The sequence below is a fragment of the Ostrea edulis genome, chromosome 6 (assembly GCF_947568905.1).
Source record: "Ostrea edulis chromosome 6, xbOstEdul1.1, whole genome shotgun sequence".
Classification (NCBI taxonomy): domain Eukaryota; kingdom Metazoa; phylum Mollusca; class Bivalvia; order Ostreida; family Ostreidae; genus Ostrea; species Ostrea edulis.
In genome coordinates this window covers 17198048-17322118 of record NC_079169.1, presented here as the reverse complement: position 1 = coordinate 17322118, position 124071 = coordinate 17198048, and the positions used below count along the sequence as shown (strand labels likewise).

At 35.5% G+C, this 124071-nt stretch overlaps 3 protein-coding genes across 6 annotated transcripts; 2 read left to right on the top strand and 1 right to left on the bottom strand.

Annotated features, from left to right (window-relative positions):
- The first annotated feature begins 13567 nt into the window (after positions 1–13567).
- LOC125646880 (proteasome subunit alpha type-7-like) lies at positions 13568–17287 on the top strand. Its single transcript, XM_048873478.2, has 2 exons — positions 13568–14030; positions 16863–17287. Exons 1-2 carry the CDS (start codon positions 13622–13624, stop codon positions 17201–17203), a joined length of 750 nt encoding a protein of 249 aa, XP_048729435.1. The 5' UTR covers positions 13568–13621; the 3' UTR covers positions 17204–17287.
- Positions 17288–34446: 17159 nt separating this feature from the next.
- On the bottom strand, positions 34447–45678 carry LOC125646891 (elongation factor 1-alpha). Of its 3 annotated transcripts, none has more exons than XM_056141719.1 (7): positions 45151–45678; positions 43725–43898; positions 40887–41055; positions 38023–38201; positions 37512–37791; positions 35181–35437; positions 34447–35031 (listed from the first exon to the last, which is right to left on the bottom strand). In XM_056141719.1, the coding sequence occupies exons 2-7, from the start codon at positions 43866–43868 to the stop codon at positions 34675–34677; spliced, it is 1386 nt and encodes a 461-aa protein (XP_055997694.1). In that variant the 5' UTR covers positions 43869–43898; positions 45151–45678; the 3' UTR covers positions 34447–34674. The 3 variants fall into 3 exon arrangements, with proteins under 3 accessions (XP_055997694.1, XP_055997695.1, XP_055997697.1); XM_056141720.1 differs by having other exon boundaries at positions 45105–45212; XM_056141722.1 differs by having other exon boundaries at positions 45085–45184.
- Positions 45679–49577: 3899 nt separating this feature from the next.
- LOC125646862 (xanthine dehydrogenase-like) lies at positions 49578–113522 on the top strand. 2 transcript variants are annotated; one of them, XM_048873437.2, is made up of 35 exons: positions 49578–49663; positions 53553–53692; positions 57254–57423; positions 59529–59683; positions 62931–63010; positions 63288–63358; positions 69578–69764; positions 70661–70740; positions 71174–71320; positions 73172–73274; positions 73563–73705; positions 75455–75565; positions 76015–76081; positions 76281–76384; positions 78241–78399; positions 80652–80774; positions 82514–82600; positions 82685–82742; positions 86690–86839; positions 87465–87544; positions 88648–88757; positions 88985–89089; positions 90216–90294; positions 90811–90925; positions 97340–97420; positions 100593–100702; positions 101605–101718; positions 101882–102043; positions 103738–103866; positions 104612–104742; positions 106461–106592; positions 108151–108274; positions 110617–110713; positions 110925–111032; positions 112021–113522. In XM_048873437.2, exons 1-35 carry the CDS (start codon positions 49614–49616, stop codon positions 112089–112091), a joined length of 3933 nt encoding a protein of 1310 aa, XP_048729394.2. In that variant the 5' UTR covers positions 49578–49613; the 3' UTR covers positions 112092–113522. The 2 variants fall into 2 exon arrangements, with proteins under 2 accessions (XP_048729394.2, XP_048729395.2); XM_048873438.2 differs by lacking the exon at positions 49578–49663 and adding an exon at positions 49706–49724.
- Positions 113523–124071: the final 10549 nt, after the last annotated feature.

Genomic DNA, 124071 nt, shown 5'->3' with positions numbered 1-124071 from the left:
GAGCGTTTGCCCCACATGCGGAAGGCTGGGGTTTAAATCCAAGCTGTGACAGAATCAATTAAGTCATTAAAATGCTTGGCATTGGGGCTGCGTTCAAGATCATGGCGGCTAGCCTAGATATCTAGGTATATTGAACACACTGTATGAATTATGCTTGTCATCCCTACATAGGGCTAGCCTAGCACATCGTTCAAGATTGTAGCGCTACCGAGCCCTACGTAGCCCAGGTATGAATGTCACGTTTCCTTAATAGATGACCTTAAAAATGGATGTCCCATAGCACGCTAAAGAACCCTCACTGCTCAATGGCCGTAAGCGTCAATCAAAGGCCTAAATTTGAAGCCCTTCACCAGTCTTGGTGACATCTCCATATAAGTGAAATATTCTAGAGAGAGATGTCAAACAAGATACAATCAATCTGAAGGGCCATCCCCTTTAATGGCGGGGTCTTGAGGACCTAACTACTGTAACCCGATCCCCATGGGATGTCAAGCAGAATGAATTGCCACTATAACAAAAATAAAATCTCATTATTTGGTCTTAACTGCTAATTAATATACAATGTGAGACTGTTGATCAAGTCGTGGGTTCATAAACTTTCAAAGGCAGGGGCCCACATGGCCCCTAAGGTTTAAACTGTCAACCACAACCCTGCAGGATAGATCTATTGCGACTTGGTATATTTGATCACCATGATGAGAGGAAGATGCCTATTGTTTTTCGAGATTAGGTCAAAGGTCTAGGTCGCAATATCACTTAGTAGGAAAACCTAGTAGGCAGGATACAAACTGAACCGTAAACTTAAGAATATTGCAACTTGGTACATTTGATCACCATAATGAGAGGAAGATACCTAGTACTATTTTTCAAGGTCAAAGGTTGCAGTATCAATAGTAGGAAAACCTTGTAGTCAGTATAAAGACCAGACTGTTGGGGATAGGGCCATCAAACTTTGTACACATACATCTTATGCCAAGTGGAGGATGCCTATTATTTCTCAAGGTCAAAGTCGCAGTAGCAGGATAGACACTGAATCGTTGGGGCTAGGACCATCATACTTGGTACACATACATCTTACGCTAAGTGAAAATATTACATAAAAAGTACATGATTTGTCTTGTTTTTTCGATACAAAGAAAGTATGTCACACCCTGATGATTGCTGATACTACTTGAAGGCAAGTTCTACAAATCATGGTGCAAGAAAAACACCCTATATTAGCATTTGACGGATGTATTATGTACCGTTGGCGGTACTCTAGTTCTGAGAAGAACTACATGTATGTCAACACAACAGTATCATCTGTACAGTAGTGGAATAGACGGACAGGTGTTGCTACTAAGTATGAACAGCCCAATGTCCTACCATTTCATCTACAATGGCGAATGTAAGCTACACATGAGGGTCAATGTCTGAAAATCATACCAATATAAATTTGTGTCAAATTTTATGCTTTAACACTTGCATTTCAAATGTTATGTCTTGTGGGGATCTGGGTTAGAATAGGTCCTCAGTACCCCCCCCCCTCCCCCCCCCCCCCCCGCGGGGATCCGGGTTAGAATAGGTCCTCAGTACCCCTTGCTTGTGTAAGAAACGACTAAAGTGGGCGGTCAATCGGATGAGACCCCAAAAACCGAGATCCCGTGTCGCGATAAAGATCTCTCCCTGCTCAAAGGCCATAAGCGCTGAACACAGGCCTAAATTTTACAGCCCTTCACCAGCAATGGTGATGTCTCCATATGAGTGAAATATTCTCGAGAGGGACATTGTAGAATATTCAATCAATCAAATGTTATATCCAAATTAATGTATAGTGGAAGTTTTGTAGAAGGTCACAGGTCCCTGTCAGCATCAGCTTTGATACCGTTACACTTTGCAAAATAGTACTTTGAAACTCGTTTATATGTCTTGTCACAAGTAAAAGAGGGTTGAAATATGAAACCTGTATTTCTTACCATTTCAGTTACAATGACCAATGACAATTCTTTATAGGCCAGTCACAGGTTATTGAAAATGATTTTTCACAATAAATTATTAAAGTCCTGTTGCAATGTAACAAAGTGGCCCAAAGTCAGATATGTTAGTACTGCGAGATAAGTCTTATTTAATAAAATCACATATAAAAGTCCTTGCTTGAAAGGCTAAAAACTTAAATAATAAACTTTTTAGAAATTTAAATCAAACATTAATGTCAAGGTTCAAGGTCATGAATTTTAGCATATTCATAGGATGAGGTTGTCACCAAGGAAACCATCTCGCCATATTTAATCTCCGAGTCTGTTGAAATTGGACTCCAACACAACAAAATAAAGCTATCAAAGGAACACGGATTGAAAAGGAAAATGTCAGAAGTCTCACTAGTGCACGAGCAGCTTTTTCAATTTCTACTTGAAGCCTGATATTTATCAGCATGATTCTACAAGTATTGCATAGCAATATGTGTCCCCTACAAGCCCCAAGACTTTTAAAAAAAGATTTGAATTCTCATTCCAAATATCAGGCAATGGAAGAGCAATTACCTTTTCATCTACACAGCTGGTCTCGATCATCCAGACGCTTGTCTTATCAGACGAACAAGTTAATGCATCTTGATGATCAAGACTGGTTCCTAAGGTTGTTATGCCTAGGGGTGATACTGGAGATAAGCACCCAGTTTCAAATAAGTGCTCCTATGGGCGTGCGAAAAATATAGCCTCTGACAACCAAAGTCCAGCTCCTGACCTTCTCGTGGTGGAACTGTTTCAACGAACAGGAGAAGGGGCAAAGGCGAGACCCTGGCGCCTTAAAACCAGTGCTTGGGGTGGATGGAGCTCCTCAGCCTTGGAAGGCAATTCATCTAAGAGAAGGAAAACTCTGATTTCAAACCCGGCGTTGAAAGTCGTTAGTTGTTCACAACATTCAAAACATGGGTAGACAGGACTCAATAGCCATGGTCGGCAACCAGTCTAGGAGAAAGAGACTCTGATGTAAAAACTACTCTGCAGGTTTCAAAATCCAATCCTATATCGAAAGATAAGGAATTTGTGGGGTGACAATCTGTCAAACTAAGGGATATGGTGAAGCTGAAGGGCCAACCCCCCATCAGTGGATAAAATCGGTTACAGAAACAACCATAGAAGCAAATCCTCTTACTCGTCAAAGACTAGAGATAGAGGTAAACCAAACCCCCCAAACACGAGTTCAACGAATGACGCGAAAGCCGAGAAAGTTGTTCTCACCAAAACATCCAACAAGAATTGCGTGCTGGAACATCCGCACGCTATATCAAAGTGGTAAGTGTGTCCAAGTAGCTAAAGAAATGGATAGATACAACATTGAAATACTAGGCTTAAGTGAAGTTAGATGGAACACATCTGGTATAACAACAATAAGCACAGGGCACACCATCGTATATTCGGGAAATCCAAACATAAATGATCCACATGAGAAAGGAGTTGGAATTTTACTCAACAGAACATCAAAGAAAGCACTGTTAGAGTGGAATCCTGTTTCACAAAGAATAATTACAGCAAGATTCGACACAAAATTCCAGAAAACCACCATCATACAAGTCTATGCTCCAACTAATGAGGCTGAAGAATCTGAAAAGGATGATTTCTACAATGCATTGCAATCCACAGTAGATAAAACACCAAAGCGTGACATCCTTATCATCATGGGTGACCTAAATGCAAAGGTAGGATCAGATAGAGTAGGGAGGGAGACAGAGATTGGAACACATGGAATAGGAAATATGAACGAAAATGGAGAGTTATTTGCAGACTTCTGTGCAGTCAATAAATTAATGATAGGAGGAACATTCTTCCCACACAAAACATGCCACAAGATCACATGGGTATCACCAGCAGGAAATGCAGAGAACCAAATAGACCACATTGCTATATCACACAGATGGAGATCATCACTGCAAGATGTTAGAAACAAAAGAGGTGCCGATGCTGCATCAGACCATCATTTACTAATGGCTACCATCAAACTAAAGCTGCTATCAAAGAAAAAAACAGAACCAAAGAGGAAAAAGTTAAATGTTGCAAAACTAAAGGAACCCTCTACAAAACAAAACTACCAAATAACCTTACAAAACAGATTCTCTGTTTTATCGATCGAAGAGGAAGACCAAGATATTAATACTATATGGGAGAAAACTAAGAAAGCCATTATACAAACATGTGAAGAAACCATAGGTTATGTCCAAAACAAACGTAAACATTGGATGTCAGATGACACTTGGGCTAGAGTTGAGGAAAGAAGACAAGCTAAAGAGAAAGTGGTAAGAGCTACAACCAGACACCAAACACGTCAAGCACAGGAGAACTACACCCAAAAAGATCAGGAGGTGGAGAAAAATTGTAAAAAAGACAAAAGAAAGTATGCAGAACATCTAGCACAAGAGGCAGAAACAGCATGTAGTAAAGGAGACATCAAAACTCTCTTTAACATCACCAGACAGCTGAGTGGTAAACCACCGACTACCAATACACCAGTAAAAGATAACAAGAGGCCCATGGGCCACATCGCTCACCTGAGTCACCTTGGTCCATATCACAAGACTTTCTATATATATTTGCATGTAAAACCGTAGTCCTTATCATGGCCCCAATCTACCCCTGGAGGCCATAGTTTTCGCAAACTTGAATCTACACTATGTCAGAAATTTTTCTTGTAAATGTGAACTTCTTTGGCCCAATTGTTCACGAGAAGAAGATATTTGAAGATTTTTCCTATATATTTGTATGTAAAACTTTGACCCCCTATTGTGGCCCCATCCGACCCCCGGGGGCCATGATCTTAGCAATTTATAATCTGCACTATATCAGGAAGCTTTCATATAAATCTCAGCTTTTCTGGTTCAGTGGTTCTTGAGAAGAAGATTTTAAAAGATTATTCCTATATATTTGTATGTAAAATTTTGATGCCCCCCTTGAGGCCCCATTCAATCCCCGGGGTCCATGATTTTAATGAACTTGAATCTGCACTATATCAAAAAAAAAAAAAAAAACCGAAAAAAAAAAACCAGAAAAAAACCAAAACAACTTTGACCCCCTATTGTGGCCCCATCCGACCCCTGGGGGCCATGATTTTAACAATTTAGAATCTGCATTATATAAGGAAGCTTTCATATAAATCTCAGCTATTCTGGCTCAGTGGTTCTTGAGAAGAAGATTTTTAAAGATTTTCCCTATATATTTGTATGTAAAACTTTGACCCCCTATTGTGGCCCCATCCGACCCCCGGGGGCCATGATTTTAACAATTTAGAATCTACATTATATAAGGAAGCTTTCATATAAATCTCAGCTTTTCTGGCTCAGTGGTTCTTGAGAAGAAGATTTTTAAAGATTTTCCCTATATATTTGTATGTAAAATTTTGACCCCCTATTGTGGCCCCATCCGACCCCCGGGGGCCATGATTTTAACAATTTAGAATTTGCATTATATAAGGAAGCTTTCATATAAATCTCAGCTTTTCTGGCTCAGTGGTTCTTGAGAAGAAGATTTTTAAAGATTTTCCCTATATATTTGTATGTAAAACTTTGACCCCCTATTGTGGCCCCATCCGACCCCCGGGGGCCATGATTTTAACAATTTAGAATCTGCATTATATAAGGAAGCTTTCATATAAATCTCAGCTTTTCTGGCTCAGTGGTTCTTGAGAAGAAGATTTTTAAAGATTTTCCCTATATATTTGTATGTAAAACTTTGACCCCCTATTGTGGCCCCATCCGACCCCCGGGGGCCATGATTTTAACAATTTAGAATCTGCACTACCTAATAAAGCTTATCTATAAATTTCATCTTTTCTGGCCCAGTGGTTCTTGAGAAGAAGATTTTTTAATGACCCTACCCTATTTTTACCTTTTCTTGATTATCTCCCCTTGGAAGGTGGCCTGGCCCTTTATTTTAACAATTTAGAATTCCCTTTACCTAAGGATGTTTTGTGCCAACGTTGGTTGAAATTGGCCCAGTGGTTGTTGAGAAGAAGTTGAAAATGTGAAAAGTTTACAGACGGACGGACAGACGCCGGAGTACGGGTGATCAGAAAAGCTCACTTGAGCTTTCAGCTCAGGTGAGCTAAAAACGGAAATGTAATAACCAAGGTTGAAAAACAACTTAAGAGATGGAAAGAACATTTTCAGGAAGTACTAAATAGACCACCACCGACAAATCCACCTGATATAGAAGCGGGGCAACCACTAGATATAAATATTGAAGAAGTTACAAGAGATGAAATAGATAGAGCAATAAAACATCTTAAAAATGGGAAATCAGGAGGAGTTGATAACATTCCACCAGAGGCAATTAAAGCCATGGACTATATGTCAGTTGAGGCCCTTCACCGCCTGATAAACAGAATCTGGAAGGAAGAACAAATTCCAGATGATTGGCGAAAAGGACTCCTTATTAAACTTCCAAAGAAAGGTTACCTTTCCTCATGTAACAACTGGAGAGGGATCACCCTGTTATCCATCCCAAGCAAAATCCTATGTTATGTCATACTCTATCGAATTAAAGCAAAATTAGACAAAATGCTTAGAGATGAACAAGCAGGATTTAGACAAGAGCGTTCCTGTGTAGACCAGATAGCCACCTTAAGAATCATAGTAGAACAGACAATTGAATGGCAAACATCTCTTTATATGATCTTTGTAGACTTTGAAAAGGCTTTTGACATTATCGACCACCAGGTACTGTGGGATATTCTCAAACACTATGGCATACCTCATAAAATCATCTCTATCATTCAACAGCTTTATGATGGATATAACTGCCAAATAGTTCATGATGGAAACCTGACCGATCCATTTGATGTCACTACCGGTGTAAGGCAAGGCTGTCTCCTGTCCCCTCTCCTATTCTTAATGGTTATAGACTGGGTAACTAAAACAGCATATAAAAACCCAAAAGGTATACAGTGGACATTACAAAACCGCCTGGAAGATCTTGACTTTGCCGACGATATATGTATGCTATCACATAGATTTCAGGACGCAAAAGAACAGACCATCAGTCTTGAATCAACAGCAAGACAAACAGGCCTTCTAATCAATCCAGTAAAGACAAAGATAATGACAATAAACACTGCTCAGACAGAGAAACTACAAATAAGACACAAAGAAGTAGAAAATATAGAAGAATTCACATACCTGGGCAGTATCATCAGCACTACAGGTGGAACCGACGAAGACATAAAAGCTCGGAAAAGGAAATCTCAACAAGCCTTTGCTATGCTAAAACCAGTTTGGAGAAACACCACCTTGAGAACTAGTACCAAACTAAGGCTTTTCAACTCTAATGTCAAATCTGTCCTTCTCTATGGGTCCGAAACTTGGAGAGAAACATCAGCATCCATCAAGACACTCCAAGTCTTCTTAAACCGCTGCCTAAGAAACATCCTTGGTGTGAGATGGCCAGATACGATTAACAACAAAGAACTGTGGAAAAGAACCAAACAAGAACCAATTGAGATAACAATTAGAACAAGAAGATGGAAGTGGATTGGACACACATTAAGAAAACCTAACACCAGCATAACTAAACAAGCTCTAGAATGGAATCCACATGGCAAACGTAAGAGGGGCAGACCGAAAAACACTTGGCGTAGAGGGATCAATGCAGAGTTACAGGCCATCAATAAAACATGGGGAGAAACCAAAAAAATAGCCCAAGACAGAAAAAAGTGGAAAGCTACTGTGGTTGCCCTATGTCCCCCATGGGACGAAGTGGATTAAGTAAGTAAGATGATCAAGACTACCACCCAGCTACATACACATACAACACCTTTTTATGCCACCAATATGGCAAAACAAAATCTTAATACAAACCAACATGGCAATCCAGACGCTCAATCCAAACAAAGGTTGAGGGGAAGCATCATTCAGAAGATCTATGAACTGACTTAAAGACTTTCAGCTAATATAGAGAAACCTTGTAAACGAATTTCTATCGTTTTTGGCATATTCAGGAAATTCACCTTGCTTGGTTGAACAATCTATAGCCTGTTTCAGTGTTAACTAATTTCATCAACATTTGAAATAAACCAAAAGCAAAAAATCATCAAATCAACATCAAACATAACTTGATCAGTTTATTAAACTTAAACGACTGACATCATAAATGTATAAAATGGAAGGAGAAAACCTCCTAATACAGAAGTATGCTTAATAATTTAATCTTTAAGTTCTTCTTGGTCTAAATCCCAATTGTCTTTAAATATACTACATATACAACTGTTTTACAACGAGATGAATGACAAGAGTCCTAGATCTGCTGGTGGTTGTTTTCTGTGATGAGCTTCTATACCATCATGAACCCCTGTAAATGAAATTAACAACATTTTAATTTAAAATTACAGTATATGATGACATTAAGTTTTCCTTTCATCCCACTCAATCTTTTATGATTTGTTTTCTTAATTAATATTTAATTGCATTTCTTGACAACTAGGAGCAGACATGGGACGTCTTCTGTAGTCTCCCATGTTCCATTTGATATTGGATTATTTAAAGGACTAGATAGGACAAGCTACAAAAACTGGCCCCCGTTTTCCATGAAAATTACACATGTGTAAAAATTACAATTAATGGATCAAATCTTTTAATTTTTATCCTATCTTGCTGTAACAACTACTGTGATAGGAATGAGTAAATTTGAAGAGGGGGCCATAAATGCCTCGTCCTATCTAGTCCTTTGCCAATTACCAATCAGACCTGTTTACTCCTGTCACTGTCTCTCAGTATTTGTGATTAGATTTGTTGGTAAGATCAAGACTTTCTTTTACGGTGTTTTTACATTAATAAATGAAGAACATGTAACCTTATCAAAAAACAAATAAACATATAATTGAGATTGCATCTCTCTGCATTGAAAATTTTAAATAAATATGAATAACAAAATAAATGATTGTCAATGGAACATGCAATTGTGGTACTGCATGTATTTCATGACCACTACTTACACAATGATATTGTTGATGGGAATATGGATTAACCTAACAAAAAATCCAATGAAGCCCATGATTGCAAATCCAATAGCTGTTGCCATGGCAATCTTCTGAAATTCTGTCAATGAAATTGAATGTAGAATATAAAACACCATAATAAACTGCATTACTACAGCAGATATATTTAGCTTTATTGTGTATCAGTACTTTTACTGTAAATAAAATGAATTTAGAATCTTTTAAAAATGAATTCATGATTTACATTACAGGAACAGATATTTATTCCCTGTTATGCTAGCATTTTCAGTTTTACCTTTTCTGTCGGGCTTCGTACATCTTTTCACCAATCTTATTGAATCTTTGGCGAATGTTTTGGCGGGATCTACAAATTGCATTACTTGATCCATGGCTGAAAATAAGAAAGCAAAGTAAGAATCAATCCCTCCCTTCTCTCCCTATATAAACATAATTATTACAAACACAAACATAACACGACAGTAACCACACACATTAAGCAGCAAAGTTGTAAAATAAGTTAACATGAGCTTGGTAACTTGGGGGCATATATTCTTACAAGCAATATTTATTCCACACAGTCTATTTATCAGATTCAGTTCAAAGACTTTATCTATCAGGTTAGTAAATATTTTTACCTGCCTACAAATGTGTCTGTAGGTATTGAAACTTACTCCATATATATAGATCTACATTACATGTACAATTTATGAAGATACTCTGTAGTAAGTTACTAGTTTAGTTATTTGTGGGTGTAGTATCGTGGTCACTCTCAAAGTAGTCATTAGAATGTTGACTACAAAGCAATTTCAAAACTAAATTGACATAAATTAAATACTTTCACACTTCATATGCATATCATGCAAATTCTACCTTCCACCTATTGTCATTCATTGGGCTGTATTTCTTGTTTTATATTAATGTCTGGATAGTTTCTATTATGTCAGTCTCTAATTTCCAAAATTTTGATGCAAAATTGTGTACTCCTAGTAAATTTTAAGACAAATGAATTAAAATTTGATGACCAGATTTAGCCTCTATTTTTACTGATTCTCGCATCGAACCACCATATGTCGAGTATTATAAAGAGTTCTAAGCACACTAGTGATGCGGTTACATTCAAATTAGACAGCTCAGACCATTGTATTTTCAATGATATAAAATAGAAATGAAAGTAGAAAGTAGAAAGGAACTTCAAACATTATTTTATCGTACTGTGTTCTAATATATTAGTAGTCCCCCTTAGAATAATTTGTTTTATATTAAGGTGCTATATAAATTTTATTATTATTATTACTTATAAATGATATTCAGATACTCCAGGACAAAATTGACTAGCCTCCGGCTACCAGACTAGCATTAGTGTCTATATATAGTAATATGAATTATTATATGTAACTGTATACTGAATAATTCCATAAAACATTAGGACCACTGCCATTAAATTTACGAATTATGCCCCAAAAATCCAATAGTTTATAACCTCTGAGTTTTCTATCACCTAAATTTTACACACATGTTGAAATAATTAAAAACCTAGATCTTAGCTGCAATAATGTAGCCCTCTCTGATTTTTTTTTTTTTTTAAATCTTATTCTGACATTTTTGGGAGAGGGCTACAATATACGGAGAAGCAAGTGTTTCTTGACTTTATTTCATAATGGCGTTTTTCTGCCTTAACTTAGGCCTATAAGTTAGTAATTTAGCAAGTTACTAACTAATGTAACAGATCTGTGACTTGTGTCGTGATACTCAAAATCTATTCTTCAGTAATTCAGAGACATCGTCCCAGCAACAGACTGGATTCTTGGTTGAATTTCTAGCACACAATACCGCTTTTACTTTCTTTATTCACCAACGGAAAGCACATCTTATTAAAACGATTGAAATGAAGTTCAAGAGATCCGAAGTTCAAGTCAACAGACGGTCTACAATTCTTTCAATATTCGTCAAAATATTACGAAGAATTAAGTTTCCTCTCTAGTCCTGTACCACAAGTGTTGGTTACAGCGAAAACAGAAACAGAAATATTTCATAAAATATGCCACTGAACACATACCTGTCACGTTTTTGGAGACTTTCCTGAAAAGGCTACGTATACGGAAGTTGTTGGAAAATTTAAAGGAACAACGGAGAGACGAAAATGCTTGAATTTGATTGGTTGTTAATTTTTGCTTCTTCAATCATTCGGAATACCTCGTTCGTTCCGACTGGTGCGTCGATTTACCCAAAATGATCCATGGATCTTTCTATTCATATAGATATGAATTAAAATCTATTCATATGAATTATTGATGGGTTATAAATCAAAATTTTGCTCTGATCGACTTCAATAGAATTTTTCTCTTTATAACCTCACCCCCCCGCTAAAATTATCTGGACTTGTTGGTTTAAAAATAGTTTATTCTATACTTCTCGGAGTACCGTTTTATAAAAAACGTAGATAAAATTTTTTTTTTATTATTTCAGGGTGGGTGGGGGTTCCATGGTTCTCCTTTGATGAAAACTATTTGTATCGAATATCCATACCTGCCAAAATGACATACAAGCTCATGGGGGATTTTGTGCCGCGGTAACATTTTGTCATAGCTATTGCACTATATTTGGTCGTGAAAATATAAATATTTGGCTGTGGCAAACTGTTGTCCATTTTCAACGCGATCTGTAGGTTAGAAGTAGTACATGAACTCCAACTAATCAATTGATTTCAAACCATCTTTCACTTCCCTCTACTTCCTCCCCAAGAAAAAAAGTTCCCCTCCCTCCTCCCCCGAGACTGTATTTTTTTCCCCAGAGAAATAAAAAAAGGATAATCGTTTCTTTTCGCCTCTTTAAATTATTGTCCTGTATAAAGAACAAGGGTCGACGTTATTGGCCAAAATTGACCGCGCTTCAAAAACCAACCATACTTTGCAGGTAGAAAAGTGACAATTTTCTCGTTTCATTCATATATAAAATATACCATATACGTGTTGCTTATTTTGAGAAAATAAGTTACAATGTTGCATTGCTAACTCTGACGCTGTCTTCCGACGGTCGCTTTTTCAGAACGACGCGTCATGTTTAGCTGGGGGGAAAAATGAAGAGGAAAATCTCGGCGGTATATATATAACGTCCCTTGTTCTTTGCATATTATCAAAATAATGAAATAATTTTAAGATTATATGAAGGTTGCTTATGGAAAATCTGACAACAATACCTGCTTCTTGGGCATTACAGTCAACATAACAGGTTAATTAGCCTGATTATAATTCTCTAAACGTGGAAAATTAGTTTAAAACTATGCCAATCTAATTGAAATTAGATGTTGGATCCGCTTGCATACTCGCTACTGTAGCGAGTATGCGAGCGGATCCAACATCTAATTTTAATTAGATTGAAACTATGCAAGCCTATTAGAGACTATGTGAAAGTAGTACGCTCTAAATTTTAACAAAGCTAAGAATATCTGCCCAACTTTAACTGGTAGATATTCAAAACCATGTATTTCAAAATAATGTCGGTTTTTTTTTTTATCTTCAGTTTTTTAAAACTGCTTTTGAAGATGATTACATTTTTTTTAGATGACTGCTTTATGTATAAAGATATAAGAAAGAAATATTGTCTTTTGCACATCTACAATTCAAATGATGATCTGTCAAAAATACAAAAACAATACATGAACATCGGATCATACAGCCACCCCGGATAAGATAGGTTTATCATGTTTAAACACCCCTCCCACCCACCCCTCTCTCTATACTATTTCAAACTAGGCAAAATAGGATTGCATTTTAAAAAAAAATTCTTTCTTTGTTTTAACTTGAACAATTGTGATTGAAGTCATTGCACCCTGGCCTCCGGCAGTAATCAAATTTCAAAGTAGTTGTGCCCCCCCCCCCTCCCATTTTTTTTTCAAGATCAGTGGAGCATATATATACGCCGTTGAAAGTCAGATTGCATATAATGGGGATGGATCCGAAATATTTCAAAGGTATATCATTCAAGATGTAGCATACCTTACTGAATTATCCACCCTGAAAGAGTGGGTGCAATTGACCCCAAAATGGTACTGCGTGACTGACGAAATGGTGTTTTTGTTGAATTTTTTTTAACCCATGTGTGTGGGGGGGGGGTGCAAACTCTGAACACCTCCTATTTATCATCTACTGTGAAACATAATTTTGAAATAGTACTACAAATATCAGACACACACACACACACACACACACACACACACACACACACACACACATATATATATATGTATATATATATATATATATATATATATATACCAGGTATGTATGTCTCTGTAAATATCTAAATAATAACCAGTAAAGAGATTTATTGATTTTGTAGCAGTCAGTCGGGTTCGATAGCCAGTGGCCTTTAGCTCAGTTGATAGAGCACCAGACTAGCGATTCAGGGGCCGGGGATCGAATCCCGGTTTGGTCCGTTGCAATTTCTCTTTATATCCTCTGAAGTTTTGAACCAAACTTGTAAAATTATAACCAAAAAAATGATGAAAAGATCAATTCATAGGATAAAAGTATCATGAAATTTGTTTAATTATGTCAATGGTCTGTAGTGATATTCTTTAGGGTCCTTTTCGGCCGATCAACGCATCTTTTATTTGGTAAAGGACGAGAAGCTCCGAAGAAACATTCAGTGCGAGACAGCAAACATGAGTTCCAGGTATGATCGAGCAATTACTGTATTTTCGCCGGACGGTCATCTTTTTCAAGTTGAATATGCACAGGAAGCCGTAAAAAAAGGATCTACGGCCGTAGGTGTACGGGGAAATAACATTGTAGTCCTGGGGGTGGAGAAGAAAGCCGTTGCTAAACTACAAGAAGACAGAACTGTGAGGAAAATCGCTTTGTTAGATGATCATGTTGCCTTAGCCTTCGCAGGTTTGACAGCAGATGCAAGAATATTGATAAACAGAGCTCGAGTTGAGTGTCAGAGTCACAAACTGACAGTCGAAGACCCTGTTACCCTAGAGTATATCACAAGATACGTAGCACAATTAAAACAGAAATATACCCAGAGCAATGGAAGGAGACCGTTTGGATTGTCAGCTCTTATTATAGGTATTTTCTCACCTTTGATACATCAGGGTTTTATCCAGCTTTTTAGATATTACTACCCATTTCATATCGAAGGGGATTTTTTGAGAATCTGGATGATTACAGTATCTCAGACGTCAGAACATGTATATAAATGACTGATCAATAAATATATTATTACTACAGTAACTTGATCCGAAGAGCCGGATCTCTTCGAGTTGACAGGCGCAAATCATCAGATCACATGAGACGCAAAGCGTCGGGTTTGATCTGATGATCCGCGCCTGTCAACGAGACATGATCCAACTCTTCGGATCAAGTAAGTTACTGTAGTAATGATAAATTTATTATATACTCCTTATGCATTTTTAAATCCACATTTGTAAGATAAAAAATGTAATTTAAATTATCAAAAACACAAACATGCAGTGAAATTATGTTTTGTGTTCGCAGTTTTGTTTGTGAATCAGTCAATAATTTCCCCCTAAACTGTTGCGTCGATGCATTGTGACGTCATTAGTTTCAGAGGATACTGATACGGAATCAAAAAACCATAGTGTGGTGATCCGGAAAACTGGATCTGACACACTCTGAGAAATTAACAGTATCAAAAAACTAAACATTGATTGGTATAATATAATAATTTAAATACTTATATGGACTCAATAGAAATAAACATAAATCATTTGTTTGAAAATGACACTTGCAATCTTTTTTCATTCATCAGAAAGGCTGATAAATAATAAAATATAAGATTCCTCTTAAAAAAGTAAGGGACTTAAATATTCCATATCGGATGTTGAAATATATTACTCCTTCCTATATACTGTAACTCAGTGCAAATTTCCCCCACTGTTTTGAACTTATTAAATTAAGAAATCATAGGAATGATTAATTAATCTATATTAATGTATAGATAATACATTATCTATATATGGTAAATTGTATTCATTTTATGTTTATAAAGATACATTTATCACAGCAGGTGTTGCACATTAAAGATCCCTTCCTGCTGAAAGGCCGTAAGCGTCAAGCATAACTCTAAATTTTGCAGCCCTTCACCAGCAATAGTGACGTCTCAATATGAGTGAAAAATTCTTGAGAGGGACATAAAACAATATACAATCAATCAATTGTACATTTATCATTATACCCTATGCAACGAGTTGCGAAGGGTGTATTATTTTTTACCCGTCAGTTCTGTTCTTGTCAGCACAACCCCTCTGAAACTGCTCATCAGAATTTCGTAAAACTTTGAAGTTAATAAGACCTGCTGTGTAGATGTGCATATTTACAGGAAACTCTGATTTGATTTTGACCTTTTGAACTTAAAAGTTTGGCATCCATCAGTCCTGTTCTTTTCAGCACAACTCCTTTGAAACCACTGAGCAGAATTTCATGAAAATTTGTTGAGCTCTGATAAGAACACATTGAGCAGATGTAAATATAATCACAATTCTTATTTGATTTTTTTCTTTCTGGGAGTTATGCCCCTTTTGAAGTTTGGCAAAAATAAAAAAAATTACTTAGACAGTTTGTCAGTGCAACTCCTGAAACTGTTTGTTGTTGTAGAAAGGAAGTTGGAACTTTAATGCTTGGAAACATTTATCTGGTTTTTGCCTATTTTTATGTACTTCCAGCTGTAAAATACTTTAGTGTTAATCCTAAGTACAGAGTGGGCCCTCTTGAAAAAAAACTGCATGGTGTAGAACCCATTCCCTTGGCCAAAAATTCCGGATCCCTTCATGTATAGATTTGTACCTGCTTTTGTTAGACTTTGGGCTTTGCTCCGCTGAATAGTTATAAACATCAGTGAGAACAACTCAGTTGATTGCAATAGAGATGAAATCATTGTCTGCCACACTGCCTGTGGATACACCAGTGGCTGGAGAACTTTGTGCATCAGAGTAACAATGATATATGTACTGTTTGTATGGGGCTAAATATGTTGTTGAAATTCATGAAGAGACTGATGATGAAAGAAAAAAAATCCATACCAGCTTCTTAGCAGACATAAACAAGGACACCACTGATCTAGTTCAATTTTGGCTGATCTATAAAAGAGACTGTTTTGATTTACTTCCAAACAAAGACGCCATTAAAAGTTCTAAAGCTGCATCAAAATCATACATGAATCACAGTGATGCACATATTAAATAAATTTTATTTTGACTACAGAACATTTGCCATTTACAGGATTGAAGTAGATATTAGATTAGTTCAAGCATGCTCCAGAAAGGTTCTGATTTTAAGGAGAGAAAATGTACTGTAACAAAGTTACATGTAGACTTCCACTCCAGGTGCTAAAATCTCCCTAATTTTACCATTATTAATGTATCCACTTCTACCATGTCTAAAAATTTGATAATGCCTTATTAAAAAAGAAAAAAATTAGCAGAGTTCAGTTGCTACAAAGTTGAACTTTTCTTGCCAGTAAACATATGATATGGTGAATGGTATCAGAATTCTTACATACCTGGCATTATGATAATTACCAGTCCAAGCTATGAAATCTACAGGGATACATTCTTTCTGTCTGAAGGAAAATTCAGCCAACATAACCTTTTGTTCTTTGAACTGACATTTTTAAAAAATTCTCATTTTGTAACCATTTGCTTGACCTGCATCAATATACACTGTATTGTTAAACCTCTTGGTGTTACACACAGGCGTTGTATCGCTTGGGTTCGAATTTACTATTGGAGAGTACTATTGAAGAGTAAATTCGAACCCAAGCGATACAGCTGCCTGTGGTGTGACACATACTCCATATTAAACATATGTTGGACCTTTTGCAGTTTAAAACAATGATTGCCTTCACTGTTTTTAAGATCTGTTAAATGTTTTATTTTATAGGATTTGATTATGATGGCACTCCACATCTCTACCAAACAGACCCATCAGGAACCTATCATGAGTGGAAGGCTAATGCCATCGGTAGAAGCGCTAAACCAGTGCGAGAATTTTTGGAGAAAAGTTACACAGATGAAGTGGCAGGCAATCAAGAGGAGTGCATCAAGTTGGCGCTGAAGGCTTTGTTAGAGGTGGTCCAGTCTGGAGCCAAAAACGTAGAGCTGGCGGTCATGAGAGATAAGGAGCCATTGAAAATGCTAGAATTGGAGGAAGTGGAGAAATACATTGCAGAAATAGAAAAAGAGAAGGAGGAAGAAGCAGAGAAAAAGAAGCAAAAGAAATAATGACGCTTAGGAAATTTGTTTTTACATCTCTTGTCATTTAGTATGTCGTACCATTCACAGTGTTTAATTAAATAAGAAATATACTACAGTCTTGTAGAACTTTTCTGTGAAAGTAAACTTGTAAACATAATTGGAAAAAGGAATTGATTTTAAGAGCTTTACATTTTGAATGAAACTTGGTCCAATGAAACTGGACGATGTAGTTGGAATTTAATGAAATACACATGTATTCTCCTCACTGTTAAAAAAATACAGTGAAAACTGCATAATCCGACACCTGTGTAATCCGTGTCACTGGGCATTCTGACCCTTACTTTCATTCTGGATTTCCTATTATCATTGTTTTTATACGCCCGTCTTTAGACGTATTATGGTATGGCAATCTTGTCCATCTGTCCTGCTTTGTGTCCGGCTCGTAACTTAAATACTGTGAGACCTAGAATCGCCAAACTTTCAGCTGATGCGTCTTGGGTAGAGGGTGAGTCGCACTTTAAAGTTAGGTCTTTGTGACCTTTCATTAAGGTAGTGACGGATAGCAACCATGTGATCAGTAAAAATTGTATATTTTCACATGAATTATTCTCCGGAATTCGATCCTTACACTGTCACAATCGGAATTCCTCAAATGTCTCACACACTGGACATAGATCTCGGATGTAATACGATGGCATCTATTGGTGCATTGTCGACTATGATGTCACAGCCTACTGTGGTGATGTCGCCAAATATTGCAAAATCCTGTGCCACTCGTAACTGGACAATTATTTTGTCTAGAATCCTTGAGAATAAGGTGTGTCATACCTTAAATCAAGGTCACTGTGACCTCTAATTAGGATGATGTGGCTATATATGGCATATAACCCTTTTTTGGGCTCCTGTGTATAGGTAGTAAGGGCTATACGGACCGTGGATATCAGCCTGGGTAGCTCAGTGGTTAGAGCACCTGACTTGTAATGCAGGGGTCTTGGGTTCGATTCCTGGTCCAGCCATAGATTTTCTTCTTTATCCGATATATATATATACTACATTTGATGCCATTGATCATCCCTGGACTTGCAGATGAAGGTCCTGCCAGGGGCGAAAAGAATTTGGGTTGTGTGTGTCTTCGAGGGCGAAGACAAATTAAGGAGGGAGGAATGTAGTAGTGAAGGTTACGTACACAGACCGTGGATATCGGCCTTGGTAACTCTGTGGTTAGAGCACCTGACTAGTAATGCAGGGTTCCCCAGTTCGATTCCAGCAGCCACATATTTTTTCCTCTCTCCTATATACTACATTTATGGTAGAGATGCTGGGGATCGAACCCAGGGCCTCTCACATTACTAGTCGGGTGCTCTAACCACTGAGCTACCCATCCCGATATCCACGATCCGTATAGCCCTAACTACTACATAATGAGTCAATTTGTGCATCTGTATAGAAATGTAAATTGTCATTAAAACAATGTTTTAAGGGAGGTAATCCTGTTCAATAATCATTACATCAAGAAATGCACTTATTTTTTCATAGCATGTAGCTACATAACAATTGATATAAATAATTATTTTGTTTCTAACATTAACGGTGTAAATATCTAGAATTGTAGTACAGAATTTGTAAAGACTTTTAAACAAGCACATCACAGAACAGATAGAGGAATTGTCTCATGGGAATGATTATTTAAGCTGATAGTGTTTCATGTCTGCCCAATTAAGATATTCCATTAGCCCCTTGGGAGTAAGTCAATCTAATCCAAATCAGATTTTCTCCTTCTAAAGTAAATCTCCACTCTTATGGCCCAGTGGTTCTTGAGAATAAGACTTTAAAAGATTTCTCTATATATTCGCATGTAAAAATTGTATACTCTGTTGTTGCCCCATGCATCATACCCCCGGGGTCATGATTTTAACACTTGACTCTCCACTATGTCAAGAAGTTTTTATGTAAATTTCAGCTTTTCTGACTCGGTGGTTCTTGAGAAGATTTTTAAATGATCCCACCCTATTTTTGTTATTATCTTCCCTTTGAAGGAGGCATGGTCCTTCATTTGCACACACTTGTACCCCCTTCACCCAAGGATGATTTGTACCAAGTTTGGTTGAAATTGATCCATTGGTTCTGGAGAAGAAGTCGAAAGTATGAAAAGTTTATAGACGGACAACGGCTCGCTTAAGCTTGCAGCTCAGGTGAGCAAAAAATAAAATAAACAGCTGAACAATGGCAATGCTAACTTGAATCGGGTGAGCGATGTAGCCCACGGGCCTCTTTTGTTGGATACATGTACATATTGTTCATCAGTACAGGCACTTACAAGAGCCGTGGACACTTAGGACCTGCAACAAGGGGATGAACCACTAACTCGAGTGTGATTATTGCACAAAACGTTACTGATCTGTATAAAGGATTCTCACTTTGTGGTATATTTAAGGATGCATGAGCCAAAGGCTGGTCAATTTTTCTGTCGTGGATGAACATTCCGTATTTTCATCTTCTCCAGCATCGCGAAAAACCTGGAGAACTTCAGGGTATGGTATTAAAAAAACCTAAACCCTTCCATGGAAACGAGTGAAAATTCAAGTGCATGATACATTGATTGTATCTTGCTTATGTCTCTCTCGAGAATTTTTCGCTCATATGGGGACGTCATCAAGACCGGTGAAGGGCTTCAAATTTAGGCCTATGCTCGGCGCTTACGGCCATTGAGCAGTGACGTTTCTTTAGCGTGCCACACCCACTGTGACACGGGACATCCATTTTTAAGGTCAGGACACGGGTGGGTGAAAATTCAAGTTCATGATATAACATGACCGTTCGGACACGGGTGGGACCACAAAATAGGTTAAATTAAAAAAAAAAAAGCGTCTCGTGAACAACAAGGGTAAAAGTCAAATTATTCAAGCTTCTTCATAAAGTGTACTTTCAGGTTTGTCCATCTCGGGCCACTGAGGGATTGATATTTAAATATTCAGAAATTCTTATCGCTGATATATGTCTGTATTCGGCCGGTTGTCATAGTGACGGCAGAATAGTTGTTTTCATTCTGCCGCTGCACAGACCACCAAACAAACAAACAGACAACATGTTCTCCCATAAATCTCAGAAAATCAAACGGAAAAAATGTCCTCGTTTAGTTTCACAGTCCATCAAACAAGAAAACGAAATGTTCCCACTTCACATTCCAACGAACAAACCAAAAGACAAAATGAATCCACTCAAATTTACAGACCTCCAAACAAACAGACGAAATCTCACAGACCTTCAAACAAACAGACGAAATCTCACATATCACCAAACAAACATACGAAATCTCACAGACCTCATAACAAACAGACGAAATGTCCCCACTTAAATTCACTGACCACAAAACAAACAGACGAAATCTCACAGACCTCCAAACAAACAGACGAAATCTCACAGACCTTCAAACAAACAGACGAAATCTCACAGGCCACCAAACAAACAGACGAAATCTCACAGACCTCCAAACAAACAGACGAAATGTCCCCACTCAGATTCACAGCATGTCCCACTTCAACTCAAACAAACGTGTCCAACACGATGCTCCTGACGTGGCAAACTGCTCACTGATGAGGAGACGTTTCGCTTCAGTTCTAGTAGCAAAATATGATAACGTCACACGTGATAAACATCAGTCCACAAAACTAGTCCAGAAGAACTGCCGTGCACAGATAGTACTAGATGTAGTGAATATTCACACACTTCCAAATCAAGCCATGTACGTACCGAATGATATTTAATTTCACAGATGAAACATGATGCATAATATATTGTTTAAACTGAATCAGACAAGGAGTGACAATACAAATCCACGGAAAACAAACCCACAAAAACGGGAATCTTTTTTTTTAATCAAATGAATTCAACAGGAAATGGGTTTTAATGTATAAATGAAAGTGTTGATAAAATCTGCGATGAAAGGGTACCACATCGAGCAATGCGATATAATTAAAATCACTCCATATACATGTAACGGTGAACTCAGATCTGCATAAAGTTAAAAAAAAAAAAGTCCATACGAGTTAGAGAGAGGGAAAGGTGTTAGGAAGTTTGTATATATCTTTGTTGTTATAAATTTTATACAGATATACTTCAAATAAAATTGAATTGTCCATTTTTCGGGTAACGCTGTTTAAAAACACTTTAGCCCATAGGCCTTATCGGTCACCTGAGTACTAATGAAAAGGTATCACTACTCCCAAGGGCTATGGAATCTAGAAAAAAAATATCCTGTTCTGAATATCTAAGCTAAATTCTAATGTTCAGTAACAGTATATAAAATAAGATGTGTTCTTAAAACTTCAATGTCCTTTTTTGTACATCCTTTTCTGCTATTCCTAAGTATATGCATTTAAATTTTATACAGTATCAGCAAACTTACACATAAATACTATATACTAAGTTTGGCCCCACCCTAATAAACCACAACCCCTACATTTGGGATCATCAAATTTACAAATTTGGTAGAGGACCTGCTCTTTCTAAATATCTATTTAGTTTCAATTTAGTATCAACAGCACTAAAGAAGATGTCATTTAAGTGTTTAAAACATAAACACTGTATAGTAAGTTTGGCCCCGCCCTGGAGTTAGAACCCCTACCCCGGGGATAATGAAATTTACAAGTTTGATAGAGGCCTTCCTTTTCTACATCACAAAGCATTTATTTATTCTTAAACATGTGCGGTTGTATAAGAGAAGATAATTTTTGAAAATTGGGCAGTTTCTGTTTCGCCCCTAGGGTCCCAGGGGTGCAGGAATCCTGAAATTTACAATTTATGTCCCCCTTTTTCCAAAGATGTTTCATATCAATTTTGAAAAGAATTGGAATTGGAATGATAATTATCAAAAAGTTAAAAATTTCTATTGTTCACACGTATAATAACTGACCATTTTGGCCCCACCCTATTACAAAAACCCCAGGGATCATCAAATTTACAATTTTGGTGAAGGATTACCTGCTTTCTAAATATCCATTTAGTTTCAATTTAGTACCAGTAGCACTAAAGAAGATGTTATCTAAGTGTTTTACACGTAAACACTATATAGTAAGTTTGGCCCCGCGCTGAGGGTCAGAACCCCTACCCCGGGGATCATGAAATTTACAATTTGGTATAGGCGTTCCTGCTCTTCATCACTATGCATTTAGTTTTTCTTACATGTGTGCGGTTCTTGATAGGGGGATTTTTGAAAATTGGTCAAATTTGGGCAGTTTTTGCCCCGCTCCTATGGCCCCAGGGGTGCAGGAACCCTGAAATTTACAACTGATGCCCCCTTGTTCCAAAGATGGTACCAAATTTGAAAAGAACTGAAATGATAGTTATCAAAAAGAAGTTAAAATTTTCTATTGTTCACACATTGATAACTGACCAGTTTGGCCCCACCCTGATACCAAAACCCCTACCCCTGGGATCATCAAATTTACAATTTTGGTAATAGATTACTTGCTCTTTCTAAATATCCATTTAGTTCCAATTTAGTATCAATAACACTAACGAAGATGTTATTTAAGTGTTTTACACATAAACACTAAATACCAAGTTTGGCTTCCCCCCGGGGTCAGAACCCCTATCCCGGGGATCATGAAATTTATAATTTCGGTAGAAGCTTCCTTGCCCATCGTTACTATATACTCTACTCACTTTCTCTGCTAGATGCCCAGAAGTAAAGAAGAAGGTTTTTAAAGAAATACATCAATTTTGCAGTTTTTACCCCAAAATTAAGGCCCCTTACGGTGGTGGGGAGGGTAATAAAATTTACAATTTCCGGTAGCTCTCTCTGATTTTTTTTTTTTTTTTTTTTTTTTTTTTAGGGAGAGGGCTATAATTCCTTAGGATCTCCGTAATGGTGCAAATGCGGGAGTGATTCACTCCCGCAACATTTGCGCTCATTCTAAACATTTCCTGACTTTAAAATGATATTCTATGTTTCTTAGTCAATATATAAATTTACAACCTGCAACTTTAGATTTGTGAGGCTCTATTCTACCGTTTTCAACAATTTCGATAAATTCCAATTTCTCGATTCATATTTGTGCGCCATGTTTGCTGTACTGAAGTTTCAACTTCCGGTTGTCAAGTCATTTGCATATGCCACATAAGGTAGTATTTACATCAACAGACAAGTATGGAGGCGAAAGCTATTTTGTCGGTATTGAAAAAGGTTTGAATTTAATATCAAGTTAAAAACCGAACAGCAGAGTGTAAATTCTTTCTGCAACAATATGATTTTCCTTTCTTTGTCGAAGTGGCTCGAGTAACTACATTTTCGCGCTGATTGTCAATGTTTAGGCTTTTCATTAGATCCACCTACGAGATCTCGCGATAACAAGCATGGCGGAGCAGACGAAGAATTTTGCATGCTGTACATTATATTTAATGAAAAACACCTTTATTAGACATGCCCGAGCACAAAGTTGGTACTCCTTTTGGTGTAAACAACATTTGGGACTAATACACAGAGTTTAATATGTATACGATGCGACCGTTGGACCGAGCGAAGCATGTACGTAACTCCGTTTCCCGAGTGGTAATCATAATTCCGTTAAGTACGGTAGATTATGATTCATTTAAAAATATATATTTTGAATGAATTTCCTTGCGCTAAACACCCAGTAACATCTCATTAAAGGAGTTTATATGGGGACAACAGTTTTACATGATCCGCCTATTCATTGAACGCGGGAAATAAAACGCAAGGCGACGTAAACTGTGCATTGTGACGTCACACTTAGCCTCGACTTTTTAATCTTTTTCAAAGCAAACAATTATAAACAACAATAATACATTCCGTATGCAATGAAAAAGGCCGTTAAAACTAAACAAAATTAACCAATAAATTCAAAATGGTAAAAAAGTAACCGTAATTTTATCGTATATTCTTATTCAAAGAAACTCATGAACTCGTTCATCTATTTAGTCGTATTACGGTTTTATATGTATTTATTTGCTAAAACCTGTTACATTGATAATTGTACTATTCACTTTGAACAAACTGAGTGTTTAAATTACGAATTGCACGTCAGAGTCTTCTATTATTGGCATTCAAAATAAAACACGAATAACTGTTCAAGCAGGTAATGAAAAAATAAATGGCGGCGCCCATATGGATCACGAAAATTTCAGTGAACGTATATAGAGACTATCTCTTTTTCTTTTGCTGATTTTGACTTTTTTCTTTTACATACGTGTTACCTTTGGAGCCTTGCTTCGCGGACGGGCCTTCGGCCCGTCCGAGTTTCGCTCGGTATTATCGGTTATTCATGAAATTATTTTGCATCATTACGGAGATCCTATGGAATTGTAGCCCTATCCCGAAAACGTCAGAATAAAAAAAAATTGGATAGGGCTACATTATTGCAGCTAATTGTTCCCTTGTCCATGTCCATATGACGCAATGGTGGTTTATACAAAACGCTCATCGCAGGTATGCTCTCAAACAATATTCCCTTGTTTATATTACTAATTTTCCCCCCAGATCTTGGGGATAATAGTTATATACCGATAGGATAACTTTGGTGCATTACTGGATACTTGAAGAAATACCACCAGTTACAGCTTGTAATTTGTAAGTATTATGCCCCACCTCTATTTTGTGCTAATGAACATATATATGCATGTAATATGTTTTACGGCGTGACCGGGTTTGAGGGCGAAGCAAACAAATTTTGGCATTAGTATCTATATCCAAAACAGAACGAAAACAACCCGAAGTTAGCACGAGGACGGAGGTGTATCAAAGCATCCTAATTTTGGATATTTGATCCGCCTATATATTGAACGCGGGAAATATAACGCAATTGATGTAAACAGTACATTGTGACGTCATATTCAGCGTCGTTATTTAGCAAATTTACAAACATAGCGTTTGAACCACAACAACAAACATGGCGTTAATGGTGGAGTGATTATATATGATTAAGAAAATAAGATTTACATGCTTTTACGGATTTTATGTAACATCTCAGAACGACGTGAACTAGGGTAGACGAGATTCAAAATGGAGAAATACATGTCCACGCGATAGTATTCGAATCGACGCCATTAGTACCAAACTTTTCAAGTTCCATAGGTATGGTTTAATTTTTCATTGTTTTCCTATATTTTCCTTTTAAACATGTATACATGTGTTACAGGGAGAGCTCCGCTCTCACGGCCCTTCGGGCCGTGAGAGGGCTTCGCCCTCTAATATGTTTTACGGCATGACCGTGTTTGAGGGCGAAGCAAAAAAGTTTTGGCATTAGTATCTATATCCAAAACAGGACAAAAACAACCCGAAGTTAGCACGCGGACGCAGCTGTATCAAAGCATCCTAATTTTTGGACATTTGATCCACCTATATATTGAACGCGGGAAATATACCGCAATTGATGTAAACAGTACATTGTGACGTCATATTCAGCGTCGTTATTTAGCAAATTTACAAACAAAGCGTTTTAACCACAACAAAAAACATGGCGTTAATCGTGGAGTGATTATAGAGGGCGAAGCCCTCTCACGGCCCGAAGGGCCGTGAGAGCGGAGCTCTCCCTATAGGTAACACATATATACATGTTTAAAAGGAAAATATAGGAAAATAATGAAAAATTAAACCATACCTATGGAACTTGAAAAGTTTGGTACCAATGGCGTCGATTCGAATATTAGCGCGTGGACATGTATTCCTCCATTTTGAATCTCGTCTACCCTAGTTCACGTCGTTCTGAGATGTTACACATAAAATCCGTAAAAGCATGTAAATCTTATTTTCTTAATCATATATAATCACTCCACGATTAACGCCATGTTTTTTGTTGTGGTTCAAACGCTTTGTTTGTAAATTTGCTAAATAACGACGCTAAACTCCGGTTCCTACATTGGCGAGAAGAGCAAGACAGTAATCCTACGTATTGACAGTGAACCAGATCAGTTTTCCTTGTTTTCAATATAAATTTTTTGAAAATGTATTCAGATATGCTGCGCTCGCCCCAACGGTCACATCGTAATCATATTACCCTTGGAAATATTGTTTATATAATTACAACCCAAAGTTATGTACCGCATGTACCACTGTGAATGGTTTGAGCGAATAAATGAAATGAATGAATGAATTTAAAAATGTCGCGGCAAGCGTTGGCAGGAAATAGAACTCTTGATGAAGACTACGGTCCTGATCGTCATGCATGGCTGGATACTTCTCGATAAATAAATAAAAACTACTTCAAAGTCACCTAGACACAAACAACAACAACAAATCCTTGGGTGGGTTATGGGTAATTGTATATAAATATACATTGACTTCTGGACACGTGGTAAAGTGAGTACATATAGTTATATCCGTGGTGGATCCAGAAAGTTTTCAAAGGGGTACCGGTATACATGTAGTTGCAACCTTTTCCACCCAATAAAGGGGATGGGGGAGGGTGAATACCACAAGACCACGTTTTAAATATTCATCCAAAGGGGGGTACAATACCCGTAACTTTCCCTTCCAAGACCCGCCACTGGTTATAATGAGCGTGGAGGCCACTACTAAAATTGTGAATGTCACTATCTCAATTTGAGTATGTTTTTTTTTTTATAGGGCAGTTATATTGTTTTCATGTAGTGAAAATGCATTCACTCTTTAATAACTCTCCTTAACTCTTCATTCACTCTTTTATAACTCTCCTTTACTCTTCGTGAACTCTTTTATAACTCTCCTTTACTCTTTGTGAACTCTTTTATAACTCTCCTTTACTCTTCGTGAACTCTTTTGTAACTCTTCTTTACTCTTTGTGAACTCTTTTATAACTCTCCTCTACTCTTCAGCATCTAGCGTGTTATATGGGTACTGTTTAACAAAGTGCCCCCCCCCCCAAAAAAAAATAAATAATAAAATCATGAATTACATGGCCACTAGGTTGGGTGTCAGATCCAAGGGCGTGAATATTTGGTGATCATAAAGTGAAAATTCATTTATAAAACTTTGAAAAATATTTCTGTCTTCTTTCCCCATGAACGTCTATCAAACAATCTAGGTGCACAGTTATGGTCTGGAAACAACGCTTAGATAGTATATGTTCATTCATGAATCACTATGACTGCCCGTCCGTCTTTTCCATCCTACTTTCTGCCTAGATTATAACTAAATCATACTTGGTTCTCGGGTTACTTAAGTCATACTTGACACTAAGTCTGCTTTTTACTATACAGTGTGTCATGACCTTGAATGAAGGTCATAAGGCCAAAACGAATTAAGGTCATCCGTAAATGTTAGAATTAGTTGTCTGTTCCAGATCATAACCTTTTCAAGGACAGGCGTTAGACAGTGTTGCTAAAGAAGGCAGATCTGCAGACAACGTGTCACAATCGTTATACCCAATACTGGTCGCCATAGTCAGTGTTGCTAAAGAAGGCAGATCTGCAGACAACGTGTCATAATCGTTATACCCAATACTGGTCGCCATAGTCGGTTTTACTTGCAGTGACAATATAGTATTGTAACCTTGGATTATGATGAATAAGGAAATCAGTGGCGAATTTAAAAAAAAAAAAAAGGGGGGGTGCAGCCGCCCCCCCCCTCCCCTTAAAATTTTCAAAGTTAAGGTAAATCGTGGTATTTTGTTTAGAAAAATGTACTAAATGATAAAAGAAGCAATAATTTCTTCCACTCCCGCAGAAATAAACGACAAATTTTTTTGATGTCTTGAATTATTTTATTGGAAGAACTTATTTTTCTTCCAAAAACCTTTAAAATTTGCGTCATTTTACCTTATTAAAAATGATAGAAAATAGTACAAATGACTTAAATAGGAGACATATTTCAAGCCCTATAAAATCTGTAAAATCCAGAAGCTTAGCTCCTGGGCCCCCGTCAGGGCTTCGCCCTCAGACCCCCTGCCTTATGAAATTCTATAAACTGTATAATGGAGAGACGTCAATTCAAGCTCATATCTGTGTCTGTGTCTCGTTACGTTCAAACTGTCGTGATGTAGCTAGGATTATAAGTCATTAACTTAAAAGAAATGCATGTCTAGCCCATAATTTGTAATAAGCAAATTTAGAAGAATTAAGAAATAGGGAAAATTGGATGGAATGATTAATTAAAATTACGTCCCATTCGAGAATTTTTCGCTAATATGAAATCGAATGTAAATGTTGAGAAAACAAAGGTGTTATTGTTTTCAGAAGGCCTTAAGCCTAGAAATTTATTTATTACAACAATAACGTTGTTGAAAGTGTGAATGAATTCAAATATTTAGGTGTTGTATTTTCTAGCTAGAAGTGGATCTACGGCGGCGTAGAAAGGCCAAGTAAAAAAAATAAAATTATTCGTTCGGACGAATTAGTAATTCGTCCGTACGAATTGCTAATTTGTCCGAACAAATAGCTAATTTGTCCGAACGAATTACTAATTTGTCCGAACGAATACATTTTTTTTTACTTGGCCTTTCTACGCCGCCGTATGGATCTTTTTGTAAATAAAAACCCCCACCCAAAACCAGCAAACATTTAGTCGATGAAGCACAGAAAGCAATGCACGGTATTATTAGAAAAATAAGACAATTCATTTTACCACTAGAACAACAGTTTGATTTGTTTGATAAAGTAGTCATGCCAGTACTACTCTATGGCTGTGAAGTTTGGGGGTACACAAATTTGGATGTTATTGAAAAAGTACATTTAAAATAGTTGAAATACGGTATAATTAATGTATGAAAAAAGTAGAACGCCAGCATTTATGATCTATGGTGAATCAGGTCGTTTTCTGTCACTATATATTCAAAGATGATCCCGTATTATTGGGCAAAAATGTTTCAAGGCCAAGAAAATAAAACCGTGCTTACTGTATATACTGTACATTTACCCATAGAAGTAGGTAGGTCGGTGGTGTGGAATTCCATTAATTGATAGAGAATACACGCACTGTAATACCGGTAAATTAACCGACGAATACCATTTTTTTCACAGGGGTTAAGCCCGTTTGGACCCGAACTCTGTGATATCATAAATGTAGAAAGGGCCGGATCTAACTCTGAACCAGATTAAAATCTACCCACTCGCTTCATATGCCTAAAGAATCAGAAACTAGGGGCGGATCTAAAGAATCAGAAACTAGGGGGCGGTAAGCGCAATTTGCTGGTCTCACTGCATGCTAAATTTCAAGCCAAGGATTCTTAAAAAAAAACAACCCATAAAACCCAGAGATATACGTCATCGTTCTCTCCATTTCACCCGTTTATTTTCACTAGGACATTTATCGGTCCAGGTCACTGGGTGGTTTCTTGCCTGTGACAGCAGCAAAATTCAGACTAGTGTGGAAGATGTCAGACCTATCAATTCAAATTTAATATCTATACTATAGTCAATGTGCTCCAGTGAGCTACTCAACTATGTCTATATATCATTGAAAAATTTAAGCTTCAAACACTCCAACTTGTGAATGGAAAAGTTTGAACAAAGAAAGATAACTCTAATGCATTGATCCGATTACTCTCGGTCTTCGAGCTGAAAGCTCAAGTAACAAGAAACTAAAGTAGAGCGCACTTGGTATGAAATTTCGCCTACATCAATAATTTTTTTCTTGAATATCATTTTTTACAAATATTCTGCTATACAATGTCAGTCTATACATGTTCTTGTGTTTACCCAAATTACTCCTGATCAATATTGATAGTATCTTTATCTGATAAATCGTTCTCAAAATTTACCTCGAGATTTAGCAGTCTGTCAAACGTGAAACATTCTTAACTTACATGCCTAGGTGGCCTAGTGGCTTAGGTGCTCGGTAATCTTACACTTGAAGCATACTTTCCGAGTTCGTCCAATATTTTCCCAATCCATTTTTTGGGTAATTTTCTTCGGGGGGGGGGGGGGGGGTTGTTATAAATGTGATACATTTATTTTAACAAATATTAGTCATTTTCATCATAACTTCCAATATCTGCAAGTTACGACTTCAAAGAAAAGGAATTTATTCCGAGATCACGGTAGTTTACACTAACCTGCTCCTGTGTGCATAGGATTTTTCAGACCGTAATGTGGCTGACGAAAAACTAAACCAATACAACAAGAAAAGGAGCACAAATGTACATCATGTAATATTAAATAAGTAAAAGATACGTTAAGGGAGGAAAATAACTGTTATACAGTTTGACTTCTCAAAAGTAAATATAACAAGATGGGTTTGTGAAACACAAAGGTTACAAGAACAAATATGTTGTACCAGTAGAAAGATCTTGTCACAAGAAATGTTCATGTACAATATGAATGCTTTAATATTTACCATTTAGAAGTTATGACCAATTTAAAAAAAAAGTCGGTCAAATGTCAAGGTCAAAAGGTTTAGTACCAACGGAAAGGTCTTGTCACAAGGAACACTCACGTGAAATATCAAAACTCTACCACTTACTGTTCAAAAGTTATAAGCAAGGTTAAAGTTTTCAAAAAGTAGGTCGAACTCCAAGATCAAGGGTAAAATATGTTGGTACCCACGGAAAGGTCTTGTCACAAGGAATACACATGTGAAATATCAAAGCTCTATCACTTACTGTTCAAAAGTTATTAGCAAGGTCAATGACAGACAGGGCAAAAACAATATACCCCCCTATCTTCGAGACATAAAAACTCATGTACCAACTGTTACATGATATTTCGGCAAAGCTAAACACTCAAATTATCAACCAAAGGCAAATGAACTGATGCAGCCATGTCAGAAAGAGTGAGCTAAGTAATGTCATAACTTATGTATTAAAAAGGGTTATTGTGCGATATGAATGCATCTATAAAAATATTGTACTGTTCAATTCACATAGGAACATGGTAAATGTCTGCAATGCTACACTGCTGCAGTTATTTACCTTGGTTGACGAAACATTAAAAACGTTGGCCTTATATCTAAAAATAACACGCCGGTCCATTATTGGAAACCGGCGTTTTCCCTTTAGATTTCCTATAAAATCGAAGAAACTGAACCTTGTTTCGTCATAGATGTAGTACAAACTGTTAAAACTCAGCTTATTAAAGAATTTGGTAACGTAAGCTTTACTATACACTGTTCGTTTTAAAATACTACATGTACTTATGTGAAACATAGGACAAGAATGGTAAGCGCGCCTCCAACTTCCGATGTAAGGGGAGTAACTGCAAAAATGTAGGTCATCTTTAACAGACCATTTTTGAAGGGGCACTTGTTTTGTGTTAACCGTTTATTTTAATGTATAAATCTTCATGTGGTAACTCATATATGTATATGCCTAATGAACAGGAAAAAGTATTTTCTTCCAAAATCCAGTTTTTAACGATTTGTTGATTTTTGTTGGAAAATGAAGATTTCAGCCCAAAATTCGGAAAGGGAAAATAAATTTTGGTGTAGAAAAGTTTAGTTGTGCATTTGGACGTTTTATTCTTAAATGTATAAGATCAATGTCATATCTTCTATAAAACAGTCATTTCCAGTTTTTCACTATTTTGTTTTAGAAAAATGTAGGTTTTCCGAACTAAAATGATATTTTTCATATATATATATATATTGCAAATAATATATATATCTTACTTGCTGAACAGTTTTTAAAATAAATCCTAACCTCAATTTTTATTGGTAGCCTCAAATGTATGAAAAAATGTGGGTTTTCTTCTTAAAATTTCAATCTTTAACAATTATATTAAAAAAAGCAAGATTTTACCCAAAAATTACAGTCAGGGAAAAAATATATTCTGCTGTCAAAAGTTTTAATCGAACATTTCCAGGTTGAAATTTGAAACTTATTTTTATTGTATGTTACATGAAATGAACCCTTTCTTCAATTTCCAATTTTTAGCGATTTTCATGAAAAACCACATCATTTTACCCCAAAATTCCAATTGAAATACAAAAGCCGATTTTTAATATGTTTTTTGCATGTGTTTTCTTGCATGAATAATCAGAATTTCATTTCTGTTGCAATTAGTTTGGTTTTGCTAATATATGAGGTAGATTGACTAGACTAGAAGGCGTCAGTCAAAATATGAAAGTGTAAATATCGTCAAAATTAACCCAAACGGAAATCGTATATAATTCACCTCAAAAAGTAACTTTCATTTATTGGAATAAACTTAAAAATACTTAAATATTGATTATCCTAAAATATAATCCATTACTTTCAAAGTAATTCCACCCTCCTGTGATGTCATCAGATTTTGCAAAATCAATGATTTAGATTTATGCACGATAGGAACAAATTTTGTTGGGAGTCTTTTCCTATAGTTATTGTAAACAAGAGGCCCATGGGCCACATCGCTCACCTGAGTCACCTTGGCCCATATCTGACGACTTTCCATATAAACCTTAGTCCATATTATGGCCCCAACTACCCCTGGAGGCCACGATTTTTGCAAACTTGAATCTACACTACGTCAGAAAGCTTTCATGTAAATGTCAACTTCTTTGGCCCAATGATCCTTGAGAAGATTTTCCCTATATTTGTATGTAAAACTTTGCCCCCCCCCTACCCTACCCCCCGGGGGCCATGATTTGAACATACTTGAACCTGCACTAAGTCAGAAAGTTTTTTTTTGTAAATATCAGCTTTTCTGACTCAGTGGTTATGGAGAAAAAGATTTTAACTATATATTTGTATGTAACACTTTGATTCCCGCTTGTGGCCCCATCCTACCCACGGGGGCCATGATTTGGACAAACTCGAGTCTGCACTATGTCAGAAGTTTTCATGTAAAAATCAGCTTTTCTGGCTCAGTGGTTCTTGCCTATATATTTCAATATAAAACTTTGACCCCCTATTGTGGCCCCACCCTTACCACGGGGGTCATGATTTGAACAATTTAGAATCTACACTTCCTCAAGAAGCTTCCACACAAGTTTCAGCTCTTCTGGCCCGGTGGTTCTTGAAAAGATTTTTTAGTGACCCCACCCTAATTTTGCTTTTTCTTGATTATCTCCCCTTGGACGGGGGCCTGGCTCTTCATTTGAACAATTGAGAGTCCCCTTTACCCAAGGATGCTTTGTGCCAACTTTGGTTGAAATTAGCCAAGTGGTCGTTGAAAATGTGAAGTTTACAGAGACGCCGTAATACGGGTGATCAGCTTTCAGCTCAGGTGAGCTAAACATCTTGTTAAAAATAAAATATTTCAAAAGTAAGTTATAGATGAATCAACGTTACGTTTCAAAATATTAAATCCAAGGGCAATAACTGTTTCTATTGATTTCTTTATCAAGCCTATTATGCGATGACTTCCTTTTTTTTTTTTGGGGTGAAGAGTTTCATGAAATAGTTACAAATGCTACTATTCGTCATAACCTGTTTTTATGAGTTTTTGATAACGCCGTTTAATGAAAATTGCAATTTTCTGACGGTGATATATGATTTTGTACGTCTACGTCTTAAAAAGTGTGATGACCTATGTATTTTATTTGATTGTTAGTTTTAACTCTAATGAATGGAAATAAATACACACTTTAAACTTGTATCACAAAAAACAGTTACTGCGAGTATGGAGTTACCTAAAGATTTTTTTTTTCCAGGTAATTTTGCTTTATATTCCCAAAACGTTTTTTAAAATTTCACGTCAAATACAATGCTTCTCTTCATTCTCAGCCATGTTGAACACTTGATGCTCTTGCTAGAATAAGGAGTAAACTTTGCCAACCCGTGTTCTACTAGGACTTGTGAAATACATTTTAACGTGCCCTAGATGACCGTCCGTGGGATTTCTACGAGCAGATTAATATTCGAGATTTTAACCCTGAACCATCAAAATAGACCTATTCCAACTGCAGCTTAGTGGGAGATGGTGTGGTAATATCCGGTGTACAACCTCCCTACTAGCCCTGGCTGGAGATAACCCTTTAGCATTATCAATAGAGCACTGTACCATTGTGCCAGTCATGTTTTTTGAAACCACGATTCTAAATGGTCTATTTCTACCATATAGGGTGGTTGGTTATATATATTGTCTAAAAGAAAATTTTAATCGGACGAAGGGCTTCAAATTTTAACCCTATGCTCAGCGCTTACGAAATTTGAGCAAGGAGGAATCTTTATTGTGCCACACCTGATGCGACACAGGACCTCGGTTATATAGAAGCTTTCAGAGGAACTACCCCATTTAGTCGCCTCTTACAAGCTAAAGCAAGGGGGCCCTAAGGACCTTTTAACCCAAATGTTTCGTATAACATGCAAACAAACCATATAAACAGATTGGCACATTTTCTTATTGCAACAATGCTACATAATTGTCACTCAGGGAAAATGTTCCAAATTCTTGCCAGATCTATGAAAATTAAGAAACTGTTAAAATGTCCAAATTTATTCGACATAATTCAAGTACTTGCTACTTCAAATCCGTTTTTTCCGACGGACTTCTTTGCGATGGATATTTTTCTTCAAAAACCAAATTGTCCAATAAATGACCTGCTGTGGTCTTTCAAAATTAAATAGTGGCATGATGTCATTATTTCTCTTTAAATAAAAATCATAATTAAGCTGATGGGATTGAAGGGTTCCAAAGTTCATTAATTTTCACTTCTTTCCAGCCTTCTGAGCAGCCTTGGTCACTTTGCCTTGACTTGGTTCATTTTTCTCAACCTCTTTGATGACACCAACAGCTACAGTTTGCCTCATGTCACGGACAGCAAAACGTCCCAATGGTGCGTACTTAGAGAATTGTTCAACACACATTGGTTTGCTGGGCACCATGAGGACCATAGCAGCATCTCCGCTCTTGATTACTTTAGGGGCTTCTTCCAAAACTTTCCCACTACGACGATCGCATTTCTCTCTGATTTCGACAAATTTGCAGGCAATATGAGCAGTGTGGCAATCGAGGACAGGCGCATATCCATTCTTGATTTCACCAGGGTGGTTCAAGATGATGACCTAACAAAATCACAATATATTAATATTCAATATCACCTTGTCAGCAATTTCAATTTTTAGCATCCATTAAATGTGTTTTGTACATTCTTGAAATGTTTCGTGGCACCATCAAATTCAATGTATACAAATGAGTGATAATATTGTCTTACCTGGGCAATAAAGTTCTTGGCACCCTTGGGAGGGTCATTCTTGCTGTCTCCACAGACATTTCCTCGACGGATTTCCTTAACAGACACGTTCTTTATATTGAAGCCAACATTGTCTCCTGGTACAGCTTCTGTGAGCGACTCGTGATGCATTTCCACTGATTTGACCTCAGTGGTGATGTTGGGTGGAGCGAAGGTGATAACCATACCAGGCTTCATAATACCAGTTTCAACTCTTCCTACTGGCACAGTTCCAATACCTAAAATCATACAAAGGTTGAAGAAAATTTTAACTATGTATGCTTTGTGCAACATTTGGATGAAATTGGCCAGCTGGTTATTGAGATATTTAAAGGAACTGACTCACGATTTTACCCAAAATTTTGTTTTTCACTTTTAATGATCAAAATCTACTGTCTAATGTGTTTGAAAGATTTCACATGAAAATTAAGGTTATACACCCTCACAGAAGCTCATTTTAGAGAGTTTATCATTTGTTTTGTAAACAAAGATTGCGGTATGCTATCATTTACAAAATTTCAAAAGAAATGGATATTTATCTAAGTATTATTATATCTTTCACATTTCAAGCATTTTTGGGGTGAAATGTGTCATCTAAAAGTTAAAATTTGTTACAATGCAAAATTAAGATGCATTATTATGCAAAATCATCAATTCACTTGTTTGTTTACATAAAAAGACTCGAGTCTTTGTTTACATAACACATATTCAAGGCTAAAATATTACTTTTATTCTTGCATTCAGAAGGTCAAAATTTTGGTTGTCAACATTAAATGAGCTATATTTCTAATGTTTAACATCAAAAATGAAAAATATTTTCATCAAAAATCGTGAACCAGTCCCTTTAATATATACATGTCAATGTATTTTCACTATCATCTTTGAAGGGTGCTGCCCTTCATTTGAACAAATTTAAATTCCCTTTACCCAAGGATGGTTATTGTAAAGTTTGGTTGATAATGGCCCAGTGGTTCTAGACGGAGTGATCAGAAAAGCTCACCTGAGCTTTGTGAGCTATAATTAGGGCAAACTAGAGGGTATCTATATACTAAATATGAATGTTATACAGGGTTCAAAATAATTGATGGCCCAATAAATCACAGGAGACTCAACCTTTGGCTCACGTAAAACTTATTTCATTGTTTTCCATTCTTGATCTTCAACTGTTGAAGTGGTGGTAGCGAATACCCAATGTTACTCAAGTATATAACTTTCTGCATGGACCTTTAATTTTTTTAACTGAATGTTGGATGCAAATGTGGTCGTGGTAATTAGGCGTTTACATAGGCGATACATCGCACGTGCTTCTTAATGAATTGCTTGCTCAGTTTTACCCTATACAGAGGTATTGTGATGATTAAAATTTATATGGCACCTGAATAAAATCATTCTAAATGTATGATTGATGAATATCACATTTTCATTAAAATTGAATTTCCCCCAATTGTTTAGTCGCAAATTTTCCCAATATTGAGGAACCTGGTCCAAAATCGGAGAAAACACTACTCAGAATATATATATGGTGCAAGTGACCAATGTTTTGACTATGGCAAGTGAACAAGCGTCCACCTAGTCAAATGGCAAATTGATGGGATTGATTGCATCTTGCCCAATGTCCCGATCAAGATTTTTTCACTCATTTGGAGACGTCACCAAGACCGGTGATGGGCTTCAAATTTAGGCCTATGCTCGATGCTTTTGGCCATTGAGCAGTGAGGGTTCTTTAGCATGCCACACCTACTGTGACACAGGTCATCCGTTTTTTTTTAAATGGTCATCTCCGAGGACCCGTGACATTCACACCTGATGCCGAGCGTTTGGTGATGGAACTGTCACAACCTGTTTTAACGACTTGGGTCTGTCAATATGGACAAATGGTTAAAGCATTTATTCTGTAAACATTGACGTTTCTTCAATTTATCAATCAAGGCAAATGTCTGGGATATCTGTATATTTTGAATTCATTCTTGTTGAACACTGTACAGTGATCGACATTAACAGATGTTGATTGCTGGAAGCAAGTGAAATGCTACACACAAGTCTGTATTGTAAACTTGTAAATAAAATCCCAGTAATTAATGGTGCAATTACGTGACATTTAAAATAAATATTTCACAAATTCAAATTAAGGTTTGTTTTCTTACAATGCCATACAAGTTGCCCAGTATGATAATTCTTAGTGCATGGGTTTCTTTAAATTTTGCCATCTATAATGGATACGCACTTCCACAATAGTGATGTTAAATATCCCCTTCGCAACTAGTCGCGAGAAGATAGCACGAAAACGATAAAATTGCATCATTTTTTTTTTACCTCCAATTTTGTATACATCCTGCAGAGGAAGACGAAGGGCCAAATCTGTGGGTCTCTTTGGTGGCAGGATGGAATCCAAAGCTTGCAAGAGAGTAAATCCGCTGGCATTTCCTTCTTTCCTCTCCACATTCCAACCCCTGAACCAAGACATATTTTTTGACTGTTCAATCATGTTGTCACCATGCCAACCAGAGATAGGTACAAAGGCAACAGTCTTTGGATTATATCCAATCTTCTTGATGTACTTCTCCACCTCCCCTTTGATATTCTCAAAACGTGTCTGCAAATTGAAGAATTTTGCTGTAATTAAGGTGACCAAGATTAAACATACCAACTTTTACAACCAGGCAATGCCAATCCTTTATCCACAAGATCTAGATCATATATACATCGTGAAGCTTTAGAGTGTAATTAAGATTATGAAGCAACTTTAAATGACGATATGGTGGTTAGATCTAGATCATGTGTACATTGTGAAGCTTTAGAATGCAAGATTATAGAGCAACTTTACCTCACTGTATGGTTTTTCCGTGCTGTCCATTTTGTTGACTCCGACAATGAGCTGTTTGACTCCCAAGGTGAAAGCCAATAGAGCGTGCTCACGAGTTTGTCCATTGGCGGAGATACCTGCTTCAAATTCCCCAACACCTGCTGCTACGATCAACACAGCACAATCAGCCTGAGATGTTCCTAAAAAAAACCAACAGATAACATAACCCCGTTGCAAAATTAACCAAAGTGCATGTCCTTTTCTTGAAAAACGACTTTGGACTGACTTCGTGATGGTTGTTTCATCTCCATGACAATTTCACCTTCCAATTTAATCCAAGTATTTTCAAGCAAATCGACATAATCAGTGTTCAAAAGTGGTTTAAGCTTGGTATAAACCACGAGTCTGCCAAAACAAAATGACAGATCTCATGGAATAAAACATTTTCATTTACTTGTAGTGATGTACCGATTGTCAGTCGATATAACTGAAACGATGTGAATAACTGACTGTCATTTTGAAAATCGCTGACGTCGGTATTCTAAAAATATCAAGATGTACTGTGAGCAATGCTCACTAAGAATACCACCCCCTACCCCAATCTCCCAAAGGGTGTTGTTAATAGGTATAAACAGTGTGCAAAACTAACTTTAAAGTCCTATAGACTTTTGGTCCATAGTCATTTCATTTCCTATAGACCACAACAAATTTCTATAGACCAAAATTTAATATGCAATATTCATCGTTATTGAAAAGTAAATAATAGTCACAAATTTGATTTGGCAATTTGATCATAGTTTAATTATATTCTTTTTTCAATTTCATGCACAAGCTTTTCGATTAGAATTTCGTTTTCTTTTTCATTTTGTTCCTGCTCAGTTTCACGGTTTGATTCTTCATCTAAGTCACTTTAACTACGTTTCGTTTTCTCATGATTTTCTGCGACTTTAACCTTGCTCCACCGAACTTTATAAAATCTAGAAAATCAGCATAGACTAGCTGCAATAATGTAGCCCTCTCTGATTTTTTTTTTTTTTTTTTTTTTTTTTTTTTTTAGGAGAGGGCTACAACTCCTTAGGATCTCCGTAATGGTGCAAATGCGGGAGTGATTCACTCCCGCAACATTTGCGCTCATTCTAAACATTTGCTGACTTTCTTTACGTAAATAAAATGATATTCTATGTTTCTTAGTCAATATATAAATTTACAACCTGCAACTTAAGGTTTGTGAGGCTCTATTCTACCGTTTTCAACAATTTCGATAAATTCCAATTTCTCGATTCATATTTGTGCGCCATGTTTGATGTACTGAAGTATAAACTTCCGATTGTCAAGTCATTTGCATATGCCATATAAGGTAGTATTTACATCAATGGAAAAGTATGGAGGCGAAAGCTATTTCGTCGGTATTGAAAAGGTTTGAATTTAATATCAAGTTAAAAACCGAACAGCCGAGTGTAAATTCTTTCTGCAACAATATGATTTTCCTTTCTTTGTCGAAGTGGCTCGAGTAACTACATTTTCGCGCTGATTGTCAATGCTTAGGTTTTTCATTAGATCCACCTACGAGATCTCGCGATAACAAGCATGGCGGAGCAGACGAAGAATTTTGCATGCTGATTTAATGAAAAACACCTTTATTAGACATGCCCGAGCACAAAGTTGGTACTCCTTTTGGTGTAAACAACATTTGGGACTAATACACAGAGTTTATTATCGGTTATTTATAAAATTATTTTGCACCATTACGGAGATCCTATGGAATTGTAGCCCTATCCCGAAAACGTCAGAATTAAAAAAAATTGGATAGGGCTACATTATTGCAGCTAGCATAGACCAGTGTCATTTTACATAGATGCAGTCTTTGTTAATTTCGAAAACTGGCATTTATACCATACATCTAATATGTTTCATCTTTATCTATCGAGTAGTTTCAGAATACAGAACAAAAGCAATACATGCATGTATGTTGCTTAACCTTGTCTGGGGAACAGAACAAGAAAACAGAATTGGAGTAAAAACAATGTCCCACAAAATTACAAGCTGTTATACAGGGTTCGAAATTAACTCATGTCCGTAAGTCCGAGACTAGTAAAAAGCGTGTCGGACTAGTAAACTCTCTATAGCACTAGTCCGTGCGGACTAGTGAAAATCCGGAAATCAATCTTGAATTGGTTAAGAGTTTAGCAAGATTTGTCTGAGTCTCTTAGATGTTTGAACTTATGGTCGATAAACTGCATGCTTAAGTGTTTGCGTGACAATGACTCCCGATCTTCCAAACACATGGAGTGCGTTCGAAACCGCCGTTCTTCGCATGAGCACAAATTCCTGCCATTTCTGAATGCCGAGTACAACGAGAATGGGTTTGAGGTGCAGAACTGCAAGTAGTGTGGTCGAAGAACATGCACGTTTGTGCGCACATGATCTCGTCATTCCCGACTCTAACACAGGAGTTTGTAACACTACAGCTCGTTTGGTCAATCAAGTGAATTTTATTGACTTATTTGATAAAATTTCGAACTCCTGTGACTCTAAGAACTGAGCACGAAAACAACGGGAATGTCGATCTTGAACGCACTTATGGACGTTTATAAAAGTATTAAGTTCCAAGAGGTTACTGTATGTTTCTGAAGATCTTCAATGCAAAATAAAGTATGGCGGTCTTTTTTCTTCTGTAGGTGTCATAAACTGAATTGCTGGAACTGACTGTGATGTGTTTGGTTTGATTAAATACTATTGAATAAAATGAAGATCATTTAATATGATATACTGGACGGACTAGTGAAATGCTTTGCGGACTAGTAAACATCAATAGTCACTAGTCCGTACGGACTAGTGCTTGAAAAAGTTAATTTCGAACCCTGTTATATCAACTCTAAAAATACCTGTAATCATGTTTTTGATGAAATCTCTGTGGCCTGGAGCATCAATAATTGTGATGTGGTACTTTGCCGTCTCAAACTTCCAGAGGGCAATGTCAATGGTGATTCCACGTTCACGCTCAGCCTTCAGTTTGTCCAACACCCAGGCGTACTTGAAGGAACCCTTGCCCATCTGCAAAATATTTCAAATAGTGCACGATAGATTTTCTAATGTGCAATGTAGGACCAAAATTAGACCAATTCCCAGTTGAACCCAATAAATCCCCTCCAGCAGTGATTCATTTTGAAAATGGTTATCATGAGTCCAGCGGACTCCCCTTGATTACAATAACGAGTCCCATGCTAAAATCAATGAGTCCAAATTTCATTATTTCAAACAAACAGCCTGACAATCACAGGTATAAACAAACCAAGTTAAGGAAGAAGCTTAGTGTTCTCACCCCCTTCTAGAGAATGAATATTTCGCTTTTTATTACAAGCCATCATTTGCAGAAAATTCTTGTTCGTAGCTAGTTCATATTGCAAAATGATTTTCAGGTGCTTAAAGTTGAATGATGGAAGTTTTTATTCCTAGCTACTTTGTGCATGCCATTTAGTTATGTTCCCCAAACAAAGTTTGGGAACATATTGATTTTACTCTGTTTCTTATTATTATTATTCTTTTTCTCCGGTACTTTTTTGTCCGGTAGTGTTCTCAGAAACTACAAAAGGGATCGATATGAAACTTTCCAGGATGATAGTATAGCGTTTGTAGATGTGCATAGTGATAGTCATTTTGTTTGCACGTGCATGCACGCGCGCGCACGTGCATTGCAATTTTGGTACAAAAAATGGAAAATCAGAATATTGAAGGAAGCGATATAAAACCTAAATAGGATGATAGTATATCATTTGTACATATGAAAAATAATAGTTATTTTGTCAGCACGCGCACGCATGCGCGTGCATTCCAAAATTTGTACACTAACTTTGGAATCAGTCTAACTTTTTTGTTGTTCATTGAAATGGCTTGAAATTCATATCATAGGTAGATATTGAGACCCTTAACTGATTTACATAGTCAAAATTACCAATTTGCACGCGCATGCACTTCATTTTGATTGGATAATACTAAAATGTTTGTAACTATCTTATTTATGAAGCGAATGAGATGATATTCACAGCATAAGTAGACAATATGTGTATCTATATATTGGTGTAATAAAAAAATGCCAACGTACACGCGCATGCAACGTTTTTTAAATGTTCAATTTTTAAAGGACGATAAGGTTTTTGTTTTTCATCAAATTCTATTGATATTAATGGTTTAGATGTGTCTTGGTACTCCTTACAAATTGCTGTGGTTAGAATTACTGCTAAGCACGTGTATGCACGTGTGCTGAATTCTGATTGGACGATTTTAAAATCGCTATAACTTTCTTATATTTGGTGGAAACGTTATGAAATTCATACTGTGGGTATATGATACAAATGCCTGTTGAACGACATCAACAAAAATTCGGAATCGTACACGCGTGCGCGTGCATGCACGTGCAACACTTTCTTTCATTTCTTGGTACTGAAATGACCATATTGAATGTACTACATGTAATTAAAGACTAAAATAAAATGATTTTTTGCTATAGATTTAAAAGGACATCACTTTTTAATTGGGGGAGGTTTGGGGAACATATGTAACGGTCCCCGTTACAATTAGAACTAGTTTTTTTTGTTCTGTACAAATGCTGCAATAAATAATTTTTTCTCCATTTTCTTCATTTTTCTAAAATCTTAGCCAAGAATAAAGTTTGTCATTTTTTTCACCTTTCAAATTTTCTCAACCTCTACTTCGTTTTCAGGACCGACGTTTGATTTCAGGGACTCCGCGTTTGTTTTTAACCTGTATATAGTTACTGACAATATTATCATTCACATCACTTTGCAAAACTGTTGTTAACTTTCCCTGATTAGGAAGTTTTAAAACATTGCAAAAATCGATGGAATCCCAGTTTTGTTTACCCGCCGTAATGCCTTATATATCATTTGGTTTCATTGGTTAATGCACTGCGAGTTGACCAATGAAATATCAATATTCTTAATTCGGAATATCTTGGGTGTGTAGTACGTTCTGGAGCTTAGATTTCATACTAATTACCGGGGGAAAATGAAAACAGTTTCATATAATTTCGAATGGTCATGCGTCCGCCGGGATGCAATTATTAAAATCATGTGTCCCGAGCAAATTCAATGCGTAATTTACGCAGGACGCACGCCAAAATGAATCACTGCTCCAACCCAAATTTACTGGTCGGTTGGATACGAGATGGATTTGGTTCGACAGCATGCGCGTGTAAATTGGTAATTTTTACCATGCAAATCACTTGACGGTCTCAATATTTACCTACGATATGAATATCTAGCCATTTCAATGAACAACAAAAAAGACTGATTCCAAAGTTAATATACAAATTTTGTAATGCATGTGCATGTGTGTAGACAAAATAAATATTTTTCATATCGATCCCTTTAATATTCTGATTTTCCATTTTTTGTACCAAAATTGCAGTGCACGTGCTCGCATGTGCAGACAAAATGACTATCGTTATGCACATCTACAAACGCTATACGATCATTCTGGAAAGTTTCATATCGATCCCTTTTGTAGTTTCTGAGAACACTCCCGGACAAAAAGAATAAGAAACAGAGTAAAAACATATGTTCCCAAACCTTGTTTGGAGAACATAATTACCATAAAAGTACCAGGAGTCGTTCTAAAATTGCATTGGAAAATCCCTTCATTGGCAAAAAAGAGATCAAGAATGAATGCACGAGAACAAGTCACAATTGTTGTTGGGAAAATACCTCAGCAGCTTCCTTTTCAAACTTGGCAATGGTTCTCTCGTCAATTCCACCACATTTGTAGATAAGATGTCCAGTAGTGGTCGATTTTCCAGAGTCGACATGACCAATGACGACAATGTTGATGTGAATCTTTTCTTTAACCATCGTTGCTCCTAGTATTTAATACTCTTGATACTGAAATTAAAATTTTCAAGTTCACTCAACACTTTCAAAGTTATTATCAACACAATTGAAAATCAAACAGAACATCAATACCATTAAGAACCCTAAAATTATCTAAGTTCTTAAATGAAATTTATATCAAATTATCAACTTAAGAGGCAAGTTGCAAAACAAACTTAGTAGAGCTCTGAGGAGTAGCCTTGTACCTCCCTTTAAAACAATGGACTGTCATAAAACAATGCTATAATATGACTGAACAAAATGCCCCCAGTTTAAAGGGTATAACTTGCCCAACAGTTTTACAGTATATAAGAATCACCCAAAAAATTCAAACATTTTGCAATGGTAGGGTGTTATTTTGACAAAATGTCTCATTAGAAACAATGGCATGGTATCAAACATATTGCAAAATGCATAGGAATGACTACACAAGGATGATTTTCATTCGATTCGATTTAATGTCTTTCTTCAACCCCATTTTTCCCCCCTCCATTTCAGAAACACCTGACCAGCTTCTCAATTTGACATAAAGGTCTAAGTCATGCGACGCCATTCAAAATGGCGGCCATCTTGACCACGTGTGTAGTGTAACGTACACAGACTATTGAATGCATTTACTTATACCAGAATGTTTTGAAAGTTGTTCAAAACAGTGTTCTTCAACCGAAATACACGTGAATATTTTCATATGACAAATTCTAACAAATAGGGAGACAAAAAAAAGCAAAAAACCCAAACAAAAACACGACCGAAATCGGCATTTCGCCGAATGGTGGACTGACCATGCAAACAAAGAAATCTAGTAGTCTTCACTAACAATTAATCACACTAAAATATTCTAACCAATAATCACAATCGCAAAATTATGCATGAAATGGTCCATTATCTATCAACACATGCAATACGTCAAACTATCTTGTTTGAAAATTTCATTTAAACGTCATTACAAATTCACATTCATACAATTCCAAAACATTTCAAACAACTATTAACAACATTATGTACAGGAAGATACTCAAGGAATTTAAAAATATTTCTGTATAATGATGAAATTTCAAGATGGCGACAAAAATCACTTTGAACCGGCTGTCCTATATTTCCCGATTAAAAATTATTAAAATTACGATGAAATCAACACTAAATATCATAGAAACTTTAACTTAGTGGTTTGATTATGAAAATAATACAATAAAATTACATAGATGCCCTCTAAATAACCTGATTTCTGTCAGATTTAAACACACACAGTCCACGTCGTACTTACTCCCAGAGTCAGCCACAGCAAAAAGGAAAGAGCTAAGTCACGTGTTGATAACGTCACGGCGGATTACACAGTGCCACTAAAAACCCCAAAACAGCTATTCTGTGAAAAATCTATATATGGAACATCTGTTTATTTTATTGGCTAAGATCTGTCATATTTTATGTTACTTTATTAAAAAATTCAAATTAATATTCTAGTTCACATTTATTTAAATTTCACAAACGCGATCACTGTTTGCTATCTTTGCCTTTCATCTACATCATAGTATAGTACGTGGAGTCACTTGTGTGATACTAGCGAAAAGAAAAAAAAAACTTACTACGCTTATATAGAACTTTTTTTGGCACTGTTTCCTGAAACAACGCTACTATATACATTGACAGTTTACGTCAAATTTGAATTATAAAAGTCCTTTCGTTTGAATAAAGCAATATATACATAACATGAAGTATCTTTTCTGGTAATTAGACCAAATGCAATGTATAAATACCTTGGAGTGGTCACTGAAATGTTTTGAAATAATGGTTGTCAATGATTCAAACGGTATACAAAATATATACATTGACTCCTAATATAGCTGATTGCACAAAGTGGCGTCAGCGGTCCACGTGGAGAGAGTATGGCGTTACGTTTGTGACAGATCCGGTTTTCACTGACACGGATCACAGGCACCTAAAGTTAGCAACCACCACCCATTTTTTAAAAAATTACCCAAATCAATAAAAATCGGGTGTAATTACCAATTTTGAGTATGCTGATTTCAAATCTGGATTCCTTTTACTCCAATTTCTTATAGAAAATGAGATATAGTGTCTCAAACACCCCTACCGTCAGGTTGCCAAAAACGGAAAATGTTTCATTTCGCATCAAAAAGTGACCCAACTTTATTTCTTGAAACACCATTACCCAAAACAATAAAAAGCAGGTGTAATTACCAATTTTGAGTATGCTGAATCCAATTCTGGATTCCTTTTACTCCACTTCCTTACAGAAAATGAGGTATAGGGCCTTAAACACCCCTACCGTCAGGTTGTCAAAAATTGAAAATGTTCCATTTCACATTAAAAAGTGACCTGAAAGTTATTTCTTGAAATAAGGCATACAACAGAAAAGGAAAACAATTAATACTAAATTGTTCCATGAACATTCTTAGTTGTTTTGGAAAGAATATATCCCACCTCTGGACTTCACAGATACAGGAAAGGAAGAGGAATACGGAGCGGATCAACGATCTTAAATTTAATCAGATTGGGCTATAGCCTAATGAACTGATGAACAGGAGCAAAAGTACAATTAATAGGAAAACTGATTTATTAAACAACAGCAAGTCTTTTCCGAGAACTTCTGGTAGAGCTGTCGGGGGGGGGGGGGGGGGGGGGGGGGGGCTGAGTTGCATCATTATCAGAATTTACCGAAACAGTGGACTCTCTGGCCAGTCTGGGGGCTGAGCTAGTTGCATCAGAACTGACAGAAGCAGAACTATCTGGCCAGTCGGGGGGCTGAGTGGTATCAGAATGTATTATTTATTTATTTTTATTTTTTCAAAATTCAGAAATTTAAAAACTGCATGATCAGATTTTTTTGTAACACTAATAATTAATGTCCCTTTATTGCGATGACTCTACAAGTACAAACCATGATATTAAAAAAAATGAAATGAAATGATAGATAAATAAATAAATAAAATATTTGTAAGTTACTTTATTTATCTGTAAGTAAGTCACTTATTAAGTGTAACTTGTGGCAATGCAACTTGCAGGTGAAAATTGCATCATCTGTAGCTTATGACCCCTTTTGCCTTGCTTTGTAATTAATATTGTTGAAAATTTGGCAAATAGCATTTTTAACCCCCCAGTCCATACCCCACTTTTCTTTAAACGTTAAAAATCCAGCTAATTCAGTGAGGAAGAAATGTCACTACCATATTTCGAATTTCCTCTAGACCATATCAAATTAGATACCGCACTGCTATCAGTCACAGATTGACACTGGTAGGGGAATGGGGACCTAGTCTGCGAGTATGATGGAAAAGATTCTGATGAAAATAAAGATTCACTCATCATTCAGAAATGTATAAACATTGTATTATTGTATACCACCGGTACGTTGTGAGTACGTTAATAATGGGAGTTATCTTTCCTTGGATATCTAAATCAATCAAATACTATATGAACACGGGCAATTATCGTCCATGTTTGACCTCAGTATCATTTATTCATGCATAAAATGTATTAATATGTCACTCTTTGTTGCGTATTTCACTGTTAAGTAAATGTTTACATATACTCGCTCTGCTTAATCGCTTCAATCTCAAAGGGATTTTCTGGAATATGCCTAATCACGTGAGATACGCTAATTATAGCTATTTTAGATCCGAACGATCAACTTCGCATCATTCGTAGGCTCTAGGTTTATCCATACTAGCCCGTAAAAAATAGGGTGGAACCTCGTCCCACTTTTCCTGTAGAAATAAAAATGGAACATGACGCGCCACCTAGCGAGCGTGGTTGTTGCTACTAAAGTGTGGACACAGCGTGCACGTGTAAAGATCTTATGTACCCCCCCCCCCTACCCGATGAAAAAAAATAATAATATAGGCCTAGAACAGGGACCGGTCAATATCTATTGGGAAGTTGGGACCGGTGTTGTAGCATATAATTTCCCCCGGAAAAACGGGCCCGGGATAGACATTCCCCCAGGAAAGATGCGCCTGGCATAGAATTCCCCCCTAGGAAAAATTGACCCGAGTCCAATTAAAACTCTTCCCTTAAATGACAGTACCCCCCCCCCCCTCCTTCTTACATCCGTTTCTAGTTCTATTACTAGAATTACCTTGCTTATCTAGACCACAGGCACTTGACCCCCCCCTACTTTGACTTACTTTTAAAAAAATTCACATTGGTCATAACTTCTAAATGGTGAATATCATAGTTTTCATGTTGCACTTGAGCATTTCTTGTGACAAGATATTTCATCTGGTACCAAGATATTTGTCCTTGTGACCTTGGCCATCTTGGGAATTGGCCATTATCGGGGGGCATTAGTGTTTCCCAAACACATCTTGTTTCTTTTGTTAATTAGTGCAAAATGTATATTTTTTAATTACTGTTTTACTGAATTTTTTGTCTCATGTACTTTAATACAAGCATTTTTCACATATCAGTATTTAATATGAAAGGTTAAGATAACAAACAGTGATCAATCTCATCACTCCTATAACAATACAAAATAGATAGTTGGGGAAACACAGACCACTGGATATACTAGAGGTGGGATCAGGTGCCTAGGAGGAGTAAGCATCCCCTGTCGACCGGTCACACCCGTGAGCCGGCCTATATCTTTCAAGATCAGGTAAACGGAGTTATCCGTAGTCAAAGCATTTCAACCAATGATACATGTAGGTTGTATTGGCAAACTATCAAATTGTTAAAGATGTGTTTATACTCTAGTCAAAGTCTGATCTCTATCCTTCAAGTTATGACCAACATGATATACCATTTTTATTTTGCAATGTTATTCACAACTGAATACTTCTTTTGTGATTTTTAATTACATGTTTTAATTAATATGAAAATATTTTCAAAGGTGCAGTATTTTATTGCAAATTATCTCTAGTATATTCAACTTGGACATAAAAGAAAGCATGCATACAATTCCGTATTATTGTTTGTAAGATAGTTGAATTAAAAGTTTGAAACACTTTATAATATTTTTTGTTCATTGATAAAAAAAAAAAAAAAAAAAAAAAAATAAATATATATATATATATATATATATATATATATATATATATATATATATATATAGCTGTCCTATCAGTGTTGAAACTAAAAAAGCTGGAGTCCTATCAGTATCATATCTTCGCTAGCCAAGGGTTTACGATCCGTCCCACCTCTCTACGGAGCTAGTCCATGTAGATGAAAAAGTCGACTGACATCCAACACCTGACCGACAAGCTGTGACCAATAAAGGGCTGAAGACAATATTTTAACTTTCAATTGCTCTTTTTAAATCTTTATAATTCGACATTTGTTGGACCAACCAATAATAAAAGAGTAGATCTATATGATCCATACTTGTACGCAGGTAATTATATACTGATACGATTGAATATATTCAAATTGCATAAATTCAATCAGAAAATATTACTAAAACAGAAAAAGACTCTGATGATTTGAAATTCAAAAAGGACTTAAAAAATTTGATTGAACGATGTTGATTAATTATAAATCGGAACTCTGATTCTCTCTCTCTCTCTCTCTCTCTCTCTCTCTCTCTCTCTCTCTCTCTTACGAAATTGTTAAATTTACTGCTTTTACTAGACTATCTCTCAACGGAGGGCATTACGTTACGCTCCACTGTGTCAGTGAAGCTTTCGTAGCGCGCCCTGGATCCGCCTATCCGCCTACTGGTCTGGATCCCGAGGCCTTCCACCTGACATAATATCATGTGACCCAAACAAAATGGAGGCGATAAAAGCAAATACTTTGAGATGCCCTGTTTGTGCAGTGTTGTATGTATCTGATATTTTATATACAAAAAACTGATTCAGCAGGATAAAGCTTTGATCAATGGTTTGTGTTCAGTAATGCACAAGAGTTGTCACTCCATCGGTGTAGTATCCAGCCTATTCTCTTTAGAGAAGTCGAGAGGCATAGCCTTAATTCATCACAGGGGCTCGTCACGAAATATTTGTCTTATTAGAATTTGACATCGTCTCTTCTATATTTACACGTGTAAATATAGAATAGAGAGGGTCAATTCGTGACGAGCCCCTGTGCCTTCATCGACTTCTCTTCATATATGGCAAATCTACTTCTCTTCGCAAGCATTCATATTTTGATTCTGGGAAACGTGTAAATGCCGGATTCGGTGACGGTTTATGCTTCAACCGACGTTTCGACTCAGATGTGCCTGGATTTATGCAATAGACAAGTTGTTTTCAAACATTTAGCAGTAATGCACAAAACTGTTACAAGGAAATCAACACTTACTTGCTTTTAAACCATTTTCAACATGTCCCCAGTCCCGGGTTTGCGTTAACTGGTCTTGGGAGCTGTCACAATAGGGGACCAGTTAAGAGAAAAGCAGGCTGACATAATCAAAGTTGTGATTTAAACCCGGGACAGGGGCATGTGGAAAATGGATTAAAAGCAACTAAGCTTTGATTTCCTCTTGACGGTTTTGTGCATTGCTGTTAAATGTTTGAAAACAACTTGTCTATTGCGTAAATCCAGGGCACATCTGAGTCGAAACGTCGGTCGAAGCATAAACCGTCACCGACTCCGGCATTTGCACGTTTCCCAGAATCAAAATATGAATGCTTGCGAAGAGAATTCAATGAAGGCTATGCCTCTCGACTTCTCTAAAGAGAATATATTCAGCCTAATTTCAATCAGAGAGCGGAGTCTGCACAGTGCATGCTTTTGTTTCATGATAATCATTTAGAGCAATAAGTTGATCAAATTAAATGTTCTTCAGGCACCATGTGCTTATATCTCAACACCTACAAGATAATTATTTCAAAGAGTAATTTTAAAGATTTAAATGTAGTTGCAGAAACCGGTAATGTTGTCTGTAATAATTTTCATATTTGATTCTGATAAAATCTGGTCGAGTCGAACTAAGCCGGGTATACCCGGCGACACGTTTAGAATCAAGTGACCCGACTTCTGTACAGTAATGAAAATGTTGACCTAATGTATAAACATTATTAACCAACATATTTACAAATTATGTTTATTTCTTCAACTGGTGTACCTGGATTAAGCTTAAAACATTAAATGTCTTAAAATAGAATAAGCCACCTCGATACTACTGTCTCCAAGGATGCCAGCTTGAAGCGACCTTTGCCTATCAAAATTTTCCTGCTCAATTGGCTTACCCGGCAGGATATGTGCGCAATTCTGGCTCACAATCAAATGTGTCGCCGGTCATCGCCGATTAACCTGAGAGTGAGTACGACGGATTGTTAGAATCAAGTATGCTAAATGATAATACGAGTCTATACCATACCATGCACCCCTAATAAAAACTGTTTCTTTAATAGGAGGTGGTATGGTATAGACCCGTATTATAATCATAACAGACAAAATTACCGGTTCCTGTGATTTGGTAAAGGAAAGGATAAAGTTTGGGGCTGATTGAAGTTCCTTATGTTTCCCCATCTCTACAACTAGCCACAGGTCCAGGATATTGCCAATTTATCTCTGGCCTCTACTTGCTCTTTGAGAAACAAAAAATCCACTGGAGATCTCTGATCTGCAAACGACAGTAAATTAGGGTTAGTCTTGTAGCTCTCCACCCAACCATAGTTATTTATACTGTATGTCTCGGCTTTATGGACGACAGATTTCGCGCATCAAGCTATACATGTGCCATGAATCGAACTGTCTTACATATGTACAGCAGAAAAAGAAAAGAAAAAAAAAAAGGAATATATATATATATATATATACACTCTTGTTTTTGAAAAGAAGAAAAAACATGTACACACTAAATATATCACAAATCCTGGAATCGTTTCAAGGTCTAGTACTGGGCTCTGCAGATCATTGAATTTGTGACAATTCATATATTGCATGTAAATTATATATTTTGACACCACCCTTGGAATATCATACAATGATTCAATACTTATATATAAATGATGACAACCTCTATTTTTTCTTATGACTTTTAAGATTAATATCATCTTGTTGTCCAGTTGTCACATGTTTATACTGTACAGGTTTATTTTCTCTATTTTTTTTTTCATTTGCAATAATTTCGTTCTTAATTAGTAGATGGTAATAAAGGTAATTTTAAAAATTGCAGTATTTACTTAGGATTAATTAGTAGGTCTTTGGCAGGGCTTACAACTTTTACAAGCAGTTGGCAATGTATATACTAGTAAACAATGGGAATAATGAGTTCGGATTGTGATGGACACTTACAGAAGGAGCCAGACTATGACAGTCCTTTTACTAGTTTGATGTTTGCACTATAAGTCTATAATTGTCGAGTACACAAAAAGTGACTACATGTATGTGCTTAATGTTTAGTTTTCTGAAGTCAATGATACCAAATTTTAAGTGGTGGCCACCAGTGGAATAATTCTTTACCATGGCACCTGCCAGCTTATGCAGTAATTAATACCATTTAACACTTAACACTCATAACTTCTTAGGCTCGCAAAAACGCCGAGCTCACCAGCAAGGTTTGAGAAGGTCTGATTGACTAGGTTTGCTGTTCTTGGTGAGGTTTGAGAAGGTCTGATTGACTAGGTTTGCTGTTCTTGGTGAGGTTTGAGAAGGTCTGATTGACTAGGTTTGCTGTTCTTGGTGAGGTTTGAGAAGGTCTGATTGACTAGGTTTGCTGTTCTTGGTGAGGTTTGAGAAGGTCTGATTGACTAGGTTTGCTGTTCTTGGTGAGGTTTGAGAAGCTCTGATTGACTAGGTTTGCTGTTGTTGGTGAGGTTTGCTGTTGTTGGTGAGGTTTGCTAGGTTTGCTGTTGTTGGTGAGGTTTGAGAAGCTCTGATTGACTAGGTTTGCTGTTGTTGGTGAGGTTTGAGAAGGTCTGATTGACTAGGTTTGCTGTTCTTGGTGAGGTTTGAGAAGGTCTGATTGACTAGGTTTGCTGTTCGTGGTGAGGTTTGAGAAGGTCTGATTGACTAGGTTTGCTGTTCTTGGTGAGGTTTGAGAAGGTCTGATTGACTAGGTTTGCTGTTCTTGGTGAGGTTTGAGAAGGTCTGATTGACTAGGTTTGCTGTTCTTGGTGAGGTGTGAGAAGGTCTGATTGACTAGGTTTGCTGTTCTTGGTGAGGTGTGAGAAGGTCTGATTGACTAGGTTTGCTGTTCGTGGTGAGGTTTGAGAAGGTCTGATTGACTAGGTTTGCTGTTGTTGGTGAGGTTTGAGAAGCTCTGATTGACTAGGTTTGCTGTTCTTGGTGAGGTTTGAGAAGGTCTGATTGACTAGGTTTGCTGTTCTTGGTGAGGTTTGAGAAGGTCTGATTGACTAGGTTTGCTGTTCTTGGTGAGGTTTGAGAAGGTCTGATTGACTAGGTTTGCTGTTCTTGGTGAGGTTTGAGAAGGTCTGATTGACTAGGTTTGCTGTTCTTGGTGAGGTTTGAGAAGGTCTGATTGACTAGGTTTGCTGTTCTTGGTGAGGTTTGAGAAGGTCTGATTGACTAGGTTTGCTGTTGTTGGTGAGGTTTGCTGTTGTTGGTGAGGTTTGCTAGGTTTGCTGTTCTTGGTGAGGTTTGCTGTTCTTGGTTTGGCTGTGATTTTTTTACTACATCTACCATCACAGCGAAGATTATGGATTTAGAAACAGTTACAATAGTTAGTTTTTAGATTGTGCATGAATTTTTTTCTTGTTTTGAAAGTGAATAAATACCATTTATATTTAAAATTGTTTACAGACACCTCCCACAAGAAGAAAACTTGAAAAATGGCGTGTTCATGGGGACCTGTCAATCATGTGGACATTTCTTCAAGTTCAGATGCAACACTGGGATACAGTCTAGCATTACGTTAACTATTAATGGGAAGTCCTACACTGGTAATTATATAGCACTGAAATGACAGTAAGACTCTTAAATCAGGATGTTGTGTAAACTGTAAACAACTGCACCAAACTTTGAATTCTATTGTAAATATTTAAGAAATGAACATCACTTTTGAGCTGTTCATGGTGAGTATATGAACGGATTTGGATTTGAGGCAAATTCTGTGAATCACGCTAGCGATTCACAGAGAATTTGCCTCAAATCCAAATCCGTTCATATTGACCATGAATAGCTCAAAAGTGATGTTCATTTCTTATATTTATATTCATTCACTAAAACACCATTTGTTTACATTGTTTCTATTTTGTTGCATAAAAACGAACTCCTAGCCTCTGTCACAGTAGTTATTGTGACGTACGTCAACACATAGACATGACGTCACATTTTGTCTCACCCTGCCTTTTATCAACATTGCAAGGAGTATTGTATTTTGGAGGTAGGAGACCGCAAGATTGGGATGATAGTCCATGTAAATTCACAATCTTAATCCAAAGGTGTGACTTGCGAGATCTTTGTAACAGATGTTCTATTTCTTTCAAATCATTATGCTCTCTCAGTTGCGTGCTTTAAGCTAGTTCATAATCCGTTCATAGTCAATGTGAACGGATTGTGTCGCACGCTGAAATTGGTTGGTTCATAGAGGAAAATGCGATTTGTGATATAAATATATAGCTGTAAATTTATATTGTCCTGAATATTGTGGGCTACTTCAGGATACGATATACGTCATGATATGAAGAACACAATGTGACTTGACTATCACAATACGATTTTCAAGACGTTAACAACTTAATTATTACTTATTAGCTGCAATGATGTAGCCCTATCTGATTTCTTTACTGTTTACACCAAAAGGAGTACCAACTTTGTGCTTGGGCATGTCTAATAAAGGTGTTTTTCGTTAAACATCATGTACAGCATGCAAAATTTTTCGTCTGCTCCGCCATGCTTGTTATCGCGAGATCTCGTAGGTGGATCTACTGAAAAACCTAAACATTGAAAATTTGCGCGTAAATATAGTTATTCGAGCCACTCCAACAAAGAAAGGAAAATCATATGCTTGCAGAAAGAATTTACACTTTGCTGTTTGTTTTTTAACTTTATATTAAATCTAAACCTTTTTAATACCGACGAAATAGCTTTCTCCTCCATACTTGTCCATTGATGTAAATACTACCTTATATGGTACACGCAAATGACTTGACAATCGGAAGTTGAAACTTCAGTACATCAAACATGTCGCACAAATATAAATCGAGAAATTGGATTATATCGAAATTGTTGAAAATGGTAGAATAGAGCCTCACAAGTCGTAAGTTGCAGGTTGTAAATTTATATATTGATTAAGAAACAGAAAATCATTTTGTTTTGGTAACGAAAGTCAGCAAATGATTAGAATGATCGAAAATGTTGCGGGAGTGAATCGCTCCTGCATTTGCACTATTACAGAGATCCTAAGGAGTTGTAGCCCTCTCCCAAAAAAAAAAGAAAAATCAGAGAGGGCTACATTATTGCAGCTACTTAATTATGTCTCCCCTTCCCAGAATGGGAACATATTGTTTCAGTGTGAATTCTTCTTCCGCTTCTCATACAAAGTTTGTCTGGGCCATAACTTTCCATAACTTTTTTGTCTTTTGACATAGGCCTTTGATATTTGGTATGCTGGTATACCATGATAAGACAGTGTACTACATGCCTTTTATAACCTTTGACCATGACCTTTTATGTAAAAGTTTTTTTTGTCCAGACTATATCTTTTTTGCCCTTTGTTAGTTGGTAAGTTTGTAAACTTAATTCACTAGCGCTATCATATGTTCACAACGCTGTTCCTTGGTTGAAGCACTCATACATATAGGTGACTATTATGTACTGTAACTGTTAATTTTCCACTTTAAAGATGATCCCTAAAATGTTTTAAAGATATGGAAAATGAATGGGATTGAGACATCAGTTTTAGTCCTAGTTATTTGTTAGTTTTTTGTTGTTTATTCTGTAGGTATAAGTACCTTATAATTAACAATACTCTAATACCTTATAATTAACAATATTGTAATACCTTATAATTAACAATACTGTAATACCTTATAATTAACAATACTGTAATACCTTATAATTAACAATACTGTAATATCTTATAATTAACAATACTGTAATAACTTATAATTAACAGTACTGTAATAACTTATAATTAACAATACTGTAATACCTTATAATTAACAATACTGTAATACCTTATAATTAACAATACTGTAATACCTTATAATTAACAATACTGTAATACCTTATAATTAACAATACTGTAATACCTTATAATTAACAATACTGTAATAACTTATAATTAACAGTACTGTAATACCTTATAATTAACAATACTGTAATACCTTATAATTAACAATACTGTAATACCTTATAATTAACAATACTGTAATACCTTATAATTAACAATACTGTAATACCTTATAATTAACAATACTGTAATACCTTATAATTAACAGTACTGTAATACCTTATAATTAACAATACTGTAATACCTTATAATTAACAATACTGTAATACCTTATAATTAACAATACTCTAATACCTTATAATTAACAGTACTGTAATAACTTATAATTAACAGTAATACTGTAATACCTTATAATTAACAATACTGTAATAACTTATAATTAACAATACTGTAATAACTTATAATTAACAATACTGTAATACCTTATAATTAACAATACTCTAATAACTTATAATTAACAATACTGTAATACCTTATAATTAACAATACTGTAATACCTTATAATTAACAATGCTGTAATACCTTATAATTAACAGTACTGTAATAACTTATAATTAACAATACTGTAATAACTTATAATTAACAGTACTGTAATAACTTATAATTAACAATACTGTAATAACTTATAATTAACAGTACTGTAATACCTTATAATTAACAGTACTGTAATACCTTATAATTAACAGTACTGTAATACCTTATAATTAACAATACTGTAATACCTTATAATTAACAATACTGTAATACCTTATAATTAACAATACTGTAATACCTTATAATTAACAATACTGTAATACCCTATAATTAACAATACTGTAATAACTTATAATTAACAATACTGTAATACCTTATAATTAACAATACTGTAATAACTTATAATTAACAATACTGTAATACCTTATAATTAACAATACTCTAATAACTTATAATTAACAATACTGTAATACCTTATAATTAACAGTACTGTAATAACTTATAATTAACATGAATACTGTAATGATTAAATATGAAGGCTTTGATGTCACACTCAGAATAATTCCGGATCAATGATAAGACGTAACTTAACAACTGTATTGGGATATCGTTCTGGCGATTCGATGCATGCATTGTACCTCTGGTATTCAGGATGTTAGTTTTTTTTGCTTTTTACGACACATTTTCAGATTAAAACCATTTCTCAGCACCATTCAGGATTTAGAAAATATCAGTGGTGCATGTACTCAATCAAGGAATAAGTACTACTGTAATCATTTTCTGATATTAACAGTTGGAAGCGAATATTCGGGTTCCTCATCATTGAATTCATTTCTACGAGAATCCAGAATTAGCACAGGAACCAAGTACATGTGCAGGGAAGGGGGCTGTGGAACATGTCTTGTGCAGGTGGAATTGTATGATCCGGTTTCCATGGAAAGGAAGAGCTATGCTGTGAATTCAGTAAGATCAAAGCACATATCCGTGCAATAAGATGCCATGTTTGATTGATTGATTGTTTGTTGTTTAATGTCCCTCTCGAGATTTTTTCACTTGTTTGGAGAGGTCACCATTGCTGGTGAATGGCTGCAAAATTTAGTTCTATGCTCGGCATTTATGGCTTTTGAGCAGGGAGGGATCTTTATTGTGCCACACCTGCTGTGACATGGGGCCTCGGGTTTTGCGGTCTCATCCGAAGGACCGCCCCATTTAGTCACCTTATACAAAAAGCAAGAGGTACTAAAGACCTATTCTAACCCGGATCCCTACAGGATGCCAGGCTTGAAATGTTGATATAAAATGTATATTTGTCATCTGTAGTGCAAGTTATGGGGAAAGACTTGTTACTTTTGAAGTGGTTCTAGCACAAACTTACATGTAACTTTTAGGTCAATGTGAGTCACTGAGGTGGTCTGCATCCATCATCATGAGTTGTTTGTCGTGCGTTAACAATTTTCTTTCATAACATCTTCTTTAATGCTATCGATACTATTAAATTGAAACTAAATAGATATTTAGAAGGAGCAGGTAGCCCTTTACCAAAATTGTAAATTTCTGTGATTCCAGGCGTAAAGGCTTAGGTTCCAGGGGTAAAGGCTTAATTAGGTTCCAGGGGTAAAGGCTTAGGTTCCAGGGGTAAAGGCTTAGGTTTCAGGGGGTAAAGGCTTAGGTTCCAGGGGTAAAGGCTTAGGTTTCAGGGGGTAAAGGCTTAGGTTCCAGGGGTAAAGGCTTAGGTCCAGGGGTAAAGGCTTAGGTCCAGGGGGTAAAGGCTTAGGTCCAGGGGTAAAGGCTTAGGTCCAGGGGGTAAAGGCTTAGGTTCCAGGGGTAAAGGCTTAGGTTCCAGGGGTAAAGGCTTAGGTTCCAGGGTGGCCGGCCAAAATTATCATAGTGTTTATTGTCTTTATGATTTGAAAAACTTCTTTAATTTTGCTGATGCTTTATGAAAACTGAATTGACATTTAGGAGAAGCAGAAAGTGATCGATCTACAAAAGTTGTGAATTTTGCATCCCCAGGGTTCTGACCATGCAAGAACACATCTTGTTTTATACATGTAGCTGTTGAATATTAGATATAGAGAACAGGAAAATTGTGATAGATTTCATAGCCCTTGGGGCTGGTGATACTTTTAATTAATACCCAGGAGACTGATAAGCCCTGTGGGCCACCTTCTTACTTTATCAACACAAGAAGATTATACAATGTTGTTCTAGTAAAAACCATTTGATTTTCAATGTGTTGTACTCAAGGAGGTACTGTTCATCGTCATAATGGCTGACTTCCTTGTAAAACATGGATGAAAATATAAATATCTGCAATATTTGTCTATTCATTTAAAAAATTCTCGCCTAGCTGAGTAGCTCAGTAGGTTAGCACTAATTCAACTGCTGAATTATATAGGTCGCATGTTCGAGTTCAGCAGGGGTTTTGAATTCTTCTCAGATTACTTTCTACTAAAACTGCATTTTCTGACTAAATAAAGTAAATTTGAAAGTTTTCAATTTCAAAATATTGTTGTACACATCCTCCACTTTTCATCCAAATCAAATTTTTCTGGTGTAGCATACTTCCATAAGTTGGCAAGCTGCTGGGTATATACACAATATTCAAATTTATAAACACCAAAACTAGATACAGGGTGGTTCTGTTTTAGGAGCATACATGACCTTTGTTCAAACCCTGGTCTTCATTGTCCTGTGATATTTGATACCCTACAGCTGTCCTGCCTTAATTCTTAGTTGCTATGTTAACCTGGGTTTAATATTATCTTGCATCTTTATTTATTTACATGTATTTATTGTTCTTTGTGTTAGTTTGTTTTACATATAAAGCTCTTTAGGGTAATTGTGCTGATTAGATAAGGCATTATATAAAAGTATAATCATAATAAATTAGATCATGGGATTCTTCAGGCCTGCACATGATGATGTAATTTATGATCTTGGAGAAGATTATACTGATCAGATGGTTTTGATCATCAGTGCCAGACAACTGGATTGATTGACACCAGACAAGAAGTTCAGGGTTTCCCTGCCTTGTTTATATCTTAATTCATCTTTCCTGTTACCAGTGCATGGTGCCACTGTTTTCCTGTAATGGCTGGGAGATTACCACCATTGAGGGCATTGATTCCACCAGTGAAAAAGCTGTCCCAAAACGACTTGCTCAGTACAATGGCAGTCAGTGCGGCTTTTGCAGTCCAGGACAAGTCATGAATATGCATGCGTAAGTGAGCAAGATCATGAATCTGAATAATGATCAGCAAACTGTTTTTAGAGGAAAGCACAAAGAATAGTTGTCAACACAGTTTCGCGTACCAGCAAGATTGTACATGTATTACTGCAAAACCTTGAAATCAGATGTAAATTCATCAAACCACTATTACAGTGCAAGTTACATTGACATTATACATTTACTGCATGATAGTGAGGGGTATATGCAGTTTTACTGCATGACAGTGAGGGGTATATGCAGTTTTACTGCATGATAGTGAGGGGTATATGAGTTTTACTGCATGATAGTGAGGGGTATATGAGTTTTACTGCATGATAGTGAGGGGATATGAGTTTTACTGCATGATAGTGAGGGGTATATGCAGTTTTACTGCATGATAGTGAGGGGTATATGCAGTTTTACTGCATGATAGTGAGGGGTATATGAGTTTTACTGCATGATAGTGAGGGGTATATGAGTTTTACTGCATGATAGTGAGGGGTATATGCAGTTTTACTGCATGATAGTGAGGGGTATATGCAGTTTTACTGCATGATAGTGAGGGGTATATGCAGTTTTACTGCATGATAGTGAGGGGTATATGCAGTTTTACTGCATGATAGTGAGGGGTATATGAGTTTTACTGCATGATAGTGAGGGGTATATGCAGTTTTACTGCATGATAGTGAGGGGTATATGCAGTTTTACTGCATGATAGTGAGGGGTATATGAGTTTTACTGCATGATAGTGAGGGGTATATGCAGTTTTACTGCATGATAGTGAGGGGTATATGCAGTTTTACTGCATGATAGTGAGGGGTATATGAGTTTTACTGCATGATAGTGAGGGGTATATGCAGTTTTACTGCATGATAGTGAGGGGTATATGCAGTTTTACTGCATGATAGTGAGGGGTATTTGAGTTTTACTGCATGATAGTGAGGGGTATATGAGTTTTACTGCATGATAGTGAGGGGTATATGCAGTTTTACTGCATGATAGTGAGGGGTATATGAGTTTTACTGCATGATAGTGAGGGTTATATGCAGTTTTACTGCATGATAGTGAGGGGTATATGCAGTTTTACTGCATGATAGTGAGGGGTATATGAGTTTTACTGCATGATAGTGAGGGGTATATGAGTTTTACTGCATGATAGTGAGGGGTATATGCAGTTTTACTGCATGATAGTGAGGGGTATATGAGTTTTACTGCATGATAGTGAGGGGTATATGCAGTTTTACTGCATGATAGTGAGGGGTATATGCAGTTTTACTGCATGATAGTGAGGGGTATATGAGTTTTACTGCATGATAGTGAGGGGTATATGCAGTTTTACTGCATGATAGTGAGGGGTATATGCAGTTTTACTGCATGATAGTGAGGGGTATATGAGTTTTACTGCATGATAGTGAGGGGTATATGCAGTTTTACTGCATGATAATGAGGGGTATATATGCAGCTTTATTCATCCAAGAAAAGTCACATACCTCCAAGGGAGATATAGTTTTTCCAAGGTGAATAAAGCTAACTATGTTTTGAAAATTTATGCAATAAATTGTATATTATTGAGAATCAAATTTTGATTTATTGAAATACCTGAGGGCTTGAATTGCTACACTTCATGTTGGCATACTTCACGAAGCACGTTAACGCTTCATATAGAAGTATGCAGGTGTGAAGTGTTGCAATTAATTTCCTCTTGTATTTTCGAAACTGAAATTTGTTTTTTACATTTATACGTTTTGTTCATTTTCTGTCAGAATTTCAAGCTTTTGAAATAGATTTCTATATTTATCAAGATTCATACAAGCATTGTTCACAACTGCAACACATTCAGGAAGAAATGGCTGTCATTACGATTTGTAGGGATATCACATGCTAAAACTTTGGAAATTAAATATATTACTTAATCGAGATTTATTTTCAAATATGTTTCTTCTTTCAATATCTTATCATAGCAGGATTCAAATTTTAGTGACATTTTTTGGTGAAGCAAACATGCTAATTTATAGTTGCACTGAAATTGCACTGAAATTCTTTATTTCTCCTTTCTCACACACAGAGGAAGTGCTAAATCATGATTACGCTAAATTGCAGATCAGTTCCGACTGTGCCGAATTTCAAATCCGCTAAAATAAGTAAACCTGCAGTAATTTGTCTCTGTTCCTTGACATTTGACTGAAGTCACTTAAAAATGATGACAGTTTTGTTGTTTTTATCGGGGATATGATGGGTGCCAGTATTGAAAGAAGGTTTAAATAATTGATGTACTTTGCAAGTTTTCCTTGAAAGAGCTTAATAAGGAAAAAATCTGTTGAATGTAAATGTAACATTGTTAGCAAAGAAATACATGTAATGGAGGGTTTCACAGATAGAAGTGGTGCACAATCATTATCTCAAGGAAATGTGGTACTGATCCTAAATAGTAATTCACATGACCAAATAAACCAATCAGAAAATCTAATAACTCAGGTATATCAAAATTATGTTTCTTTTTAGAATTCAAAATGACACTTTCAAAAAGAGCATGGAATTAAAATAAATAAATGAAATCAACATTTAATATTTAGTTTAATCTGCATATGTTAATCAATATTTTGCTCCCTGAAATCTTGTCTAAAATGTTTTAAGCAAGTGAAGTTTGCAGTAACTCTTATAAGAAAATTTGCTGTGATCGACCCTTTACCCTAGTGTTGATTATCATTAGTAACACAATGAAATGAATTATTTGGATTAGGAATAAAAGTGTATGATATTATATAAATATTGCATTTAGTTGAGGGTAACATTTAAAATTTTCACCCCGAGAAAACCATTGTCAACCGAGGCTTAGCTGAGGTTGATAATGGTTTCTCGAGGGGTGAAAATTTTCAATGTTACCCTCAACTACATGTAATATTTGTTTTATTATACTGAATGTTATATAAACAACAAAGCAGAAAAACGTACGTCTGTTGACATTTGATCAATTACGGTCATGCGATATTTCGTATATCTATGCGAGTATTCGTGTTTATTACAAACGCTCAAATGACGTCGTCTAACAATCTACGGCGAACCATATGCGCATCAATTTCACGCATGTGATAATTTTTTATAATATCACTCGTTGTCAAGTACTGTTACCCGTTGCTAGATACTATTACCCTGGAGCGCTTGCTTTCTGTTCTCAGAGGGTAACAATATGTTTTTTCAAATGCTTCTCAGATTCGTGTATTTTACATGAAAGTATAATAATATTTTTTGTTGAATCTAGCCTTCTAGACTTTCATGATGGAAGTGTCACAAAGGAAATGGTTGAAGATGCGTTTGATTCTGTGATCTGCCGATGTACTGGTAAGGAGAGGGCAAATTATTCCGCTATTCATTTCTATTCTCTTGATATCCATTCATTAAGACACATTACATGATGTTCTAGTGAATTCAATTTGTCGACTGCAAAGATTAATGATTTTGGAGTTCTCATAATCAGTTATATGATACAGTAACCATATTGATCTGAAAGTTCAACAACACAAAACAAATTCATGGATGAAAATTGAAATTTGATTTATATTGCTTTTTGATGTTAAGAGGAAAATTATGTACTTATATATAATGTTTCAACTAAAAGGTTTCAGATCTATTTTGGATGCAATGAAGTCCTATGCAGAAGAAAATAACCAGAAAGTTCCTGATATTGAGGCAAGTTCATTTAAGGAATTTAAGGATGCCATTTGGCCAGTTCTTTGTCAAAATTGCCTTTGACATGTTAATTGAAGTGGAGTCCAGTGTTGTGTCATCTGTAAATGAAAATGCACCCACTGTTGTCAAGTCTAAATTAAAATCAAACTCGTCTTCAAATTCATATTCCGATTCTGATTTCATTTATTTCCTAGTGGCAAGGAATTCAAGGGATTCAGAGTTTAGCTGTCTATGTGTTCATGATATGCATCTGTTCGTTTCTATAATGAACGTTTGTGCAATAAGCTCCCCTATCAACAGATTCCTTGTATAATCATTTTTATTGAGGGATTTGTGGTATTAGTCATTGTCGCTAGCCACGGTTACTGAGTCCGGTACTACCTACCCATTCTTGATTTGATGTAGTGGAAACGGAGACAACAGGCGTGGCTTGCGACAATGGGTATTGGTGTGGCTTGCGACGATGGGTATTGGCATGTTGAAAGAAATGAATCCGTAGGATGAAATGAGAGGAAATACGGATCGCAGACAAGGTTGGCGAAATACGGATCGCAGACAAGGTTGACGATTCTTGGGAATTAAGAGTCAGTGAGACATGTACCCTCGTACAGGTTTCAATAAGAATGGCTCCCAACAGCCACATACCTTCCAATCACTTGACTCAACTTTTTTTTTTTGGAAGTGTGATTGAGGTTTCTGTTAGAAATAATCAATGATATCAACAAAATATATAGCAAAATGCCAATAAGTAATTGCAGTATAAGAATAAGACAAAAGAAATAGGAAATGCAAAGACTTATTTTAGTTGTTTTAAAATAGCTTATTGACTTTTTGGACAAAATCTTCCATTTTTCCAGTTCGCTAAAATGACTGTTTTATACCTCCAAAATATTTATTTTCCCTACATTATTTTTTGTAAAGTTTTTATGAAAATGTACAATTTTTATTTGAGTTGTAAATAATTTGTTACCAACTCATTTTTCACTCACAATTCTTCAGTGAAAACCTAATATTTACCCCCCTCCCCCCAAATTAGATTCTCCTCAATTAATAATTTTGTTTAGTTTTAATGTTATTTGTACAAATAAATACCTTTATTTGAAATGATAATTAGCTTTGTACCAATTATTTTGATGTTTGCAACTGTTTGAATGTCCTGCAGGTTGACAGATGGGCTGGACTATAAATGTTTAAGGGGTTGTGTTATATAGGTATATAAATAATAGAAACTTTGAGTACTTTTTATCAATTAATCATTTATTGAATCTCATCACTAGTATACAATGGTACACAGAGACATCAAAGAAACAATGAGTTGGTAATGCTGGCATGAAATACTGTGGAATCAGAATTCGTGGTGGCTCAATTTTCGTGGAATTCGCGGGTACCCCTCACCCACAAAACATCCTCAACGAATAAAGACATTCCAGAGTTATCTTTCGTACAAATATATAAATCCACGAAATTGCGTCCCCACGAACCCGTAAAAATTCAGTAATCCACAAAAATTGGCCCCCATGACTTTTAAATGATTCTACAGTAGAGTAGTTGTAGAGGAGAAATTGTGTTACATCTATTATGTAATTATGAACAACTGGCAAACCTATTGTTATTCTGATAGCCTAGACAGATATAAAAAATACTCAAATGTTACAATGTATGGGCATTCTAAGGTAGGGAATCACATTGTATTTCCTTTCTTAATGAAATTGCATAGTTTATAAATAAAAAAACACACACCCCCCCCCCCCTCAAAAAAAAAAGAAACTCAGGGTTTGTTGTTAGACATAGTTTGTTTAAAAGTAAAAGCTATTTTGAATTCTTTTTATTAGCTCACCTGAACCGAAGGTTCAAGTGAGCTATTCTGATCACATTTTGTCCGGCGTCCGTCTGTCTGTCCGTAAACTTTTCACATTTTTGACTTCTTCTCCAGAACCACTGGGCCAATTTCAACCTAACTTGGCCAAAAGCATCCTTGGGTGAAGGGCTTTCAAGTTTGTTCAAATGAAGGGCCATGTCCCTTTCAAAGGGGAGATAATCACAAAAATGCAAAAATAGGGTGGGGTCATTTAAAAATCTTCTTCTCAAGAACCACTGGGCCAGAAGAGCTGAAATTTACCTGAAAGCTTCCTGACATATTGCAGATTCAAGTTTGTTCAAATCATGGCCCCCGGTGGTAGGATGGGGCCACAAGGGGGGATCAAAGTTTTACATACAAATATATAGGGAAAAACTTTAAAAATCTTCTTCTCAAGAACCACTAAGCCAGAAAAGCTGAGATTTACATGAAATCTTCCTGACATAATGCAGATTCAAGTTTGTTCAAATCATGGCCCATGGGGATAGGATGGGGCCCCAAGGGAGGATCAAAGTTTTGCACACAAATATATAAGGAAAAACTTTAAAAATCTTCTTCTCAAGAACCACTAAGCCAGAAAAGCTGAGATTTACATGAAAGCTTCCTGACATAATGCAGATTCAAGTTTGTTCAAATCATGGGCCCCGGGGGTTGGATGGGGCCACAATAGGGGATCAAAGTTTTACATACAAATATATAGGAAAAATCTTTAAAAATCTTCTTCTCAAGAACCACTGAGCCAGAAAAGCTGAGATTTACATGAAAGCTTCCTGACATAATGCAGATTCAAGTTTGTTCAAATCATGGGCGCCTGGGGTTGGATGGGGCCACAATAGGGGATCAAAGTTTTACATACAAATATATAGGAAAAATCTTTAAAAGTCTCCTTCTCAAGAACCACTGAGCCAGAAAAGCTGATTTTTACATGAAAACTTTCTGACATAGTGCAGATTCAAGTTTGTTCAAATCATGGCCCCCGGGGATAAGATGGGGCCCCAAGGGGGGATCAAAGTTTTACACACAAATATATAGGGAAAATCTTTAAAAATCTTTATTAATGTCCAAGTACCCTCTATGTTAAGATACAAACTTAAGGATAATACACTTAAATCCATTTATGCTCATTTTTTATTTTCAAAACAATTTCTTGTTTATGATTATCATTTCTATTCAAAGCATCTATGTACTGAATTTTGTTGATCTCCATTTTTCATTCAAATATACTGGGTAAACTTCCAAAAAATTAAAAAACAAATATTTTTTCAGTTGTAAGCCTGTGGACTGATCACCACTATTTATATACACTTGTAAACTCAAAGGCTCACCTGTTCCATCAGATCACTTTACAAAAACAATTTTGACCTACATGTTTGTAAATGTTGATAAATTTTCAATTTTTTTCTGCTCTTGTTAATTTTGCATCCAAATAAATCTAGTGATATAATTTCATTTTTGTCTTCATTTATAAATTAAGAAGAAGAAAACTCGCCGTCGATTCCTTTTGAACAACTTGGTGAATATCATTAATCTTGGCACCAAAAATCTTTGACTGAAGGGCATTCAGTTGTTATAATTACACACTTAATGCACATATTTACAACGTGTATGACCCCCTATTGATTTTCTGGTCACACCTGCCATGTTGGGTTTAAAACATAAACACTCTTTTCTCAGGTGAGCGATGTGGCCCATGGGCCTCTTGTTTGTTTAGGTGATAAACTTTGCATTCTTTGTTTTTAGGAGGCTGTGATTATAACACAGAGATTTGTGACACAACTCTTTATTTTTTCTTAATGACTCTTTGTTATTATAAGTGCTTAGATATAGAAATATAACACAATAGCACAGGAAGGGTTTACTGCTGGCTACACAGTGGGGGAATGTAAATACTGTTAGTCAAATTTAGCAACATTAAACATACTTGTTTATAACATTAGATAAGAGTGGTACATTTTGGGAGTTTTTATGGCAGGGGAACAAAGGTTTTATTCAGTAAACAATGACCTTTTGTGAACAACTGGCAAACCTATTGTTATTCTGATAGCCTAGACAGATATAAAAAAAAATACTCAAATGTTACAGTGTATGTATATTATACATAAATTTCTATGGAATGTAAAAAATATACAATTGATATTATTTAATGTACATGTATTATCTATGTAATGAATGAATATTAAGAATCTTGTAGAAGTTTAATATTTAGGGTGTTTTTTTATGGCAGGGAAACAAAGATTCTATTCTGTAAACAAGGAACAACTGGCAAACTTATTGTTAGTGGAGACTTAATTATTGTGATTATTCTGATAGCCTAGACAAATATAAAAAATACATGTAAGGATATTACATGCAGTTATGCAGATATAAATGAAAACATTTGCACTCTTCTGAAGATGTTTAACAGTTATTTACATAATTATTGTACAGATTACCAGCTACCTGGGAAGTATGAAATTCACTGAGCTCAGAGGATATAGCTAATGAAATATTATATAGCCCCCCCCCCCCCCCCTCCTACCCAATTAAAAGATAAATATAAATTGATTTCTCCAAAATATATGTGACATGGTGATCACCTTCATAAGTCGTTCTGAATAATCTGTTTGTACTTTCTGTAAACTTTGAAATGACCACTTTTGAAAACTGATATACCAGTATTAGTATTCTGAACATTTTCAGCTTCTTCTCCAGAAAAACTGAACTAATTTCAACCAATTTTGGTATATAGCATCTATAAGTTAAAGGGACTGGTTCACGATTTTTGGAAAAAAGATTTTGCATTTGTGATATTAAACATTAAAACTATAACTCATTTAATGTTGACAGCCAAAATTTTGACCTTCTGAATGCAAGAATGAAAGCAATATTTTATGTAAAGGAAGACTCGAGTCTTTTTATGAATACAATAATGTACAAACAAAGCAGTGAATATTAATTTTGTAATATAAAGCATATTAATTTTCCATAGTTACAAATTTTAACTTGTAGATGACACATTCTACCTAAAGAATGCTTGAAATGTGAAAGATATAATAAACTTAGATTGATATCCATTTCTTTTGAAAACTTCGTAAACAATAACATACCACAATCTTTGTTTACAAAACAAGTAACAAATTCTCTAAAATGAGCTTCTGTGATAATGTATAACCTTAATTTTTATGCAAATTCTTTTAAATACATTTGACAGTAGGTTAAAAAAGTGAAAAACAAAATTTTGGGGAAAATTGTGAATCAGTCCCTTTAAGGGAAACTTTATAGTTGTGAATTTCACAGGTGGGGGCCAAAACTACCAAAATTAACATAATCTGAAAAATGTCTGTACTCCTGGACATCAAGCAGGCAAACTGTTTGAATGATTGAGCAATGTGAAATTAGTACTTCTGGGTTCAGGCCCCAGGGTAGGACTTAGTTGATAATCTGTTGAAAATGCTGTATGTTTTAGTTATTCATCTGATTTACTCTTGAACATCAAGCAGGCAAAATGTTTGTGTGATATAATGAACAAGCCCTTTTTGAAAACTGTAAAAATCATTTGCCCCAGGGTTCAGGCCCCCAGGTGGGGCTAAATTTATCATATATGTTTAAAAACTCTTTATTTCTGGACATTTAGCAGTCAAACTGTTTGTATGATTATGAGATTTAGCATGCCATGAATGAACCACCTCTCTGCTCCACTAAACTTCTGGATTCCATGAAGCCTGGATTTAGGCCAAGGTTGGGGAAAAGTTGATCATATATTGAAAATGCATAATATTTCATTGAAAATTTTCTGTTTTTCTGAACACCATGCAGGAAAAAACTGTATGCATTTTGATAATGACCAACTGGCCTTCTACCAAAATTGTGAAATCCTGCTTATTGATCTTTGTAACCTGCCTGTGTTTTATGGGCTGTACAGTGAGCGGAAAGATTCTGGGTTAATGTCATCAAGGCATGGAGAGATTGAAGGGGAGGAATGTGATGTTCAGAAGTGATTGGATTCATTGACCAATGGTCAAAAAGCTCGTTAGGTAGAACACCTGTTTAAAGGTCACAAGAACCAATTCTGATGAATAGAATTTTCTCTCTTCTGAAGGTCACAAGAACCTATGCTGATCAATAGAATTTTCTCTCTTCCTGCTACACATACCTGTATACATTAGATGTGGTGTAACTCACAATACATCATCACAATATAAAGGTAGTTTATCACCACTGTCACGTTAATCTACAGTAACTTGGGATCAGAGTGGACAGCAGGTAGTTGTTTAAGTTCATTTGGACTGAATAACTTGTATCCCAAGTGTCGATAATTTCTTTATGTCTTGCACTGTGAAACATCAAATGTAACAACATCAGTAAATGGTTTTATACAACAGGACGTACACATCAAACGCTGTGATAGGACGGGGGAGCCCTGTAAGGGATGCTGTCACAGACAGAGCTCGGTGCTGGCTTTAGGAGATGTCCAGTGGTTCAAACCCACAAGTGTGGATGAGCTTGTTAAAGTAATCCAACAGAACAAGGGCAAGAACTACAAACTGGTGTTTGGAAATACTGGGTATGGTAAGTAGTGATGAAACGATTGTCGCCGACAATCGATTGTCAATCGTTTTTGGCTCTTTGATTCCGATTATCGATTCTATTTTTCATAATCGATTGTCGCCTAATCCGAGATTCATCTGACTGTTACTCCAGCTTTTATATCGAGACATGTGCGGGGGAGAGTCAGAGTGGACTCCACATTGAAAATTGGGAATTCAGTGACACCAGCTAGTGTGTATACTGCACATATCCATAAAACTAAATAGAAATACATGTAACACCAAAAATAATAAACATTATCAACTACATGTAAACACTGATTATATCGATCATTCATTGATCCAGTTCTTTCGATTATGACCGATGATCGATTATGAAATTTTCCTGAATTTTCAACACTAATGGTAAGAGACAAGCAACCTCTGACTTCAAGCTCTGCAATAGAAAATTCAATGATTAATCCTCCTTAAAAACAAGTACAGCTCATCAAATGAGATTCTCCTAATGTAATGAACTCCCGTTTTTCTATATCTGTGTGTGTGTAAAATTGTACATATTAAAAAATTGATTTTACATTTCTAAAATCACAATTTGTTTTGTGTATTCTACGCAATGAATCACATGTTATTTATATGCATAAAATCCCATTCAGAATTTGTGCCTAATTAGGTTAAAGTATACAGTACAATATTTGGCCCCGTTTTATGTTTGCCCCATTTGCCCTCATTGTCAGTGGGCAAATTTAAGTCTGGGTGAAATTGTTTTCTCTCCTATTTCTCTTTTAACACACCTGTGTCAGCGTGAATTTAAATGGGGATGGAACTGTTTGTAAGTGTAGAAAGGTGAAAAAATATGAGTGAAAATAACCCTCACAGTATGTGAACTGTTGTTTTGACACTTGAATTTGTTTCTTTTAGGAGTGTACATCGAATTAGGCCAATGGAATTATGATGTGCTTATTGATCTCAGGGAAGTACAAGAGATGTATGGCATAGATGTAAGTTTACTAGACTAGTATATGATAATTATTGAAATTCATTTTAGGTGCAGTACAATTAAAAAGAAAATGGTCGGAGGATTGAATTTTTTTTTTATTAAATCTGTTTGAATGCATGATCAACATAAGTAGCTATATTTAGCCACAATTACCTAATACATATAGTATTGTGCTAATACCACAGGAGTGGATCCAGGAATTTTTTAAACGGGGGGGAGGGGGGGGGGGAGGTACCATTAATTTTGGTCATCAAAGGGGGGGGGGGGGGGGGTGTCCACCCTCAAAACGTGTTATTTTTACCTTTTTTAAACAAATTTTCTGATGAAAAGGGTATGTGTTTGTGTTCTAACTCCAAGACACTCCCCCCTGGATCCGCCACTGTATCATTGACTTTGGAAACATCCCATTATTAACAATTTTCTATTAACTCTAGTTTGATCCTACCATTGTTTTGGGTGCCAATCTGTCTCTGACTCAGCTAACGGATGTTTTATACCGAGGATCAAATGAACCACAGTTTGGATACTTTAAGGAGATGTGCAAGATCCTTTCCAATGTAGCAACCTCATCTGTCAGAAATGTAAGTTCATCAAGCTTTAAGTTTCAATGGTGTCAAAGTAAATACACACATGTGTATGAAAACAATTTTGAATAGACTCATATTAACTGTGATACATATTACACATACTTGTACACTAGTTTTAAGCTTGCCTGAGCTCAGGTGAGTTATTATGATCAAATTGTGTCTGTAGGCATCAGAAACTTTCCACATTTTCGACTTCTTCCACTTTCAACCAAACTTACCACAAAGGATTCTTTGGTATCAAGTTTGTTCAAAAGGGAGGTCATGCCCCTTTTAAATTTGTATGGAAGCTCCGTTCCTCTAGTGTAATGAACATTTAAATATTTTTAAATACCAATACGCAAGATCGTAAATACTGAGTTAGTGGAACTCTCTTGCAAAGAAGTCTGGAAAAGCGCGTCGATCTTGGGCATTTTTTGTTTATTAAAACATGGCATCAGAAGACGATTTAACCCTGTGCTTTCCACAATTAAAAGTATTTTTAAATGAAAGGTGTGTAAAAACGTCTGGATACAGGAAAAATGAACTCCTGAATTTGGCTCGTGAAGCTATATATTTTGACGCAAGTTCTTATCAGCTTTGGGAATTTCCTGGCTGACAGCAGTGGGAAAAAATCCACCACATTTCCATTAAAATCTATCTTTTGTGGATATTTCTGGGTATTATGTTTCTTTCTTGAATCATTACTACAGTCTACTGCAATGCAATGATAGTGCACCATTGTTAAAATCAAATCGATCACGACAAAAGTTGCAGAACTGGTATTGTTTACCAACATGCCCAAATTCTTGCATACTCGGGTCTTGCGAGACCTTGAAAGGGGAAAGTAAAATTTAAAACCAAGATGGAAAAAGTAGTCGCGATCTTGCGTATTATAGTGACTGTACCGTTACTGAAAAAGTAGGCGGGACATAATCAAAAGGGATGTTATTTATCTGGTGTTGCTGGGCTCTACCTAGGCACTAATTGCAATACACAATGAAATAAATATATAAATATTCGTTTCTTTAAATCATTTAATTTAATTTGAAATAATTATCTGATTTATTGATCTGACCCATAATCATTAGTTTGAGGACATGATAGCCATCATTTCTTGCTGGGTGCAGGATGCCGTTTTTGGGTTTACTGTCTGATGTTCTCAGGAAGAACATATGGCTGACAGATTCAATCTAGACAGTCTGTTGCTTGAAGAAGAATTAGAATGGTAGTCATGGAAACTGGTGCTGCTACTACCTGAACTTCTCCCTTTTCTGGGTCCCAATCCTAATCATTATAAGCAAAGAAGGCTTTAATTGCCTCTACCTATAATTATTTTTCTTCGGAAAGTTTTATCATAATTTTTGGTGATACTTTCTTTGGGATACGATTTGACTCATATGAATTTATTATTTATAGATGTTCATTTATATCGTTCAAGTAATTATTGACTCATAAGTAAAAATAGATAAAAAAATATACTGCAAAATTATCTTTGTGGTAGATGAAAGGGTTTGATAAGCTTGCAGTTAATTGCTATCAACACATCTGGTCTGGGATGCCCAGTGGACTTGTGTGGCCGAATCTGTCGAATACCTAAAAAAAAAACAACATCAAATCTTGAAAAGATGTTTCAGTAAGAATCAAAAAAGAAACAATTTATTAGATAATATGCAAGCATCCTCATATAGTTAATTTAGGTTAAAGTTTGTCCATACCCCTGTGGACTAGGTGGAACCACAATGGAGGGGTTCATATGCAAGAGAGACCTTAGGTAGTGAAAGTGTGAAGTTCACACCATGTCTCTTTTGGCAAAGGCAGGTGAGCAAAGTGGCCCATAGGCCTTTCATGTTTGTTTTCAACAATTAGCTGGGCACTTGGGCTGGAAATCTGATGTTAAAACACCAACACCCAGAGTTTCAGTCAGATGTATATACCATGCTGGAAACCATCGGGGCTCAGCTAAATATTGGTAACATAAATTTTGTCATTTAAACCAGATTTTAATATATATTTTTAATATGCTATTGAATGTGAATGTGCGATTTCTGATGTTGACTTCTACTTCTGTTTATGTAATGTCTGACATCTTTGAAAAAGTTGGCAACACAAACATTTTCTATGGTTATGGATTGAATGAAATAGCTTTTCTACTTTTAACCATTAATATTGATAAGTCAAATGAGGGTGGAGTTACCTTAAGAAAGTTTTTAAATCTTTGATTTTAAATGCCTACAGTTGATTTTATTTCTGACTGCAGTTGTGAATGGTGAGACAAAGATTATTCCTATCTCCCAGTTCCTGAGTCAAGACATGACAGATAACGTCATTGTAGCCATGTTCTTGAACTCCATACCAGACAGTCATCACATCAGGATCTACAAAGTCAACAAACGCAACCAGGTCAGAGTTATCTACCTTATACAGTCAACAAACACAACCAGGTCAGAGTTATCTACCTTATACAGTCAACAAACACAACCAGGTCAGAGTTATCTACCTTATACAGTCAACAAACACAACCAGGTCAGAGTTATCTACCTTATACAGTCAACAAACATAACCAGGTCAGAGTTATCTACCTTATACAGTCAACAAACATAACCAGGTCAGAGTTATCTACCTTATACAGTCAACAAACACAACCAGGTCAGAGTTATCTACCTTATACACTCAACAAACACAACCAGGTCAGAGTTATCTACCTTATAGTCAACAAACACAACCAGGTCAGAGTTATCTACCTTATACAGTCAACAAACACAACCAGGTCAGAGTTATCTACCTTATACAGTCAACAAACACAACCAGGTCAGAGTTATCTACCTTATACACTCAACAAACACAACCAGGTCAGAGTTATCTACCTTATACAGTCAACAAACACAGCCAGGTCAGAGTTATCAACCTTATACAGTCAACAAACATAACCAGGTCAGAGTTATCTACCTTATGCAGTCAACAAACACAACCAGGTCAGAGTTATCTACCTTATAGTCAACAAACACAACCAGGTCAGAGTTATCTACCTTATAGTCAACAAACACAACCAGGTCAGAGTTATCTACCTTATACACTCAACAAACACAGCCAGGTCAGAGTTATCTACCTTATACAGTCAACAAACATAACCAGGTCAGAGTTATCTACCTTATACAGTCAACAAACACAACCAGGTCAGAGTTATCTACCTTATAGTCAACAAACACAACCAGGTCAGAGTTATCTACCTTATACAGTCAACAAACACAACCAGGTCAGAGTTATCTACCTTATACAATAAACAAGCACAACCAGGTCAGAGTTATCTACCTTATACAGTCAACAAACACAACCAGGTCAGAGTTATCTACCTTATACAGTCAACAAACATAACCAGGTCAGAGTTATCTACCTTATACAAAGTCAAAAAACACAACCAGATCAGAGTTATCTACCTTATACAATAAACAAGCACAACCAGGTCAGAGTTATCTACCTTAAACAAAGTCAAAAAACACAACCAGATCAGAGTTATCTACCTTATACAATAAACAAGCACAGCCAGGTCAGAGTTATCTACCTTATACAGTCAACAAACACAACCAGGTCAGATTTATATACCTTATACAGTCAACAAACACAACCAGGTCAGAGATATCTACCTTATAGTCAACAAACACAACCAGGTCAGAGTTATCTACCTTATACAGTCAACAAACACAACCAGGTCAGAGTTATCTACCTTATACAGTCAACAAACACAACCAGGTCAGAGTTATCTACCTTATACAGTCAACAAACATAACTAGGTCAGAGTTATCTACCTTATACAGTCAACAAACATAACCAGGTCAGAGTTATCTACCTTATAACTTTACCAATATCTAGGATTGGAAAAAAAGTAATGCCATATATGTTGACTCCGCAATGTAGATCTTCATAAGCAAACATAAACAATGATAACAAAATAAGCCTGTCTGTTAAACAATGATAACAAAATAAGCCTGTCTGTTAAATAATGATAACAAAATAAGCCTGTCTGTTAAACAATGATAACAAAATAAGCCTGTCTGTAATTCATCATAAACAATGATAACAAAATAAACCTGTCTGTTAAACAATGATAACAAAATTAGCCTGTCTGTAATTCATCTTCTTTTCTGTGAACAGAATGCCCATTCAGACATTAATGCTGGGATGAATTTTGACATTGATGTAAACCAAAACTATCAAGTGAAGAGCAAGCCAACGATTGTATTTGGAGGAATAAGCAAAACATTTGTAAGTCAGAATTGGATTTCTTTCTGTACTAATTATGATGCATAAACTGCAGTGGTTGATGAGGGTATACATGATGATACACACGATGATACACACGATGACACACATGATGACATGCATGATGATACACATGATGACACACATGATGACATGCATGATGATACACATGATGACACACATGATGACACACGATGATACACATGATGACACGCATGATGATACACATGATGACACATGATGATACACATGATGACATGCATGATGATACACATGATGACATGCATGATGACACATATGATGACACACATGATGATATACATGATGACACATATGATGACACACATGATGATACACATGATGACACACATGATGACACACGATGATACACATGATGACACACATGATGATATACATGATGGTATATATGTAGTGTTGTGTATCCCTGTAAGGTGCATGCCACAAAGACTGAAGAATTCCTGGTAGGAAAAGCTCTTGGTGATCCCAGTACATTAAAAGGTACAAAATAGGAATTCATTGGTCCCAGTATTTATCATAATTCAGAGCCAAAAATTCATGCTTATGCTAAAATTTTGTTGAATATAAGATATTTTAGCTTATTAAAGCTAAATAAAACAACCTCATACTTTTCTTATTGCAAGTAATACATGTACTATATTGAAGACTGTGGTTTTGAATGTATGATGACTTTGAGCAGGTGCTCTGACTATGTTGGCCCAGGAAGTGGTTCCTGATGACAGTGACCCAGTTTTAACCTCGGCTAGCTTCAGAAAGAATGTTGCCATGGGGCTGTTTTACAGGGTAGGTACTGGTTGATTTTGTTATCCATTCCTAAATTACTGCTGAGTTTGGGGGAGGGTGTATTAATTTACTGCTGAGTTTGGGGGAGGGTGTATTAATTTACTGCTGAGTTTGGGGGAGTGTGTGTTAATTTACTGCTGAGTTTGGGGGAGTGTGTATTAATTTACTGCTGAGTTTGGGGGAGGGTGTATTAATTTACTGCTGAGTTTGGGGGAGGATGTATTAATTTACTGCTGAGTTTGGGGGAGGGTGTATTAATTTACTGCTGAGTTTGGGGGAGGGTGTATTAATTTACTGCTGAGTTTTAGGGAGGATGTATTAATTTACTGCTGAGTTTGGGGGGGGGGGTGTATTGACTGAGCATTATACACTAGCTCATTTAATGTTAAGTATTTAAAGTCATCTGTTCACAATGATCCAACATTAAGGTCATGTTATGTTAAATTAACGTGAATTTTAATGTTAAAATAATGTATAAGTTTGATTGCTGTTAAAGAGGAATGCTACACCAGAGAAATTTCATTTGGATGAAAAGTGGAGGATATGTACAACAATATTTTGAAATTGAAAACTTTCAAAATTTACTTTATTTAGTCAAAAAATGCAATTATAGTAGAAAGCAATCTGAAAGCAATTTAAAACCCCTGCTGGACTCGAACCTGCAATCTACAGTTCAGCGGTCGACGTGCTAACCTACTGAGCTACTCAGTGAGGCAATAATTTTTTTTTAAAAGAATAGACAAATATTGCTGATATTTATATTTTCATCCATGTTTTAAAAGAAAGTCAGCCATTATCACGATATAGAGTACCTCCTTAATTCAACGTTAGATTTTAATTGAATGTAAGACACAGTTGGCTGTATGGTATAATGTACGTTCATGGATGAACATATTGAAGCATCATTTGGAAGAGGAATTCTTCATGTTGTTGTTTTGAAAGTCAAGCAGCCCCAGGAGAGTTTCCTGTTTCCTGTGTAATACTATGTGACTGTTTCATGTGTAATACTATGTGACTGTTTCCTGTGTAATACTATGTGACTGTGTCCTGTGTAATACTATGTGACTGTTTCCTGTGTAATACTATGTGAGTGTTTCCTGTGTAATACTATGTGACTGTTTCCTGTGTAATACTATGTGACTGTTTCCTGTGTAATACTATGTATGGGTGATCAACATTGTCTCTATAACAACAGTTTGATAGTTTGTATGGGTGATCAACATTGTCTCTATAACAACAGTTTTGATAGTTTGTATGGGTGGTCAACATTGTCTCTATAACAACAGTTTGATAGTTTGTATGGGTGATCAACATTGTCTCTATAACAACAGTTTGATAGTTTGTATGGGTGATCAACATTGTCTCTATAACAACAGTTTTGATAGTTTGTATGGGTGGTCAACATTGTCTCTATAACAACAGTTTGATAGTTTGTATGGGTGATCAACATTGTCTCTATAACAACAGTTTGATAGTTTGTATGGGTGATCAACATTGTCTCTATAACAACAGTTTTGATAGTTTGTATGGGTGATCAACATTGTCTCTATAACAACAATTTTGATAGTTTGTATGGGTGGTCAACATTGTCTCTATAACAACAGTTTTGATAGTTTGTATGGGTGATCAACATTGTCTCTACAACAACAGTTTGATAGTTTGTATGGGTGATCAACATTGTCTCTACAACAACAGTTTGATAGTTTGTATGGGTGGTCAACATTGTCTCTATAACAACAGTTTGATAGTTTGTATGGGTGGTCAACATTGTCTCTATAACAACAGTTTGATAGTTTGTATCAGTTGGTCAGTCTGGTAATTTGTTTTTTTTTTACACATTGTTATATTTTTGACAGTTTGTGTTAGATGTCGTGGGAAACAAGGCTGCCTCACCATTCAGGAGTGGAGCTCTTCCCCTCGCCAGGCCTCTATCGTCAGGACAACAGTCATACGACACAAAACCCATTGAATGGCCACTAACTGAACCGATGACGAAAGTCGAGGCCATTAACCAGGTAAAAGCTGCCCTACGAATTGTATTATACCTTGTAACATCATGTTCTGTATAGTTTAGTACTGCTTGTTTATCAAAAAGGAAACTACATATTATCTGGACTTTCAGATCCAGCCAGCTGGTTTTCCAGGTGGAAAGTATAATTGGTGAGGGGGGTACCACTTTTATGATATATTACATTATTAATCAAAACTGTGAATGTTGTTTTGAATCACTCATCAATCTGGGTTTTTGTTTATGTCTCTCTAATGCATGAAATAAAACCTGAGAGATTTGGCACTGCATGATACGGATGACGTCACAATAGCCACTATCAACGACTGGTCCAAAAACCCGTATCACATATCAGACTGGCATGCATATCAATCCAGTAATTACAATGTACCTATTCCCTCATAATAATCAGTGTATCAAAGCTTTAACCGTGGTAAATCAAAGTACCAAGGGTTTTACTGTCAGTAGTAAAACGATGTTTCAAAGTTTTTACAATAGTTGATTAATGTATCAAATTAAGTTTTTACTGTTGTTAATCAAGTTTTAACCATTATAGTAAATCCTTTTATTATATACCCATCAATGCATTGTTCTTTGATACTGTGGATTTCACAGAGTGTGATCCGGTTTTCCGGATAACCACACTGTGGTTTTCTGATTCTGTATCAGTATCCTCTGAAACTAATAACATCACATTGCATCAATGCATCATTTCTTGCTTAAGATATTGGCCGTGTTACAAACAAAACTGCATACACAAAACATAATTTCACTGTATGTCTGTATTTTTGATAATTTGGATTGCATTTAGTATCTTATAAATGTTGATTTAAAATGCAAAAGGGGTTATACATGTATAATAAATTTATCATTACTACAGTAACTTGATCCGAAGAGTTGGATCACGTTTCGTTGACAGGTGCGGATCATCAGATCAAACTCTACGCTTTGCGTCTCGTGTGATCTGATGATCCGCGCCTGTCAACTCGACGTGATCCAACTCTTTGGATCAAGTTACTGTAGTAATAATATATATGTATCAAAGTTTTTAAAGTAGTTAATCAACATATCAAGGATTTTACCATATAACTTGTCAATGTATGAAATAGTCCTTAATTCATCTTTTGAAATGCATTAAATTAACCTGCATTTAATAAAAAGAATACCACAATTCCCATATTAGATTCCCCCCCCCTCCTCAAAAACACTGTACTCAGTGTATGCAACATTAATTTTATCAATAAGTATGACAAAATGCAGTTTAACTCTTAGGCCTTTGGCCCTCGGGCTGATATGGGGCCACTCGGGCTGATATGTGGTCACTCGGACTGATATGGGGCCACTCGGGCTGATATGGGGCCACTCGGACTGATATGGGGCCACTCGGGCTGATATGGAGCCACTCGGGCTGATATGACATACGATATGGATTTTAACATGTAATATTCTCCATACAATCTACTCTTTAGACTCATTTTTTGTTTCTACAGTAATTGACTGATTTGGGGCTTAATTCTTGATAACATTACATGCTCTTTTTTTTTTATATAACACTTGATATACACATTTGTCTTTGTGAACTTGCGCATTCATCGAATGTTTGACATGGGCTACTAAATTTCAGAATTTAATGGCCCAGTGGCTACCAAACTAAACCTGCACAGCAATGGCATTAATGGAGTCATTTTTTGTGGTTTAAGATAAAATAACATATGATGCAGTTTTTGGGAATTTGATTTTGTGGTTGAATATTCATCATCATTATTTATGATAGGTATAGTTTAGTTTTCCTGATCTTGGAGAATGGGGGGGGGGGGGGGGGGGGGGGGGGTTAATTCTCAAATGTGATGTGTCTATACCAAAATATACAGTACCATTTAGCATCTTATTTTAAATAATGAAATATACCCTGTGTTATGATTGATTTTTAAACCAGTTAAAATGCTAATGCCAAGAATGGTTGATGTAAGGAGGTGCTGCATGCATTTTTCCTAGTAAGCTACATACATGTACAAAATATATGTAATTGTGTGGTAGCATACAAAATATCTGTAATTCTGTGACTGTAGCATACAAACTATATGTAATTGTGTGATAGCATACAAAATATATGTAATTCTGTGACGGTATTTGTGTCATGATCAATAAAAATATGGGATAAAAAGTAAAGATTTTGAATTCATAAATAAAGCTGCTTTTGCCATTCTCTTAATAGATTTTAAAAATTGCTTTTAATACTATGTGTGACTTTTTCAACAGGCCTCTGGGAGAGCAGTTTATATCAATGACATTGCTGGACAACCAGGAGAGTGTTATGCTGAGTTTATCCTGAGTACAGAAGCCAACGCCAAAATTCAGAGTATTGACGCATCTGCTGCCTCGGTAATCATATTTCAGTTGACTGATATATTAAGACATCTAATGAAATCTTTGAGAATGTTTTGAAGCTTGAATGCCCTTTTTTATATGGTTAAAAATTCTATTACCACCTTTGATAAAGCCAATGTTCTTGAAACTAAATTCAGGCAATGTTAAGGTTTTGGGAGAATAATGACAAGCAGAAAGTTGTGAAAAGTGACAGCTGTAGGCCCTGTCACAAGAATGACCCGCCTCTTAATATTGACAGCTCTAGGCCCTGTCACAAGAATGACCCGCCTCTTAATATTGACAGCTCTAGGCCCTGTCACAAGAATGACCCGCCTCTTAATATTGATAATGCCCGCTCTCATATAGCTCCATGGTTACTGTCTCCATGGTTACTGTCGGTGTCAAGGTTTTAATACATGGATCAACAATTGCTGTTAATGTAAAGTATTTGGTCCATATATCAATATTTAATAATCTTTAATTTTGAATTCAGACATACAAACAACAATGATCATTTTAACTATATACTAGCTATCTACTGACTTGCACTAATGTTGGTGCTAGAAGGTCATTTTTTCGGGAGGAAACCCACTGCTGATCAGGTCGCAGCAGTGAGAAGCGAGTGCATTAACCATTATGCTACCTGGACACTCAAAGCAAAAGTTTCTGTCATTGTAAAGGTTTTCCATACATGGATCAAACGGTTCTTTCAAGTCAAAGGTTTTGATACATGAATGAAAAGTCACTGTCAATTGTAATCCAACAACTTTTCTAATCTAACACAAAATTTGTCTCTCACTGCATGTTGGATTAAGTAGACAGGTTTCATTGTACAACAAATGTTGTAACCAATATTACAAGCCACAGAAGGTTTCATTGTAAAACAAATGTTGTAACCAATATTACAAGCCACAGAAGGTTTCATTATAAAACAAATGTTGTAACCAATCTTACAAGCCACAGACGGATGGGCAGCTTAATAAAACAAATGTTGTAACCAATCTTACAAGCCACAGACGGATAGGCAGCTTAATAAAACAAATGTTGTAACCAATCTTACAAGCCACAGACAGATGGGCAGCTTAATAAAACAAATGTAACCAATCTTACAAGCCACAGACGGATAGGCAGCTTAATAAAACAAATGTTGTAACCAATCTTACAAGCCACAGACGGATGGGCAGCTTAATAAAACTTTTGTGGCACCTAATTGATTTTTAAGGATAACCTGCATAAGACACAGCTGTTGAACTCTGTAAATGAGAATTGTGTATTATATAAAAATTGCATGTAGTTGAGGGTAACATTCAAAATTTTTACCCTGAGAGAACTATTGTTAACTGAGGTTTAGCCGAGGTTGACAATGGTTTTTCGAGGGGTGGAAATATTCAATGTTACCCTCGACTACATACTACAGACTTAAGTCTGGTGACATTTGGTCAATCACTGTCATGCAATGTTTTGTATATCAATGCAGGTATTCGCATTGATTACAAACGCTCAAATGACGTCGTCTAACAATCTACGGTGAACCGTACTTGCATAAAATTGATGCATGTGATAATTTTTGTAACATCACCTGTTGTCAAGTAATGTTACCCGTTGCTAGATACTATCACCCTGGAGTGCGTACATTCTATTCTCAGAGGGAAACATTTTGTTTTTTCAACTGTCTCTTGTCCAATTAGATTCAAGTATTTTACATGAAAGTATGATGATATACTTTCATTAGGTCTACATTTATTTTGTTTCAGACAGTGCCAGGATTTCTTAAGTTTATTGCAGCCAAAGACATTCCTGGAGTCAACAATATATCACCCCCACCAATTCCATCTGAAGAGGTAAAATTGTGACCACACAGTGTACTGAAACTCGACTATTAGTGATTTATTCGTGATATTTTATACACTTTCTCTTTATTGCAGGTCTTGGCCAGTGACAAAGTAGAATTTTACAATCAGCCAATAGGAATCATTGTAGCAGGTTTCTATTCTTATACAGTTAGTCACTGAATGTTTAGCTTGTGTGGATCCAGAAATTTTTCCAGGAGGGGCTCCAATCTATACTTGGAGTTTAATATTTAAAATTCTATTTTACAGCTGAATATGCATAGTGAATAGACAAAAGTGCATGTATGTATTTTTGACCATCTCTGGAGGGTCTGCATTTCCATTGCCCATTTCTGGATCCATGCCTGTAAGGTTACGAGTGACATGATTACACCTCTCACACTCCCAGGACCCCCCCCCCCCCACCCCCCCCCCCCCCCCCTATAAGATCATTTGGACGATGTCCAAGGTCATTGGGAGAAAATATTTACATTTCTTGTTGAGATGGTTTGGATGCTGAAGTGCTCTACTACACCAGTGAAACATTGAGTGGTTGTGAAGCGAACACTTTTAATTGGGGAATGAACACTTTTAATTGAGGAATGAACACTGAGTGGTTGTGAAGTGAACACTTTTAATTGAGGAATGAACACTGAGTGGTTGTGAAGTGAACACTTTTAATTGGGGAATGAACACTGAGTGGTTGTGAAGTGAACACTTTTAATTGGGGAATGAACACTGAGTGGTTGTGAAGTGAACACTTTTAATTGAGGAATGAACATTGAGTGGTTGTGAAGCGAACACTTTTAATTGGGGAATGAACACTTTTAATTGAGGAATGAACACTGAGTGGTTGTGAAGTGAACACTTTTAATTGAGGAATGAACACTGAGTGGTTGTGAAGTGAACACTTTTAATTGAGGAATGAACACTGAGTGGTTGTGAAGTGAACACTTTTAATTGGGGAATGAACACTGAGTGGTTGTGAAGTGAACACTTTTAATTGGGGAATGAACACTGAGTGGTTGTGAAGCAAACACATTTAATTGGGGAATGAACACTGAGTGGTTGTGAAGTGAACACTTTTAATTGGGGAATGAACACTGAGTGGTTGTGAAGTGAACACTTTTAATTGAGGAATGAACATTGAGTGGTTGTGAAGCGAACACTTTTAATTGGGGAATGAACACTTTTAATTGAGGAATGAACACTGAGTGGTTGTGAAGTGAACACTTTTAATTGAGGAATGAACACTGAGTGGTTGTGAAGTGAACACTTTTAATTGAGGAATGAACACTGAGTGGTTGTGAAGTGAACACTTTTAATTGGGGAATGAACACTGAGTGGTTGTGAAGTGAACACTTTTAATTGGGGAATGAACACTGAGTGGTTGTGAAGCAAACACATTTAATTGGGGAATGAACACTGAGTGGTTGTGAAGTGAACACTTTTAATTGGGGAATGAACACTGAGTGGTTGTGAAGCGAACACTTTTAATTGAGGAATGAACATTGAGTGGTTGTGAAGCGAACACTTTTAATTGGGGAATGAACACTTTTAATTGAGGAATGAACACTGAGTGGTTGTGAAGTGAACACTTTTAATTGAGGAATGAACACTGAGTGGTTGTGAAGTGAACACTTTTAATTGAGGAATGAACACTGAGTGGTTGTGAAGTGAACACTTTTAATTGGGGAATGAACACTGAGTGGTTGTGAAGTGAACACTTTTAATTGGGGAATGAACACTGAGTGGTTGTGAAGCAAACACATTTAATTGGGGAATGAACACTGAGTGGTTGTGAAGTGAACACTTTTAATTGGGGAATGAACACTGAGTGGTTGTGAAGCGAACACTTTTAATTGAGGAATGAACACTGAGTGGTTGTGAAGTGAACACTTTTAATTGAGGAATGAACACTGAGTGGTTGTGAAATGAACACTTTTAATTGGGGAATGAACACTGAGTGGTTGTGAAGTGAACACTTTTAATTGGGGAATGAACACTGAGTGGTTGTGAAGTGAACACTTTTAATTGGGGAATGAACACTGAGTGGTTTAAACAAAAAGGTTCTTGATGAGAATAAAAAATTTATTATCGAAAACACCACAATTGAAGATGAAGAATGGTTTGGGTCAAGAACGGGATCCTTTGGGCTCAGATTAGAACAAATGATTTGGCCTCAGTTTCAAATTCAGCTATTCAGACACTTTTTGCATTTTTGGCACTGAAAATACATCAGGGTATGAACTGCACCACTTCATGCCGATACTCTTCATGCAGCGTGTTAGCGCTTCATGAAAGTGTGTTGCAGTTCATATCCTCATGTATTTTCAAGTTTATTACTTTTATTTACTCTCTACTTTCATTTCTGGTGTAATTTCCAGGGGTTGAAACAGAGTTACTGTATTTTTCAAGTAGTTCTGTATTCATATGTGCATTGTTTACTAATGCAGTGCATTTGTGAAATGCTTATCCTCACAATTTGTATCGATATTATAAGCAAAAACATTGGAAATGTAGATATATGCATATGTAGGTGTGTGAGAGATTAAATTTCCTTGCTGAAGTGGATTTTTTCCCCAAATAATTATACCCCCCGAACGAAGTTCTGGGGGGTATATAGGAATCACTGTCTGTCCGTCTGTCTGTCTGCAGATTCGTGTCAGGGCCATAACTTCTTTGTTCTTTGACTTAGGCATACCATATTTGGCACACAGGTGGATCACCATGAGACGATGTGTCGAGTACCTTCATGACCTCTATATGACCTTGACCCTTGACCTCAGGGTCAAAATTAAAGGTTTTTTACAATGGATTCGTGTCTGGGCCATAACTTCTTTGTTCTTTGACATAGGCATATCATATTTGACACATGAGTGTATCACCATGAGACGATGTGTCATGTACCTTCATGACCACTATATAACCTTGACCTCAAGGTCAAAATTAAATGTTTTTACAATGGATTCGTGTCAGGGCCATGACTTCTTTGTTCTTTGACAGAGGCATACCATATTTGACACATGAATGTATCACCATGAGACGTCGTGTCATGTACCTTCATGACCACTATATAACCTTGACCTCAAGGTCAAAATTAAGGTTTTTACAATGGATTCGTGTCAGGGCCATGACTTCTTTGTTTTTTGACATAGGCATACCATATTTGACACATGAGTGTATCACCATAAGACGATGTGTCGGTTACCTTCATGACCTCTATATGACCTTGAACTTTGACCCCAAGGCCAAAATTGATTATAGGGTTTTGACATAGTCATACCATAAGACATGGGTGTATCACTATGAGGCTGTGTCATGTACATTCATGACCTCTTTATGACCTTGACCTTTGATCTCAAGGTCAAAATTATAGGTTTATACCATGGATTTGTTTTCGGTCTGTATCTTCCATTTTCTTCTACAAAGGCATACCATATTTTTACACTCAGGAAAGAGGTAATTTATACCTATTAACAACACCCTTTGGGAGATTGGAGTAAGCGGGGGGTATTCTTAGTGAGCATTGCCCACAGTACCTCTTGTTTATTTTGAAATGATTTTACCATTTTACAATGCAGAGAATGAATTGGTGTTGAGAATAAATTAAAACATGTACAGTTACGTGACATAAAGTTCACACAAAAATATCTACAGACGTTATCTGCATTTAGTCAAAAAATTCTTTTGAGGTCGTTTCAGGTCTGATAGTTTTATAAGATTAACACCATTAAACCCTGAAATATCAGCAGTGTACAAGTTTTTTTATTTAATCATTGAGGTAATATTAGAAGTAGATATTTCTTAAAATAAAAAATGGTGAGCATGTGTGAATTGTTTACTATGTATGGAAGTGGGTGAAACAAGTGATAACATCTTGAGGTACCTTTTCATTTTCATTGACTCTTTCATTTCATTGTGTCAATATTAGATTTAGTTTTATTTTCCAAACATCTTTCAAACTAGTGCCCAGGGAATGAAAATCAATACACCGTAAGCATGAATTCGTTATTAACCTGTTCGATCATGTTTTACAGTATATCTCTTAAAAAAGCATTTAATTTAATTAGTAACTTTTAATTAATTTTGAACATTTAGAGAATTCAGGTGCTGCTGGTTCCGCTGCAAGGAAAGTCAAGGTCACCTACACAGACATCCAACCCCCCATTCTAACCATGGAGGAAGCCATTGCAAAGAATTCAATATTTCCCAAGGTGGCAGATGAATTCAAACTGGGAGATGCAGAAGGTAGTTTTTGTCTTTTGTTTGCGTTTCGTCAAGAGTAAAAGAGATTTCAAAACAGTGCCATTCATGATATTTATGAATTGCTGATACATGTATAACATTATAAAGTTTCAGAGAAATCCTATGTACAAGTTTCTCAGAATTTGTTTAAATTATGAGGGTTATTGAAAACTGCTGGTCCAATGGTTTTGTCCACTAAAACTTCTGTAGGACCAGCAGGAATATATATATAGAACATTTGATTGTTCGGAATGGTACAATTATCATTATGTTTAGCTCACAAGGATAGATTTAAAAACTCTGAACTAGTTTGATATTGCTGTGAGACCTGTTTAATCCGCTCTGGGAGAAAAGTTTTTGTTGGAATAAATACTGTAAGAACAATGAAGATAGGAAATTGAGAATGATAATTGAAAGTACCCCAGGGTAAGGTCGGAATGCTCAGTGAAATAGATTGCACAGGTGTCGGATTTTCATCATTTATCAATGAGAATACATGTACAAGTATATCCAAATTTGACTTCTTACAATTTTACTGCAAACATGAAATTGAATGAATAAATGAATTCAGTGGGCATACATGTATATTTTTGAGATGTTTTTTGTATATTTTGTAACACTGTTACAGGTGCAATCGCTAAATCTGCTGTCAAGGTCACTGGTAGAATTAAGTGTGGAACACAGTACCACATGTCCATGGAGACACAGGTTAGATTGTTTATTTCAGTGAACACCAAGTCTACTTTAGTCTATACTTTTGATGAATTTGGTATTTTGAAATTTGAAAACTGGAGAGACTGGAGAGAAAGATATACCTTGTTTGGTTTGATAATATGTTACCTTTGGTTTTTGTTGTTGTTTTAAGGGAGAAGTTGTTATTCATTGTGTCATACTGACACATCTCGTTTGTATTCTAACAATGCTGCATGCAGAATTACCTCCATTTGCATTTACAAAATTTTAGTTAACGTTGACTATTTTGTGATAGTGAATTTTACAGAAACAATTCGTATTTATTGTCCCATTTCATTGTCAGAAAACTGTCATTCTACCGACACATGGAACCTAACTGGAAAATCACGTGCTGATATATATATATATATATATTTATATTACAAATCGCATTTTCCTTTATGAACCAACCAATTTCAGCACGCGACACAATCCGTTCATATTGACTATGAACAGATTATGAACTAGCTTAAAGCATGCGACTGAGAGAGCGTAATGATTTGAAAAAATACAACATGTGTTACAAAGATCTCGCAAGTCACACCTCGGATTAAGATTGTGAACTTACGTGGATTATCATCCCAATCTTGCGGTTTCCTAGCTCCAAAATGTAGTGTACCGTGCAATGTTGATAAAAGGCAGGGTGAGAGGAAGTATGATGTCATATCTATGTGTTGACGTACGTCACAATACTACTGTGACAGAGGTTAGGAGTTCGTTTTATGCAACAAAATAGAAGCAATGTAAACAAACGGTGATTTAGTAAATGAATATAAATATAAGAAATTAACAGCACTTTAGAGCTGTTCATGGTCAATATGAACGGATTTGGATTTGAGGCAAATTCTCTGTGAATCGCTAGCGCGATTCACAGAATTTGCCTCAAATCCAAATCCGTTCATACTGACCATGAACAGCTCAAAAGTGCTGTTCATTTCTTAAATATATATATATATTTATATTTATATATATCGTGGTGTAATGTTATTTTCTTATTTTCTACATTTAATGATATTTTTTGAAATGTTTTGTATTGTGTAGATATACTACGTATATATTATATACATTTTGCCTACTAGATCTCCATCTGTAACCCGACAGAAGATGGATTTGAAGTGTATTCCTCCACTCAGTGGGTAGATGGAACCCAAAAGGCCATCGCAATGGTGTTGGGTGTGCCTGACAGCAGGTTAGAAAAAGATGATTATGTCTCACTAAAAGACGTCAATAATTTCTTGTATGTGTATGGAATTGTGGGAATTTTATTCTGTATGTTTAGTGTGCAGCTAATGGTAAATCTTTATAACATTACAACATCATTGTCAGTGTTTAGTCTGTTAATGGTAAATCTTTATAACATTGCAGCATCACTGTCAGTGTTTAGTCTGTTAATGGTAAATCTTTATAACATTGCAGCATCACTGTCAGTGTTCGACGACTAGGAGGAGCCTATGGAAGCAAGATAACCCGTAACTTTCCAGTGGCTGCTGCGTGTGCCCTTGCTGCGAATGCCGTGAAAAGGTAGCAATTAGTTGTTTTTTTTTAGAAATAAACATGTAGATTCTCTGTATGACAGAAATATATACTGGTGAGGAATGGAGGTTTGGGGTAATTTTTACTATTAGCAAAGCCATTCTTTATTCCTGTACATTTACAGAAAAACATGGTTATAGTGAACACACTTATAATGAATTCACACTTACAGTTTTACAGTTACAGTGAACACACTTATAATAAATTCATGCTTACAGTAAAAAAACAGTTACAGTGAACACACTTATAATGAATTAAACTTACAGTAAAACACAGTTACAGTGAACACACTTATAATGAATTCACTCTTACAGTAAAACACAGTTGCAGTGAACACTCTTATAATGAATTCACAAATACAGTAAAACAAGGTTACAGCGAACACACTTATAAAGAATTCACGCTTACAGTAAAACACGGTTACAGTTAACACACTTATAATGAATTCACACTTACAGTAAAACACAGTTACAGTGAACACACTTATAAAGAATTCACTCTTACAGTAAAACACAGTTGCAGTGAACACTCTTATAATGAATTCACACTTACAGTAAAACACAGTTACAGTGAACACGATTATAATGAATTCATGCTTTACAGTAAAATACAGTTACAGTGAACACACTTATAATGAATTCACACATACAGTAAAACACAGTTACAGTGAACACACTTATAATGAATTCACACATACAGTGTCTTAATTTTCATGCCTTGTAATTGTAAAACACGTGAAGAACTTATTGGATATAATGAATTAGGTTTATGACAAATCAGAGTTATTCGTCCCAGGCACTTCGCTATAAGCTTTTTTTAAAATTGTGAATCCTTAGGGATACTGAAAAGCTAGACATTTTCCCATCTTATTTGCAATGTGTAATCTAACTTGTTTCTTTGAAACCATTTAGGATTTTTAGGGTAAGTTGAAAAGTCAATGCTTTTATCATTAAATAAATACTTTGAAACCATGACAAAATGTTGGTAAATGTAAATACAGTATTGGTTCATAAATACCGACTTTCAAAGATAAGCAACTAATCATAGATTTATAAGACTATAGTTTTATAATGTAGTTTTCTATACGCTCATTTTGTAATTATTTCTGTTGCAGACCAGTTCGCCTGAATGTTGACTTCCACGTGAACATGAAGATGCTGGGTAAACGATTTCCATGGATGGCTGATTACACGGTATATATCTCGATCTTTGTCCGTGCCTTGTAAAGTACTACATGCATTTATGTGCCACATGTAGATAATTTACTGTCAAAAGTTTTTGTAATGCTTATCCTAAAATCCATTCAATGACAAGAATGTAGAGTCTGTGACGCTTCATTTTTCACAACAATGCAGATAGGAATTAATGTTTTATATGTAACAAACTGAAAAATTACCCATCACCACAATGTGAATTTTTAATTAAGGTGTTAATTAATGTTTTATATGTAACAAACTGAACAATTACCCATCACCACAATGTGAATTTTTAATTCAGGTGTTAATTAATGTTTTATATGTAACAAACTGAACAATTACCCATCACCACAATGTGAATTTTTAATTAAGGTTTAATTAATGTTTTATATGTAACAAACTGAACAATTACCCATCCCCACGATGTGAATTTTTAATTCAGGTGTCTTAGTGTACTTCTCACCAGAAATTTTTTTCCCCTCACTTTTTAAGACATGTTTTGAATTTTGATAGATTGGTCTTTCATCAGATGGAATGTTGGAGGGTGTAAAGATGACCTATTATTCTGATTGTGGCATCAGCCCTGCTGATAACAGTCTAGCAGGTTTTGCTATAGGAATGGACAATGGTTAGTGATAGGACAACTCATTTGTACATTAATGTTTCATATGTTAGGATAAATCATTCCCAAAATTTACAGAGCTCTCCAAATTTCTTATTGCTTCTGTAGTAGTTAGGGCTATATGGACTGTGAATATCGGTCTGAACAGTACAGTGGTTAGAGCACCTGACTAGTAATGCAGGGATCACGGGTTTCATTCCCAGTCCAGCCAAAGATTTTCTCCTTTCATATATATACTACACTTCTAATATTCATAAAATTTACCTATACATTCTATCATACCTATTTTACCTATATACATACTATCAGATCTATCTTACCTATATACATACTATCAGATCTATTTTATCTATACATACTATCAGATCTATTTTACCTATATACATACTATCAGATCTATTTTACCTATACATACTATCAGATCTATCTTACCTATATACATACAGTGGAACCCCGTTATTACGTTCCCCCTTTATTACGTTAGTCCGCATATTACGTTGGAATTTCAAAGCACAAAACCATTTCTTAACAAACCTATATAAAATAGACCTCGTTATTACGTTGTCCTAAAATGCCGGGACTCGGTATTACGTTGTAAATATTCCGACAAAAACGTAATAAACCCCTAATTATTCAATAGTGATTCTCAAAATAATAAGCCATCCACACCTTGACTGCCTGAGGCAGTCACCACATAAATTTCCTGGTCTGTTTGGGGATTAGAGACGCTTGACTGATCACGCTTCGATAGATCTAGCGACATCAATACAGGTGAATACCCCGTATAGAAGCCAGTGATAAACAATTAAATAATGTTTATTTAGAAATTGTACTCTATGAAATTTACTTCATTTTTCATATTTTGATAATCAAAGAAATAATTTCTCAACTACCTGCGTGTTCAGCATTGTGTGATTACCTTCGCTATTAAAACTCTATTCACGGACAGCTTTGGTACCAAACAAGAAAGACAAGATTTATCGTAGCAATATTACAACCACTTGGTTAACTGCTTGGACATAGGTGACTAAAGGTGTTCAATTAAAAAAATTGTTCGTTGTTTGGACATGCAGCTTGGGTGTTCGTAAATCTCGTCCATACATACACCAATCTATCGGCCGATTTGTGCACGGCATTTACCTCAGTGAATATTTTAAAATCTCTTGATGCGCACGTGATTTTAGTGCCATCATTTAGCGTTATAAATGAAATCTTCGTGATTCATTATATATTTTTTTTATGTGGATTGCACTTAAATTGTTCTCCGTGCATGTTTATCGTTGGTGAGAAGTGTGCAAGTGTTGGGTATCGTGTGCGTTTTGTTGTTTTTTTGGGTGGGATTTTTTTTATTGTGTTGTGTATTGTGTAATTAGAGAACTTAATAAAAACTATGTTTTGTTATTTTTTAATACGAATGTTGAATACGAACCGGAACGAGTTATTGAGAGAAATTTACATGAACGCATTGTTTTAAAGTTGAACAAAATGGCGGTCCAAACGAATGCAGAAAAAGCAACGTTTATCAAAACATCCTTATGTATCCTACACCGAAATAAAGAAAAGGGATAAGAACATGAAGAATTACGGACATTAAAGATAAGATGTAAATAAAACAAAGTATCATAGTCTTTTAAACAAAGAAACAGTAAAGATATATTCACACACCCCTTCACGGAGTACCAACGGACGATATACAATTTCCAAATGATATTTTTAATGGATTTAACTGGGAACGTTTATTACGTTGCCCCCGGTATTACGTTATTTTATCGTGACAAAATGGAAAACGTAATAACGGGGTTCCACTGTACTATCAGATCTATCTTACCTATACATACTATCAGATCTATCTTACCTATATACATACTATCAGATCTATCTTACCTATACATACTATCAGATCTATCTTACCTATACATACTATCAGATCTATCTTATCTATATTACATACTATCAGATCTATCTTATCTATATACATACTATCAGATCTATCTTATCTATACATACTATCAGATCTATCTTATCTATATACATACTATCAGATCTATCTTATCTATACATACTATCAGATCTATCTTATCTATATACATACTATCAGATCTATCTTATCTATACATACTATCAGATCTATCTTACCTATATACATACTATCAGATCTATCTTATCTATACATACTATCAGATCTATCTTATCTATATACATACTATCAGATCTATCTTACCTATACATACTATCAGATATATCTTATCTATATACATACTATCAGATCTATCTTATCTATATACATACTATCAGATCTATCTTATCTATATACATACTATCAGATCTATCTTATCTATACATACTATCAGATCTATCTTATCTATACATACTATCAGATCTATCTTACCTATACATACTATCAGATCTATCTTATCTATATACATACTATCAGATCTATCTTATCTATACATACTATCAGATCTATCTTATCTATATACATACTATCAGATCTATCTTACCTATACATACTATCAGATCTATCTTATCTATATACATACTATCAGATCTATCTTATCTATACATACTATCAGATCTATCTTATCTATACATACTATCAGATCTATCTTATCTATATACATACTATCAGATCTATCTTATCTATATACATACTATCAGATCTATCTTATCTATATACATACTATCAGATCTATCTTATCTATACATACTATCAGATCTATCTTATCTATATACATACTATCAGATCTATCTTATCTATACATACTATCAGATCTATCTTATCTATATACATACTATCAGATCTATCTTATCTATACATACTATCAGATCTATCTTACCTATATACATACTATCAGATCTATCTTACCTATATACATACTATCAGATCTATCTTATCTATATACATACTATCAGATCTATCTTACCTATACATACTATCAGATCTATCTTATCTATATACATACTATCAGATCTATCTTATCTATATACATACTATCAGATCTATCTTATCTATATACATACTATCAGATCTATTTTACCTATATACATACTATCAGATCTATCTTACCTATACGTACTATCAGATCTATCTTATCTATACATACTATCAGATCTATCTTATCTATATACATACTATCAGATCTATCTTATCTATACATACTATCAGATCTATCTTATCTATATACATACTATCAGATCTATCTTACCTATATACATACTATCAGATCTATCTTATCTATACATACTATCAGATCTATCTTATCTATATACATACTATCAGATCTATCTTACCTATACATACTATCAGATCTATCTTATCTATACATACTATCAGATCTATCTTATCTATATACATACTATCAGATCTATCTTATCTATATACATACTATCAGATCTATCTTACCTATATACATACTATCAGATCTATCTTATCTATACATACTATCAGATCTATCTTATCTATATACATACTATCAGATCTATCTTATCTATATACATACTATCAGATCTATTTTACCTATATACATACTATCAGATCTATCTTATCTATATACATACTATCAGATCTATCTTACCTATACATACTATCAGATCTATCTTATCTATATACATACTATCAGATCTATCTTATCTATACATACTATCAGATCTATCTTATCTATACATACTATCATATCTATTTTACCTATATACATACTATCAGATCTATCTTATCTATATACATACTATCAGATCTATCTTACCTATACATACTATCAGATCTATCTTATCTATACATACTATCAGATCTATCTTATCTATATACATACTATCAGATCTATCTTACCTATATACATACTATCAGATCTATCTTATCTATACATACTATCAGATCTATCTTATCTATATACATACTATCAGATCTATCTTATCTATATACATACTATCAGATCTATTTTACCTATATACATACTATCAGATCTATCTTATCTATATACATACTATCAGATCTATCTTACCTATACATACTATCAGATCTATCTTATCTATATACATACTATCAGATCTATCTTACCTATACATACTATCAGATCTATCTTATCTATACATACTATCAGATCTATCTTATCTATATACATACTATCAGATCTATCTTATCTATATACATACTATCAGATCTATCTTATCTATATACATACTATCAGATCTATCTTACCTATACATACTATCAGATCTATCTTATCTATACATACTATCAGATCTATCTTATCTATATACATACTATCAGATCTATCTTACCTATACATACTATCAGATCTATCTTATCTATATACATACTATCAGATCTATCTTATCTATATACATACTATCAGATCTATCTTTCCTATATACATACTATCAGATCTATCTTACCTATATACATACTATCAGATCTATCTTTCCTATATACATACTATCAGATCTATCTTTCCTATATATATATACTATCAGATCTATCTTATCTATACATACTATCAAATCTATCTTATCTATATACATACTATCAGATCTATCTTATCTATATACATACTATCAGATCTATCTTACCTATACATACTATCAGATCTATCTTATCTATATACATACTATCAGATCTATCTTACCTATACATACTATCAGATCTATCTTTCCTATATACATACTATCAGATCTATCTTATCTATACATACTATCAGATCTATCTTACCTATACATACTATCAGATCTATCTTATCTATACATACTATCAGATCTATCTTATCTATACATACTATCAGATCTATCTTATCTATATACATACTATCAGATCTATCTTATCTATATACATACTATCAGATCTATCTTACCTATATACATACTATCAGATATATGTATGATATAGGAAGCAGATGTCAGGAATATTGGTATACTCAAATTCTTCTGCACGTCAAAGTGAACAAAGAAATTTAGCAATTATTAAGAAATTATATTTAGAAATATGTGTCTTTATATACAACCCTAACTAAGGAGATAGGGCTTTATCGCAATTCACCTTTGAATTAGAACGCTTTACCCGATATAGTATTGCGTTGTGTGATGACACAATTGAATGAGATGATTGAACAGTTTGAATGACATGTTTGATGTAATACAACAAGAGTTTTCATTGGCCGATTACAGTAAAATATAGTTTTTGTAAAGGTAAAATAAGCTCTTGATTGACGAAAATGCTACATAAGCTCATTACGGTCCTTAACACTCGTGTGGCAGATATGGAGACCGGCCTCGACTAATGAAAGCCGCATTGCCGTGAGTTTAGCCTTTTGAATAATTATCATTTAATGGAACTGGGATGATATATTATTTGAAATATTTAGCTAAAATATTTGTGGGGTATTAGTTCACATCTAAACGCTATTGTGCCAATATGGAAATGAACCGGGATTCGAATTGACTGGCTACCTAACGTGGCTACGTCAACGAACGAAATCATCAAAACTGAGTTTTTGGGTCGTATGGGGCTTTAGTAAATATTCAAAGGTATGTTTGGACACAAGTATAGTAGGAAAATATGTGAGGAATTTTTTGATATCAAATTTATGAGACAACAACACAAGAATTACAACTTTTTCTCTTTCTTCCTTTGAAGTTTGTTTCCATCTGGCCGTCATGTTTTCAAATGCCGACTACTCCTGTATAAGGGAATTTGGGCGGTCTTATACATATGGACCAATGAGAGTGTCTGTTGCATTTCACAATTGTATTACAAACAGATTCAATTGTGTCGTCACACAACGCAATGCTATATCGGCCAAAGCATTCTAATTCAAAGGTGAATTGCGATAATATTTGACTGTGGTTTTCACATTGTAACTATATAGAGGAGGCTTTGGCTTTCAACATATGTACTGTTTCCCCATGTGACAACAACTGACCGGTCATTATTATAAAGAGATATTGCATTTCCTCAACTTGTCTCGTTAACAATTCTGACCTGGATTTCTTGAAAAAAATATGAAGTAAAACTTGGACTTTAGTCTGATATTTTACTAAAATTTTGACTGCTTAAATAAAAGAATATTCACAGCTAAGATGGCTCATTACACCTTAAAATAGTTTATTAAATCAGCATGAAATAATTTAATCATGAAAGATGATGATATGTAATAAGTACGTGTCAAAAGGCAAAAATATACAATTTTGGAGAAAGCGACATTATTTTTAACAAATTATTTCAAGAAATAAAAACGAAGGACACCAGTGGATTTGAACTCGGGATCTGTGGGTCAGGTATCGGGTTACAGACAAAGCAGCACTGGGAAAACGAGTATTTCATACAACAGAATTCAGAGTTTGGTGCTGAAGTATTGCAGATTGCACAACATTCAGATTATACAAGTCTTACTGTGTGTAATGGACATATTTGTTCTTTTTTTTTCTTAGCGTACTATTGTCCCAATTGGCATGTGATTCCCGTGGCTCTGAAAACCAACACGCCCGCCAACACCGCGTGTAGATCACCAGGTAATCATCGGACATTGAGGATATTCAATGCTTTCAAGGTGAATATAGAATTTATTTCATGATTAAGACCGGATTTTTAAAAATATTTTCATGAGTGCGAAGCATGAGTGAAAATACAAAAAGAAAAATCCTGTCTTACGAGTGAAATAAATTCTATATCCAACTGCAAAGCATTGAATTTTCTGTTTATTACATTTTCTTTGGTTTTAGAACATGTTTATTTCAAATCTTAAAGGATGTGTAGTAATATACAACATGACATCACAATCAGTTGTTATTTTCACAGTGTTGTTAATTTCACACTAAATGTACACCAGATGCCAACAAACATAGCATATTAATTATATCGAATTGATATCTCTAGTGTAATATTTCTGCTGAAATATTTTGTTTTGGCTGTGATTCAATCTTTTGAAAGTTAGATTTTGTGTAAATCAACTTACAGCTGTTCTTGCACTTCATTTACTCAAATGAGCACAAAAATGATTATCAGGCACATAGCAACAATGGGTCTGCCCCCACTTTATTATCACATGTGGAGTTGGTTATTTTTACATGCAGAGGTTGATCAATAGATAGGTGCATGGGTCCCCCCCCCCCCTTTTTTTTTTCAAAAAAAACAAAAACAGCTTTGTCGAAAATTTACTTACAAGAATCTTGATCAATATTATAAAGTCAACTTCACCCCCACCCCCCTTATTTATTCAAACGATGCTACATGCCTGATTATATTGCATGTTTTTTTGTGCTTTTAATTCTTGGTTTCTGTTGTTTTTAAAACAATTTACTACTGAAATTCTTGGTATTAACTGCATTAAAGCTTGGACAGAAATAAACCTCAAATACTTCTACATGCATCACATCCCCCCTTCCCCAACTCTACAATTTGACACAGTGCAGATTTTAAAAAGTTTTCTCTGTAAAATCAAAGAAATTAAACCTAATTTTGTCATAGATAGAATACAGCCTGTTAAAACTCGGCACAATAAAGAATTTGGTAATGTAAGCTTTACAATACACTATTTGTTAATACTATTTATGTGAATCTTATGCCTCATTCACACGAAGAATTTGATTTGCATTAAACATGAGTTAATGCGAATTAAATTTGAACTGCGTTCACACGGAGATTTTAATGCGCATTAGTTTACTTCAAATTAAAATTTACGTCGCGATTTAATGCGAATTAGATTTACTTCGCATTAGCTCCGTGTGCACGCAAAGCGAAGCTAATTCGCATTAAATATTCACGCATGTGTAATGGCAAATTTGGGTCACATGCATCATACACGTGGTCAGCTATATATATTAATGTTAGATTTGTGCGAAAAACTAATCAAAATGATAATAATCACTAAAAAAAAGCATGTACAAACAGCAAGTCATTAGATAATGTCAGACGTAAATCTGTGCTCTGCATAGGCATACTGAGTAATATATATGGAAGGAATTGCTTTTAAATAGGATAAAAACGTTTTAAAATAGTGATGATATGATTTTCTTTTTAACATTTTAACAAATATCCCACTCAGTTAAATTCTTTTATACTATATGATGTCATGGTAGACTTATAATACATATTAGTAATTAAAAATTATGTCACAACAATAGGCAGCGGAATGATGAAAAAGACGTTCCAATGTTGTTTAAACTGGGCTCATGAAGAAGCAATATATTATCTGGAATGAATGCTGGTCGCCAGAGATTATAACACTAATTTCTTGGGAACATATAAAAATAAACGAGACAAAACTCCTTGTGTGTAGATCAGTTACATGTATATTGTAAACATGTTTTGAACAATGAATTCTGTATCTATAGCCAATATTCATTAAGATATCTATAAAAATAATTTTCAATAATATAGTCTATCCTTTAATTCATTTCCTGCACCCTTTAATTTAGAGATGCATGCGAATTTAATTCGCATTAGTTTACTTCACATTAAATATAACTGCAGTGTGAACGTTATTTAATTTGAATTAATTTAATGCGCATTATTTTACTTCGCATGAAATTTAATACAAAGTAAAAATTGATGCGCATCCTTGTGAATGAGGTATTAGAACGGCAATGGTAAGCGCTCACCCAACTTTTCGTGTAAGGGGAGTAACTGCAAAAAATGTAGACCATTTAGTGCCAACAAGATTCACAGTGATGCACATTTCATGATGATTGTATTCCTATTCATACAATATAGCTACTGATTTCAATAACTGTCAGAGAATTGGCGTCTTCAGAGTATATTATGTCACGACTCAGCTGTTTCGCGAGATGTACTATACAATCAAGGTTGTTGACTCTATCACACAGCTGATTTTACTTAATGAAAAACTAGAGATAATTACTGAAAAAGGATTAATTTTCGTGGAGAGTTTAATTTCATTGTTTTCGTGGTTAGGATACACCCCACAACTTTGAATCTCCATGAAAAAGAGAAACTGAATAACAAATCTTCGACCATCAAATTCAGCTTTCAGTAAAACATCCTTATTTTTATCTAATAACAAAAATTTTGTGCCAAGAAAATCAGTAGCTGGACCGTCTTCGTTTACACCAGCACACTTTTAAAGACATCCGACAGGTAAACTGAATATTGGACGGACTGAAGTGATAGAAAGAGAATGATTCCGTGTACACGCACATCATGTGAATAAGTATATATTATTACAACAGTACCTTGATCCAAGGAGTCGAATCACGTCAAGTTGACAGGCGCAGATCATGAGATGATCATCTGATGATCCGCACCTGTCAACGAGATGTGATCCAACTCTTCAGATCAAGTTACTGTAGTAATGATAAATTTATTATGTACCCCCTTAGGTATTTTTAAATCCACATTTATAAGATAATAAATGTAGTCATCAAAAACACAGACATACAGTGAAATTATATTTTGTGTACGCAGTCTTGTTCGTGACGCGGCGTTGTGATGATGCATTGTGACATCATTGTGACATCATCAGTTTCAGAGGATACTGATACAGAATCAGAAAACCAGTGTGGTGATCCGGAAAACCGGATCACACTCTGTCAAATCAACAGTATCAAATACGAAACATTGATGGGTATATAATAAAAGTTGATATTTTTAAAACACATGTTGTTTGTGAAAAAAATGCATGTAAATATATGTACATATTTTAATATAAAATGGACATCTTCGTAGGTTCTTGTCCGACTATATTCATAATGGAGTCGATGATGGAGCACTGTGCAAAAGTCCTGGGCAAAGATCCAACAGATGTCAAGACACTCAATCTTTACAAGAAGGGTCAGGTATGTTTCAATATCTCCCCTGATTTTGAGTGCCTCGATAAAGGGTCCGTATGTTTCAATATCTCCCCAGATTTTGAGTGCTTCTATGATATTTGTTTGTCTATAGTTAGCGAGACTGCTTGTTTCTGGCGTAATTCATGTTAACAGTGATTGTTGTAGTGAAAATTCATTGATTTTTGTAGTGCAGACATTATTCCTTTGGAGCATAGTACTGTTGTTATATATCTTCTTAACTTTATTCAAATATCATTCTAGTTAATGCAATTGAAGCATGTGGTAATTTCTGCAAAATCGACATAACAGCAGATTGAAATTCAATAAATGCTACTATGATTCCCTGGTATAGTGAAAATCACAAGGTCAGAGAGGAAATACGTAGTTCATTGTTTGTGGGAGAAGAATCTACCTGCATATCAATGCAAGAAATGTTGGGTGGTTTGTATTATGGAGACAAAGAAAGCCTTGAGTAATTCATTGTACAGAAACTAAGTCGAGTTGCCATTGTGTCTTTCGTGATTTAGCATGTTCCTTTTCATATATAGATTGCGTTAAGTCAAATCGGAACCCCTCACCCTCTATTAACTCCTTTTTACGAAGTAATAGAGTAAAGGCCAAAGTGTTCCGAATGAAGTTTAAGTGTCTGTGCTTTTATTGAAAAATAAACTTCATTGAAAAACTTATAGCATAAGTTTATTACAAAATAGTGGTTAATGAAAATATTTGTTGTTTATCAATTGTACATTTTCTTCTCTTGTTTTCTATCTCTAAAACATGCATATCAATGAAATCGGTTTGTTGAAAAGTCAGTTCATGGAAATATACGAAATATGCAATACACAATCCTATCAATGAAATATACAAACAATACAGTCGTGTGTCAATGAAATATGTTTTCTTTGTAGCTCACACCATCGAAAATGCCTCTTACTTATTGCAACATTAGAGAATTAACAAGTCAACTTTTGACCTCTGTAGATTATGAAAACCGCAAACAGCAAGTGACAAGCTTTAACCAGGTGAGCGTTTTTCAGGTTTTCCTGAAAATAAACAGTTGAGATATCAAATTAAGAATTGGTTCTTCCATGTAAGAGTAAAGTTAATACTTGCAACTAGGCGTGCTTCATGTCATGTTCAGAATTTAGAAAATTGCTAAATGTAATCATGTAAAATTATACCTAGGCCAATCGTTGGAAGAAGAAGGGTTTGTCAGTGGTCCCTATGAAGTTTGGGATTGGGTGGACAACAGCCAACTATACAGCTTTCGTAGCTATCCATGGCTATGATGGCAGTGTGTCCATCACTCACGGTGGGATCGAATGTGGTCAGGGCATAAACACAAAGGTTAGAAACAATGTGGTCCGTGTAGACACAAAGGTTAGAGACAATGTAGTCAGTCTAAACAAAGGTTAGAAACAATGTAGTCAGTGTAAACAAAGGTTAGAGACAATGTAGTCAGTCTAGACAGAGGTTAGAGACAATGTAGTCAGTCTAAACAAAGGTTAGAAACAATGTAGTCAGTCTAAACAAAGGTTAGAGACAATGTAGTCAGTCTAAACAAAGGTTAGAGACAATGTAGTCAGTCTAAACACAGAGGTTAGAAACAATGTAGTCAGTCTAAACACAGAGGTTAGAAACAATGTAGTCAGTCTAAACAAAGGTTAGAAACAATGTAGTCAGTCTAAACAAAGGTTAGAGACAATGTAGTCAGTGTAAACAAAGGTTAGAGACAATGTAGTCAGTGTAAACAAAGGTTAGAGACAATGTAGTCAGTCTAGACAGAGGTTAGAAACAATGTAGTCTGTCTAAACAAAGGTTAGAAACAATGTAGTCAGTCTAAACAAAGGTTAGAAACAATGTAGTCAGTCTAAACAAAGGTTAGAGACAATGTAGTCAGTCTAAACAAAGGTTAGAGACAATGTAGTCAGTCTAAACAAAGGTTAGAGACAATGTAGTCAGTCTAAACACAAAGGTTAGAGACAATGTAGTCAGTCTAAACAAAGGTTAGAGACAATGTAGTCAGTCTAAACAAAGATTAGAAACAATGTAGTCACTCTAAACAAAGGTTAGAAACAATGTAGTCAGTCTAAACAAAGGTTAGAAACAATGTAGTCAGTCTAAACAAAGGTTAGAGACAATGTAGTCAGTCTAAACAAAGGTTAGAGACAATGTAGTCAGTCTAAACACAGAGGTTAGAAACAATGTAGTCAGTCTAAACAAAGGTTAGAGACAATGTAGTCAGTCTAAACACAAAGGTTAGAAACAATGTAGTCAGTCTAAACAAAGGTTAGAGACAATGTAGTCAGTCTAAACACAAAGGTTAGAAACAATGTAGTCAGTCTAAACAAAGGTTAGAGACAATGTAGTCAGTCTAAACAAAGGTTAGAGACAATGTAGTCAGTCTAAACACAAAGGTTAGAAACAATGTAGTCAGTCTAAACAAAGGTTAGAGACAATGTAGTCAGTCTAAACACAAAGGTTAGAAACAATGTAGTCAGTCTAAACAAAGGTTAGAGACAATGTAGTCAGTCTAAACAAAGGTTAGAGACAATGTAGTCAGTCTAAACACAAAGGTTAGAAACAATGTAGTCAGTCTAAACAAAGGTTAGAGACAATGTAGTCAGTCTAAACACAAAGGTTAGAAACAATGTAGTCAGTCTAAACAAAGGTTAGAGACAATGTAGTCGGTCTAAACTCAAGTTAAAGCAATGAAAGGAATCTAAACACAGATAAGAAACAACAGTTTTGGAAATGTACACACAATGTTTGTATACATACATAAGCAGAGGGGGGGGGGGTATTCACACAATATATACAGTACCTGGAGGGGATGGTACACACAATGTTTGTATACTATTAGTTACATAGTCAGTTTGGAACATAATATGGAGTCATCCAGGGTGTGAAATAAAAATCTGAGTTTGCCGAGGCAATGCAAGATTTGATATGTCAGATGTTACTAGTTGTGACCAAGCAAAACACATGCATGTTTTAATGTGTAAAAATAGGATGTTTTAGATATTCAAAAACTGTTGCAGGTGATGCAGGTGTGTGCCTCTACCTTTGGTATCCCTATGGATCTGATCAAAGTGAAGCCAACAGACTCCCTGACCACGGCCAACAGTGTAACAACCGGGGGCAGCATCACCAGTGAACTTTGTTGTAAGGTACATAGGCTATCTGTTTCCCAAGTATCGCTATAGTGCACCTCTCCTAGCGTAAATATAAAGAGTGAGATTTTTCTCTGCACTCCATATAATTGTAAATCTTGAAAATTTTGGTAAGAGGTTATTTTCAAGTTTTAAGTATTGATGCTAGATATACATGTAGATAGATAGATAGATGGATTTAAGAAATGAAACTTATAATTCTTTATTTGATGCATGTATCAAACGAAAAATTGGACAGAAAACTTCATCAATAGAGCATTGATGAAAAAGTTTGCCATCCAATTTTTTGTTTGATACATGCATCAAATAAAGAATTCTAAGTTTTATTTCTTATCATTTAATTATACCTTCAAAATAGAAAAGCAAATAGTTTCTTTCATCAAAAAGCTTGAATTAACGTTTCTGAAATGGTGCGTAGGAATACCTATACGTAACAATGAAAACAACAACAAAACTGGCTCTACGTTCGGGTGAGGTAGAGTTACTGTGCAGAATTAAATGGATTATACGCCAAATTAAAGGTGCAATGGTTAAAAGCTGAAATATATATAAAGGAAGAGAACAAGTGGTGACTGGATGAATGCTGCATTGCATTCAAGACGTTGAACACTGGTTGTATCATAGGAACGATGGAATGCGACTCTGCTCCATTTCAATATCAAGTAAAAAGTTCAACTCCCCTGAGAAATTAATTACAATGAGTTCAATTAATTGATTAGATTGTTTGATTGGCTAATTTTAGGCAGTGCTGCATTGCTGTGAGGCTTTGAATGAACGAATCGCACCAGTGAGACAAAAGATCCCTACCAAGCCCTGGAAGGACGTTATATTTCAGTGTTTCAGTGAAAACATCGATTTGTCAGAAAGATACTGGTAAAAAGATTTTTTTTAGTTTTAGCTCATCTGAGTCACAGGCTCTTGCTAATTTTTCTGATCAAGTTTTGTGTGCTTTCTCTGTCCGTCTGTTGGATAAACTTTTTGACATGTTCGTCTTCTCATTCGGCCGTGTCGGATAAACTTTTTACATGTTCCTCTTCTCATTAGACCGATTTGAAACAAAATTTTCACCAGAGTGTTCTCAGGTGACAGGAAAACAATTTTGTTTAGATGAAAGGTTATGCTCTCCATACCAAAGGGAGATAATTAAGATATTGTGAAAGTGAGCTAAGTGTTTTAAAAGTCTTCCCAAGAACCATGGTACCAGAAAAGCCGAATCTTCGTGAAGGATTTGTTATGTACTGAAGAGTTACGTTTGCTCACAACCCTGGAAGCAGGAAGGGGCCACAATAACGGTTTAAAGTTTTACATAGGAATATATCAGAATATTCTTTAAAAATTCTCTTCTCAAACTTCAAATTGGTACAGTGTGTTGAATTTATATGCAAGCATCCTCATGTACAATGGATTCACCCCTGGGGCCACTTAAACTTTTGAACATTTTCTGCTTCTTTTCATGAATGGCTGCCCCAATTGTAACTGATTTGGTATATAGCATATAAGGATAAAGGCGAAAAAATTAAAATTTCATGAACCCTGCCTCCTTTGAGTCTGTGGGATGGGGCCAAAACCATAACAATTAATGCAATCTTCGAAATCTTGAAAATCAAGTAGTGAAGATGATTGTATGCTTATGATGAGTACACCAAAATTGTGAAATTTATAACCGCAGGGTTTAGGGTTCAGACCTCGGGTTGGGATTAAGGTGGTTATACACACATATCAAAAATGCATTCTGTCTTGGAAAAAACTTCTTTACTTCTGGATGTCAAGGGGGAAAATGTTTGCATAATTATAATGAGCATTGGGTCTACTTACTTATTTACTGCCCATAAGTTAAGCCTATGGCGTGTAAGGCAGCAACGAGGTTTCTCCATTCCTGTCGGTCTTTTGCCGTTTTCTGGAGGGTATTCCAACTTTCTACTAGAATTATGAAATATGTCTCCAGGGATGAGGTTCTGTTATTATTATTTAATCAAGCAAGCATGGAATTTTCTGCTGAATGTTTCTAGAGTAGGAGTTTTGTGCCCTATGGCAAATTACCTAATGATAAGTTAGAAATAATTATGTATTTATGATTTTTAAAATTTCATGCACATGAGTCATGGACTTTGGAAAATGTGCTGCATTATACTCAGGTGACCATTAAAGCCCAGGGGCCTCTTGTTATTGCATTATACTCAGGTGACCATTAAAGCCCAGGGGCCTCTTGTTATTGCTTCTACACAGAATTGAAAAGAATATGATGACAGTTTATATGGGCATGTATTTTTGAATATGTATACATGTCTGGAATGTATCTGTGGAAAAGTAATTGTACCTGTAGCATTTTTTTGGATATGCTGCATATGCATGTTTGAAAGATATTTTTAGATAAGCAAGTGTGTTTGGAATATATTTTTGGACATGTATACAGTGTGTCATGTCAAATACTCTCACAACAGTTGTCAAAGTTGAGGAAATGAAATTTAAAGCCTTTAGAGTTTTATGTGCTAACTGATTGTTGCCACTCAAGTTTGTCACACCCTGTGCTTTGTTTCAATAGCACTATGTTCATTTTCAGGTACATGTATTAGACTTTTATTTTGTTTTAGGCAAGTTCCAAACACTCCATACCTATTTGAGTACAATTCCTATGGCGTGACCTTGACCGAGGTCACATTGGACATACTGACTGGTCAGCATATCATTGATAGAGTGGACATGTTGTTTGACTGTGGCGAGAGGTTAGACACCAACTTTGAAAAGAGAAAGATAGTGTTTCTTAGTTTAGAATAATAGGTATATATGGTGCGTCCATTGGACCAAGCAAAGCATGAAATAGTCATTGGCATGTTCCAAGTGATGATCATAATTCGGTTAAGTACGATAAATTATAATTCATTTTAAAATGTATATAATTTACGAAATTCTTCTTGAGCTAAATGCCCAGTAACATCTAAATATCAAAGGGGGTATATAGGAGGATAACTACAGGATCTGCCTATTCATGTAATACGGGAATATAACGCCAGCCGACGTAAACTGTGCATTGTGATGTCACGTTTAGCCTTGACTTTCTTCTTCGTCTTTCAAACCAAACAATTTTAAACAATAACAATACATCCCGTTTGCAATTTAAAAGACAGCTAAAACTAAACAAAATTAACCAACAAATTTAAATTGGTTAAAAGGTAAGCGTAAATATACTGACATGTATATTTTTATTTTAAGAAACTCTTGAATTCATTCATCTATTTAGTTGTATTACTATTTCTCTATCGAATGATTTGCTAAAAGCCGTTACAATAATAACAAGGAAGAATTGTTTTAGCACACAAAAACGGATGTCTCCCCTTCCATTTTCCCTAGGTTTTTAAACATTTTATAGGGATCATCTTTAAAGTGGAAAATTAAGAGTTACTGTACACAAGTCATGTGCTTCAACCAAGGAACAGTGTTGTGAACATATGATAGTAAATTAAACTTACTAACTTACAAATATCATAGGCCTATGTCAAAAGACAAATAACTTATGGTCCAGACAAAAAAAAAATGCCCCAAAAATTCTATTCTTTGACCTTTACATAAAAGGTCAAAAGGCGATCAATAATGACACACAACACACTGTCTTATCATGGTATACCCACATACCAAATATCAAAGGCCCATTTCAAAAGACAAAAAAGTTTTGGTCCGTACAAAAGAAATGCCCAAAAAATTCTATTATTTGACCTTTACATAAAAGGTCAAAGTCATCAAAATTGGAATGCAACACACTATCTTATTATGGTTTACCCACATACCAAATATTAACGGCCCATGTCCAAAGATAAAAAAGTTATTGTCCGGACAAAAAAATTCTAAAAAAATGCAATTTCTGACCTTCACGTAAAAGGTCAAGGTCAGAGGTCGTTATGAATGGTAGGTACACATTGTCTTATCACGGTATACCCACATACGAAATATCAAAGGCCTATGTCAAAAGACAAAAAAGTTATGGTCTGGACAATTTGGTATGAGAAGCAGAAGACGAATTCATATTAAATCAGTATGTCCCCCTTCTGGGAAGGGGAGACATAATTACACCATTCATTTTCTATTCTCTATTCCTTTGCTGTTTTTGTCATTTTTTCTTTCACATACGTATTCCCTTTAGAGCCTTGCTTCGCAGATGGGCCTTGGCCCGTCAGAGTTTCTCTCGGTATAAGAAAATATTGCTTAGTTTCTAGCTAATTTTTCAATGATTGAATGGATATTTTGTGTCACCTAGACATTGATCAAGGACTGTTTTTGTCTGTGCAGTATGAACCCAGAAATAGACATAGGACAGTGTGAGGGAGCTTTTGTGATGGGCCTTGGATACTTCCTGCAGGAAGAAATCAAGTACGAGCAGAAAACAGGACAACAACTGACGGATGATACATGGGTAGGAAGGTTATCGATTAGTTTGTACATATGGGTAGGAAGGTTATTGATTAGTTTGTACGTATGATAAATGGATAGGAAGGTTATTGATTAGTTTGTACATATGATCCATGGGTAGGAAGTTTGTACATATGATACATGGGTAGGAAGGTTATTGATTAGTTTGTACATATGATACATGGGTAGGAAGGTTATTGATTAGTTTGTACGTATGATAAATAGGTAGAAAGGTCATTGATTAGTTTGTACATATGATACATGGGTAGGAAGGTTATTGATTAGTTTGTACATATGATACATGGGTAGGAAGGTCATTGATTAGTTTGTACGTATGATAAATGGGTAGGAAGGTTATTGATTAGTTTGTATGTATGATAAATGGGTAGGAAGGTCATTGATTAGTTAGTACATATGATGCATGGGTAGGAAGATTATTGATTAGTTTGTACATATGATACATGGGTAGGATTGATTTATTGTATATTGTTTAACGTCCCTCTCGAGATTTTTTCACCCACATGGAGACAGAAACATGGGTAGGAAGATTATTGATTAATTTGCACATATGATCCATGGGTAGGAAGTTTGTACATATGATACATGGGTAGGAAGGTTATTGATTAGTTTGTACATATGATACATGGGTAGGAAGGTTATTGGTTAGTTTGTATGTATGATACATGGGTAGGAAGGTTATTGATTAGTTTGTACGTATGATACATGGGTAGGAAGGTTATTGATTAGTTTGTACATATGATACATGGGTAGGAAGGTTATTGATTAGTTTGTACGTATGATACATGGGTAGGAAGGTTATTGATTAGTTTGTACGTATGATAAATGGGTAGGAAGGTCATTGATTAGTTTGTACATATGATACATAGATAAGATCGTCAAGTTGTTTCTACTCACAATGCATAAATAGATAGATTGTGGAGTTGTTTCTACCAAACCATTCTTATTTGCTACCTTAACAAGTGTAATCAAATGACGTACATTGTACATATTGGTATGTGACTATCCTTGTATAAACGACGGGCAAGGGAATGTGAGGTGGGACTGTCATTGTAGAACAACGGGCAAGGGGGTGTGAGGTGGGACTTATTGTATAGACGTTGGGCAAGGCGGTATGAGGTGGGACTCATTGTATAAACAATGGGCAAGGTGGTGTGAGGTGGGACTCTCATTGTATAAACAATGGGCAAGGGGTGTAAGGTGGGACTCTCATTGTATAAACAATGGGCAAGGGGGTGTGAGGTGGGACTCTCATTGTATAAACAATGGGCAAGGGGGTGTGAGGTGGGACTCTCATTGTATAAACAATGGGCAAGGGGGTGTGAAGTGGGACTATCATTGTATAAACTACGGGCAAGGGGGTGTAAGGTGAGACAGTCATTATATAGACGATGGGCAAGGGGGTGTGAGGTGGGACTGTCATTATAAAATGACGGGCAAGGGGGTGTGAGGTGGGACTGTCATTATAAAACGACGGGCAAGGTGGTATGAGGTGGGACTCATTGTATAAACAATGGGCAAGGGGGTGTAAGGTGGGACTCTCATTGTATAAACAATGGGCAAGGGGGTGTGAGGTGGGACTCTCATTGTATAAACAATGGGCAAGGGGGTGTGAGGTGGGACAGTCATTGTATAGACAACGGGCACGGGGGTGTAAGGTGGGACTCTCATTGTATAAACAACAGGCAAGGAGGTGTGAGGTGGGACTGTCATTATAAAACGACGGGCAAGGAGGTGTGAGGTGGGACTGTCATTGTATAAACGATGGGCACAGGGGTGTGAGGTGGGACTGTCATTGTATAAACAATGGGCAAGGGGGTGTGAGGTGGGACTCTCATTGTATAAACAATGGGCAAGGGGGTGTGAGGTGGGACTGTCATTGTATAAACTACGGGCAAGGGGGTGTAAGGTGGGACTCTCATTGTATAAACAACAGGCAAGGAGGTGTGAGGTGGGACTGTCATTATAAAACGACGGTCAAGGGGGTGTGAGATGGGACTGTCATTGTATAAACGATGGGCACAGGGGTGTGAGATGGGACTGTCATTGTATAAACGATGGGCACAGGGGTCTGAGGTGGGACTGTCATTGTATAAACGATGGGCACAGGGATCTGAGGTGGGACTGAATGCTCTAAACACTTTATGGTCTCACCTACTGAATAATGAAAGCATGGTTTGACTTTACCTGAAGATTAAACTTGAGGATTGTCTGCTTCATTAATGTATCATTCACCATTCATGATTCCATGAGCTTTTTGAATTAGCTGATGAAATCTGAAGTGATGATATCCGAGTATGGACACACAGTGCTGATATTCTTTTGTAGGAATACAAAGTTCCACTAGCAAAAGACATCCCTGTTGATTTCAGGATTAATTTACTGAAGAATGCCCCAAATCCATTAGGAGTTCTTAGAGCTAAAGGTGAGCTTGCGATAATGATGCGTTATAATTCTTAAAAAACACAACTCATGCTGCATAATTCTCTATAAAGTCTGTTTTAAAGGTTTGATAAGAATAATAAGATTTACATTTATATCTGTCTGCAGCCTGTGGTGAGCCCCCATGCTCTATAAAATCTGTTATAAAGGTTTGATAAAAATAATAAGATTTACATTTATATCTCTGTCTACAGCCTGTGGTGAGCCCCCGTTATGCATGAGCTGCTCTGCCTTGTTTGCCATTAAGCATGCAGTGGAGGCGTTCAGGAAGGATATTGGAAAAGACACATACTTTGCACTGGGTAATTACATCATTATATCACATCTCCATAAAGGTTGGGTAGATACTGTAGCCTTACTGCTCATTCTGAAGGATAATTCACATACCAGTCTTCTGACTATGATAGCAAGGTTATTGTCCCCTGAAACTGCAACTCTCAATTTAAAAGGTTAACTTTAGAAATTAGAAACAGTTTCTGTAATTTACTGGAGAGTGATAACAGTCAGGAGGTAATGTAGATCTAAGTTAATATCATGCAGATCATGTCTTGTACAAAGTTTCACTTAGACTAAACACCCAAAAACAAATGATTTTGAAGGAATTTGCATTATCTTGCTGATATGATGACCAATGTATTGGTGAATCATCTATATCGAGAAAAAATTCATTCGGGGGATAATTGTAATAACTATGGTCTCTCTTTATGGACCTTTGTGATTTCATGGTTCTTTAACAATAGTGGATCTGTTATAGGTGATTTGATGATTCTGTAACCCAAATGAACCTTTTATAGATGATTTGATGATTCTGTAACCCTCTATATAGATGATTCGACAATTCTGTAACCCTCTTTATAGATGATTTGATGATTCTGTAACCCTCTATATAGATGATTTGACGATTCTGTAACCCTCTTTATAGATGATTTGATGATTCTGTAACCCTCTATATAGATGATTTCATGATATTGTAACCCTCTTTATAGATGATTTGATGATATTGTAACCCCAGTGGATATTTATAAATGATTTGACGATTCTGTAACCCTATTCCTATGGGTATAATTATGCTATTCATCTATTTCTGTAATTTTTATATTGGGGGCATGAAATGCATGTTATTCCAAAACGGTTTCTTTAAATGTATTAATTGGATTAACGACGATACTACTTGGCCACACTTATTTACTTAAACTATTTGAGACGGCCGTCTGAGCAATGCATTTATTTCATAATGCCCAGCTTAACAAGATGACAGACATAATGATGTTCACTATGTATTTTTCCTAGATGCTCCAGCGACCGTTGAAAAGGTCCAGCAGTCTTGCATGGTTGACCCAACACAGTTCATTATTCAGTAGAGGGCTTCTGGAGATAACTAGACAGTGTGCCATTATTGTAGGACTCAGTACATGTGATGTTTATAGCACTTTAGATACAATAATTCATGTAATGTATATACTAGTGAGGAAAATTATGAACAATTCGTATTTATAGACAATGTGAACACCTGAGGTAACATGAGTCAGTATGTTAGAAATTTAATTGTATACATATGTAATGTATTTCCTATTGCCGATTCCCATGAATAATGTCGGGCTGTGGTTCACCTCAGACACAGGCAGTGGGTGTGAGGCTTCTTCATTCCTTTACAAAATTCAACATCACACACTTACTGCCTTTGCTCTTGTTTTCAGGTTGGCAACTTAATGGTATTCATAGGTGATTTTGTGATTTATAGTTGAAATAATGAACCGTTTTAAACAAGTAAAAGTCATGTAGATAATGCATGTGTGATTCAATATTTCAAGATAACATGAATATTATTGAAAAGATATGTTACCATTAACAAAAGCATTCCAAGCTGTAGGAGGGATTTTACTAGTTGTCTACAATGAAAATCAGCATTGCAAAAGAGCAGAGTCAGCATTACTAAGCATTATTAGCATTCAAATTAGCATTTAATTTGTAATATTTAAAAACAGACTAAAACAAAAAGTGATATTTGCCCCCCCCAAAAAAAAACAACCAGAAAAAACATGTTTAGAGGTATATACTGATCAATTCAAAGTCAGTAATGACCTACTTCTGGTAACATTCAGTGCTGCCTCTGCTTCTGATAACATTCAATGCTGCCTCTGCTTCTGATAACATTCAATGCTGCCTCTGCTTCTGGTAACATTCAATGCTGCTTCTGGTAACATTTAATGCTGCTTCTGGTAGCATTCAATGATGCTTCTGGTAACACTCAATGATGCTTCTGGTAACACTCAATGATGCTTCTGGTAACATTTTATGCTGCTTCTGGTAGCATTCAATGATGCTTCTGGTAACACTCAATGATGCTTCTGGTAGCATGCATGCATTGTTGTGTTACAGATATTAATTGAAACAATTATGCATAATAAGATAAATTTCAAATAGTAATATAAATGAGATCCAAATTCTCAAAGGTGCTTCATTGTGAAAACTAGGGCTGTTGGTACCTTCAATCAATTAGTTTTACAATTTTTGGTCATCCTAAGGAGACCTTAATCAATATTAAGGCGAAATTTATTTCTTGAAACAATGTCTATAATAATATATGTGTAATGTATTGGCAATTTTTTATATCACTGCAATCCCTGACCTGTGTACTTGTGTAACTAAGTGATATTCATATACTCCCAACGAATGGAAAAAATGAGTGGAGTCTATTACTCAATCATCTTTGTGATATTTTTATTATATATATATTATATGCCAAAGCAGCAATGCAGAGTGATTTTATAAAATAAAAATGATTCCTATGCAATAGTTTTAATTGTTGTTTACAATATAAATTGATAGATATATTTACATTCAAATTTTGCTTGTATCAACTACAGCTGTACTATGTTGCAGAATTGTCTGTTTGTAATCACACAAATTTTTGGCAACTCATTTTTATTAGCTCACCTGAGCTGAAAGCTCAAGTAAGCTTTTCTGATCACTGTATTTTGAAAAACAGTTAATCACATGGTTAACTTTAACACTGAGTTAACACTGTGTTAAAGTTAACCACCTTTCGAAAAACTGGGCCTGTAGTCCGTCATCTGTCCGTCTATAAACTTTGCACATTTGTTACTTCTTCACCAGAACCACTGGGTCAATTTCAACCAAACTTGGCAAAAAGTTTCCTTGGGTGAAGGGCTTTCATGTTTTTGGGCAGGTTTTGCCCTGCCCCTATGGCCTCAGGGGTATATAAACCCTCAGATTTACAATTTATGTTCCCCTTCTTCCAAAAATGCTTCATACCAAATTTGAAAAGAATTGGAGTGATAGTTAACAAGAAGAAATTAAAAATGTCTTGTTCACACATTTAATAACTGACCATTTTGGCCCCACCCTGATACCAGAACCCTGGGATCATCAAATTTACAATTTTGGTAAAGGACTACCTGTTCTTTCTAAATATCTATTTAGTTTCAATTTAGTATCATGGCTCTAAAGATGTTAAGTGTTTTACACATAAACACAGTCACTATATTCCAAGTTTGGTCCTGCCCTTGGGTCAGAACCCCTACCCAAGGGATCATGAAATCTACAATCTGCTCTACATCACTATGCATTTAGTTTTTAGGTCACCTGAGTAAACTCAGGTGACCTATTGCAATTGGTTGTCGTCCGTCGTCGTGCGGTGTCCGTCGTCAGTCGTGCGTTAACAATTGAACATTTTTAACTTCTTCTTGATAACTACCAGTCCAATTCTTTTCAAGTTTGGTATGAAGCATCTTTGGAACAAGGGGGATATAAATTGTAAATTTCAGGACTCTAGCACCCCAGGCCCCGCCGTCATAAAACATACTCAAGTCTGAGAATGTTCACTCCCTCAGACTCAGCGGCCGTCATAAAAAAGTTAAGCACTAAAAAGATTCTCAACTTCAGTTTTATTCTCAAATATTTGAGTTTACAAAAGAGTAGACTTGAGAATATTCTCAAGGATTAAAAATGGCTGCCAAGGTAAGGCGTCGACGTCGTCAGAATCTGCCGGTTTTAAGGCGCTCTCGTGTATTTCGGGACCTCAGTAATCCCTTAGAGAGTTTAGAAGAGGAAGAGATCTTCCAGAGATACCGTTTCACGCCAGCAAATATATATTTCATTATTGATGGAATCGGCAAGAGACTTCAATCAGACAATGCCAGAAATCGGGCTGTTCCCCCACTTATCAAAGTCTTGTTGTTTTTACGTTTCGTGACTACAGGAGCACACAGGTGCTTGTGGACAGGACTTCCGGTACCCCCCTTCTTGTATTTTTAAATGTTCAATTCCTTGGGTATTTCGGACGTATTTTTGATAAAATATGTAACTTCAGAGTTTATATATTTCAATGGAATACACAAATCTCGCATAGAAACCGTTTTTAAAAATGTCATATCACCGATCATAATATATGAACATATATTATGATCGGCGATATGACATTTTTAAAAACGGTTTCTATGCGAGATTTGTCTCATAGAAACCGTTTTTAAAAATGTCATATCACCGATCATAATATATGAACATATATTATGATCGGCGATATGACATTTTTAAAAACGGTTTCTATGCGAGATTTGTGTATTCCATTGAAATATATACACTCTGAATTTACATATTTTATCAAAAATACGTCCGAAATACCCAAGGAATTGAACATTTAAAAATACAAGAAGGGGGGTACCGGAAGTCCAGTCCACAAGCACCTGTGAAATCGCCTAGAAATTTTAAAATGAAAATGAAACTAGACCTACAGATCGTTTCGAATTATGTATGGTATAAGGACCAATTCATACGAAATATTCCCGAGTTAAATACATAATATACACCTTATAAAACCGACACGGGCCATAGAGTAATAGTAGTTAACGCTAAATACACACGGGGTATGTTTTATTACTTACTTCTACTTTGGAACAAGGGGGATGTAAATTGTAAATTTCAGGACTCCAGCACCCCTGGTGCCTTGGGGGTGGGGCAAAAACTGCCCAAAATTGACCAATTTTCAAAAATCTTCTTCTCAAGAAACCGCACATGTGTAAGAAAAACTAAATACCTGGTGATGTAGAACAGGAAGACCTCTACCAAAATTGTGTAAATTTCATGATCCCTGGAGAAGGAGTTCTGACCTCAGGGCGGGCCGAACTTGGTATATGTAGTGTTTATGTGTAAAACACTTAAATAATATCTTCTTTAGTGCTATTCATACTAAGTTGAAACTAAATAAATATTTAGATAGAACAGATAGTCCTTTACCAAAATTGTAAATTTGATGATTATAGGGGTAAGGGTTTTGGAATCGGGGTGGGGACAAAATGGTCAGTTATTAAATGTGTGAACAATAGACATTTTTAACTTCTTGATAACTATCATTCCAATTTTTTCAAGTTTTGTATGAAACATCTTTGGAACAAGGGGGACATAATTTGTCAATTTCAGGACTTCTGCACCCCTGGGGCCTTAAAGGGACTGGTTCACGATTTTTGAGGGAAATATTTTTCATTTTTGATGTTAAACATTAAAAATATAACTCATTTAATGTTGACAGCCAAAACTTTGACTTTCTGAATGCAAGAATAAAAGCAATATTTTAGCCTTAAATCTGTGTTATGTAAACAAAGCCTTGAGTCTTTTTATGTATACAAACAAACCTGTGAAAGAATAATTTTGTAATATAAAGCGTCTTAATTCTACAGAGTCACTTTTAGATTCCATATTTTACCCAAAGAATAGTTGAAATGTGAAAGATATGATAAACTGTTATCAATATCCATTTCTTTTGAAAATTTCATAAACAATAACACCACAATCTTTGTTTACAAAACAAATAATAAACTCCCTAAAATGAGCTTCTGTGATAATGTATAACCTTAATTTTTAAGTGAATTTTTAAAAACATAATAGACAGTAGATTTTGATCATTAAAAGTAAAAAACAAACTTTTGGGGACAATCGTGAATCAGTCCCTTTAAGGGCGGGGCAAAATTGACCATTTTTCAAAAATCTTCTTCTCAAGAATCGCACACGTGTAAGAAAAACTGAATGCATAGTGATGTAAAGCAGGAAGGCCTCTACCAAAATTGTAAATTTCATGATCCCTGGAGTAGGCATTCTGACATCAGAGCGGGGCCGAACTTGGTAAACTAATGTTAATGTGTAAAATGTGTAAAACACATAAATATCATTTTCTTTAGTGTTATTGATACTAAATTGAAACTAAATAGATATTTAGAAAGAGCAGGTAGTAAATTGTAAATTTGATTATCCCAGGGTGGGGCAAAACGTATATAATATTTATGTGTAAATTTGCTGATACTGTATAAAATCTAAATGCATACTTAGGAATAGGAGAAAAGGATGTACAGAAAATGGTGAATTTCACAACCCAGGGTTTTGACTTTAGGATGGGTCCAAATTAGTCATATCTTTTGATGTTTTAATGTTAATACACCTATTATATTATGTAAAGCCTTTCATCAATGTATGCACTTTTGAGGGCAGTGAAGTTTTAAGAACACATGGTTTTGTTGTTTTTGTTTTTTTTTTACTGTTGTTGAACATTAGAATTTAGCTTAGATATTCAGAACAAGAATTTTTTTTCCGATTTCATAGCCCTTGGGAGTAGTGATACTTCTTAACTAGTATTCAGGTGACCGATAAGGCCTGTGGGAGTAGTGATACTTCCTAACTAGTATTCAGGTGTCCGATAAGGCCTGTGGGAGTAGTGATACTTCTTAACTAGTACTCAGGTGACCGATAAGGCCTGTGGGAGTAGTGATACTTCTTAACTAATATTCAGGTGACCGATAAGGCCTGTGGGAGTAGTGATACTTCTTAACTAGTATTCAGGTGACCGATAAGGCCTGTGGGAGTAGTGATACTTCTTAACTAGTATTCAGGTGACCGATAAGGCCTGTGGGAGTAGTGATACTTCTTAACTAGTAATTCAGGTGACCGATAAGGCCTGTGGGAGTAGTGATACTTCTTAACTAGTATTCAGGTGACCGATAAGGCCTGTGGGCCTCTTGTTCTTGCTGTAGTCCTGAAATTTACAATTTATATTATCCCAAATATGCTTCATACTAAATTTGATTGATGTTTTCCACCACACTCAACAATTTTTCAGTTATATGGTGTCGCCCAGTTTTTAATGGTGGAAGAGAGAACCCAGATACAATGTACCTGGGAAGAGACCACCGACCTTCCGAAAGTAAACTAGGAAACTTTCTCAGTTTCCGGCGCGAGCGAGGTGAGAGGCCGTATGATTTTGAGCGCGATGCTCTAACCACTCGGCCACGGAGGCCCCTTACTAAATTTGAAAAGAATTGGAATGGTAGTTATCATGAAGTTAAAAATGTTCAATTGTTAACGCACGACGACGGACGACATCCAATTGCAGTACTTAGGTCACCTGAGTAAACTCAGATTACTTAGAAATGCAAAATTAGGGTGGGGTCATTTAGAAATCTTCTCAAGAACTACTAGGTCAAGAAAGTACAAACTTACATTAAAACTTCCTGACATAGTGCAGATTCATTTTTTTTTAAATCATGGCCCCTGGGGTTAGGATGGGTCCACAATAGGGGATCAAAGTTTTACATACAAATATATGGGGAAAATCTTCTCAAGAACCACTGGGACTGAAAAGTTCATATTTACATGAAAGCTTCCTGATATAGTGCAGATAGGCCTTCTATCGGTATTTTATATATACCCGTAGAAGAACCTCTATTAAAGTTTGCAAAAAGCGTGAAACAATTACGAGGGCGAGTCAATAAGTAACCAGCCTGACTTATTTCCACTTGAGATCCACCTCTTCTTTTTCTATATAATTGCCCTCTAGTGTGATGCCCTTAGACCAACGGTGTTAAAGTGTCATCAGCCCAGAACTGAAAAAAGTCACGGTCCTTTCCATTAACCCACTCCTCAACTGCTGTCCCGACTTCTTTGTCAGACCGGAAATGACGTCCACGGATATCCTTTTTCAAGTTTGGCAACGAAAGTCACTTGTTTCCAGGCTCCGTCAACTTATGTAAACAACATGGCGGGCGATTTAGATCTTATACCGTATACCTTTTCAATCGCCTCGTTTACTCGTGAATTTTCACAGAAAAAAAGTCCGTCATAGTGTCTGACATACTTCAGAGAAGGTTATATTCACGTAATTTCGGTCAGTAAAAACGCGGAGGAAACAGAAGACTAACTGTAACTTATTTGTTAGCGCTAGATGCCAACTTAAGTCCGTATTGTGGTTGATTATCGCAATATTTTGGCGAACAAACTATTAGAATTTATTACTACAAGCATGAGGAAGACCAAATGCATGTAATTATGTATACTTTGAAAACATGAGATGTGTCCTTTAATTAAGTGATATTTACTTGTCCAATGTTTCATCCTTTTATATATTTACAAATTATATATAATGGTAGCCATTTTCTTATGAATGCGTTGCAGTTGTGATCAATGTGCGTATGAATCTTGATAAATATGATGCAGCTGGGAATTCCCACCAAAAAAAAGTTGAATGTAAATTTATTTTTGAAAATGCATGAGGGTATGAACTGCAACGCAACGCGCTTCATGAAGTATTCAAGCGCATACACCAAGTTCCTCAATAATATATACTCACTCAGTGAGTTTTTTTCGAGTATGATACAGATAGATACAAATAGATACAGATACAGATAGATACAGATACAAATAGATACAGATACAGATACATACAGATACAGATAGATACAGATACAGATACAAACAGATACAGATAGATACAGATACAGATACAAACAGATACAGATAGATACAGATACAAATAGATACAGATACAAACAGATACAGATAGATACAGATACAGATACAAACAGATACAGATAGATACAGATACAGATAGATACAGATACAGATAGATACAGATACAAACAGATACAGATACAGATAGATACAGATACAAACAGATACAGATAGATACAGATAGATACAGACAGATACAGCTACAAATAGATACAGATACAAATAGATACAGATACAGATAGATACAGATACAAATAGATACAGATAGATACAGATACAAACAGATACAGATACAAATAGATACAGATACAGATAGATACAGATACAAATAGATACAGATAGATACAGATACAAACAGATACAGATAGATACAGATACAAATACAAACATATACAGATACAGATAGATACAGATACAAATAGATACAGATAGATACAGATACAAACAGATACAGATAGATACAGATACAGATACAAACAGATACAGATAGATACAGATAGATACAGATACAAACAAATACAGATACAGATAGATACAGATACAAACAGATACAGATAGATACAGATACAAACAGATACAGATAGATACATATACAAACAGATACAGATACAGATAGATACAGATACAGATAGATACAGATACAGATACAGATAGATACAAATACAGATACATACAGATACAGATAGATACAGATACAGATAGATACAGATACAGATTGATACAGATACAGATAGATACAGATACAGATACAAACAGATACAGATAGATACAGATACAGATTGATACATATAGATACAGATACAGATAGATACATACAGATACAGATAGATACAGATACAGATAGATACATACAGATACAAATAGACACAGATACAGATAGATACAGATACAGATACAAACAGATACAGATAGATACAGATACAGATACAAACAGATACAGATAGATACAGATATAGATAGATACAGATACAGATAGATATAGAAACAAATAGATACAGATAGATACAGATAGATACAGATACAGATACAAACAGATACAGATAGATACAGATAGATACATATAGATACAGATACAGATAGATACAGATAGATACATATAGATACAGATACAGATAGATACAGATAGATACAGATAGATACATACAGATACAGATAGATACAGATACAGATAGATACATATAGATACAGATACAAATGGACACAGATACAGATAGATACAGATACATATACAAACAGATACAGATAGATACCGATACATACAGATACAGATATAGATAGATACAGATACAGATAGATACCGATACATACAGATACAGATATAGATAGATACAGATACAGATAGATACAGATATAGATAGATACAGATACAAACAGATACAGATAGATACAGATACAGATACAAATAGATACAGATACAGATAGATACAGATAGATACAGATACAGATAGATACAGATAGATACAGATACAGATAGATACAGATACAGATAGATACAGATACAAATACAGATACAGATAGATACAGATACAGATACATACAGATACAGATACATACAGATACAGATTGATACATATAGATACAGATACAGATACAGACAGATACAGATAGATACAGATACAGATAGATACAGATACAGAAGCGTGAAGCGTCGCAGTTCATGTCCTCATGAATTTTTAATAAATCGAAATTTATATCTAAATATTGTGTGTTCGAACATCTTCACAAGTCAAGGGTTATTGATTCGTTACCTCGCACTGTCCCTTGACATCAATGACTATCAAAAAGTTGGGCTCATTCTGATTGTTTCCACAAAGGGAACCAATGAGAATGCGGTTCTATTTATAACAATGCGAAGCGAGAGATTAAAATTAAAACCCGTGTATTGATACTTACTGTTATGGATATTTCAATCGTCTAAGCAATATTAATATCATCGTACGCAAAAACGTTGCCAAACTTGATCTACTATCAATAAGCATAATTAGTGGTGTACATATTACAACTGCGCATGTTTATCAATCCAGCAGCATGAGCTCACGTAATTCAGTTGAGATAACGAATCAATAACCCTTGACTTGTGAAGATGGTGTTTGAATACTGATATCATTCATCCTATTATCAAATAGATGATATCACTTATTCGACTCTTGAAAAAAACAATCAAAATAAGTAGATGAAGTCAATAATCTAGAATCAAAGTAAGTGATATCTATAATCACCTTTTGCATACATAGATAATGTAGCTTACTCGTAATACATAGATAATGTAGCTTACTCGTGATACATAGATAATGTAGGTTACTTGTGATACATAGATAATGTAGCTTACTCGTGATACATAGATAATGTAGCTTACTCGTGATACATAGATAATGTAGCTTACTCGTAATACATAGATAATGTAGCTTACTTGTAATACATAGATAATGTAGCTTACTTGTGATACATAGATAATGTAGCTTACTCGTAATACATAGATAATGTAGCTTACTCGTGATACATAGATAATGTAGCTTACTCGTGATACATAGATAATGTAGCTTACTCGTGATACATAATATAGCTTACTCATGATACATAGATAATGTAGCTTACTCGTAATACATAGATAATGTAGCTTACTCGTAATACATAGATAATGTAGCTTACTCGTGATACATAGATAATGTAGCTTACTCGTGATACATAGATAATGTAACTTACTCGTGATACATAGATAATGTAACTTACTCGTGATACATAGATAATATAGCTTACTCGTGATACATAGATAATGTAGCTTACTCGTGATACATAGATAATGTAGCTTACTCGTGATACATAGATAATGTAGCTTACTCGTGATACATAGATAATGTAGCTTACTCGTGATACATAATATAGCTTACTCGTGATACATAGATAATGTAGCTTACTTGTAATACATAGATAATGTAGCTTACTTGTAATACATAGATAATGTAGCTTACTCGTGATACATAGATAATGTAGCTTACTCGTGATACATGTAAATTACCACTTCGTAATTTTTCCTATTCAAGTAGGTAATATTGCCATTTCGAATATAGAATCGTCTAATGAAATTGGTGACATCACCCATCTGAATTGATTAAATCACCTATATGAAAAAGAAATATCGTTTAATTAGATAATGAAATACTTTCTTAGGATTGTTTAACGGGGGATTTGAAGGTCGCAAATATTAATGATACTTTATTGCAGAATACATCCATATAGGTCAAGCAAACAAATGAACAAATTAGGAACAATGAACATTCAGATGATATGTATATATGCACACATTACATATGCTTAATTACACACACACACACACACACACACACACACACACACACACACACACACACACACACATATATATATATATATATATATATATATATATATATATATATATACATACACTCGCATATGATATGCAATAGATGTAAGAAATTTACCCATTTATTACACCGACGTGGAACTTTTATTTCTTAATTCTAGTGATTGTTTTATAAAAGTATAAACCGCCGATATAACTTTGAGTATTGGGCTAAGTATATATCTTAGTTTCTGTATAGGTTATTTAAGAAGAAATGTGGAACAATGATTTAACATGATTTTCATAAGTGTATTCCTTGACTGTATATTTATATTACATTGTAAAAAGAAGTGAAATTCATCATCAATAGCATTACATAAAGTGCATAATATCTGTTGTCGAGGTATTTTCTCATGTCTACCAGTTTCTACCAGAAGGCAGTGGTCACTTGTTCGAAATTTAGCTAACAATTGTCTATTCTTAAAACTTTTTTCAAGCATAAGGTACTCTTCCATGTTCATGTTATGTTTTAGTTTACTGTATTTATAGTTTGGAGTTCTCTGTGAATTAAGATACTTTCTCAATAGTTTTGTCTTTATAATTATATAGTACTATTTTCTTCAACTGTTTTTTAACTGGATTTCGGCTGTTGTCAAATACTTTGTCTCTGTTCTTATAGTTATTACTATTTAAATTGTTTTCTTTAAATACAGACAGTGCGAGAGTATTCCATGAGTAAAATTCCTCTTCATGCAAAGCCACATTGATATTACATGTATATGATTCTTTAACCAAGGGGTTCACATTCTGAGAATTTAGTCGTACAAAGTACGTCATAACTTGAGATTTAATAAAAGAAGAAATTGGAGGTCTACCTAGTTCAGACAATGATGAAATATTGCATGCTGATTTGTTGAGTCCTAGAACTGTTTTATAATATCTAACATGTGCTTTTTCATCGATATCGAATGCTTGAGTAATTTTTACATCTGAAATGTCTACCCTACTCTATAAAATACATCTTTATAATCCATAATTCAAATGCTTGAGTAAATTTTACATCTGAAATACTACCCTACTTTATAAAAATACATCTTTATATTCCATAATTCGAATGCTTGAGTAATTCTTGCATCCAGAACGCTTCCCTACTTTAAAAAACATGTCGTGCATCTTTCTACATAAGACTGTAAAATTCTTTCTCAAAGCACCAAAAAATACAATCA

Bases quoted from the DNA above. Each gene is read 5' to 3' on its own strand.
- LOC125646880 (XM_048873478.2), top strand. From the start codon at position 13,622: ATGAGTTCCAGGTATGATCGAGCAATTACTGTATTTTCGCCGGACGGT. The intron at 14,031-16,862 runs GTATTTTCTCAC...TTTATTTTATAG, and splicing joins ATTGTCAGCTCTTATTATAG to GATTTGATTATGATGGCACT.
- LOC125646891 (XM_056141719.1), bottom strand. From the start codon at position 43,868: ATGGTTAAAGAAAAGATTCACATCAACATTGTCGTCATTGGTCATGTC. The intron at 41,056-43,724 runs GTATTTTCCCAA...AATATTTTGCAG, and splicing joins TTGAAAAGGAAGCTGCTGAG to ATGGGCAAGGGTTCCTTCAA. The intron at 37,792-38,022 runs GTAAAGTTGCTC...TTCAATTTGCAG, and splicing joins CGGAAAAACCATACAGTGAG to ACACGTTTTGAGAATATCAA.
- LOC125646862 (XM_048873437.2), top strand. From the start codon at position 49,614: ATGGAGGCGATAAAAGCAAATACTTTGAGATGCCCTGTTTGTGCAGTG. The intron at 59,684-62,930 runs GTAAGTGAGCAA...TGTTGAATCTAG, and splicing joins CAAGTCATGAATATGCATGC to CCTTCTAGACTTTCATGATG. The intron at 63,011-63,287 runs GTAAGGAGAGGG...TTCAACTAAAAG, and splicing joins TGTGATCTGCCGATGTACTG to GTTTCAGATCTATTTTGGAT.